The sequence below is a fragment of the Centrocercus urophasianus genome, unplaced genomic scaffold, assembly GCF_019232065.1.
Source record: "Centrocercus urophasianus isolate 14NV4802_14NV808 unplaced genomic scaffold, USGS_Curo_1.0 seq_24, whole genome shotgun sequence".
Taxonomy (NCBI): domain Eukaryota; kingdom Metazoa; phylum Chordata; class Aves; order Galliformes; family Phasianidae; genus Centrocercus; species Centrocercus urophasianus.
Window position 1 is genome coordinate 12,298,540 of NW_024884800.1, and position 144,179 is coordinate 12,442,718.

At 41.4% G+C, this 144,179-nt stretch overlaps 3 protein-coding genes across 5 annotated transcripts; 1 reads left to right on the forward strand and 2 right to left on the reverse strand.

Annotated features, from left to right (window-relative positions):
- Nucleotides 1–6,871: 6,871 nt before the first annotated feature.
- On the reverse strand, nt 6,872–42,857 carry ABCB7 (ATP binding cassette subfamily B member 7). Its single transcript, XM_042825176.1, has 16 exons — nt 42,822–42,857; nt 37,320–37,397; nt 35,683–35,769; nt 29,720–29,839; nt 22,762–22,894; nt 22,054–22,322; nt 21,155–21,243; nt 20,989–21,076; nt 20,107–20,281; nt 19,522–19,679; nt 18,790–18,953; nt 18,496–18,625; nt 17,700–17,871; nt 14,790–14,893; nt 13,136–13,243; nt 6,872–10,467 (listed from the first exon to the last, which is right to left on the reverse strand). The coding sequence occupies exons 1-16, from the start codon at nt 42,840–42,842 to the stop codon at nt 10,249–10,251; spliced, it is 2,115 nt and encodes a 704-aa protein (XP_042681110.1). The 5' UTR covers nt 42,843–42,857; the 3' UTR covers nt 6,872–10,248.
- An 11,390-nt stretch (nt 42,858–54,247) lies between these two features.
- On the forward strand, nt 54,248–66,631 carry UPRT (uracil phosphoribosyltransferase homolog). Its single transcript, XM_042825193.1, has 7 exons — nt 54,248–54,537; nt 56,909–56,951; nt 62,132–62,201; nt 63,921–63,983; nt 64,723–64,884; nt 65,578–65,676; nt 66,180–66,631. The coding sequence occupies exons 1-7, from the start codon at nt 54,248–54,250 to the stop codon at nt 66,284–66,286; spliced, it is 834 nt and encodes a 277-aa protein (XP_042681127.1). The 3' UTR covers nt 66,287–66,631.
- Nucleotides 66,632–69,238: 2,607 nt separating this feature from the next.
- Nucleotides 69,239–97,893, reverse strand: ZDHHC15 (zinc finger DHHC-type palmitoyltransferase 15). Of its 3 annotated transcripts, XM_042825078.1 has the most exons (13): nt 95,637–95,760; nt 92,837–92,863; nt 92,504–92,589; nt 91,232–91,243; nt 90,430–90,550; nt 89,526–89,595; nt 88,820–88,852; nt 87,682–87,802; nt 85,560–85,692; nt 84,289–84,415; nt 82,783–82,892; nt 76,160–76,243; nt 69,239–74,893 (listed from the first exon to the last, which is right to left on the reverse strand). In XM_042825078.1, exons 1-12 carry the CDS (start codon nt 95,752–95,754, stop codon nt 76,200–76,202), a joined length of 1,002 nt encoding a protein of 333 aa, XP_042681012.1. In that variant the 5' UTR covers nt 95,755–95,760; the 3' UTR covers nt 69,239–74,893; nt 76,160–76,199. The 3 variants fall into 3 exon arrangements, with proteins under 3 accessions (XP_042681012.1, XP_042681011.1, XP_042681013.1); XM_042825077.1 differs by lacking the exons at nt 92,504–92,589; nt 95,637–95,760 and adding an exon at nt 97,728–97,893 and having other exon boundaries at nt 91,232–91,326; XM_042825079.1 differs by lacking the exon at nt 92,504–92,589 and having other exon boundaries at nt 91,232–91,326.
- Nucleotides 97,894–144,179: the final 46,286 nt, after the last annotated feature.

Consider the following 144,179-nt stretch of genomic DNA (forward strand, 5'->3'; position numbering starts at 1 on the left):
TGTTGCCTTCAAAATATACCAGAGGGAATCCTGCTCTCTGCCAGGAACCATACACTTCACTCAGAGACATAACAAGATAATTTACCAAGGAATCCTTTCTTGCAAAGAGAGACAGCTCTTCTACTCGACTGGTTACACTTAGACCATGCAAGTTCAGTGCCTTCTATGCTTAGAGGACACACACGCATCTGTGAGCTCACACCACACTTACACTGACCTATACTAAAACTGAAGTTTTAGCACTAAACTACTTTTTAGTTGATTTCAAGCTTTAGAAGTGCGATGTGGTCATTTATGGAGAAATCCACCTGGATGACAACATGGTCCTAGAGCAAGACCTTTTGCCTCCACTCTGGGACGCGACCACTCCATTTCCATGACCACCTGCATCTCCCTGCAACCAACAGGAGCACAACACGTGTCAACACATCACAGGCAGTTTGTACCGACTTTTCAACATTTTCTAGCTGACTCATATTACGAGTTCCAGTTGCCAGCAAGCATTGCAGCCTCTTAGTCTTCTGCTCATCACATTCTGACTGATGCGAGCTGTCAGACTAAACCCAAACTGTCAAACAGCTGTAATTTGCAGATGTAGTAAAAGAGCTTAACATTCCTTTAAGTAAGGTACTTAAGAGATGCGTCCAATCAATTTTAAAGCATATGCAAGTTAGCACAGTTTTCTACATTTTTGTTTTTCCACCCCTTTAATACTAGTAAAGCAGCTTTAGTCTAAATCAGAGACGAGCCTGTATTTCCTCCAAATAAATTCCCATCAACTCCTTGATATCAGAGACTGAAAACAGCCATTTATAGGATTTGTTTGTCTAGACACCTATCAGAATCACTTAAACACTTATTTGCTAGAATTAAGACTTCTTTCCAGTAGACCAAACAAAAACTAGAAAGTTTGGGGGCCTTAAATGCAAGCAAAACCACAACATAATCAATATAAAACACTTTTTGACAGCTTATGGAGTTGTTAATCTATTGAAATCAAAAGAGAATTATAGAAAACAAGTGTTATTTGCCTTTGACTTGCTATAAATTACTTTTATGCTATTTATAGTAGGTAATACATTCAGTATTGCAGTCTGCCTTCAGTTGTTTCCTGTTCCTCCTTTCATTAACTCTGGTCTCTATGCTTACCTTTAGTACATACATATGCACTCAAGGCCTGATGGCCTTTTCTGTATGAATTAGGAACTGAGTGCTAAACATGATTTGCACACATTGCCTACAAAAAGGATATGTAGTACAAAGATTGTTCAAAAAGTAATGCCTTCTATTTATTTCCATGCAAACTACAACAGAAACAAAGAGAACAACAACACTATTTGATAGAGAAGTTCTCAGCTACAGAATGCTTTTATTAAACACAGTCACCACCATTCGCCAATTCAGCACAGATGAGCTGATCAAGCTGCTCTCCATTTTGTGGTGTTACAGCTTGTATATGGCCATCTAGAACGTGGCTTGTCCTTCACATTGCTGTTACCACTGCTGCAACCACCTGCCTCTGATATTGTGGGCCAACGGAATAAGATAGGAGGCATTACTTTTGGAGCAATCCTTGTATTTTAAACTTACCATTCCAGTGTGTGTTGCACACAGGGCATACACACAGGATGCTGTGTAAATAAATATCTCCAGACTGTGGCTGAGAGCTGCTGCATCATGGCAGAATCCAGCTGTGTCTGAGAGAACTGTGGTTACTCGCATATGAACCCAGTACATGGAACACACAGAGGACACAGAGAAAGCCTTCGAAACCTTATTTACCTACAGCCACTTCTCATTACAAGTACCTGGGGAGTTTAGAATCTAATAGCTGATGGAAATTCCAGCTGACGATTTTGCTGGAGGCATTTAAAAAAGACATCCTAGCATGTTATAAGCTGTCAGCACGCACATGGATCTCTTGTCAGGCAACAGGTGAGCCTTGCCTAACCAGGGTTCAGTAGGTATGATTTCAGAGCTCTACATGTAGTCACAGAAGGTTTCCAGCTGGAGCCCTCTAGCATCCAAAATTCCAGGGGGACTGACAGGAAAGCACAAAGCTGATGGGACCTGAGTTCTGAGATACAAAGATACAGCACCAAACACATTTCAGCACAGGTAGACTCTTGGTAGCAGCGCTAAGCAGAAGCGCAGGGTTCTGGCAAACACTATTTTTGGTGGAGGTGATGTTGAAAATCATCCCTTCCACACTGTCAGAACTGTGCACACGTATTGCTCTCTGCCCATTTTGGAAGCACAGCTCTGTAACCTGATCACACACAGATACTATTGAGGATTGGATGCCTGTACAACCCAAACAATACGGAAGAGCAAACAAAAGCCGGCACCAAGGCGGCAGGTCACAGATTCCTCATATTTCAGGCTACATGCCCTCCCAAACTGGAAGAAGCAGAAGCTGTGGCAGAGCTCCCCACGCAGCACTCGGTGAAGCAAACCCCTCCTGGCAGGACAGCTGCTGCCCAAGAGATCTGACTGCAGCACCAGGGCCTTCGTTGTGCAGCATCCCACTGCACAGGTCACCCACTAAGTTCCTTTGAAAGCAGCACGTGAGAGAAAAAGCCCGGCCCTATGTGACAAGCTGGTCATGTTTCCTCAAGCTCACAGACAGGAATTCCTTTAAGAGGGAATGATAGGAGAATTCTAGTCCAGCTATGGGGATAGCAAAGGGAGAAGAGGTAACAGAGCAAAGTAACGTTTAAGAGGCTGCAAGGAAAACTCGAGGCCAAGACCAGCCGTTAAGGAATCAGTTTTCACAGAATCACAGAATTGTAGGGGTTGGAAGGGACCTCCAGAGATCATCGAGTCCAACCCCCAGTTGGTTTTAGGAAACCCTCCTCCCCACTGCTCTCCAGTAATGCCCCTCCGAGTTTCTCTTCGTGAGCCATTTATATTTAAATACTGTAAAACACACACACAAAAAAAGCATTACTGCTCTGTCCAACATAGGGTCATTATTTTTACCCTAAAAAGTTCAGAAACCTTGTTTGCTCAGGCAAGGGGTGTTCTCAGTAACTGCACTGGAGTCACTCTGTGCGGCACACACACTGAATACCACTGACTGCAAATTGATTCCCTCCACACCCTCAAAGGTAAACTTCAGGAGTTCCACAGTACAATTTTACAGGTTACCCATCTTTTCGACTCCTTCCCAGCTTTAAGCCATTCTCAGGTACATACACACTCTCTTTCTACATTATAGATACGCAGGAGTTTAAATTGAACCATTTCAAAGTCTGAAGTCTGCCAAAGTCTCTCTCCCTCGTCAGTGGACAGACATCTGTGACACCTGCTATGTGGGAGAGCTAGCCAAAGACACGCGACATTCATCTACTTCACGCGTCAGCTCCCTGATGTAAGTACTAATATATTACTACTCAGCACTTCAGTTCCTTTGTTAACTTTCAAAGATTTAATAAGCTGCTCCATAGAACTTCTTTTCTGCTGAGACTGTGGGATTGTCATTAGTCCCAGTTTGGTGTGTATTTTTCTGGTCCAAACACCCAAAATCCATTACCAGCTCAACATCCCCACACAGGCTTTGAAATAAACCCAGGTGAATTCTGCACAGGACAGAAAGAAATACAGCAGCCTAAAATACCTCTGCTTTGTCCTCTCCTTCTTACATCCTGTCAAATATCTGATATTACTTCAATCACTTCATAGCATCAGCAGCTCATGTCACTCATTACCATGTACAAATTCTGCAAACACTACGCATTACTATAAAACATCCCCTGCTTTTCCTTCTAAATAAGCTCTTTTTTCATTACTATTATCGTTTGTCTTCTTAAAAAGCCTGGCTTTTTTTCAAATCACCGAAGAAATGAAGATTTTTACACTCACGTGAGAATACCTGAACACGTATTTCCATTTCAGGAGAAAGCAGCATAGCCCTTCACATAATTCATGCATCAACTGCACATGAAACGCTCATTCCTAATTACAGACTGACCTTCACATTCCATTTGCTGCAACTAGCTTAAAATGAAAACTTTTCATCTTTTCAACCTCCGTGTTTCAGAACACGTATTGGTGCTCGCACAAGGCCAGTAAAATCCTCAGATGACACTTGTAGAGCACTTTACAATGCATTCAAAGGACACAGTACAAGCTGATATACTGTGTTCCAGCCTGTTTCTTCCTCTCCATAATGAAAGGAAAGAAAATCTCTTCTTTTCCCCCCTCTACTCTCCAGGATAAGGCTGATAGCTTTACAAGACACATTTTAAGTTGGTGTGACATAAATGCTTTACTTGACAATTTTATAAAGGGCTACAAAGCATTGAAAACTGGAAATGAAATATGGGGGAGCTGAGATGTCACATTAGTCTTTCAACAACAGAGATGCTATTTTAAATTCTGTCTTAAGACACAACTGCCTTACTTTTTTTCCCCCTCAAATAAAATACCTACTGTGCAACTTAGCACAACAGGCACGTCTTAAGGAGATCATACAACGAAGCACTAATATGTCTAAAGTTGTGATTACATTGTAGCCATGTATAGGAGCTCGGTTAATTCATAGGCTGAATTCCATCAGCCCTACTTTCACCACAGCTCAGCTGTTTAAGACAGTTAATCATAATTCACCTCTGGGACATGCCTTCAAGTCAACATAGGAAGCTACGTGGCCTAGCAGGCAGCCTGCCAGCATAAAGAGCATATTTGGGGTAACAAGGACCCTGACAGGTTGACCAAATGCCATCTAGAAAAGCACTTTGCGTCTGATGGCGTTGTAGGCTCCTTCCTTACACAGCCACAGGACAACACGCAGCAGTACTTTGTATACAGCACTGCTCCCACAGGGTACCTATGACCGGTGACCTGGGGTCAGGCAGGCCAGCTTGCAGAGGACTGTTTCTCACTTCAAGCACCACTGTGGGGCTCTGGCAGTGCCCTGGTGGGAGACAAAAGGGAACAGGATGCTGGGTTGGCCTTAGAGCTTTCCTTTTAGGATCACAAGGTTGCTTTGAGCTTCCATGCTGCTTGTGTCTTTTCCCCGAGTTTTGTTTCAACACCTGCACAAATTGATCAAAAACCATAATAGGGATTTTAAATACATTTTTTTCAGGCACTGACCTGAGGATTTTCTAAAATAAATAATAATTATTTAGCAGTGCTGTAACGTAGCACCCACATTCTAGAATTTCAGTTCTACAGGATGCTCAGACTTCACAATTGACCTCTCTCATTAATGAAACTGTCATTGAAATGATAAGACAACTGTATGGCAGAGTTCTGCCAAATCACTTCACACCACTTTAAATCATTATTTCACAAAGATGCTGTGGCTCCTTCCAGAGGTACAACAAACACATTGGTGTGCTGCCATAAACACATCCAGCTGCCATCGGATCTCCTGTCCTGCACACTGGCTGAAGCCAACCCTCCAGCAGAAGTCAGGGCTGAAGGCAGGGAAGGGTGTTTAGATGCCTGACTACCCAAAATAAACGTCGCGTTACATTTTTCCCCGCTGTGAAACATTAGATAATCAATAGAATACTAAACTGTCAGTTCTGCAACCATTGTGTGAACACAGATGGGATGTTAAATGAGCATGGTAACCTCAAAATGATTCCTAATTTATGTGAAAATTAGAAAACGCTAGATTTGTAATTACTGTTTTCCTTGATGCACGCATGCAACTAATAGAAGTCAGCACTAACAGAAGTTAGATGTACACGTGAAGAAAAACAACATACTCCCATTACAGCTCTTTCATTAATGACTTCTTTTCTTGTCAGTAAGCATTTATACAGCATTCCTGCAAAGGACTGTTAAAAGAGTCAAAAAGAAGCAAGTGAACCCTCAGAAACAACAGTTGGAAATTCATCCAGTCACACATGACCAAAGCAGCCTGCTCCAGGATCTCATGTCCCTTCCTTATGGCCACACAGTGCTCAGTGACATCATTTTGAGACAGAACAACACAGGACCAGTGGTTACAGCAGCTCACATCCACGCAGTGCAGATACATTACAAGAACTATCAAAGCTACACAAATGACATTTCCCTCTCCCGTTTCACAGTAAGAAACTTGAGTTACGTAACATGAAATCCAGTCAGAAATTAGACACATTGTCACTTCAAAAGCGGGCTCAGGCAATTTCTTAAAACAGATCTAGCTCTAATGCTCTCTAGTTCAGTGCTAAGGGAGTAAAACAGTTCACTATGCTGTGTTTTTACAAATGTATGTTTAAGAAAGAAAACAGGCGAGCTTTTCAGCAACTTCCACCTCACCAGCATGCTGCATCTAACACGAGTGCCCTTCATAAAATCCCTACAGTTGGACACGACCACTAAGACCATCCAGCCCAACCACCCACCTACCACCAATCTGACCCACTAACCTCATCCCTCAGTGCCACGCTGACCCCTTCCTTAACACCTCCAGGGACGGTGACTCCACCACCTCGCTGGGCAGCCTGTGTCAGTGCCTCACCACTCTGTTCTTCCTAATTCCCAACCCAAACCTCCCCCAGGCACAACTCGAGGCCTTTCCTACTACTGTTACCTGGGAGAAGAGGCCAACCCCCCCTCTGCCAACAGTCTCCTTCCAGGGAGCTGTAGAGAGATCCTGCAACTCAGTACACTGAACTTTAAAAGGCTATAAAGCCCAGGGAAACAGGATTTGTATGTACTATACAAATTCACCTTCCTGATTGATTATCTGCAACACTTTGCCTTATGCTAGCACACAGCCCTATAATCTGTTATCATTTTCACTGTCAGTTCCAAGCACTGCAAACAACTGCCAATTGGCTAAAAGGGTCAGTTTGGAGCTTCCCTTTCTGGGTGGAAGAACCACACTGCCAATGCTGTTATTTAAATAATTTTACCAGGACAACCATTTCTATTCACAAAGATAAATCCTTTATTCAATAACAATTATCTACACACAGACAAACAACAGGAGTCAAGGTAAGAAGTCTTCCATCAGGATTTTTACACCATATGATCTTAAGCTAGTTCTTTTTGCATATGTATCAGCTTACTGTACAATATCTATTTTACACTCCTGTTCCAAAAGGAGATTTAAACATAATTTAAAAACTAAATTTTAAGAGATTTGGTAACTACTAATCCATATAATAGCACTGTTGAGAAGAAACTGAGGGATCATCTGCCAGGAGTTATGAATCTCCATTTCGGACAACCAAAACAAAATTACCTCTCCACCAACCATTAATTAGCTTGCTCACCTGGAGTAAGAATAGCCAAAAAGAGTATTGTCCTTAGAAGCTCAAGCACAGGAATTCAAATGAAATTGGTAAGTTTATAGTTAATAGACGATTATCCACTGCAAAAGCAGTTTGTTTTTATGCCCAATTTTACACAAACATTCTCTCTTTCTGAAAGAAATGCGGGAAAAAAAGATGAAAAAACTTTTTTTTTTTTCACTCTAAAAACACAAATGAAGATCTTACAGTGGGAGAAGGCAACTTAAATTTTGAAAAACAAAACATCTGGAAGTCTGGGAACATTTCAAGAACTTGAAAAGCTTCTATTTAGAAAAGCAATGTTCCAAGTGACAGAAAAAGGGTGACAGAAAAGCGGGATTACCAAAGTTCAGAGGTTGTATCCATTTCCTGTAGAAATTGTAAAGCTTTTTAAAGAAATATCATATGCCATCTTGACAGTCAGAGAACTACAGTCAGCCTCCAAAGCCAGGACTCTCCCACCATTGTGTTCTAAATGCCTGCTTAGAATGGTGACATTTTGGAGCCATTGTACATGAATGAAAATCCTAAACAAAGAGGTCTGAGCAGAAGTTTTACCTTCTAGCATAGGTCCACAAAGTACTGCTACCACCTCCCCGATCCCACTGCTCACAAGATGCAGGTCACTCACTGTTTTACTCCAGCATCCCTCTGATAGGATTGTGCAAAATTGCCAATGCCCGAGAATCCTCATTCGCTCATTTACAGCTCTATGAGTTTTTCTGCCATTTAACTTGGGAAGGCAATCAGGAGGAACTTTTTTTTTTTTTTAAACCAGTAGGGGTTTTTTTCTTCCATTTCTTGTGCGCTGTTAGCAAATTTACAATGGGAAAACACATTTTTGTAACCTGTGCCTTAAAAGCAGACAGACAAGCACATCACTCAAAGCCAGGAAGTTTTCAGATATCTCCAAATCTCACTGCAAAACTCTTCCCAACAAGTACTCTGTGATACCATCCTCTCTCAGGAAACACCTTTGTTAAGAGCTCTGCTTAACGTCTCACGAGCGGCAGCACATGGGCTGGCATAAAAAGTGATGGCAGGGACAGGCAATAGCCTCACAGCTGTGACAAACCCACTGCCAGTTTAAATAAAGCCTTGACCACTTCTCGTATTTACCATCTGATATCAATCCTCATCCCCAACATGTAATACTAAAATTCTTGGTGTGCTTGCAGACTCCATCCCCAGTGATCACAAAACACATGGGCCTTCTATAATCACTTGCTCACCTGAAAACTTACCTTCACAATCAAATTTGGCATTAAAATGGCTTTGGGTTCAGACTTTGTTTAGATGCTAGTGCTTGCTTCTGTGCTCTCTTCAATCAACTAATAGACCATCTAAGCCCTGCAATACGCGAAACTGTCCATCAAGAAAAAAAAAAGTAAAAAAACACTTCCTTCAGACCTCTGACATTTCCAAAACTTCACCTTTATAAATCAGCCACACTGCTGTTAGAAACTAAAAATAGATTAAAATAAAAAACCTGGTGAAAATAAAATGATAAGCTACTGGAATTCTGAACTGTCAATTCATTAATAAGGCTCCATTTTGCTTCTGGACTCCAAGTATGAAAATAAGAGTCTTTGCATTTGATACAATCTTAAAATTGTTTTAAACTGCTGATTGATAACAGATTCTTTTCCCCCCATCATTTTAATAGAGAGAAAATGAGTGACTAGCAGAAAAGATAACAAAGGTTTCAGTTCCTTTAAGATGCTGTTCCTGTATTTGGTTTCAAAGAAGGGCTTAATACAAAAGAATAAACACTATTCAGAAATAAACTTCAAGCAGCATCAAAATTCAGTGCTTTGCAAGTACCCATACTGAGAAATTTTGCATAATTTTACTAACACAATTATATGAATGTAATTACACTGGTGTAATTTCTTAGAAAAAAATAAGTTGTTTTGCAGCATCCAAGAGAAGGATTTAAAAAAAAAAAAAGCAAAAAAGGAATTATAGGAGAGTAGCTAGTAAAAAATAAACATGGTCAACATGCCTGGAGAGATAAGGCCTAAAGCCACAATCCTGTAGCGTCCCAGGAATCACAAAGACTGAGGTTTTCTTGACACCGAAGAAGTTCTGACTATTGAGGTCTGGAGATGACTGCAACACTTCCAACATTATCCAGGTCATTTTCTCCCACCAGTGACAACAGAAATTCCTGACAGTTCTTACTGAGTGCCAGCCGCTCCCTAATGCCATGACTGAAGTGAAAAAGAGAACTGCATTCTGCTTTGCCTACTCAAGCAGATGTTGAGGATAAAGAATCCTGATCTTGGACTTCTGCTTTTCATTTAAATAAAAGGGAAGGTTCAGATTCTTTATATTTGCAGACAATATTTTGCATGCTTTCCATGAAGTGACATGATCATTTGTCAATCCTAGATTTTTGATAGCTCTTAAAAACACTGAATTCTCTTTTGAAGGAATACATTTCCTGATGGTCTAGTAGCACAGCTGTTTTCTGAGGTGGATTATTCCAGTGCTTCAGTTCCTACTAAAAACTTTGAATATTTTGTTGATGCTTTTCTTATTCTTTACAGGAAGGATTTCCTACTAGACCACCACTCAAGAATTCAACCTGCATCTTCCTCAGCAGCAACTGAGTTCAACTTAGCCCAATTAAAACATGACATTTATCAATCAACGACATTCAGAAATAACGTAAATCAAGGACAAGCCTGTTTGCAATTTAATAATCCATCTTGAGCATCTACCAAGGGATCTGACCAATGCCTACAAACTGCCATAAAATACACTCTTAGTTGAGACATTTAAAGTTTATGAAAAAGCTTTGCTCTTACAGATGCCAATGAATTTTAGTTTTGTAAAGATGCAGAATTACAACTCCTTTGGTTGAAATTACGCCCCTCAGAGTAACTGTAAAAACCAAAAACTGCAAAACCCAGGAGGTTTTTGAATGGTGACTTAAAAAAACCAAACAAGAGCCGCATGTCACTGTTTATGTTGTGTAGAAAAGATTAATCCAGAATCATACTTAGCACGAACAGTTTCCACAGCCTTTCACACTATTGATAATTTCTTCTTGCAGTTTCTTCCTTTCCTCCTCTTTAGACATCTGGTTATTTCTCTCTCCCCAGTTCGGATCATTATGACTGTTCAGTACTTTGCTGCTCTGCGTATGCCACATTTCATAATAGAGAGTGCTAGGACTTGCAAGCAGGTCTGCATGTCTACCACGTTCTGCAACTTTACCCTGCAAAAGAATGGGAGTGAGTGAGGAACAGTACTGCCAGACCTTTAGGAGTACAAACACTGCCAACACTCGGGCCAAAATTTTACAATAATTCTTAATTAGGAGAAGCAGGGACAGCACTGAAAAGCTGAATGCGTGTGCACTGAAATACATGTTGTTATGCTGTGTGCTGAAAACAAGGAGCTGAGCTCTTCTCAAGCAGGAGTGCAGATGTCTTCTGCCCACCTGGACAAAATTCAAAGCCCACCAACATGAGAAAGTTTACTATCTAAACTGAAAGTGCTATTTTAAAAAAGCACAGAACACTGTGTAAGAGGAACAGTGTGATCAACTGCTACCAGAAAAAGGCTCACAAACCTAACAAAATAAACAGGTAATTGTCTTGGCATGGTAAGAAATAAGCTACGTTGAAGCTAAGAGAAAAGAGCATGCAGAGAGGGAATTGTGCTAATAAGCAGAAAGCATTTAAAATCAAATCCTAGAGACAACTAGCATAAATGGTGCTTTTAGATGGGTGCTCAGTTGCTTCTGTCATTTTAAGTGCCATCATGAAAACTGTGTGCATTTAGTTCATCTGTGCTCTTTGTTTTGAAGAGCAAAGCTGATTTATTGACTATCATCATGGAAATAGGAAGGAAGAGTTGGGGAAAATTCAAATCCTACAGCCATTGAAGCAACAGTGCTCTCTAGAAAAAAACACAAAAAACCCCAGCCCCGCCAATCTGACTCTTATCTTTCTGATTTGAAAGATACATTTACATTTGCTGACTTCAAATTAAAATAATGTATTCGTTCTCCAGCTATTCTTTCTTTTGGGAAAAGACAGCTACATGGATTTTGTGTTAGTTCCAAATCCTGATTTACAATTAAATCTACCTCCTTGTGACAGCAGCTGATGAACATGCTGGGAAACAAAATTGGGTCTTGTCACTTTTATTACTAGTCGTGCTGGTGGAATCTGAACAAATACACACTTGACCAACATAACTGCAGGATTTCTTTTTAAAACGGAGTGGTTAACTTAGAGAGTTCACTGTAGCAGAGACTGGGCTTTTCAATGATTAATTTTTATTTTACTTTATTTTTTCCCAATAAACCTCGAACAATCCCTAGAAATTTATCTTCTCCATTTGGCTCTGCAGCATGGAGATCAATATAATTAGTAGTGTTTGTTTACTCACTTAAAAATGATTCTGATTTTATGTAGGCAAAGACACTCAAGTCGTAATGCAATACTTGCACAGCTAAGCAAAAACAGCCACGGTCACCTCATCACCTCATTTCAGTCACTGAATGAGCACAGCACTTGTCCATCAAGCTGGGGCAAGAGGCAACTTTCTGCTGAGCACCAGTGCTGCCTCCTGAGGCACTGCCAACTGAAAAGTAATGCACCACACTGCCTTACTCATTTACAATCTCTATCACACTAAAATCATTCATGAAAGTGAGCACCCTAGCTGTTTTACAGCTCTAGGTTGTGCTTTTATTTTTAATTTAACAGTTACAGGGTAGCACAAAACACTTCTTCAGAAGCTGTGAAAAACTTGCATTGAAAACAAAAAGTTGGAGACTGCCTTGTTACATGCTAAAACACGATTGCAAGATGTAGTAACGTGCAGTTACACCAAGGATGCACCTCAGAAAAAGCTCTTTCAGCAACAGCCAAAAAAAACCAAAGTGGAAAAAAACAAATTAAAAAAGTATTATAAATGAGTTCCACTACTTCACTTTAAGATTCATGTGAAGCTGAGGTTTGTACAGCAAAAATAATCACAAATGTGACCCTCACATAACATTTTGTTCTAATTCTCCATGAAATCATCTAATGCACTGCAGGAATGATTTATTTTCTTCTAGATACACACATTTTTGTCTCTAAACACATCTGTGGTCACAAGCTATATATATATATATATAGCTTGTGATATATATATATATATATATATATACATAGCAACTGAAATAAAAGAATGCAGAAATATCCTTTATATATCTATATCCAGTTACAGGCAACTGAAGAAAATGAACATAGGACGGAGTGAATATAAAGCAGAGGCTGAACAGTGGTATTAGTAGATCAAATATTGAAACTTTTCACAGAAGGGAAGCATACAGGAAAGGAATAATTACAGTTTTCTGCAGGAACAATAGAGAATGGGGTTGAGATTTGCAACAATTAGATTGAACAATCCTAAACAGCTTTATCTGCATGGAAACAGAACACATAGGACTCTCTTTTGCCCTTGAAATGAAAAAAAATAATGAATCTATTTGAAAAAACTGGCACTCACTGAGTAATGAGAATAAAGCATAAATTGGTTTCATAATGGGTTCCCCTGATCTGACAGCAGCATGTAATAAATCTGATTAGAAACACGTAACATTAAGCCAGTCCCAAAGCATCAAGTGAAATTTGCCAGAATCCACATAAAGAACGTGTAACTAAAATGCAAATGAAACAAATGCATGCAACATAGAAGAGCTGAACATGCAAGTTTCTGTAACTAAAACTGTCAGTTGCAAAGAGCTGGATTTTCCCAACATGGCTCATCTCCACAGAAAGACTCCTCAGTAGCTTGGCAGAGGTTGGTATTTCACAATGGACACCAACCCTCTAAAATGACAACTGAGATTATGGGGGAATGACAGTTGCCAGCACCAGCCTCACCTTATCCAGCACAATGATTTCATCTGCATCAACCACTGTTGACAGGCGGTGGGCAATGAAAACTGACGTCCGGTGTCTCACCACATCCTTCATAGCACTGAGAATATTCTGTAAGATTAAAATACAGACATACTTTTACATGCTCCTAGACTGTATAGAAGAAATAAAATCTGGAAATACACAAGTTACTGAAAATGAACATTGAGAAACTCCTCTAATACATCTAATGCTATACCAATAAGAAAGAGCTACGGTTTACCTACAGAAGAAATAGAAAGAGTCCAAGCACAAAATGAAGTCTAATAAAGTCCTCATACATGAGGAATGGAAGAGGAAAAAGAACAAAAAAAGCCTTCACTCACAAAAAAAATAATGCAGATATCCCACAGTACAAAGCTTTACTTGATTTCAGGAAAAGCTCTGCTGCGTAACCATGCTACGAAACCAACATAATTAGCAGAAAAGACAATAATAAAAACGACTTTCCAATTAAGGAAAGTTTAAGGAAAAAAAAAACCTCTCAATACCATGTCAACATAGATATACCTCAGGACTGCTCAACTGTGTTCCATTCCAAACTGCACTCAGATGCAAGCAGCACCAACTGGGGAGTTTGTGTCCCCACTACAGTAAGTGAAATGCTCACTTATTTCTGACAAAGGCAAGCATTTTGCAGGGAAAACATTCCAATTGAAATGATTCATTTTCATTGGATGTCTTTAAAGTGCAGCTTTGCTGCAAAGCTTTCAGCTTTATGATTCTTGCCATAAACATGAGAAAATGAAAGAAAGAACCAAGCAGAATTGCATATGTTACGAATGTTTCTCATCCAATGAGGAAGCTGTACTATATTTGAATGAGGTGCTATATAGGTGTACAGTTAGTACTCTGATTTCCTTACACCTGGAAAATGAAAGTAATTTAGTGATTATACGTCAATAAATTCGCTCAATAATTTGCATAAGTGAACACAAACACAGCTCTAGCTCTAGTTTCTGATGACAGTTTGTGAAATTACTGCTGGTGCTGAGAGTTGTGTGTTTAAGCAAAGATGTAGTTATGAAGCCTGATGCAGTTACCGTGGTAGTGTCATGACATCTATGTCACAACACTCTGATGTTTCACAGCCCTTCCTGTGAAATGAATACAAATTAATACCAGCGCTGCAGGTTACGCCTACCTGATTTGCATCTCAGAAAGATGCTGCACAACAAACAAGAGTTTCTGCTCTGCACTACGTCACAATTATTTATAAGATGATTGTACTGAATGCTAAACGTCATCTGAACAGCTTTTAACATGAACTGGAAAGCTTCACACATAGTCCCCGGCCACACTGGGTATCCATAATGGCATCGAGAAAGGAATGTTTAATGGTGAATAAGACTTCAACAGCATAAAACAGAAGGTATACAAGAAGAGATACAGCTGATATCCTTTCACTATGTCTCCAGATGCGCAGAGACACCTCTGCTCTGGCCTTTAAGAAAAGGGACCAAGCATAGGATCTCTTCACAGCAACCCTAGGAAAACTAATTTCAGCGGTCTGACAGTAAGAACAGAATTCTTTCTGAGAGGGAACAGACAAGGAAAAAGCATCAGAATCAGACATCGTTATACCACTCAAGCTTTACATTTCTTTATCCCAATTTACCTCTTCTGTAATTGAATCTAAAGATGATGTCGCTTCATCATAGAGAAAAATATGTGGTTCCTTTAACATTGCTCTAGCAATTGCAACTCTTTGCTTTTCTCCTCCTAAATAAAGCGGGGAGAGGGAAGGAAGAGGGAAAAAAATGAAGTTATAACTATGACCTGCAGGATATTCCAGACTCAACAGCAAACATGACTGTTTTGTTGTTTTGTTTCATTTTTTCAGTATAGATCGTAGCTGCTACTGATGAAGGTCTGTGCATAGGTTGTGTAAGGTAACACACAAGTTCTCACACTCTGGTAAATCTAAAGTGGTTCAACATGGCTTACAGTCTTAGAAAAGAACATCAGACTGTTTCATACACGCTACAAGGCAAAAGTCTCACACAGAGAACTAATAATGGCAGTGCATGGTAACTTACTCCACACACCAATGGGCATGCACCAATTTGCCTACTCTAAGCTAATACCTCATGTGTTATACAAACAAATATACATCCCATTTTCCCTCACAAATTAACCATACTCTGATCATGCCTGCTGTGTTTTATTCCACACATCTTGGATGTGTATTTCTGACTCCTTCAGTTCTCTCCTTCAAGTTCATCTATCTTTCTAGTCCTCTATGGCCAAACCCAACAGCTTTAACAGGCAAATTTCCATTTAGGAACACAATTAGCACAGTACTGAAAACCACCTTCATTATGCAATCTACCGCCTTTTGGTTTTTGATATGACCAATTTTCAAACTTGTTTCCTTCCTTTACAACTCTTACAGACAGCATTTACCCAAGAATAACTTGGGACAAGTTTTACAGACAGGAAAACAGGTGCATTTGAGAGCTTAAAATTTGCAAAACATTTGGCATGCAATACAAACATTCACATTCATGTATTTGTCCTCCATTGTTTCATTCAAGACTGTGAAATATTCCATTTAATATAATTACATTCTTGTTAATGCTCCATACCTATTAGAAGAGAACATGCTTTAACAAACCATTTAAAAGGCTGATAATAATCCCGCAGTTCAAATTTTATCTGGCTTCAGCAGAACTCAGTAGCAAATAGAACTGTACAGTTTGCTCAGTCTATTTTAATGTGCTCTCTCTCTCTCTCTCTTTTAAAGCACAGATATTGACAAGCTGTGAGTTTTAAACATGATTGAAAGTCACACAATGATAACAAAATCCAAGGTCTTTCTTTACATTAGCAGAATGCAGACTTGTTTCACATTCTTCTCCATTCACACTCAGGGCTGTTGCAGTGTTTTGTTTTGCTCACAGTTTTGTGTCTGGGATTGCTACAGCTCTATCTACTAAAAAACACCGAAATGCATTCTATTTGAAGAAGCCCAAGCTACTATATTTCTGTGTAAACCACAAGACATTCCAAACATGTAGTTGGTCAAATCTTCTAGAAATTACTGCTTTTGGGAGACAGGCAGCAGGACAAACCTTTCATCATTATCACTGTCCTCTGCAGTTCAGCCAGTATCTATTTTATATCTTCTACTCACTCATCCAGATTTGTACTTCACATTTTATTTCCCTTCTAACCTTCCCCGTATGTCTTTTCACTGATGTGCATGCTTTCTCCTGCACGTACTTTCTGGATACAGAATGTGACCTCCGATCCTGTTTCAGAGAAACCAAGACTGCAGCAGCTGCAGAGTAAGAAAAAGCCACACAGAGCTTGCTTTCTTTGCAAGAGGCAGCATCGCTGCCAGAACCTGTCCTGCTCCTGGGCCCCTACCTCTGAGCCCACCATGCCTAACCAGTTCCACATCCTCTGAAGAGCCAGCATTGTTCCTGAACACCCTCAGTACCTTGGAACGTCCAAACTCACAGAGACAGACCTGACCCATCTTCTCTATAGGGCCATACCTCATTCCCAACAGAGCCGAACAGTCTCACACCGCTGCTCCATCCTATATGCAAATGGGAATGGTTGACCCTTATGCTGTGTCTTGAGGTGGAAGAAAATTAACCAGCTCTGCCACACAAGCTTACACGTTTGCTATGAAGTAAAGCTGTGTACTTAGGAGTTATTTAAGACACATTCTTCACGTCCCCACAGCAAAGTGGCCTCTGCTCAGGAGATATTTTCTAAGTTTCTACTCCCTGCACACAACTCGGTGTCATGCTATCCTGTCAAAATCCTCCCAGACATTTTTTGGTGAACTCAGAGTTATCTAAAAAACTTCAAGCATTTTTAAAAAAACAAGAAGCAAAGCCAGGTTGTGATACTGTTGTTCTAAACCGTATGGTTGTGCTACTTTATACGGGTGCATACGCAGCTACAGAGGAACTTGGACAACCTAAACTTCAGAACTAAGGTCACATCATATCAATCCATAGCTCAAAGATACACAGACATCATTTCCATGTTGTTTCAGATACAGTTCAAAACAGTAAGACATGAAGGCACTTCCAACTGTTAACAGGCTGCAAAGCTACTACGTTGTAACAGCAACATATCCCACAGCATTATAACAGCAGAAGTAAAAAAATCTCACTTCCAGCTGCTAGAAGTTTCAATTTAAGAATTCAAATGGGGAAGGTCTATGCACTTAGATAAGCCTTTAACATGCAAAGCACACAAAGTTCCCAATTCTATTTGCACGCATTCCACTATCCAAACACATTACAAGACCGGTACTTTTCTGCTTAGATGAATTCTACATGCTTATATATCAACTCATTTAATACTAGCCCCTGAAAATGCCTTCTTTTAAGTATCAAGTAGACTACAGTTGCCCAAACCATGGATTTTCGTCTTAATGTTCTAGCTCTGCATTCATATTATTATGTAAATAAGCTAAAAGCAGCTGTGACTGAGGAATAAGTTATGCATTGACCTTCGAGGTAACAGAAGGGATGCAAATGAACATGCACACTAAATGACCTACCAGAGAGCTTGAGTCCTCGTTCACCAACCTGTGTGTTGTAACCATTAGGCATTCGAAGGATAGCATCATGGATTCCTGCAAACTTGGCGACCGCATACACCTCTTCTGGTGTAGCACTGATATTTCCATAGAGCAGATTGTAATAGATAGTATTATGGAACAGAACAGCATCCTACAACGTGGAAAAAGCATTTAAACAAGAAAGCATGAATGATAGTCCAAGAAACTTCCCGACATCCATGAAAGAAATAAGTACTGAGTAATCTGTATTTTTCCAGAAAGCCTAATGAAATTTTGGGGAAATTTGCAGCTCTAAGAAGCTTCAACTCATTTCTGGAATTGGGTCTATACAATGATGCACAGGAAAATGTTGCAATATTTCCAGGGAAAAAAAAAAAAAAAGCAGAGAGGTTTTCAAAGGAACTAGACAATACCACTGTGAGAATTACCATTACGATAGGCTATTTGGGAAGAACTATCATAGAATCATAGAATGGCCTGGGTTGAAAAGGACCGCAATGATCATCTAGTTTCATCCTCCCTGCTATGTGCAGGGTTGCCAATCACCCTGATGTGGCTGCCCAGAGCCACATCCAGCCTGGCCTTGAATGCCTCCAGGGATGGGGCATCCACAGACTCTCTGGGCTGTGTTCTGTTCCAGTGCTTCACTATCTTCTCAGTGAAAAATTTCTTCCTAGTATCTAACCTAAATGTCCCACCTTAGTTTAAAACCATTTCCCCTTGTCCTACCACTATTAACACAGGTAAACAGTCATTCCCACAAAAGATGTTATACCTGAGGTACAACTCCTATTGCCTTTCTCAGGCTTTCCAAACTGACATCTTGTATATTCTGTCCAGCAACATAGATGTTTCCTTTCTGGGGTTCATAGAAACGAAATAGTAATCTCACAATTGTGCTTTTCCTGAAATTGAAAAGGATTGAAGCTGATGTTACGCTCCATGTTTGTCACTTATAATCTCCAATCAAAACACTGCCACAAACACAAACAATAAAAACCAAAACAAGAACACATTTAAAAAACGCCAATCAATGATGCAGAATTTCGTATTTAGTCCATTTACCCACCCTGACCCACTACCTCCTACAATGGCCACTTTCTTTCCCGCAGGAACTTCAAAAGACACTCCAGCAAGGATTTTCTGCCCCTCAAGGTATTCAAAATGCACATTATCAAAGGCGATAGTAGCCGTCTGTGGTGTGATCTGCAGGGGTGGAGCCAGTTCTTTGTCCTATTAAAAGAAGAGTGCTGCTTTATATGCTGCCCAGGAAGTATCTCAAGCAGTTCAACAAGCTTAACTAACAGTCAATCTCCTAGCTTAGGAAAAGGCAAACAGACACTCTAGCTCGGATATGTTTAAAGTAATTATATTCAGCCACCAAAGTAATGTCGGTTTGTTCCTCCTTTTCTCCAAAGAAGGCAAAAGTTTATGTTGTAAACGCTCTGCTTCACAACTTCTTCTGCAGTAATAAATTCTGCATCATTAATTACAAATAAAAATGTAAGCACAATGCGCGAATACTTAAATTAAAACCCAGTACAAACACAGCTTCCACAAAGCAACTTTTGATGTCACTAAAAGGTTCTGCAATTTAAAAAAAAAAAAAAAAAAAAAAGCAGCAGCTGCTATAGCACTAGCTGCACTTAAAGAGGATACAGAACAGCATCCTTCCCCAATATCTCTTTCTTGAATAGAAATTAAACCTGAAAGGTAACAAACAGAGTGAAATGACAGTGTTGCTAGAAAACACCCCTGCTACACATCCATATACTTTAAAGCAAAAGAAGCTACTACTTACTTTGATTTTGGTATCTACACTGAGAAGGGTAAACAAGGTATTCATATCGATAAGGGCTTGTCTTGTCTCTCTGTACACTGTTCCCAGGAAGTTCAGGGGAAGAGAAAGCTGGAACAGCAGTCCATTCACCATTACTAGATCTCCAACAGACAGGCTGCCTTCAGACCAAATGGATATGAGAGAACAAGGAGATGCAAGACGTTATTTGTTAAAAGCACCACGGTCTTTCTAAAAAAGACCAAGTCTATCAAGTCCTTTTATCCCATTTCTAAAATCAGTTTGGATAGCAAACAAAATCTTCACAGAAAATCAGATTTTATATTGGAAGGTTACTGTATACATCTCCAAAACATCTTTAACAAAATCATACTGGTTACTGTATACATATCTCAGTAACCGGTATGATTTCGTTAAAAATGTTTTGGAACTTTGGCAATCAGAGAAAGAACTATTAATGCTTCAAGAGTCTCCAATATTCTCAAGAAACGAGACTCCTGGACTGTCACATCAACCACAGATCAACTAACATCTCTATAATGAATTAAGTAAAAGCAAATTGATTTTAACTTCAGACAGGCCAGTTACCTGCAACAATGCCTTGACTAGCAAGTACCATGATAGCCGTTAAACCGACACTAAATATAGCACTTTGTCCAAAATTCAGGAGAGCTAAAGTAGAGGTAGTCTTCAATGAGGCATTTTCATACATCTTCAAGAATCCATCATACCGTTGGGCCTCATATTTTTCGTTATTGAAATACTGCAACATACCCAAAAACAATAAATGTGACATTCTCAATCGTATCAGACTGTATGCAGCATCAAAGCCAAACATCAGCTACTACATACTAAAAGGAAAGTTAATGTTCCACATGGACTAGGACATCCTTGTAACACTGACAATTGCAAAGTTTAGAGAACAGTAGTTGTCACACTATCGCTTTCTTCTTCTGTCTGGTTCTAGTTCTCCAGCTAGCAGTGTGAAATCAGCATAGGTGTGCTCAGTTTCAAAACTCTGCACATGATTTTTCAAGTGAAGCAGCAGAAAATCCAATAGAGACTTGTTCCTTGGTGTGAAAATTGCAACGGCACGGTACAAAATAGCAACAGGTGATGAAAACAGTACACATGGTCATTTGAGAAGGCAATATGTAGCAGACTGACGTTCAGAAGATAGTTTTTGGAAATGAGTCTTTAAAACAAAGCTTACACTTCCCATAAACTGATAGTTGAGGCAATTCAGTCTGGAAGAACTTATCACTCTTTAGCAGCCAAGAGATTTTTAAAGCCCCACTGTCAACCTTCATGATACTCTACCTACAACTTCCAAGCAGCACCCTTCAAATGAATGGTTTTTATAAACATATGCTATAGTTCCAAATATGTAGCCTTATAAAAGATAAATCTTACGATTCACTTTGCTAAGGCTTATAGAAACAAGAGCCCAGCAGGAATGCTTGATCTTACCTTCACAGTCTCATAATTCAGTAGTGAGTCAATTGCAGCATTACCTGCATCATTATCTGCTTTGTTCATTTCTATTCGAAACTTGGTCCTGCAAAATGAAGGCTTAATACAATCAAAAGTTCAGGCTGAGGCAACACTAAGCAACGAATCTGAGGGGATGCCTTACCTCCACTGTGTAATTCCTATCGTGAAGGCTGCATATGCTCCCAAAGTCCCCAAGGTAACTAATGCAAACTCTGCTCCACATTTGTAATACTACAAGATTTAAAAAAAAACAACAACACGTAATAGTTTTAAAAGCTTCACCGTTTCCCAAAATCATGATATTTCAGCTCCAGGGGCCCCTCTCCAATTTAAACAGCTTAAGACTAAATACAGGCATAAATTCAAAAGGAAAGGAACAGGAACAGTGTAAGACAAAAAAAACAAAAAAAAGGATGCACAAGAGCTAGTGAATTACAATACTGTACCAGAAAGTTACTTTTTCTGTTCTATAACATAAACGTCGATTTTTTTCATAAATATTTGCTTTCATGATTCTTATGTAGATTTGGATAGAAAGCTGAAGACAGCAGGAGAAATAAATGGCCTTGTGAAACAGCTTGCAATGCTTTTTTTTTTTCCTATCTCAGAGCACATAAGGAGAGAAATGTCAGAAGAAATTCAGGCTGGTTGGCTGTTAGCTTAATTTGCAACTTCCATAGGTTATAAAAATTTAACCCAATATAAACAACATTTTTAACTTTGTTACATTCAAATCCTTCAAAAAAAAAAAGGGAAATAAACAAAACTTTTAATTTCTAATTTAGTCTAAACTGCATAACTAAGACTTAGATTTTAGCATACCAATAACCAAACACTTCAAGTACAGTAACTATATTTGAAAACTGTGTATTACTTCCCTTTAGAGTAGCTCTTTTCAGAACCAACTTGTAAATTCAATAATTACTTTCCCTAATACTTTGCAGACTTTGCTAAAAGAAGAAAAAAAAAAAAAAAAAAAAAAAAAAAAAATCAGTGTTTTACTACTAAACAAAGACAATTCCAGCTCATGAACACACTCACCAGAATTCCACTGACCAGTGCCACTTCAAACATGGTAGGTCCCAAATTAAATACCAGCGCACTGAGAACAAAGCTGATGCCCCTCGTTCCTCTGTCGATGGTTTTTGACAGAGCTCCAGTTTGCCTACTTAGATGGAATGCTAAATCCAGGTTATGAAGATGCAGAAAAACATTCTTTGCTATCCTTCGGATTGAATTTTGAGCCACTTTCCCAAATACTGCATTCCTAGCTTCATTAAATAATGCTGCCCCAGCTCTTGAGATGCCATCTAGAAAAAAATTGAAAAATTAAAAAAAAAAAAAATTTGTTCAAATCCTCTTTGTGCATGAAAACATAAGATTCATTCTTTACATAGTTTCAACTTGTTTTTCATTTCAAGTCTAATTTATATTTAATTGGTCCAAAACTTAATGTTATTTTGCATTTATAAACCACCGCATGTGCATTTTAGATCAGTTCCATTCTCAGCTGGTCTAAGCAAAGGGTAGAATTTATAATCAGTGATTGTTTCTATAAGCATTATTTCATTTTATAACTGGAATGTCAGAAGTAGACTCACAGAACATTGGAAGTAAGACATCAACACAGAAGTCACTATGGAATAACTACCTCAGACGCTTTGCAGTGCAAAGGTGGGAAGCTCTGCTATCCCTCTACCTTGGCAAAACCAGCAAATATCTGTCCACAGATCTGGGAATCCCACTTACAGCCTATGAGAACAGCAGTTGCCACAGTTGCGACCGTGTTGGGCGCATCGCTCAGGTTCAGCACATTTCCAGATACCTGGTTGAGGTTGTCTACTGCATATTTAAACATGAAGGGAACCAATATATTCATAGCCTAAAAGCAGAAGAACACCAATTAGTCTGTATGCATTTAAACACACCTATGCCACATGAATATTTTTTCTGAATTAGCTGCACTGCTACATTTAGCTCTTGAACACTTTGTGCTGGTGGTGCAGCTTTCTGCATCTCAACTACAACACCCTCCAGACTATTACGTCTTTACTCCCAGTACTGCAGGGTCATCTGTGTCTCGCATGCACACAATCAGTTTCCATTCAAAAAAAAACCAACAAGCCACCCATCCCTTGCTACCTCCAGGTCAAAGATACATTAAAACAAAGCTCCATTTAAACCAAAGGAAAGAAGTCAGCCCACTCTATACCTCAATATTTAAATAATGCTTTCCATTCACAGCATTAACTTAATATCTGCACTAATGCCAACAGTGACAAGAAAGGCTATTTTTTTTTTTGAGATTTTTTTTGAGAACACCAAAACCCAAACGAATCTAAACAGTGATGTCTCCTTTACATCTGAAAAAGGTACAGTTACATGCATCAGAGCAACTTCCAGATTATCTTTTTCCAATTTGCCCTTGAACAACTGGAGTGTAGAAGAAAAATACCGACTTCTAAGCAAGCATAAAGATCTTAAGTCTTGTTAATATTTCATTATTACACCACTCATTTTCACCAATAATGAAAAATACCACTAAATTTAATTGACATAATTCATCCAAGCCGCTTCTACCTAAGATTCTGAAGTTATTAAAGGTTCCTGGCAGTTGAACAACCACCTTAAAGTCTTGTAATCACGGACGATGTTAAAAGACTTCACAGTTAGCTGACTTGTTTAAGGGATTTTTTTTTTTTTAATTAAGGTAATAAGAAAAAAAATGCAGGCAGATGACAATTTATTTCACACAATAACAATAAACAGACTTACAAAAACATTTCAGCTCTCTCCACCAAATGTTTTGTACGCCCACTTAGATCTCAATTGTATTTAGGGACATCAGTCACAGATGAAAGTCCATTGAAAAAAATGAAGTTAACTGGATCAAACTAGGTTTCATGTGAAAAGAGTGCTAAAACCTTTTATGAAGTCAGTCTAAATTCAAGTTGGAAGGGGACCTCAGACCTATCAAATATTCTCAGTGTTAAAACCACTGCAAGTACTGAAGAGTAGTGCTTAACCAAGAGAGAAAACTGCATTCTTGGAAGTGAGTCTTTAAACTAAAGGTTAAAGAAAACCATTGTGTTCATCTCTTCAATTTACTGTCTAGTTTTTAACATTATTTTAGGCAAGAGCTTCAAACACAAACAGAAGGAATTCTCTCTCTCCTCTTCCTTTCTTTCTCTCCTCTCTGAAATATACCAAGCAAAACAAATATATAGAAAAAGACAAGAAAGCTCTCAGCACAGCATACTCCATACAATCCCTGAGAGCAGACGGATGAGATATGAGACACTGAGGTGAGATTATTGCTGATCAGCTCGTGGCTGAAAACAGAAACCAGGTCAAAGATGAGGTCCTGTTTCAAATACACTCCTCTGAAATTTACCCACTGCCACCCTGAGCGTCATTCACAACAGCCCTCTTTCCACAGAACTGTGGAAATCTCCCTTGGCAAAAGAAAAAAAAGAGACAGCAAATACAACCAAACAGTCAGTACACAACAATGACCGATAACTTCAATTATGCAACAGCAGAAGAACTGGTTACTGTCACAGTGTGCTTAAATGCTAAACACAGAGCCCCACAAAGAACTCAGAATGCATTAACAGAGATCTTGAAGCTGTACAACACTGGAATCCAAAAACCCCACTGCTCCCCACAGTATAATAAAAAACCAAGCTACTTTTCCCTTCAGAGTTACTAAAAATCCATTTTTGGCAGCACTTTTTTCTTAATAAAGAAGAATACACTACCATCAGTGTTACAGTGATGACCAACCTGACAAGGTGCAGGTTTTCCTGGGAGAGACCATTCAGTGGAAAATAAGCGCATTGTAATGCAGATTGTCCTCATTTCCTGCAGGTTCTCACCGATCTCTCTGCAGGGATTTTACTCATCAGACAATGCTGCACTACAGGTAGCTCAGAAACAGAACCACAGATGCATTTTGAAGTCCATTTAAAGAAAAAAAAAAAAACAACCCACCACGTATTCTATAAACTGCAGTTTCCTTTCACAATTAATTTAACCTAACTTCACAGAAATATCTTCCTTCACATCAATATAATTCTGCCCAATAGAGTATTAAAAGCCTTGTCTCAGGCCGTAGTTGTTCTGACTCCTGCAGGGTAACGTTTGAATAATAGGCAGCGCAGTACTGCATTTCATTAGCCATCACCACAGTCTGCTTTCCAGTCAGAAAGAGAAAAAAAGTTAATCTCAAAAAGTATACAGCAAGAGAGATGAGAACATGATTACGAACAAGACTTTCTTACTCAATCTGCGAAGTCAATGAGATCCTGTTCACATTTACAGAATCTAAATTTGGTCAGCTTTTTGCACAAACTGCAGCTATCCTTCATAGCCCGGATCTGCTGGCACCGAACACAAAGCATTTAGCACACCTAGGTACACCAGGAAAAACTCCTGTGCACAACTGCCTCATGCAGTGTACTTACAGAGGTTTCCATCCTCTTTCCGATGCCTGAACGTTTGGTAATAATCCCCATTTAAGTCTTTTTTAAGATACAGATAAGAAGTGTTCGCATTTATAATTCTGAATGAATAGCTAATCCCTGTCTGAACTTATTGGAAAGCAAACAGCACCAATGAAGTCATCTCAGCTTAACAGTCCACATTTAACAGCAGGTTATAGAGCAGTACATCATGCTTAAATGGTTCAAACTTTTTTTTTTTTAAATGACTGCACTGTTTTAAGCTGATAATGCACCATCATCTCTGCTCCCATGCGAGACTGCACTACTTTTAGGGCAAACAGTCTTATCTTTCATTTTGCTTTTTCCAGTACTTCTTGTTTAATAAAGATGATGAATTAGTGACAGGCTGAGCTCCAACATGATAAAACCGGTCTACAGTGTTGCCAATAATTCAATGAAAAACATCAACATGAAGATGACTGAGTTTACCTCTGGACCAATATAAAAGTACGTATTCAACAGCTCTAGTTGAGGAAGTATGAACAGAAAATTCCATCCCGTAAGGCAAGATAGGTATCAAAATCTAGAAAATAAGGTCCAAATGAGGGAACAACATTCTAGCTTCATGCCTTCTTCATATTCACTGATTATTTACAGCACACTGTTTCAGTAAGAATTAAAAAAAGTTTAGAACTACTCATCCACGATTTCTCAAAAAAACTAACAGTTTCTAAAGGTTTATTGTAATTGTCTAACTCCATGTAATCGCAAGAAGAATGCAAACGATGATGTGCACTCACATAACTGATCAGAGATGTAATTATCTTTGCACACAGACAACATCTACAGTACCACACTCATCTGTTTAGCCAAACAACTTGTTCTCCTGAAACTTACAGAATCAGAAGTCAGTCGAAATGCAAACAATCTGAAAGATTTCTCTGGCTCATGAATAACACATGCGTGGTGTGACCACGAGGCCAAAAAACCACTGCAGAATGACAGAGGTGACAAGAGATTCTGTCACATCCATTTGTCTAATCCGGCTCCTCAGGAGTCAGAGCACTTTTACTTCTTGTGCCACAGAAGAAAAAGGGAAGAAGAGAAGTAAAGGATTTACTGTACATATCCCAGCAGACAAAAAATGAGGGGGAATGTTGAAAAAGGAAAAACCATAAAACCTGTGCAGGCTAATCTATGTGTCTGAAAACACAGATAATGCCTTGTGTTCTCTTTTCACCTGTCTTACTGTTGCATCTTCCACATCACACAACTCTATATAGGCTATAAATATTTAAGATAAAAATTTAAAGCACGTCATAATATAACAAGTCTTCAAAGGGAAAAAAATACCTTCCTAGCCCTGGAGCAGACTCCATCCTGTCAACTCTCAGTCATAAAAAAGCTATACAAACAGCTCACTCTGAAGGCTAACAATACTACTAGCACTTATGTGTAGACAAAGAGGAACCAAAAATCACAATAATCTGTTCAATGACAGGCAACTGGGCCCCACTAAAGGAGTCAAGACAGATTATAACTGCAGGCTCTTCGGTAACTGCACACACACTGGCTTTTGTTTTGAAATCGAATTTTACTGAACTGGAAGACTGAAAGAGATAAGAAATAAGACAAATTATTTCACAAACAGCAGAAAAAGACAGGTATGATCTGCAGCTTCTGTCTGTTTTGTGGGCAAGTCCACAAACTGGCATGAGGTCATAGATTTTTTCCTGTGGCTGAGGATTACTGTGGTAGTTTTGCTCTAAAACTGAAGCTATCCTACAGCCTCTTTCTCAGAGCCATAGCTCCTATCTTTCCTTAAGAAGTGAAACTTTACTGTGTATATATAGGTATAAAAATTCAAACTCCTTTGTCAAACCTAAAAGAAATTGGCCAAAAGGCTTAAAAGAATTTCTTGTGATGGAAGGTGACCAGTAACAGGCATTGTGATCATGGGGTTCTCTATGCAAAAGCCCTAAGAACAAGCAACCTTTACAGCACATGCATAGCAAGGATGGAAATCCTTCAGATGCAGACAAGTTCATAGCAAACAAAGAAAGCAGGCCAGGACTGCAGCAAGGAGAAAGACACACTGGCATTCTTGCACTGACAACTGAATAGCAGCGAAACTTTAACTAACTGCTTGTGTGGTCTATTAAGTACTTTGTAATTAACCCCACAAGCAATCTGAACAAAGGGTCCCAGATCAAATAATGAGGAAATCGCACAGGTTTTTATATGGTCCATGTAATTTACAGGTAAGCTGATTTGTGTTTAATTTTCTGTAGGACCAAGTGACCTTTAGCTCACCATGGAAGAAAAGCAATGTTCTGGGCTCAGAGATACTACACTTTCTATAGCTCTGCAAATCTACTGCATGTCAGTTATGCCACAATTACTGTGTGCACGTGAGCACATTTAAAATATGAAGCAATTCAAGAAAATTTACCCCACAAAGTAAAAGGAGATATAGTGCAGGTGATGAGGGATGATGTGTTCAATTGAAATTATTTTTGAGCTCTAATAAAGCTTTGCAATTACAGAAAAGCACAGCTAGAAGATTTCCACAAAAACTTTTACCCCAGAGATATAACACACATCTGTTGAGAGCTTACTTATTGTGTGTTTCCTAAACGAAGTTCTTCTTTGCCATAACAAACATTCTGACAAAACACTTCTAACAGTCACCTCCTAAAACCTGAGGAAAGCTCAACAGCTTTTCTGCTCTCTCCCTTCAGGAAGCTGTATTGAACATCAGTGCTTCCAGGCTAAATTAGAAGTAGGAAATTTAAAAGAACAGTTAGCACATTCCAACATCCATTTACTTCCCTAAAGAGCAATTATTCAATGCTTGATTTTCTGACAGGGTACTGGGGAAGACTTGTCTCTTGCAGCAGATTTCAGTTTCAAACCAAACATCTCATTTGCACTCTGACCAGCTGCAATTCAAGCCCAATATGACATGGCATGCCTAACTAGGAATCAAAAAAGCCAAAATGCCTAACTAACCTCTCCAGTGAGGAAGCACTACTGTAATAAACCCCAAAGAACAATTATTTCCAAGCCTAAGGAAACAGAAAACCTTGAGGGGCTATCTACTAGGTACCAGGAACCTACCTGGAGATCTCCATTGATTGAGAATAAATGCTACTGCTGCTACAATGGACGTTACTTGTAGTGAAAAAAGTTTTAAGCAACATCACTAATGGCTCAGACCACACAAGAAAAACAGCATTCATTAAGCAATAGGGGGAAGAACTCCATGGCAGCCTTCAAGCAAATGAGAAAAAGTACAGAAAAAGTACTTTAAACTTCTTTCAATATTGTCTTCAGATTACTATCTGTAATACCAATAAGAGGCTTTAAAAAGAAACTCAAGCATCTGTAGATGGGTGTACTGAAAGTAGATCACACACAAGCTTCATAAACCAACAATTTATAATCAGTAGAACATTACTGTGAGGGCAATGACATGGTATATTAAAGCAAAACACTCTCAGCACGTTCATTTGGACCAGACAGCTTCCCAGATACTTTTGAGTATACACAAAAGCAGTATTTTATACAGAAAGGATGGAAGTTTGCTTGTACAAACACGCCATATTCTGCAAGTCATCACCTGCATTATCAGCAACTTCCTGAACAGCAGCACAAACCAAAATATCTCTTGGAGACAGTACCAGCTACCACCTGATAGATTGCTTCTACCAGAAAGTACTGTACACCAAAAGATTGGCCTTTCCTTTTCAGTTCAAATAAATGAGCACATTTCTTTTCCAAGTACTCTTTTATCACCTACATAACTCAAGTTTGTTTCTTTGCTCTTTCCACAACACAGCAACGTTGCTGAACACTGATAAGGAAATACAGCAAGACTAACTCGAGTGCTGAAACTCATTGCTAAGCAGCACCTACTTCAGCTTATCCCATCAAGTTGCTAATATTAGCTTCGTGTTTGGTAAAAACTGCCCTATTTAGAAGGAAGTCGGTTGAGCCATATGTCTCAATGATGCTTACAAACTTTATTTCAATATCTTAACTAAATGCTTTGATGGTTGTTTTTTCCAAAACACTTTTTGCACAAACTCACATTTCCCCTTCCGATTTATTCCCACAAGGTTTCCACTAAATTTAAATTATATCTTTCACTAATCTGTGGAAAGGTTTTGCACTCCTGTTTCCTTCTAACAGCTAATAAACGTTGACTTCATTGCAGCAAGAGCTTGAGTATCATAATACAGTGAAACACTTGTTCTTACCTTTGCACTTGCTAAAAACCCCAAAGATATGGCTACTCTGGCTCGCAGGTCTGGTCTGTCTTTGGGCCACACATAAGACAGCATCGCTCTGACAATCTTCTTGGCATCTATCTCTTTCAGCTATTGAAAAGAGCAAACAAAGGCATCACGTTATAAAGAGACTCACGCAGCAAAGTAACAGTGTAATTAAGAATTAATTGTGTAGATTTGGATAACTGGTACTTTATTTGATAGGGACACCGTCCACAACGTTTGCTATCAGGACCACCTATTAATACTTTGAGCTGTAAGTTTTTAGGTTTATATACATGACACCAATAAAACAGATTAATTGTTCTTAATTAATGTGTTCTCAAGAGTGCACGTAAAACAAAAATGGAACAGAGAAAGACATCCAGAGAAAGACATCCAAAGATATCCCACCAAACTCCACAGCTGAAACAAAGCCAAGCCAGAACAAAAGCGCATGCAGTGCACACGCAAGTGGCAAAACCTCATTCTTTGTGTTGGATACCCTAGAGTCAATGTCAAAGGCACAAAGGTTATCTAAAGCTGAAGGGAGGGCAGCAAGTAGCAGCTAATCTCTCTATTTCAGGCAATATTTTGGAACTGAAGAGGAAGAAGAAAAAGTCAGTCCATACTTTACGGTGGTTTTTCACTACAGTAGCCCACAGAAAGGGGAATTTTACAAAGTGATTTAACACTTCCCTCACTAGTTCATGTGTCTCACATGTTAGGACCTCAATTTTGAGAACAGAGCTAATTAGAATAAAAATCCTCTGTTAAGGTTTAGCGTGAATGAGTGAGAAAGGAGTTCTGTTAAGAAGACAAGCAGTGAAGCCAATCCTGTAAGTGCAAGCTTTTAAAAGCTTGGGGAAGTTCATCCCAGTGTTCGTAGTCACTGACTTCAAAGACAACCATCAGGAGAAATATTGTATATTGTCAACAACTGCAAATATATTTGAGCATTACAAAGCGTAAGCACATTTCAAATGACTTTAAAAAAATTGATATAATCAAAGACTTATAAGGGAACTGAGGATGCAGAATTATTTCTGCTTTGTCCTACCCGCTGAGGACATGGAGGTATCAGCTACAGCACATACATGAATCTTTCAATTTGAGCTAAGCATATGCATAAATAGCATTTCAAACATTCGGAAAATATCTTTGATCAGCTCTTACAGATTAAAAAGGAAGGTAAAAAAAAAAAGTGGTATCCCATTAATACAGAAGATGCTCGCACAACCAGTGCAGTTCTCATTATTTGCTGCTATAGGATACTCAGACTATGTACAGAAAAGCTATTAAATGAAAGAAGTACATTGGCTGCAGACAAGGAACCCATTTCAGCTTTTTCATGGCTCTGAACCGCGACAGAAGTCAGAAGCCAGTGAGTCAGTTGCCAAAGGCCTTGCAAAGGGACAAGAAGAAATATCAAAGGAGAGGCAAAACACACACGCACTACATCAAAGTTTACCATGAAATAAATGTTACTCCTGTACAGAAACGTAAGTTGAAAATTGAACTATGCAAGTGACAACATTAAGAATTAAAATGAGCAATCTGCTTAATGGACTCAAGTTCCTTTTAGGTTTTCTGTGCCATATAACTGCTAAGAAAAAGATGTTTACTTTAACCTTCTAAGTGGCAGTAACATTTTATATTTTCTTCCAAGGCTTATTCCTAGAGAAATGGAAGTGACAGAAGGAAAAGTATTAGATGTACAATACAGCAGGTAGCAAAGAAAAGCCTTTAAAAAAGCAGCTGCAGCCTGTTTTTTAAATACTACAAAATACTTAAAGACTTATTTGTGAAGGAATAAATACTGCCTCTCTTTCTGTCCCTGACTATTCCAGATTCTACACCTTCTAGAACACCTGAAAATATATATAATAATTTCTGTTCATAATCTCCAAGACTACGGAGTACTGCAAAGCATTCAGTGGGCTGGCCCTGTGACTTCATGTATGAAGTTTATGCTAGGAGGAAGATCCATCAGAAGCATGATGGACAAGTGGTAGCTTGACTTGCATTTAAGCTGTCATTGCTGACAATGGAAAAAAAAAAACAAAAAAAAAAAACAGTTCTGGCTCTCTGTGTACTCACTCAGGAAGCTGTACCACCATCTGCATTGTACCAGCACAAGCTGTCTCACATCTGCATGAGACAACTCCACAAGCCATGAACTTGATTGCTTGATCCCTCCTTTGCTTTTCCATCTCTTTGCAACACTGAACTCTACAGTCCCAGTCCATTTCTCAAACCACCTTTGGAGGCCACGAAACACCTCAATGAAACTATTCAGTTATGCAACTGGCAGAAAACTATTCAGTGTTTGTTGCTGTGTTTCAGCTCAGAAAGGAGCCAGACAACTCTGCAAATTCAGTAGCATGAGAAAAAGCACGACTGAGAACATGAGATCATGACTTCTTAAGAAAAAAAAAAGATTGCTTCAGTTCGTGGTAAGCAATGTGCTTTGAGTGAAGCAGCAGCACTATTTCTCAGCTGAGCTACCTCACACTAGCTCACTACCTGACAGTACAGACACCTATCAAGCAAAACAGCAAAGTGAGGTAAGATTTCTTTTCAAGCTGCCATAACAACTTAAATATAAGTCAAACAAGCTTTGGGGGAAAAAAAGTACTTTGTCTTCTGTCTTCCTACTGTCTGTCCTGCCGCAGAGGGCAAGCAGTGACTAGCAAACCAAATAGCAACCGAGTGAAATGGAGGTAGGGGCAGGTTAATTATCTGCACTCTAACATGACTAGCAATGTTTCCATAAGAAAGTAATATATAACTGCTTAGCAACAAGTCAGACATCACAGCTTTTATTGCTGCCTGTTCTGCTGACAGAAATCTAACACACACACCAAAAAGACTGAAAATAGTAAAATAATGTTACTGTTTTCAGTCTTCTGCACATTGGCTAATGTTGCAAGCAAAATTTACTTTATAACAAAACAGATGTGCAATCTTCCAGTTATTTGTGAGATGAAGGTAACACCTACTGCCCTTCACACACACTTTTTTGTTCATCCCCAGCATTTAGCTCTTTATTCCCTGTAGCTGGTAAAGGAGGGGGAATTTAAAACATCAGTCCCCAAATCAGTTTCTGGAACAAACAAGCTCATCTGTCAAAAATAAGCAAGCTGGAAGAGATACAGATTTAATACTGCTGGTGTGCATTATCTCCAGTTTTTCTAGAAGTTTAATTCTAGGGGGAAAGATTTCTCATTGTAATTGGAGTACCAGATCTTTTATGCACCCGAACATGCATGGAAGAACTACACTGCCACATCAGATTTCCTACATTTTTGCTGAGAACCTCTCAGTTTTTGCATCCATGGCCACTCTTTATTTTTCCTCTCCAGACAGGTGGTTCAGTTGAAAAAGACCTGCATTTTGGGGAGCAGCTTTTTAAATAGAACAAAAACAGAGCCTTGCAGCAATCCTGAAGACAGGTCAGTTGTGACGCTGGGTATGTGATTTGCAACTGCACCATACGAAGGCAAGTTTGTTTTAAGTGTACATTAAAAATGTTTTACATGGACATGTAAAAGAAAAAAAAAAAAAAAGAAAAGAAAAGAGGTCTTGACAGTGAACAGACAATATTCAGCTGATCAACGTAACCAGAGAAATAAAAATGTGAGTAGGAAAAAATAACAACTAAGCTCAACAAACATATGAGAACTAGAGTACGCAACAGGGAACGTAATGCTCCCTTCCACTTAAAGGAAAAGTGCAATCCATAATAATCATATTCAAGAACATATACAATTAGGATAATTAGGGAGATAAATAGCTTCCTAGCTTTAAAGTATATTTTTCCTAGGAAATGTGTCAAAAGAGCCTGTACATGTTGCAAGTAGGGTTGTAAAACTAGTCTGAAGTTCATGCTACATGCAGCACCTGTAATGCTACCAACTGAAAATGTCTGACTCTTCTGCATCCCCCAAGCTTTGTTCAGAAGTGATCACAGATGCTTGCTAAAACAAACTGGTTATAATTTTAGGTTATGAAACTCCCTCTTATTGCAGGAGCAATAAAAGTTAGCAAATTGCCTCCTGACTTCTGCTTGCAGCACAAACAGGTCGAGATTAAATGAAGGGGTAACTTTTAGACCAAAATTTAAGATGATCCATTCCTTTACAGCTACAGGAAAATGGACTGCCAGAGCTGCCAGGCTGTGGGGAGCAAACCGTTAGAACAGATAAGCGTGAGCAAACCAGCCCTGAAACACCCAGGATCTGCACTGAAACAACATTGTCATCACCACAGCCTTGGCTGGCCTCAAGAAGATCCCATCAGAGGGTGTTATAAACCACTGCACAGCACCGTTCTGCAAACATACACAGCATCAGATGCAGAGCAAATGCAAAGACAAAAGTTATGTAACTCAAGCTCTTTGATGTTGTAATTTCAAAAAGGCCAAGTTTACATTGCATTGCTTTAACCAAAAGCCTACCTCATTTTCTAACTGCAGCCATTCGTGTTAATGAAGACACTGCCTCTCCTTACATACCTACCATTACTTTAACATATGTGCTTCCCAATTATAAATGTAGTCAAAGCACACCAGATGCATCAACATTAAATCAAAGTCGAAACACATGCACAATTTAGTTTTTTTCCTCCTGCTTTAAGCGCAGTTTCACCAGCTGATGCACAAACTTGTATCCACAAGCTAATGTCAAATCACAGGGATAGATCATTTGCAAAGAACACCAGACCACATTAAGCTACAACAGAACATGCTTGGTATGAAAAAAAAAATTAACCTACTGCAGAGAAGTTACGAAGGAATGCAACACCAGCATCGAATTTTAAAGAAACTAAAGAACTCTGCCAAACATTCATGATAATGCTCTTCAACATCTTTATTAATGACATCGATGAGGGAATTGAGTGCACCTTCAGCAAGTTTGCTGACGACACCAAGCTGAGTGGTGCGGTTGATATGGTGGAAGGAAGGGATGCCATTCAGAGGGACCTCGACAGGCTGGAGGGCTGGGCTCAGGTGAACCTAATGAGGTTCAACACGGCAAAGTGCAAGGTTTTGCATTTGGGCCGGAAGAACCCCAGGCACCCGTACAGGCTGGGAGGAGTGGTCCTTGAGAGCAGCTCGGCCGAGAAGGACCTGGGGGTCCTGATGGACGAGAGACTGAACATGAGCCAGCAGTGCGCTCTGGCAGCTCGAAAGGCAAATGGGATCCTGGGCTCCATCAGGAGAGGGGTGGTCAGCAGGGACAGGGAGGTGATTGTCCCTCTCTACTCGGCTCTTGTGAGGCCCCATCTGGAGTTCTGTGTCCAGGTGTGGAGCCCTCAGTACAAGAAAGACATTGAGATTTTGGAAAGGGTCCAGAGGAGGGCAACTAAGATGATCAGGGGGCTGGAGCACCTCCCCTATGAGGACAGGCTGAGGGAGTTGGGCTTGTTCAGCCTGGAGAAGAGAAGGCTGCGGGGTGACCTCATTGCAGCCTATCAATACCTGAAGGGAACCTACACCCACGAGGGGAGTAAACTCTTCAAAAGGGCTGACAACAGCAGGACTAGGGGAAATGGATTCAAGTTGAAGGAGGGAAGATTTAGGTTGGATGTTAGGGGGAAGTTCTTTACAAGGAGAGTGGTTAGGCCCTGGAACGGGCTGCCCAGGGAGGTTGTGGATGCCCCGTCCTTGGACGTGTTCAAGGCCAGGTTGGACGGGGTCCTGGGCAACCTGATCTGAATGTGTGTGTTTGGTGGCCCTGCTAGGCAGGGGGGTTGGAACTACATGATCCTTGAGGTCCCTTCCAACCCAGGTGATTCTGTGATAACTGTGTTAATGTAGCTCTTAGATTAAGAAGTAAATAGAATCTACTGTTCTACAGCATTCAAACACCTATCAACAGTGCCAATGATTTGCTATTTGAAGTCTACAGCGTTTTTAAGAAAAAAAAACACAATAATGAAGCAATTTTTACCCCTTCCTTTGGATCTGTGTGAAGCCCTCCACCTGCATGTCCATGCCAACACATTCTCTTTTCTATCAGTTGCAAGCTTGGAGAAATCTGTGTGAAAAAGAGAAGTTAATTTGCAAGAACCTCGGGAAACATGCACTTAAAAGCCAACAGAAAGAACAACCATAAGTCTGTTTTTCTCCCCTTACCCTCCAACTGACTCAGCTTACATTAATAAAAGATCCTACCTCAAAAGCCTTGCCTTACTTTAGGAAACAATAAGAGAACTATAAATCTAGCTGTATAGCAAAGGAAACGTTCCAATTAGCCAGAAGGTAAAGAAAACAGTCTTGAACATTTATGTAAAAATGACACCTACAACTAAGAAGTAGAACAAAGAACACTGAAAAGAAGTTAAAGTTTTGGAAGATAAATGTAACTGAACATGTTAATAAATAAAGTGGGACATAGTTAAGCAATAATCTTCTTTTCATGTACAACAATAACAACTCTGCTGAGGGGTCAAAACTCACTTCCCACTTCTTTCCTATCAGGCTGAGAATGGCTCACTGGTACCGTATGACAGATGAAAGCGTACAAGGTCCACAGCTCCAGCTGCAATTTGGTACAGCGTGTATACATGCAGCTGCACTATAAACCTGCTTAATAAAAACCAATGCTCCCTTCTCCTATCACATGAGTAAGACAACTTGATAAATAAATACAGATAAAAACTCAGAAGTTAGAAATCCAAGCAGATGCACTATAGAGAATAACAACTTTGCTATGACTCCAATTACAATGGGCTTGCCACAAAAAAATAGATGCTAAAGCTTATTAAAGAGGCTGCATTTTGTTCAGAAGGTGTGCAAGGTGTTTCCAACTTCCTTTCAGCACAAGTTATTGACAAACTCTTTAGGAATCTCACTGTATAGACACAGTGTGACACCAGAGCTTGGAGCTCCCCAAAGCAAAGTTCCACATTTTTCATATTTTAAAGAATACTTCAAAGCTTATTTGACACAGTCAAAATACTCAGCAGATTTTAGCTTAACTCTGTTCTATGAGCATTGTTTTGCGGTTGTTTTTTCATAATAGAATATAAAACACAGATACATTTTAACTTCATTCAAGCCAAGTACACTGCTTCATTATTCCATGAACCCATTAAAAAATGAATCTTCCTTAAGCTTACATCAGCACTAAAGCAAGCAGATTTCACAAGAATAAGAGCCTGACACCCTGTTGTTCACAACGTTGAGCATAAATTTGTAAAGTTCCTTGATACTTCACAATCTAAGCAGGAATTTGAAGTAATAAAGCCCCACGTACTCATGGAAAACTCACAGCTTTCTAGGCATTGCTATTTTCTATGCCTAGCAGCATGAATTGAAGTAAAAACATAAAATTTGTGAATTGATAACAATTCTTCTTTATAATGTGCTGTGTTTTGGTTTGCTTTTAGGGATTCAAAAAGGCTGTGAGAGAAGTGCAGAAGTCTGAAACTTCAAGATGACTTCTTTTCATGAGGTGGAAACGTAACTTTCATTTAACTTGCTGTACTTCCAAATTGTAAGGGCTGGGGAGAAGGGAGAATACGGAAAGACTCTCTAAGGATTTCTTCCTCCCCATGAGTAGGAAGAAGAGCAATTTCTACCTACATCTGATATCTCCAATAATGGCCTTGAATGACCTCCCATCAGAGTCTGCCATGATCTTCGTTTGCGGATTGGTGGAATCTACAGAATAAAAAAGAGAATAAAAAAATGTAACAGAGCAAAGCAGAACATGCACTTCACATTCAGATAATGTTCATCTGGTTTAAGTAAACAAGCAGAACATGGTAACGAGGCAGATGGCTTTCTTTTTTTGACAACTGGCCACAGGAAAAGAGAATGAAAACTGGTGGGGAACTGCTATAAAATAGATTACATGCAACCATCAAGAACTCTAAATGACAATTAAATTTTTCCTTCTCTTAATACTCAGCCCTATCAGGTTTTGTATCGCGAAAGTCCTCAAGTTTTCCCTCTCCTCTCATTTTAAATCTTCTCCCAGGTTGTCTTCTGACTTCTTAAAATATTCTTTTGTTCTATTTTACACAACAAATTGTTATGCTTATAGGTTCTGCCACTTCCAATCCCCCTCAGCTCAGCTGACACCACAAGGCCAATCACAGCCTACAGCTCTTCCCTGGGATGCATTAGGACTGCTAGAAATCACAGCCTGGCTGATGGCAGGTTTCAGGCAGGCAGAACACAAGGTAGTCACCATCCACAAACTTGTCAGTGCATCTCATGGGCATACTGCTAGGCACCGACTGCAGCATGCTTTACATGCCACACTGAGAGCAACTAATTTTCCATAGAAGATTCTAAGGACCATTTATTTTCCCCAGACAGATTAACTGACAGTGCTTCCCAACAGGGAAAACAAGTACCTCTCAGTTAGCAATGAAGATTCCACAACATCCCTGACACAGTATTAAATGTTTTACTGCTCTGTTCTAACAACATACCTCGCATATAAAAATACACACACACACACAAATAAATAGCAAAAACTGCTCATCACCTAGAGGAAAAGGACAAATGTCACCACACAGGACACACTTATTTCCAGCACCTCCATTCTACAGCAACACACGCAGGAAGAGCAAACATCAGAACTGTCCACTTATCAGAGTTCATTGGCCTGAGCGAACTGCCCTGATGCTTCCCAGACCAGAGCTGAATTAAGGAGATTCATCTGTAAGGCAGTTCATTGTAGATAACCTTGTCACTTGCTGTCAACACAGTAGATTCCATCTAAACAAACACGCTCTCCATATGAACAGTGACAGCTTCATAAACAGAAAACGTAATGGGAGGAGACAAGGGATTTGAGAGACCTCACCATGTCCCAAGTTACTGCAAATTAATGTAATTGCCACAAAGGCGCTGTTATTTCAGATAAGGCTCCCACCAGCACGCAAGAGGAGGATTAAACACTCCTTGCAGCAACCACCACTGCGGCACCTGACAGCAACCTAGGACCTAACACCAAATGAAGCCATGCAACCAATACAAAAGCAGCAGCATTCTCTAATTCAGCAAAGGCAGTTACAGTATGCAGACAGACAGCATACTGACGTCCTTGGTGTCTTTATGCCAGCATTTATACTTCTTTAAGCAAGTGATGCAGATAAAGGACTGCTGAAATACCACCCATAGAGAAGGGTAGGGGCTGATGAACCAACTGCTCACTGCTATGCTTTGGCTTTTCTTAAGACACCACAGCTGGAACCTCTCCTGAGCACTATCATTCTCTCCTGCTTGGCTTTTCAAGAAAAAGAATGTATTAATCTTAAGCATTATCAAACTTGATAATAAGAATGCATTTCTGTTGTCGTATATTCCTAGCACATGGGAACAGACAACTGACGCCCCAACAGTTACTGGAAAGAAGCTAAGTACTGTTCTTGGAGAACGTACTAAGGTACCACAAAAACATTTTACTAATGATTTACATCCTGTGGCAAATCCACAAGTTTTCTTTTGACGGAAGTACAGGAGAAACATCACAGAAATAAGTTCTGCTGAAACACCAACAGATCTACCTCAATTACTGCACTAGGCAGTCTTCAGTTGACTGGGACTATGAACTGCTACAGGGTTAAGAGATGAAGACAGTGACAAGGACATACGATTTGCACAAGATAAGTGGGGAAACACGTGCCTGCAAGATTGCAAGTTCCCCTCTTCTCTCAAGCTCTTATTAAAAACCAAGACTTCAGCAACGAAATGAAGAACTGAACACTGACAAGGTGAGCAACTTGGTCCAGCGGAAAGCCTTCCAGCCACCACAGCATTAACAGAACCAGAGCAGGGCTGAAGCTTACACTGTTACTCTCCACACACCCCTTAAGCAGACTTAGCACTCCTCTGTCCCTCATTACAACTCCTTCCCAATAAGCTGAGACTGCAAAGGAAACTTGGCCCTTATCACTGCAGGTAAAAGTAGCATCTCAGAACTTCATCCAGCACAAACAAGTCCTGACGATTTCAGAAGTCAGGGAACTACGTGGGGTACCTCAATTCTGGCGCTTTCTAACTCTGCACCATTAAGTTCCCTTAATGTGTTTGTGGATATGATTCTGTATACTCTAGAGGATGAAACAGATGCCTAGCACTGATTGCACATAAAAGTCATATTGCTGAAGTGTTATGACTGTTGGTGGTAGTTTAAATACTATCAATGCAAAGAAGCAATGGGATTAGACATACCAGCACAAGGTTAAACCCACACTTAGGAGCTTCTCTGTGGAGCACATAACTGCACTAGCCTAACAGGAATTGGTTTGTTTTCTTTTTTAAGCTAACTGTAACAGAAAAGTGAAGGTAGGACTCAAAAACCTGTGCAGTACTCACATCCCAGTGTGAAGAGTGACACACAGCAAGAAAGGAAGAGATGAATAGCAGAGGAAAACAAGAAAAGACAAAAGTATTCTGATAGGCAGAATCATTACCTTTACAAATATAAACTGAACTGTTATAAGTATGGGCAACATAAACTTAACTGGAGACATATCTAACACCGTAGGGCTGCTCTGCACACACATCCACAACAAATGAAACTGAGAGCATTAAGTAACAACAGATTTTAAACAGATGTCAACAGACGTGAAATGATGTCAAGATGATAAACATCAGTATAACTTCACAAGATCAGGCTTCAGGTAAATAAGTAACTTTAACCTGCAACTCCTTACAACTGCTTTCAAAGCAAGGGATGCCATTAACTCATGCACAAGCATGCACTATCACAGGCCACACAGCAGGCTGGGAGGCCAAGATAACACAAGAAAAAAAAATAAAGTCCCTTCTACTTTCTGCTGTTCCACTTTACAACAGCTTCCCAAGTCATGCTTTTTACAGCTGCTGAAGTTATCACTGAAAGAAACTCCTCAGTATATGCCTTGACTTCAGCAGATTCACAGTAAAATAGTTATCCTTACTTATAAGCTGTTGCATCTTTTCAGCTCAATGTTATTTTTCCCCCATTTAAGCTTTTATTTTCGATGCAGGGCAAACCTTATTACAAAAGCAAGGAAAACAACAAGTTTCCTAGAAAGCATAATAGTCATGTCCCTTCACTTTTCAAAGCCCATCAGGGCAGTACTCAGCAGAGGTCTGACATTCAGAAAAGGAGGTCTGACACCTTGAACCACTGGAGGATGACAAGAAGGAACTACATTTATGGATACACAAATTTATCTCAACAGCAAATTGATTCTGGTCAGAGTTCCACAGTATAGACAACATCTGTACAGTTCCACAATATTTATGACATCAGCTTTGCCGACTCCATCCAGCTCAGCTCCAGCTCAGCTGTTTTCCTCTCCAGGATACAAAGGTTACACATCCTGTCACTCAGAAAAGCAAGGCAGATCAAACTGCTGAAACACAAGAGGGAGGAAAGAAGGGTGTGGATTATCCAAATAAGTCTGCTACATTTGAATATTAACAGGTCGGGTCATAAGCTTTTACGTCACAATTACTGCCCTTACACTCAACAAGCTAGTGCAAGAGCTAACCCATACTTGATACCTACAAGAGAGCAATAAATGTCACAGAAGAGCTCTCATACATGCTAAAACTGTATACACCATATGAATATGGTACGTGCACAACTCACATTTCACATGAAAACTAAAATATTCAAAGGATTAAAATAAGCAATTATACACATCACAATGCTTACGTTGCTGTTTGCTTGCTGTGACATTCGAAATTCCTTTGAATACTGGACAATACCAAGATATTAACATACATAGGAAAACACTTGGTGTGCATCAGCTTCAGCTTCTCATCTTATACAGGTTTCAATACTAAAAGCCTCCCAAACTTACTAGCTCAGTCCTGCTCATCTCTTCTTCTAAGTAATATTAAGTTGATTGCCATCTGTAACAGAACTCTGCCTGTCAGAGGCAATAAATCAAGGGGACACTAAGAAGTTCGTCATAAACAGCAGTGCTCTTGGAAGAAGGATAAAAGGCTTAAGGTTATTATCCAGCAGAACTAATAGCTATCTGAGAATTTATGGAAAGTTAATTCATTTGATCTCTGAGATGCACTTCCTTCACTCACATTGAAAAACACATATGAATTATTGAAAGCCGGCCTCATTCAATTTGAGATATGTACTCAATTCTTTACGTGCAATCAAAATCATTGACTGGAACATGCTGACAGAAAGAATTCCAATTTGTACCTTAGTTACAAGTGCTCGTCTTCAGCATGAAGCTTATAACATACAAAGACAGCTGTGGCAACCCTCAATGCAAGAATACTGTCAAACCTGTTGCATGCCCCTTCGAAATTAGAGAAGATGGATTGTGCTCTGGTACTAGCACATTTTTAATACTGATTTTAAGGATGGAAACTGTTTAGACTACAGAAACTGATCTGATGCTTGCATTTAACTTAATCCCTGTGCAGAATTAAGCAGGTAGCAGACTAGAGCGTGCTTTACTTTTAAAAAGTTAAACTACTAGAAGTGTGGGAACAAAATTACTGCCCAAACACTGAGAAACGGATGGGGATAAGAAAGGAAAAAAGGGAATAACAAAGAGCTGACTGCTCCAAAATACAGAAAAGCAAGCAAACCTAGACTGAATGTGTATTCAACCATTTGCAAAGGAGCAGTTAACTATGAAACTGTTCTCTTAAAGCAGGTCTTTTAGTCCCATGTTTAAATGCTGAAACTAGAAGGTAGCAGACCACAAAACCGATGTCAGAGTTGAAAGCAAACCCTTACCCTCCCAATTTAACACTACCAGCAACTTCCCTACGAAAAGAACCTTCGTAGTGGAACAGCAAATATTCCTGAGCAAGCAAGCTGAAGAACTGCTGAGGAAAGGCCATAAGCCACGTGCTTTAGAAAGCCAGCTGGAAGGAGCCCTTCCAACACGGGGCTCTTTGACAACAAGGAACTGCACGGGCTGGGAAGCAGGGCAGCGTGCTGCTGTCTGACACAGCACAGTGCACCCAGCACAGCCCCACAGCCTGTCGCATAACGCTGACCCTTAACAAAGCTTGCTGCAAAGAACCAGAGGCCAGCCACATTCACAGGAGGCAAGCAACGTAAGAAAGCTCAGTACAGCACTAGGCATCAGATTTTACCTGCCACAAAGCTCTAACCATCTTCGGAGCTCAGCAGCGGCAGAAGTTTTGCCTTCCATTACCACAACTCACAGGCAAAAACCCAGCCCCTCTAGGGCCAGGTTTCACTTCTAGAATCCCGTGCCGGCCACCAGCCCGCAGTAGCACCCAGCCTGGAAGGCTCAGGCCAGCCCCAGGGTCAGGTCAGCACAGCACGAAGTTCCGCGGCGCGCTGCCCTCACACAAGGCTCACGGCTGCTCGAGGTGCAGCCCGGGCCGCGCGGCGCAGCCAGGTACCGAAGGCCCAGAAGACAGAGCCTAACGGCACCCCTGAGCTCACGAGGACACAAGGCAACCAGCCGCCGCTCGCACACACCGATTTCGAACGCTCGGCCAGCGAGCGGACGCGGTGCACAGGACAGCAGGACCCGACCCCCGACGGCAGCTCCGGCGCAGCGTCCTCTGCGCCCAAAGCCTTCCGTCCTTCCCTTCCCCTCCCTTCCCGCCCGCCCGACCCTGCCCCACGCACCGTGCCGCTGCCCGGGCCCCGCCGCCGCCCGCTCCCCGGGAACCAGCCGTGCGCGCAGGCGGCGGCCGCCGGAGGCCGCAGCAGAGCGATGGCGAGGAGCACCCGGCGCGGGTAGGAAGCCGCCCGCAGCAGCAGCACCATCTTGGCAGCGGAGCGCGGGGGGTTGTGGGACGGCGGCGGAGCGTGGGGCGGAGCGTGGGGCCGACGGGGCGCGCTCCCGCTCGGCTCGAGCGCGCGTGGCGGATCTCGTCTGACGAGGAAGCTGGAACTTCGTTTTTAGTCGCGTACAAATTTCTTCTAAGCCGCCGGAGCTGTTGCCCTGAAGGAGAGTCGTAAGCTCGTTTGCGGGGGAGAAAGGCAGAAAGACGGAGAGGAGCAGGACGGCTGGCTTTAAGCTGATTTTTAACGAGGCAGGGTTTTTCCTGTCCGCGCTTTGATACGAAGCTTTGCTCCTGACCAGGATTCCTTTTAAACGGCACAGGCGACTTTTCTCTGCCGCTAATTCTTCGGCTCGGCGCAGCCGGAACAACGCCGCCCAGCGGCAGCGCTCGCACACATCGATCCCAGGCTCGGGGCTGCCGCCCGCCTCTCAGTGTGCCCTCGATCTGCTGCCTTTCCAATGGAGATCCGCAAAATCATATCTGTTGTCGAACCTCACAGTATCACACAACTGTATCTTTACAGCCTTTTCTCAGGTAAAAGGAAACGAGAATAACAGGTTACCTACACCTTTACGCTGAGCCATTTATAGAACCTGTTACATGCTTTCCATGAGACACACTGGAGGTGGAAAATGAGCATTTTATCATTCAGTTAATACTCCCTTTAGTACAGGCTAGCACTAACTTTTGTCTAGTATAATTTTAATATAGTTCTCAAGCGAGCACTAATTACATAAGAAATACATACATTCCTTTCATGAAGTACAAGTGAGAATTTAGCCTTCTAAATGAATATTCAAAATGAAGTCATTCATCTAATGCTGAAAAAAGCACCCACATCAGAAGACTGGTGGGGAGGTGGTGATTCATTTTCAAAAAACAATCAGAAGTGCTAAATATTGAGCTTAGTTCACTGATAACTAACGGGTGAGTATACATAGCCCTGCTGTAAACGTGTAGAGAGGGTGAGAAATTATGAGCAATGGTAGGAGGAGTACTGGATCTAATGGGATCAAATTAAATACAGGGAAGTCAAATATCTGGCAAAGAAGTATTTAGACGGGAATGAGATGGGCAAAAAACAAGATGGGACAACTGAGAGAAGAAAGGAGGGGCCATGCATACACCTTACTGGTCAGAAATCAGGATAACAAAGCTCATGATGTAGACCCAGAGAGATAGCAGGAGAGGTTTGTTGGTTTTTTTACACCATTTCAAGTAGCTTGCCATGAAAAAAAAAATATATATATATATATGCTTCTCTGCAGAGTTAACTATAGAAGCAGAGGATCTCTTTGTATAAGTGAGACAAAAATCAATCTCTGCTCAGAATAAACGACAAAAGAAGCTTAGTAGAAGAAATAGAAACCCCAGGAATGGTAACAACTCATCACAGAGGAGACTTGTGAATAGAAACCTAAAAGGTCTCTAATCTGGACATTTTCCACACCAACTCCCACAAAATATTATGTTGCCAATATTAAAATTCTAAAGTATTAAATGCTAAAATAGTGTGGCAAACTAATATTACACAAATCTGAGGGGTATACCCCATAGTATGGCCACCAGTCCTTCCATGACACGTACAGTCAGCAAACCAGGTCTTAGGTATACCCTAACATGCTGTAATGTGCTTTATCTGGGATGTCTCAGTAACCCTCACAGCAAAGTGAAGATAAAAAATAAATAAAAATGAAGACACCCCTGACATATTGGGTGTTGGCATGAAGACTAATTTGCTCATGTTTTCTCAACACTTTGAAAGCATCATCTGGCTAATAAAAGATACTGTAAGTGGGTACTTAGTTTTCCCCTGCAAGAAACACATAAATCCCTCTGTGGAGGTAGTATATATCCCATAAAAATAAAGGCATTTCAGAGGCAAACATTTGAATTAATTTAGTCTGTTTATTTCAAAATAGATGAATGGAAGAGGAAAAGTAGCCATAATGGATTAAAAAAAAAAAATACATTTGCAGATGGATGTGAACTGTGAAATGCATTGCACAATGAAAGAATGAACTGTAACAAAACAGAAGCTTTTATCAAAAGCTATAAAGCTGATTCAAATGATTCCCAACAAGTATATTAATCCAGCTCTTGCAAAGCAGCTGTTGTTATCACAGACTCCCCAACGCCAAAGTGGATGCCACAGAATGGCTTAGGTTGGAAGGGACCTTACAGCCTATCCAGTTCCAGCACCCTGCTGTGGGATGGTTGCTACCCAGTAAATCAGGCTGCCCAAAGCCCCATCCAACCTGGCCTTGGATGCCGCCAGGGATGGGGCTTTTCTGAGCAGCCTGTGCCAGGGCTTCACCACCCTCTGAGTAAAGAATTTCTTCCTAACCTAATTCCTTTTAAGCTTATACTCATCCTGGATGTGTATGATTATGACTGTGTTTTAATCCTGAACAAGAAATAGTAATAAATCATATGCTTACTTGTAGTTTCATAAAAGACAGAGTTGGCAACTTACATGGAAGAAGTTTCACTGTGTAAAGAACACATCAAAATAGAGGAAATATTTCCAATAGGTAAACTGCAGGTTTGTGACTTCTTTCTACTGATGTACCAGGAGAATAATTAAGAAACCCCATTTTTCATACAGGCAGAAGATGACTCCAGCTTACTCCATCTAAGGAAAAAAGCATTTCTAAAGACAGTGTTGAGAAATGCTAAACCCTAGGAGGAGTACTGAAATGAGTTGTGAACCCAAAGTTACCAATCACAGGAAATTCTTGGAAGAGAAAGGCCTGAATGAAAAGCTGGGGACAGCTTGGGTACACACATTCCAACTCAAGATTCCCTTTAGTGATAGCTAAACCCAAGACATGCATTTCACTTCTGGATCTCAGCCACAAAGCTATGACACCATCTGTCAGCTGGATTGCTGGAAGAAGCAGAGAAAATCTCAGAGCTGATCTAAGGCACTGCTAGATATAAGTGTGTTCTTAATGTATTGCTTCCTGCCTGCCTCTAATTATAGGAACTGTGTTGTTAATATATGGACTTCCATATGCAGTTTGCTCCTTCGTTTTTACCTTGTCTTTACACTGCCTTAGGGATAGCTGCAATGTATTTGGTAAATACTCAGACATCTCCCTGGTACGGGCACGACATGATAGTCCTCAAGTCCATCTTACTGCTCTATTTCACAGAGCCTGCTGTGACTTCCAGTTTTTACAGGCAGCTACACAGCTATAGGCATATCCCCAGTAAGCTTAACAAACCAATTTTGGAGCTGGTAATAGGTGTTGATGTGGAAGAGATGTCTTTCTGTGATTACTTTCGGTAGAAGCTCATTAGCATTCAGTGAGACAGTTGAGATGGTGCACGCACACTGAGGGATCACAGCACATTGAGAATTAGCAAAACCGCAAAGGGTGTAACTCATTTACAACTGGACTGCTCTAGCACTTTCATTATTGCACTAATAATGAGTAGGTTTTATTCTTTCAGGCAAAAAAGATGCACCCTTAGCAGTATGCCTGACATTCTTCCAGTTCTGCCCTAAACAAACTGGCACAGTTTTGCTCTTTGTTCACAGAAATAAACCTCACAATATCCAGTTACGTTGGACTCCCGCTCATTCCTTAAGCATTCCAGTCCTTCAATAAGAAACCTAAACTACACTGCAGCAAGATATTACAGCTCTCGAGCATCATGCCCTCAAATCTCTGTGTTCTCTGTTTCCTAAGGGTGGCAGCTCTGGCCTCATTTAGATCCTTGCAGCTTTGACAGCTTGGCACACATACACGAAATGTCTTAGCCATGCAACTGGAATAAAACTATCTGTAAAAATTCATCAAGGCTATGCTCACAGAGATTTGCACTGTGGCAGAGAAGTACTTGCAGGGGAATATGCATGGTAGTGAAATCCTGAGATTTACATATAAAATACCAAGATGGTGAATATGCACAAACACAGAGGCTAAGCTTACGACTTAAAATCCAAATGCTGGAATCAGCCACGCTGATGGTACAGGAAACTGCACATAACACAGCAGTTAAAATATATGAAATTTGTTTTGTTATTCACAGTTTTAAATTTTATTTAAAGGCACATAGTATGATTATAGCACTGGAATGAACTTCACTAATTGTGACGAGAACTTACTTCTTCCAGCTGTAAAAACACAGCATGATTTTGTGCAGACTATTTACTGGAGTAGACATGGCACTCAGGGACATGGTTCAGTGGGCATGGTGGGGAGGGGATGGCAGTTGGACCTGATGGACTTATTGGGCTTTCTTCAACCTTAATGATCCCGTGATTCCTATATAACTATTAAATGGTCCCCTAAGATGCATAGAATCAACACTGAATGCTAACTGATCCGTATGCCAAGGGGAGACCAACACTGTATTTTATATGGTATCACTGACAATTCCAATGATGATATGCATTAGGTTAAATTAAAGTGCCCCTACAGTTGTGGCAATCAAAGTGAAATCAGAAGTCAAGCTAGAAGATATATAAAAGCAGTGATACTCGGTCATACATATTGGAAGGTAATGAACACAAGGAGGGGAAGAGGGAAAATTAATAGGAAGAAATTAAAGCAGAAAATAAAAATGGGAAAATAGGACAAGGTTGTGAGGGGAAAAAAAAAAAGAGAGAGAGAGAGAACTCTTCACTCAAGGATACATAAAATTAGTTTTGACAAGTAGAGTATGTGCTGAAAGACACAGTTCTGATTTTGAGATAGTGATTCTCAGGCTTATTTCTTGAAAAAATGTGATCTGCTACTCCTAAGACCTTACCTTTAAGAAGAGAGCAGCTCCGTATACATTTAAGGTGCAGTTTAATTATGCTTTACAGTCAATTAAAAGACTAGCATAAATGAACTGTGTTTTGAGAAGTATGCTTGCACCACAAGATGGCTTTTGAGCTTTCTTCTTTAAAAAGTTGTTTTTGTTAACCTTAACGCTAAGCAAGAATCAGGTACAAAAACTGATTTACCACTACGACAGCTGCAATGTTACACGAACATACTGTTAGCTGTTCTACACATTATTTAAAACGCTTCGTATCATCTGCACCACAAATATCACAGGGCCACAGCGCTGTCTGATATCCTAACCGGAATGCCAACCGCTGAACAACGTTGCTTAACCTCTCACAGTAGAGCCACAAGCACCCTCATTACTGGTGACTAATGATTTGAAGTACTTCCATTTGTCTTGCTCGGAACACTTGAACAGAGCAGGATAGCACTAACACTATGCTACAAACATATCTTTTGAAAAATTACACCCCATTACAACGTCTCAAGACCAGCAAGAAAAGAAAAATCAACCCAGTCTAGATTAGTAATTAAAAATTTGCATCTCAGTGAAATATTGAGGTCACACTGATAACTCATACAATAACCTGTAATCAGCAGCACAGTGTTCCTTTATTATTAGGTGGCTGATCATTGTTTCAGCTCCCTAAGAAGCAACGAGGAATAATTTGATGACTCACTCATGTTTCTGAGGATTCCTTGAGCTGTAAATGCCTCAAGCATGAACAGCTTCACTAGGCTGCTAGTAAAGTAGCTTACGAAGCAAAACCATGATTTTTCCTCAAACAAGGATAGTTTGTTTATGCTTTCCTTCTGTTATTCTTGAATAGTTGTTTTTTTCATAAATAATAAAGAACAGCTAATTTTTTAAGCATACACTGAGGATCAGCATCAATATACGAGCATTACACACTATGTGAACCTAAAAATAAATTCTCCTGTTAGTAATGAAAGCAGTGACTAGAGCAGATGGCTAGTCTACAGTGTTATACAAAAAAATGGAAGATAGCACTCCATTTACTCCTAAATGATAGCAGAACATGAAAATAATTTTTTTCATATCAGCACATTTTCCAACAGAGCCTCACTAAGAATGGAATTGCAAATGTATGTAATGCAATGCATTGAAAAATAATCAGAGCATTCATTTAGCAGCAAACAGTGAATTCATTACCAGCTTGATAAGAGACTCAGTCCTGCGACGCACGCTAACATAACTGTATTTTTAAAGATATAATCTGCAACTGTGTTTTTGTATCAGCATGAGAGAGGATTTTTAAGCACAGATCTACAGGGAGGGGGAAAAACACTCATTAAAGCTCTTGCATGAATTAGTCTTTCCAGAAGGCAAATTCTTGTAATTGTCACAGGGAATTTAATAGGGCTGTGGAGTCTATGGAATGCTGTATGAAAGCTGCTAGTAAAGATCGAAGAGAGAATGAACTCATGCATTTATCCAGCAGCCAGCAATGCTGGCCTGATGAACACTAGGATGCTCCAACTCTTGCAGCTTCCAAGAAAGAGCAGGGACACCAAGGTCTCACCCCAGCACACCCCATGCTGGAGACTTTCCAGGTCATAAAGGCTTGTTTGGCAAAGGCTGGGGGGAACTCCAGCATTTCAGAGAAAAGGCATCCAGTTGACATGCTGGCAAGAACTGCCTTTCAGGAATGTCCACTGGGAACGAATGGCATTCAAAATAACTGATTACAAATGCTGGTGCTTTACTTCCTCTTATATGTACCTAATAGCTCACAAAAGATGTTAACTCTCTGTGCACTGGAATGAAATCAGACCTAACTCGCAGAGGGTAACCCTCCCCTTGCAGAACTGCTGTCCTGTAGATGGTTGTTAAGGTAAGAAGTTCCTGCAACCACAGACCCACCTGTGGGCAACAGAAGGGTTCCTCATATATGGTTCAAGGAAACAGTATCTGCAAGTTCCTTACACAGTGTTATAGTGAGAGTCAAGCTGATGGCATGCACTGCGCCGGGGCTGAGAACTGGGCTTGTCCAAGCGTGGGGAAGGAAAGGCTGAGGGATTATGCAATTGCTGTCTTCAATTACTTTAAACACACCTATAGAAAAGGTGCCAGATTCTTCCTGCAAGTTCACTGAGAAAGGACAAGAGGCAACAACTGCAAGTCATAACAAGAGAAATTCCAACAAGATGTTGGGGGAGGGAGGAAATTACAGTAAGAATGGTTAAGTTCAGGAGTAAATCAATGAAATCTTAACTCCTGCAGATACTGAGTCTGTAAAACACTGCGATAGGATCACGTTTGTGTGGTGAGCAGAAGAAAGGATTAACTTCATTAGTTGTGCAATGCTAACAGCTGTAGCCTGCATACAGTTTGTCATTTCTTAAAAAAAAAAAAAAAAAAAAAGTGCTATTCCTCCTCTGAATCTCTACCAGGGAACGTATGGATACAAAATACTTTTATTATTCTTTACTTCATGCTGTCCCCTTGTGCAGTTACAAACAAACCAGGTGTATTAAATGGATCACAAACTCAAGATAGAAATGCCAAAAGTATACTGACTGTGTATAGCAATCACCAAGAAGAAAACAGGTACATTCAGGCTTCACTGTGCACCTTGTCTTAGTGTGCTGAGAACTGACTTTCAGACACCGAGGGCAATACTGGAGAAAATGTTTAGAAGCACTGTTTTTGCCCATAGCATAAATGAACTTGCCTTCTTAAGGGACTAAATCTCTGCGGTATCTTTCTTCCCTTGCATTTCACATATTGTCTTGTCCTCGGGGGACCAGAAGCATTAACTTTAAATATGAAGCAGACAGTGAAAGTCTGATATACTGACATTAATTACTGGCCATGCAGTGTCACCTAACTAACAGCTTGAATTTTAGAAGTTTCGGTGCCTGGTTAAAAATAAGCACTCAGAGAACAGTAACTAGGATACAGCACAATTTACATGTGTTTGAAATTTGAGTCTTGACAGTTAACTAACCTAAAGTCAAAGAAAAAAAAAACACCAAATCTGACCTGACTGCATGAATGTCAAGAAGATGGAATTTAATATATCATCTTATTAATCCTGTAAAACAGTCCTTTTATAAATAATTCTATGCCTAGTGCACAATCCCTAGAATATGGGTAGACCTTGTTTCTATTTCAATGTCTAGACACACATACTGATTAAGTTAGGCTTCCAATTAAATAACCTCTGACTTCCATTAACACATGCCCTGATCCTTCATTGTACCACTCCAGCCAAGCAGTCACCTGTCTTACCTCTGAAATTCATCAGGCAGGGCTGGCACAGCACGATCTTAGAAAATGTCTTCTCAGGTGGCAGCATGCAGGCACTTGAGATTTTGGCCTAGAAGATGCAGCATCAAATTGGCAAGCATCAAAATCAATGCTGAGAGTACTTGCCTGAAGGAAAAACCATACACGTGAACTTTCTTGTGTATTTCATCCCTTGTATGACACTTCTGTTGATGTCAGTAACAAACTCAGTGAAAATGCAACTGGTCTTTAATTATTACAGGTGCTGTATTTCACATGCATCGTGGTAGCAACTCAAGGTCCTTTCCACAAGGATGAAACTCCAAATAATAAACTATCCTTAGGTTCTGTCTCAACAGGTTTATTCATATTAACTTAGATATAATACTGGCACAGTGAAAAGGACTAATGTCTGTGGGTTAGAAATTTATCACACAGAATGGCCCGGGTTGGAAGGGACCTCAAGGTCACGAATCTCCAACCTCCCCCTGCCACAGGCAGGGCCACCAACCTCCCCATTTAATACCAGCCCAGGCTGCCCAGGGCCCCATCCAACCTGGCCTTGAACACCTCCAGGGATGGGGCATCCACAACCTCTCTGGGCAGCTGTTCCAGCACCTCACCACTCTCATAGTAAAGACTTGAATTTAGTTAGCTGGAAGACTGCCACAATGCCATGATGTGACATGAGGGCAAAACCTGCTGCCCTCTCAGTTTTATGGCACTAGAATGAGCTCCACCTGTGCTGGTGTCAGAGACTTTGCAGTTATGATACTAAGTTTTCAGACTAGTGTCCCATCCTTCCAAGCAGCTTTTACTTGTATCCTCATTCCATGACTTGTCTACTTCATAGATCGCAGTTTCCCAACAGAGATACTGCTTAGTTAAGTAATAAAGCATTAAATTGTTATAGATAACCCCCAAACATACTGCAAAATGCTTCTTACTCTCTGGCCTACCTTTTGTTTAGGGCCTCTGTGTTTTGCTAGGTTGGATGGCCTGCTACTTGAGACTTTGGCAGCAAGTTATCTCAGCTTAACGGTAAATGGAGTCAAACCAGAGCACAGGAGATACTGCCCTTCTTTTGGCTTTGCCTCTCAAAAAGCTGCTGCTGGTTGCTGCTAGATACATCCGTCCCTCATTCTGCCCTGTAAAACAGAACTAAAAATTACATATATTTCCCACACACGTTTATATATATATCAAATGACAAAAGAGGATGAATCGTTTCTGAAGCCTTGCACAGGGGAAAAAAAAAACTAGAAAATGGTTCATTTAAATCTAACAACTGGTCATTCATATTCAGGCGAAATCCATAGTTGCATGTCCAGCCTTCCCTAAATCATCTCTTTTCATCTCCCAGTTCCTACTGCAGGTTCCAGTTTCCCAGCACTCAGGTCGTCTTTCAGTCTGTTCGCTCTCCAGTGCTGCTCTTCTTTAACAAATGTAAGGGTCCCTGAGTCAGCTCCAAGTCAACCCAACAGAGACTAATACTCCAATCCCCACCACTGAAAGTTCTGTCTGCTATCTAGGTTCCATTTTCATAGTGACCTTTGCCAATACTCACAGCAACGTATCTATAGGTACACTAAGTGAACGAACACGGACGTTTGTTGGAGCAGATGGCTTCGCAGGCTGTTGCAATCCTTCCACCTTCTTATCAGCTTTGTCTTCTGTTCTCTCTGAGCTACATTTTCAAGTCAGCTGCAATCCCACAGTAAGTTCTCGTTAAGTGTTGTTGTTTCAGCTCTGCAGAGTTCCTGCAGGTTTGGTTATCTGTTAACTAGACTGACAAGTTAATTAAGATGTGCCAAAACTTTGATTTTTATTTTTATTTATTTATTTTTTTTAAATCCCCTTCTCCTAACGGACACCTGCCTACAAAATTACTGATATCCATCCCTCAATTGCTGCAGGATCAGTGCTCGAGTCAAACAAGAGGTGTGTGTTTGTGCCTCCTCCGGGCTCTGCCACATCTCCACCAGCAGCAGCCCCTGCCTGGAGCTCACACGAGCACACCACTCCCCCCACTAAGAAGGGCATCACTGAGCCCAAGCTGTTTCCATTCTGCCACACGACTTCTGCACCAGCTTAGCGCAGAATTTCTCATAGCTTTCCCGCTCACCCGAAAGGTTCCCGACGCAGGGACAATAGCAAGTACGGGTGAAGAAAGCACGGGACACAGCGCAATCAGCGCTTCATATTTAGAACCCGGCAAGGCCCGTGCGAACACACGGAGCAGCAGAGGCTCACTTAGGCTTTGCTCAGCGCACCCGCACGGAACCAGCGAGCGGTTCGTTCCCCCGCTGCAGCCCGCACGCCCGCGGTCAGCCGGGAGCTGAGGGCAGGGCTCTGCCGAGGGCAGGGCTGAGCCGCGGCCCGAGCCGCCCCAGGGCAACGCTTTAAGTAGAGCCGCAAAGGGCCCGAGCACACGCTAAGAAACGTTCCTCCAGGAACCGCAACCCACGCGGCCCTCGTCCCACAGCGCGGCATTACGGAACCGCCCGCCACGGCCACCGCCACACCGCCGCCCCCAGCAGCCGCGCGGACAGCTCGGCAGCGCCCCGCGCCACCATGAGCGACGGCGGCGGCAGCCAACGGGAGGAGGCGGTGGGCGGGCCGTTCCCCCGTCCCCGCCCCTCGGCGGCGGCGCAGCGGGGCCGGCGCGGCGCGGCGCGTGGCGGCCACGGTCGGCGCGGGGGAGGGGGCCCCGGCGCATGGAGGCGATGCCGTGCCACAACCAGCGGCTCGGCGCGGCCGGCGGCCCGCGGCCCCAGGACGAACAGGCGGCGCCGGCGGGCGGCTGCTCCCGGCTGATCCGTTTCGCCGAGCCCTCCGAGGGCAGCGGCAGCGGCAGCCCCAGCCCGGACAGCAGCAGCGCCAGCAACGGGGCGGCGGCGGTCCCCAGCCCCGCGGCGGAGGAGTGCGCGTCGCCGCTCGGAGCGCAGCTGAAGCTGCTGCCCATGAACGATCAGATCCGGGAGCTGCAGACCATCATCAGGGACAAGTGAGCGGCCCCGCGGGGCTGGGACGGAGACGGGGATGGAGACGGGGGTGGGGTCGTACCCGCGCTCCCCCCGGGCGGCCCCGTCCGGCGGAGCCGTTCGGAGGGCCGCGTGCTCCCGGCGGGGCTCCCACGGCGCTGCGCAGCGCCTCCCGCGCGGCCATTGCGGTGACGTGCCGCGGGGCGGGGGCGGCCGTTCCCCGACGCCGTGCGGCGGCGCCGCGTTCCCGGCAGCTCCGGGCGGGGTCGTCGGCCGCGCGCCCCGCGTCGCATCCTTGCTCCCGGCGCTCTCCCACCGTTCCGGCAGCTCCCGCAGGATGCTCGCCGCTCCGGCCGCTCGGGGAGCGCCGCCCTTTCACTGACGGCCGGCCCGCTCCGCCCCCGGCCGTGAGCCCCCCGTTCCAAACCAGAAGCGCAAAAATGAATGCAAAATGGTGCCCCTGTGCCGAATGTGCAAAGTGAGGTGCTCAGGACATGGTGATTCAGTGCACCGTGCTCGGCTGCCCTGGCAGTGGGAGTGTACCTCCCTTGGTCACGTCTGTATCTGCTCGGCACATGGAAGGTGATACTATAGTGTATTAAATTTAGCGTGCAACGTAAGACAAACATACATAGCGGGCATCTATTAAAAGCACGATTTGCCTGCTGTGATGCGAGTACCACCACTGGACCCAGAGGTGAGCAGCGTGGGTTGGTAGCGTTCAGGTTCAGAATGAGCCCTTGTGCCCTGCATCCTGCTGCCTGCTGATGTCAGCAAAGCTCACACCGCACGGCCGTGCTTCTGCCCCTCATTTTTTCTGGCCACCAGAAATTAACACCTTTATGATATGAGGTTTGAAATCTGGTGACAGCTTTCCAGCTGCAGCTGCACAAAGGCTCTGTCGTTTTCATAATTATTTGGGTCTCATTTTTGTGCACGCCTCTGCAGTTCTCTGTTGTCTTTCGTCCCTTCAAAGCCGGGCACAGCTGGCTAAGGTGGCTCTGTGAACCGGCTGTGAGAGCATCCAAGTCTCTGTGCAAGGTCAGGGTAACTAAAGCCTGGTATCTTGTATTCATTCATAGCGTTCACTCTGAAAGTGCATCACAAACAAAGGTGTGACACAGGTGTTTCCACCCTTAAATGGAATTTAGGTAAATTTTCTGAAATGCCACAGTCCAGTCTGGAGAAAACTCAAGATACACCACCTGCACTCCTTGCTACTTGCTGTTAGTTTTCTGGATTTGCGCTCACTACTGTTGGGAATATGAATCCCTTTCAAAATCCTAACAGAAGCATTTTATATGATGGGTAGGCTTGTCTTGTTTGGTGGGTTTTGTTTGAGTACTGGTTCCGATTAAGTCAAAGAAGGAGAAAATTAGACAGAGCCTGTCATTCCTGGAAAGAACGAGAAGAGTAACAAGCAGCATTTGAAATAATGAATAACATGTAGTGCACAAGGAGAAAGATGAGGCTGCCAGTCTGCTTCAGACTGTCTTCTAGCATGGCTAGCTGTGTGTGCACAGGGACTGGGCATGCAGACGTCTTGGCTTTCACTCACGTGAACATAAGATGTTGCAGAACCTTGGGGCTTGAGTGCACAACTCTCTGTACAGTGTGTCAGGGTATCATAGTTTGACAGTGAGAAGGGTGTAACTGCTGTGCATGTGATGTAAATTTGGAGGATTTTTGTAAGGCCAATAGACTGTAAACATCGGCTCCTTGACCACAACGTCTTGACATGGGAAGTAAGGTGTTAAAACCTGGTCTTACTTCTCTCTAGCTTTCAACGTGGCATATTTGCACAGTGTACGGCAGGAAGAGGTGAGCCCATTCTTCCTGTCTTCTGAATGGGCCAGAAGCCAAGCAGGCACGTTGGCAAGAAGTTTCATCCAAGCTGTAGGCCAGCAGAGAGGTGTTTTTGTGGTGGTATTTGTGCATCCCTGCTCATTTAGTCTCAAGTTCACTGGTCTAATCTTATGTTTTCGTTTTCCCATGGTTTGAGTGATGTAAGAGCAAGCGAAGCAAAGATCTCCTGCTTAAAGACGCGGAACATTTATCAGGCTGCTGAGACCTGAGCTTCTGAGGTGCTGGAGCTGAGCTGGAACAACCACCAGAATATCAGCCTTATGTTTTCATGCTTTAATTGCTGCTTACACAGTGCAGCAGCATTGCCAGCAGAAAGAGGCCAGGCCCTCGGTAGTTTCCAGCCCCTCAGCCTCCTCCACCCACCACAAAACCCATGAAGCAGGATCTCTGCAGGATGAAGTTGGAATCCAGCAGGAAACTTTTCTATAAACTGTCCCTGGAATATATTGTCCTTGAAGAACTGCCATAATTAAGTAATATCCTTAAAATTATTCCCCGATTTAAAACAGAAATTGTTCCCTTTTTCAGGACAGCCAGTAGAGGAGACTTCGTGTTTTCTGCTGATCGTCTGGTAGGTGAAGCATTTCTTCTTCTTGGTGTTGTGCTTTGTAACTGATAAAATGGATCTTTCAGGCAAGAATAATGGTGTGAGAGGAACTTCTCCAAACTGGAAACTGCGATTGGGCTGCAACTTTCTAAAGGACTTCTGTTCCTTGTTACAGACTCGTCTCAGAGGGTTCCAGAAACTGTTGATACCAAGTACAACTGCCTTAGGACAGCAAGAAGTAGCAATAAGAGAAGACTGTTTAAAAAGAGATGCGCAGAGGCTAAAGATAGCTCGGTGTTAGTGTGAAAAAGCACTTCTGATCTTGTGAACAGATCTGTACCATTTCCTGCAGTCTAGATATTAGCAACTGACTGCATGCAGAAGTGCCTCCTGGCATGTATGTGTGAGATGAGCCGCCCTGTGTGCACCCACACTGGGCATCTGCCTTTAACCATGGGGTAGATACTGGCAGAGAGAAAGCAGTTTGAAGGTTGTGTGTATTGTAGGAAGTCAGAACAAAGATTGTTGGGAATGCAACATTTATCTCTTGTAAATTAGGTGCTTACAACACCCACTCCCACACCTATACTGGTATTCGTGAGGGTTTCCTGTTTGCAGATGCACACTCGTTAATGAGAAAAGCCTTTCTTTCCTCCTCTAACAAAGATCAGTTCAGGGAGCATTCCAACACCAAACCAGACAGGTTTAGCCAATCTTAATCCATGCCTGATCTAGGCTTGCTCAGGGCTTCCCTGTGCCCACAGCTGAAGGCTGTGACCGCAGCACGTTTTATCGCTGCAGCTTTTCTAGCTTTCCCCTCTACTTTTCCCTTCTTGAGGATGTTTCTGACATTCCCATTCTCCAGGAACAGTAAAGGTCCAAGCCAACAAAACTCATCCCTGTAACTGCTGGATCAAGTCACCAACTGGAGCATCCTTCTTTGCCAATAGTGCTTCATAAGGAACAGGCAGAAAGTCACAGTCCCAGCTTTGTTCTGTGCCAGCAGTTCTCAGCAGACACTGTTTAAATAGACATAATGTCCTTTGTGCTGTCGAACAAGTTGGAACAGCACAGGAAACATCCACAGCTTGTGAAAGTCTGAGCTCAAGTGTGGGTCATCCTTCCTGTTTTTTTTTGTTTTGTTTTGTTTTGTTTATTTTGTGGCTTTAACTTCTTCATTTGCTCAAATGTGTGAATAAGATGAAGAAAGCCAACAAAGGCCAACATCAGCAATGCCACACGTTTAAAGGGTACAGATCTCCAGTCCGGGTGCCAGGCCCCTTCCCATTCAGTACTGCTGTCAGTAGGGGTTTCTGGCTAATGTTCTCATTTTGCCTCACACTGGGTTCCCACCACATAAGAACAGCCCTTCCTGTCAACTTTAACGTTGGTGCAGAAGGAAAATGAGAATAAAATTAAGCTTGCTACTAGCTGGCAGTTGCTAGTGGGAAGTATTTTGTAAGGTGACGTTAGGAAGAGGGCTTAAGGAGCAATTTTAAAGGTGATGGGTTGATAGTGGTAGAATTTTTTTCTTTTGCCAGTTTCTTACACAAGGGGATGGCATGTAAGAAATATTCAAAGATACTTGGAGTACAGGTTAGCAAATGGCTTCTGAAACTGACTGCCAGTGTTGAGGTCCTGCAGCTGCAAGGGAGAGGTTAAAGTCTTGAGGAAGACAACCCATCTTGTGTCTGTGAGGGAGAAGCAGGTGAGGGAAGGAAGCCTCTAGCGCAGGAAATGATCAGTCATTGTAACCTGTGGTAAGAGATAGCTGAGTAGAGTGCCCTGAAGGTGCTGCATGATTGTGCTGAGCCCTCAGACCCGTGCTGCCCCGCAGCCACACATTGCTCAAGCGTTTTGTTGATGACACCCATGCAGGATTTCTGTAGAGCTAGTGAGATTCTCACTAAGCCTGAAGCATTTTTAGTGAGACACCTAAGAATTTTTTTATGAGGTCTTGGTGGGAGGTACCCGATAAACTGGGTCCAGACAGATGAGTGAGTGCTGCATACAGCTGAGCGGGAGCTATAGCAATGTGCTGTGGACTAAAAGAGCCAGTAACAGGATGAGGAGACGTCTCCCAGAGACAGGATGTCCTATGTCCAGTTTTTGGCAACGACCGAGCAAAACTGACTTGACATTCAGGGAGGTATTTGTCACCTGCGCTGCCCTGCAGCCCCCAGCTCACAGCACTGCAGTGCTTTTCTGCAGAGGGCAGCATGCAGATTGTTTGGTTTTGGGGCCTGGGAGAGGAGTTGGTTGCTTCCAGCAGCAATGTGTGGTGCCGAATGGGTCACCTCACCTTCCTGCCCACCTCTCTCCCCATAGCAAGGGTGTGTGATGCACACGTTGAAAATGGTTTGAAATCCTGAGGTGAGAAGAGGTGTATAAACATGGAATGATACCGACAGTCCTGCTGTTCTGCCTTCCTTCAGCTTCCGAGAAAAACTGCAGCATAAGGGGTAGAGGATTCTCCCAGAAATCACTCTTATCTAAGAAATCAGTGCAGTTATCACCTACAATGCAGTTAGAATACTGTCTTCCCACCAATTAGGAGAAGGTTATGTTGGCTACTCCAGTATTTAGTTCAGTTGGAAGGGACCTTCAAAGGTTGTCACCCAGTCCAACTGAAGCTTTAAAAATGATTTTTTTTTAGTTGATTTAAATTCTAATTTATTGGAATTCCACTGCTTTGCTTTTCTCAAAACTGCAGGCAGGCATAAGAACTGTGAGGCCTAACTGCTCTGGGTTACAGGTATCTTTTGGGGTGCCTCTTCCAAGGTTTGTCTGCTCAGAGCCTCACCATCCCTACCTGCACTGGGCCTGGTTGCCTTATGTAGCAACTGCACCTCTTCTAAATGCCAGTATGATCAACCTGCTTTCTCTGGTTGCCTAAATCCAAATTCCTCTGCTCATGGACCCTGAAGGACTGGTCAAACTTGATTTCTTCAGTGGTATTTAAGTGTGGTAAGGTGACTTTATTCATGTGCTTAATTGGCCAAGAAAGGGCAGGTTCACAAACATTTTAACATCCTCAAGGTGTTTGTGTGGCAGTTAGCTGAAACTCCTGTCTGTTATAAGCTCTGGCTTTTGCTAGCAGTTTTAACAGGTCTGCTAATGAAGACTGAAAGCAAACAGTATTTTCCTTGCTTACTGCAGAGGCAGTCTTAAGTATGTAATTGTAATGAAATGAGCACATTGATTATATAGTTTTGTGTATCAGCATTAAATGCATAAACAGAATTTTGTAAGCCTTGACACTTTAGTGACAATTGAACACTTGTTTTAGTTCCCCCACTCCCTCCAAAATAAACCTTTCTTTTTTCCTTGTTGTTGCTAACTTTTACTCATGGTTTTAATATCTGGTCAAACTCCTCCACACTGGGACCAAAGCTTCACCTCTCCCTGCTCTTGTGGGGCTGTAGCAATACTTGCTCAGCTTCTGCTTCTGAGCAATGGCAGCCACATGGGGGGAGCAGAGCTGCTGGACATTTCATTACAGGGAGAAGGGTTGGAGATTGTTGTAGCTCGGTGTGAGGGCAGCAGAAAGTGTAGCACAAACATAAAGTTTTATCAGCACCAACAAGTTAGCAAAAGAGTCCTCCCAGCCTCTTCATAAAACATTGATACATGTAGTAAAAACAAGGAGATTTGTAATCTGACTGTAGAGCTACACTACTTCATCTGCCAAAAGTTTGCAGTAATGCGGACTGATGCCAGCCCTGTCAACAACAAAGCAGTATGGGAAAAAAGTTTCTTCCAAACCTGACTCGGGAAATGTACCAGAAACCTGAAATTAAATGAAGGATGTCTTGGTTTATGCAAGATGTCTGTCAGTAGTAGAACACTGGTGCCTTCCATTTGTGAATTACAGTGTCCAGAACTGACTGAAGCAACAAGTCTGCTTTCAGACAGGAGTATGATGGGAAGCTGCCTTCCCTTCACGGAAAAAAGTGGACCGACACTGCAGAAGGGCTCGCTTCCTATGTGCAGTTTGCATCAGTGAAAGCAGTGGTTGAGTTACCTGGCTAAACTTGTGAACTGCTCTTCTGCTCCTCGTAGATGTGAATTGAACCCCTTCACTGGCTCTGCCTACCGCCTCTGAACACGGCTGTCACAAACTCACCCCTGAAAAAAGAAAGCTGCCATACTAAAATTGCTAAAAACACCTTCAAAGCTGGATTTTAGTTTAAGGAACCTTCTCTAATTCCTCCTGTTGTATGTGTGTGTGCTAAGAACTGGGTCGGGATGGAAGAACAGAGGAATCCTTCTGGTCTGGGCTGTTTCAGGAGCGCTGTCTGAAGCGAGCGGTGTACTCGTTCAGTCCCAGGAGCAGTCACCTCATTTCTGCCATTACACAGTGACTTTTGCTTTAATAGATTTCTCTGGCATGGCAGCAGCTCTCTTTGAGCAGTTCTGGCTTATGAATCTTTGGCTCACTAGCAGAGAGAATTTTCTACATCTGTAATACCCAGAGCATCTTTCATGGGCTGTCATTCTGGGCCCAGATGAGCACGTTTCAGTGCCTCTGCCTGAATACAGCTGCAAGTTCTCTGGCCTCTGGAGGGATGTGTGACTTACTTACAAACTCTGTTTCCAGCAGAGCTGTCTCTGCTGCACCTGGGCCATCCATAAAGCATGGAAGCACAGCTGCTTGGCAGTGCACTCGCAACCACAGGTGCCAGAAGGAAAGGGTGGTAAAGAGACTTGTTTTTGGGCTCTTGGTGGTGTATTTACATTGCTACAGTTCCCTTGGCTGTCCTGGGCAGCCCCACTGCAGTTTCTGCACAGAAATGTGGATGTAGTTTGGAGCATAGCTGATGGGGAACTTAAGGGGGAATTTTCCTTTTTTTTGCAGTAGTATTTTCTATGAGCAAAGTGGAAGTTCACATTGGTGGTTCATCAGCAGTGGTGGAAGATTGGTCCCTCATGCCTTTATCTGCCAGGTAGAAAACAAGTCAGTTTTATCACGTCATTACTGATGAATGCTCCTCCTGCCAGTTTTGCTTCTCAGTGCTTTCATTTGATTTGTGCACATACACACACATTGCTCCAAAAACGTCCTTTAAATCAGTCCCTATCTATTAGTAAAAGAGGATTTTTTTGGCTGTGAGGTGTTCATCGAGTTCTTGCGAAAACAGCTAGCATTTCTTATCTTCATAGATAACAGATCCCTTCAAGCTGTTTTTTTTCTGGTTCTACAGATCAGACTCGTGGTTGAAGAGGGACTGAATCAATTGCCATACACAGAATGCACAGTGACCACTCCAACAGGTATGTGGGAAATTACTCCTCTGCCCAGCAGGACTGGAGGTGGAAGCTTAATCAATGTAACAAAGCACAGAACTATTACAGAAGGCTTGAACAATTTAACATTCAGTTAGAGTACAGAGTTAAGGCCCCTTCAAGGTATTAAAAAAAGCTAGAAAATGCGTAACAACACAGCTGAACAGAACACAGCCGTATAATTATCTTACTAAGGCTTTAAATTGGTATTGCAAACCTGCAATGAAAATTTCCCGTTGTATATGCACTATCACTTTACTTGCCCACATTGTAATGCTGAATTAAAACTGCTGACGTTTCACAAAGTACTCTACACAAGTGATTTTACCTTGTCAGCCTAAATCTGCCCTGTTGCAACAGGGAGCCAGCTGGGAGTGATGGTAAGCAGGAAATAAAAAGTGGCCGTGTTCACGTAAGAGGAAACTCATTGCAGTACTTTTGGTTTGCTCCTATTAACTGTAAAGATGCAGAAGAGGTTGCAGATACTCAGGTAGCAGAGCTGCTGCTTACTGCGTATCAACCACTCCAATATATGCTCTGAGCCTGTGGTACTGCTGTAAGAGCGGTACTGCACCAGGTGAGTCCTCCTCTCCCTGAGGGTTTCACTGGTATTTATTCAGGCTGAGAGCAGCTCTGTATATTGGTGCGCTCTTCCCCTCTATCCTTCACAATAAATCATCTGCACTGTTTATCCTACTTCTAGTTACAGAAAAGATGGGCTGAAAGCACTCCATTTGAAGCTGGCTAAAGTGTAGGAAAGCACTCAGAAAGGCAAAGTCACTTACCTTTGCTCATTTTAAAGTAGGTCAGCAGCTACTTCTCAAGCATTGGCTTCACATCTGTTCCAGGTCAGCTGGTGACAGGTAGTTCAATGCCCATGAGCTTATCTGCATTACACAGTCTGACTGGCAGTACCCCTGCAAGTAACACCATTCTGAAGCTCAGTGGTTCTTCAGGGGGCTGCTTGCCTGGCTGTGGGCAGCGAGCGGCTTGGACCTTGCTGTCTGGCCACAAGTCACGCCAGTGAAGAAGCTGTGTTCTGCCATCATTCCTGGCCACACCATCGAGTCTTACCCTCTGACACCATGTCAGCTCTCTGTCAGTGTGGTAGCCCTTCTGCTCAATAGCTGTACCTGGTGAGGAAGCTGAGAGGGCCTCAGATGTGCCAACTCCATGAGGAACAGTGCCTTGGAAATCCAAACACTTATGTATGAATTCTTGCTCACCTATAGTGAACTCTTTTCCTCCAAGCATTTGTAAGTTGCTGTCAGCATAGCAATTACTATTCTTTAAAGCTCAAAAACAGAACATCCCTCAAGTCCATTAATTAAATACTCTTGCATCTCCTTTAAAGGAGCCTTTGGACTTTTCAGGCAGGCATGGGAACACGCAGAGTCCATATGTAACATTGCCACATTCTTCACAGCAATGCCACTTCTGAAGCAATTTACAAGTAAAGAAAGCACAAATTTTTTAGTAGTTTTTGGTCCTGTTCCCATTGTTGGAGGACTGCAGGGTGTGGTGTGCAGATTGGCTCATGCCAGTTGTTGAGATACATGGAGCTCAGCACTGTCCCCTTGGTATGTGGGGGCATCTCCCTTCCATTCACACCAGGGTCACTTAAAATAGCGTGCCCTGAAAGGGCACCAGGAAGGGACAGAAGGGAGCAATCATTGCCACTGACATTTGGTTTCTTTCCTCTCCTAGGATACAAGTATGAAGGAGTGAAATTTGAAAAGGGAAACTGTGGAGTCAGCATAATGAGAAGTGGTAGGCAGATTTTGGTTGTTGAATGAGTACGAGTTATACATCTCTAAAACCTGTAACCAACTTCTTTTTGAAAAAGTGCAACCACACTTCTCTGCAAACAGTTTCAGCTAAACCTGCTAGTTACCATTCTTTCTTAGGTGTTCTTGATCACAGAATGTCAAGTAATGTTTCCTCAATATTTTATCAAATAACTGCAGCAGATTTCATCTTACCTCTTTTCTAACAACTCTCCTTCCTTGTTTGTTTCTGATTTTTTCCTCCTCAAAAATAGCTCTCCAGATGAGTTGTGCTCAGTGATGACAGGGACAGTATTATTGTGTTTGAAACTTTGGGAATCCCCACAGGTTCCCGTGCTGCTCTTCTGCACTGCAGTGTCTCTGGGCAAAGCTCAAAGGTGTTTTCCAAACCACGTGTAAATTATGACGCAGTTTGTTTTGATGTTTCCACCTTGAAAACCTGCTTAGCACTAGTACAGAGATGCACTAGTATGAACTCATGAGATGAGTTACTAGATGTACATGAGAACACTAACACCTGGGAACTAAGTAACAGTGAACAGACTTTTTCTGTCTAAACAGAGGAAAATAAAATAGCTTACAGTCTTTTAAAAACTTGGAACCAAGAAAAGCTCCTTTTGGGAACCCTCCATCGATACAGTATTGGGGCTGTGTTGCTTAACTGTAGCATCTTGTAGCTGTGCTCTTCCTTAGCACATAACAATTTTTCCTGCTGTTTTGAGGCGAAGCCATGGAACAAGGTTTACGGGACTGCTGTAGATCAATCCGCATCGGAAAGATCCTCATACAGAGCGACGAGGAAACTCAGAGAGCAAAAGTGTACTATGCTAAGTTTCCACCAGACATTTACAGGAGAAAAGTTCTTCTTATGTACCCAATACTAAGTAAGTATCCGCGTCATTTATGGCTGGGCTTGCCTGAGCAGCGACGGTTCTGTATTTTAAAGAAAGTTTCTGAATTTCAGGGGCTTTTATTGTAGTGTGGTTTGATTTAGGTGACAGAGCAGGGATTTGGTCAGCCTGCATTAACGTGACTGCAGAAATCAGTTGGGTACGGCTGAGTGGGAGAAAGGCTGATGCATTACAGTCTGATGGCAACATTTAGAAAACTCAATTTCTGTGAGAAAAGATTCCTTACAGTATTTTTGTTACACTATTAAAAGAGTTTTTTGATGAATACTCTAATTCTAAATTATTTTAAAATTAAATGCAATTAAAAATGTATCAGGACATCATCAGGATGAAGTAACTTTTCCAGTTTAAGATATAATTCTGTTCGTGCACACGGAGCTCTTAATTGCTATTTTAGATGAGCGTTCCTGCCTCAGGGCTCTAATAAAATCCACTGACTTCAGCATTTAAGACCCGGTACAGTCAGTTATTTTAATGTAGAGATGAAGTTCCTTTGTCAGGAGACCAAAGTCTTCTATAATTAGTGCTTGTGAGGTGATAGTCGGCCAGTGGGAAAGGACAGCATCTGCACTCAGCCACACACCAGCACTAATGCAGACAACTAACCTCAGCTGGCTTAGGGTGAGTGCTTCAAACAGGAGAAAATCTTCCTTTTTCTTCTTTTAGGTACTGGTAATACTGTAATTGAGGCTGTAAAAGTTCTTATAGAACATGGCGTACAACCAAGTGTCATTATCCTGCTAAGCCTATTCTCCACACCTCACGGTAAGTTGAGGGGCTGTGAGGGGCAGAAGAGGGAGAACAGGTACATTTAAGTGGGGATTCCTAAAGCCTGTGCATTCCTACAAGCACAGACTGCAGCACTGCCACCAGGTAATGCAAACCTTCCTGCTGCTCTAAAGCAGAGGAGCCCACGGATTGCATTGGGCTGGTCTGCCAGCTGTTTGTGTGAAGTAGGAACATGGATCTTGTGGGTCCTCTTAAAAATTGGCCACGGCAGAAATTGCTATCAAAAATCAACTGTGCTGTAACCACAGTGGTGATCAGATTGGAAGTTACATGTGTGGTAAAGAAGATTAAAATCAAATAAGAAAACCCAGGACAGTGCACAGCATTTTGCAATTGTAGGCAGTCAGCGAAGGCAGAAATGAGACGGAAGAACAGAGGCAGAGCCATCCACACAATTCTGCTTATCATGATTTAACAGGTGGGGCTGAAATACAGCTGTAGTGCCACGTTCATTACTGCCTTTCTCTTTCTCTCAAAAGGTGCCAAATCTATTATCCAGGAATTCCCAGAGATCACAATTTTAACTACAGAAGTTCATCCAGTTGCACCAACACACTTTGGACAGAAGTATTTTGGAACGGACTGACACACTTGGAACAAACTGATAATGACTGTATGATATTACATAAGAGGTTTTGGGGTATTTTTTTTTTCTACATTTTATTATTATTTCTAGCAGAGTTGGTTGAGGGCACGTTTAAAAATCTCTTTGGCCAAAGGGGGAAATACTTGACCTAGATTACTTCTTGTTGGTTACTGCTCCAACACAGAACCAAGTGCAGTAACAAACACCAAATCATGGCAAAGTCAAGCATCTTCATGTTGTACTTGCATAAACTGCTACACTCTCTGCTTTAATTTATTTATTCTTCTATAGCCTGTTTTGTGGCTGCTTGCAAGAGCAAAATAAAACAATTATGTGATGAAGGTGTACGCTTCGTTCTAGTGCTGATGTTTCCATCGCTCCAGGTTGGCCAGTACAGCCACTCTCATTACTTGAGAATGATGGGTGCACTTGGAACTGACTGTAATCTTTAGCAGCCGCGTTGCACTCCTGGCAGTTTTCATTTGGATGGTGGCCAAAACTAAAAGATAAACACTTCTGAATTTTGATCTCTGTGTATTACTTTCAAAAGTAGGACATCTGCAGCTGTTTTGATCAGTGGTACTGAAATAATAATCTTCCTGTTGCTGTGCGTGTGCCCTGTCTGCAAATGAGGTGGGAATTAAGAATGGGAGAAGCACTATTTACAGAAATTCTACAGTGCTGAAGTTTTTCTTCTTAAAACATCTGTGGTTCAGTCTGTCTCACCAACCCTTCTACAGAAATGTGAACTGGCAAAAAGTTGGGTTCAGTGAGCAGCAGGGCTCAAAGTCAAAAGAGAGATGCGGCCCCCTTTGATTTGCACTCTTCCAAAACATTCAGGGCAGGCTGTATGAATCAGATTAGACATTCATCTATTTGCCAACTCTGTCCTTCTGATCTGGGGCAGTAAGTACAAAATATGCAACAAGTCAACTAGCTAGCATCTCATTTTAATCTAACTTTGAAAAACGGACAGATCAAAACAATACAGTCTGTTACTCCTGTTACAAATGTCCATCTTCTAGGAAATGCAGGATTGTACTGCGCCCTCACAAGCCCATCACAAGCAGGTGCTTCTTACTTCTTGTCAAATGGCTGAAGGTAAGCATCCCACTGAGTGGCCTGGCTGCTCCAAACAGCGCTGCTAAGACAAGGAGGCAGGATTCTCTGAATCCTTTTCTTGGTACAAATGAGCCTTCTCTACTCAATAATAATTCCAGTTAATTAAAGTTGTGTAAGGCTTCCAGAGATAGCCAGTGCTCAAGGGAAAACATTGTAAGACCTAGGAAATAAGAATTCACAAGTATAATAAATTAACCAAAAATGGTTTTAATGCAGTCCTTGCCTGCGATACAGTATAAACCATGCAGGCTTTCTAGTATAAACCATAATAGAAAATGACAAAGCAGAATGTACAGTACATTCACCTGTAGAAACCATACAAACACGTGGAAAATGCTAGTGAAACACACACAAAACAATCATATTAAAGACATTTGTTGGACAGTAAAAACAAGTATCCAAAGCTTTTGTAAAAACCCCTTTGATATCAAAAGTATCAATGCTGGCAACAGCATTAAACTCCTGAACTCTACGCTAAACATCCACATGCTGCCAGCAGGCTGTTTGCAACGTTCCCTGGAAAACATTTGCTTTCTACAAAATTAAGGGATCAAACCACAAAGCTCTGAGTGTCATTCCATTATTGAACAGAATAGTGTTAGCTATGCAGATCTTACAGGCTCAGGATTTTAATAAATACCAACACCAGGCCACACTGGTTACCTCCCAAGCAACTGAAAGCAATAAATCAATAAAAGGAAGTTTATTATACTGTTCCAAATAATTCAGCAGCTATTGGCACAGAGCCCAAGAAGCCAGTTGTCCTTGATGTGAAAAGCTCTCTACACTACAGTGGTTTACAGAGAAAGCTCTGGCCCAGCTGAAGAGGTAGTATCTTGGCTCTCAAATGGAGCTGACTAGTCCCAAAGCAGCTGTAGGTTCGTGTCCTGCTTCATGCAAGGTTTCCGACCAAATCAAAACCATCCATCGACACTAATGAGCCAAACTGCTTTATTTTAAAGCAACATAAAAACAGCTTCTAATGCTGAATTCTAACATACAGAGATTTGAAATCTAATCCTGAGAGTTAATTAAGTTTTATCTTTGAGTTACCCATTTTCAAATCAGACAAATGATTCTCAGCTGAAGAGCAGCTGAACAGAGAGTAATTTACAGCAACTTCTCTGTTTTCTATGTTAGTAGCCAGAGGGAAGCTGGGACAGGGAGCACTGGAGGCTCTCAGCTCCAACACTGCAATCCCAAATCAGTTGGAATAGCTCAGGTTGAGACATATATCAGTGTGCACAACAGAAGTTACAAGTGAGCATAACTGAAAGAAGAATGCCTGCACATGGACTTCATTCAGATCAGCACAAGAGTCCCACCTACCTCCTCACGTAACCTCTGAGCCAGAAATACCTCCTCTGCTCCTCCCTGGAGGCCATATCTGCACCAACCCAGGAGCTTCATTACATCAGCACGATGTCAGATGCTGATACAAGAATCTGATGCTTGTGCACATCCTGGGTCCTCCAGGAACAGGCAGGGAAAAGAAAATAGGCCAACATTTTCAAAAAACCATGGAATCTCATTTCTCTTAGAGAGGAGAGTGGTGATCTGAGGAGTGCAGCACACAGCTCCAGTTCAGAAAGACAGAGAGGACAAACACATTTTTTCCTCCCTACGCTTCCTGTAGCCCCAGCAAGAAGTTTAAGCCCAGTAAGTCCTGAGATTACAGAAATGCCAGCAGGTGTAACACCTCTGATTTACATCAGCTGTTTGATATTAGCATTTGATGCAACCAATTGTGTTTGGTTTTTTTGGTTTGTTTTTTTTTTTTTTTTTTTTTTAAGCAGAGTTTAAATAAAAACAAAGAATAATCTATTTTTCTTTTTTTTTTTTCTTAACAGAAACCTACTTTTTTTTTTTTGAATAAAACAGTGGTTGTTATTCACTAAAGGTTTAGCAAATACTGCTGTAAATCCTAAAACCTTATGCAGAAAAAATACATATTTCAAGCAGCATGAAGGCATAACCAGCTTATGTGCTCATACTTGAAAAGTAAACTTACATTTTACTTCATATGGTTTACAATTCAAACTGAAGCTAGAAAACAAAGATTTTTAGGAAACAGTGAAGCAGTGCAGAAAGTTGCTCTGAGCAAAGCAAGCTGAACAAAAGGAATCACAAATCAGTCCCTGACGAACATGAAGATTATTACAAATAAAGTACATGGCCCAGCTGTTCAAAGTGACACCACTCCCCTTGTTAGTATCCAAACAAAACCGCATGAACAGCTGAAAGCTGAGATATTTCAACTACATATTCAGGAGGAAGAGCAAAAGGGAAAAGAGAAGTAGAGCAAGAACAAAACTAAGGGCAGGCACAGTTCTCAATGTTAATTACCAGAAAAGGAAATAAGCATTAAGCAGGAAGGGTACATCATAATGCCACAGCCTGGACATGCTCATCACAGCCCAACTGTTTGAGGCCGTTACTTTAATGAAAAAAGCCACTCTACCATGGAGATGCTTTAATTGGTGGCTTCAGAACAAGTGCTTTGTAACAAAACAGAAGCTGACAGAATTGGAAAAATATCAATAAAATCAAGCTATTTTCAAGTAGTATGGATCAATTTTGAAACTTTGTACCAGAAGAGTCACGAAAATGAAAATGTGACTCTGAGTTAATTAATTCTGGCTTAATAAACAACATCAACAGTACCTCCTTAGCCTGCTAATTCAACACTCTCATGATTGAGCCAGCTATGCAAACAGCAAATCTGTGCTGCTGGCTTATCGACTGCATCGGAGGCAGCTGGTCCCTGAATGCATTGCAACACATCTTCCTTTATGTCTAACTAGGGGAAAGAAAAGGTTAGTTTCTACTTTTCCCTGACATTTTACATTCATATTATGTTACAGAGTTTACACATTAAGTTTTGTAACTAACTACTAAGTTGTGCTTTCAGTCCAGCATACAGAATATAAAAACTACAGCTCTTACAGATTTTGCTGAATCACACTTCTGGCTTGTTCCAGGAAGTAAACATTCATTGCTGTAGTGCTATTAAAAAGCTTCCCGGCCCCATCAGCTACAATACACTACATGCACTAGTACAGCTTACTAACACATACAGTACTACTCCTTGATCAGAGGAATACAACCATCTTCTACTCCAAAAACACTGTTCTGATTCAGCAAGAGAAAAAAGGTGCAGTGCAGTGATGCTTACCACAGTCCTAATTCCTTGGACAGCACTCACCAACCAAAGATAGGACTTTGCACAATACAATCCGCAGAGGCATCAATATGATGCCTTCTCTAAGAATATAGCCTACCTGAATGTAAATGGGAGAGATGGGAGAGGTGAGGAGGTGGCTGTTAGTGGTGAATTATTTTGGAGCGTTAGCCTAAGAGAACAGGGATAAGACAGGGCAGCAGGTACAACAGTGCAATCCAGCAAGAGAATTCTTTCTTTCACATGATGGCACCCACTTGGAAAAGCTCTCACTCCCACGATAGGAAGCATTTATAAAAAGCTTAAATAGAGACCATGAAAGGCCAAAGGCAAGGTGTGTCATCCACAGGCACCAAGCACTGCTGTGCCCGCAGCCTGCTGGCAACATAGAGCGCTCTCCCACCTCCCTTGACTACACCAAGCTAGGCCAGCACAATTGTTCTCCACAGACATATGCTTCTACAATGCCTGGCAGTCTGATACTCACTGAGGACAGAAGTTACTTTGGGCCTCTTCCACAATGTATCACACAGACCGAGCCCACGTACCAGTGAAGGTGGAAATGCATTTTACCCATCCAAGAGGTACGTGCACTCAGCTGAACACTTCAGCTGCTCTGTTACCTGCAGCAGTGCCTGCAGACAGCCTGAAGCATTTGTTTCCCAGTGCACTTACCTAGCAGACCTGGCAGAACTTGCATATACTACATTTTTTGTATGCAACTTTAGTACAGAATCTAAGAAAATAAAGTGAAATAATAAACTAAATAGGAACCCAGCTTTAAAGTCATAGGTAGCAGGAGGCGCAGTCAAAATCACTGCTTTTATGCTGCCCAGATCTCTAACAGGTTTCTTAAAGCCCAAAAATGTCAAGTGAAAAAAACAGTGTTCTCCTTATTAGGTCATCTGCAGTGACGTTTGAAGCATCAGCTGCAGTAATGCATGGAGCAAACAGATCTCAGCAGCAATATTTGGACAAACAGTTTTTCCTGCAGGGATCCAGCTGCTCACTTACAGCTTTGGTGAACACCTCCCAGAATTCTCACTGCAGCTTTCTGCATCAGCTCTGACCCTGGGAGGCAGAGGAGCCTGCACGACTGTTCTGCTATCAGTGGGGATAGAGTTGATTTTTCCTTCGTAGTGTCTGCCACAATGCAGAGTTTGGCTTTAGGAGAACAGCAATGCTGATAGAACACTGATGTTTAGTTGCTGCTGAGCAGTGCTGCATGGAGCTAAGGACCTTTCAGCTTCTCTACTCCTTGAATTGTCCTGACAGCGAGGGGACAGAACCACAACAGCTGATCTCAACTAGCCAAATGGACATAGCATATCATATAGCATCACGTGGAAAAAAACCTGGAAAAATCATGGGGAATTGGCTGAGCGGGCAGCTGCTGCTCAGAGACTGATGATATATCTATAATTATCATTACTGTCATGCTTTTTTCCTCTTCCTTTTCTTAATATATAATTTGTATCTCGATCCATGAGTTCTACTTCGTTTTTTTGTTGTTGTTTTTTGTTTGGTTGGGTTTTTTCACATTTCTGTCCCCCATCCCACTGGGAGGGTGTGAGCAAGTGGCTCTATGGTGCTGAGCTGCTGCCAGGTTAAAGCACAGCACCCACTGCCCTGGAATTCAGCATACACAGTGCAATTAGCAGAGCAAGTATATGTCTTTCAATTAAGCAGAAGAGAACAAAATGGAGTTTGTTCAGTCACTCAAACACACCGGAGTTTTTTCTCCTTCAGTTTCACATTCCATCCTGAAGCATTCAAAAACCTGAGTGGTGCAGATACTGAAGTGGCCCTGAGCTATCACACTGTTGATCACTTTTACCTGCAGGAGTGTTTGTGCATCTGAGCTGCTTGTAAGAAAAAGGAGAATTTGCCATAACTATGAGCAAGTCCATTTAATAAGAGTAAGATGGGGACAGATGCCAAAGCATCGTTTAGGTAGTTAGAAACTTTTAAAGCTGCTTCTAAATCTGAACTGGATAGCTGCATTATCATAAATATATCTGTTTCAATAGTAACCACAAGACAAAAATGGATTTTACTTACTAACTAATGAACAGTGCTGCATCTAGACAGATGGTGGGGATGCAGCCCACAGTTCTTTTAGGTAGCTCTTCTGCTGCTTTGCTTGGCAGAGAAATGGCATTAAAATAATGACATGGCTGTATACAGAACCAAACCTCAAAAGGACACAAGACCCTGCTCAGAAAACCCTTGTAAATCCACACAGCTTCACACAGCTCTGATATTCCTATCTGAAAATCACACTTCAGCTGGCAGAATGGAACAGTCAGCAATTTATCCTCCTGATTTATATACAAGGAATTTAGAGTTTTAAAGGCACAAATACACAAGTAACGGTGCTAAATTCCTACACACTTCCTACAGCAAATAACTGGCACCTCCTTTGCATGATCCACCTCCAGAATACATTTTACTAGAAACGATGTGATCAATTCTAGTGCTGCCTTTCACAGCTTAAATCTGAGCACCAGATTCATTCACAAGAAATGCAGGTTGAGATTTAACAAGAAAAACAGTTTCAGTGGTCAACAGCCACCTGGTGACAGAACCACCCAACCAAAGCAGCCAAAGTAGGGACACTCCAAGAGCGTTCCATAGAACTCTGAGGAAAAAGGAAAATAAGTTAGACAGGGAGAACTCACCCTAATTTCTGAGAACTAAACCTCAGCAGTAGCAGTTTTGCTGAGTCTATCGCCTGTGCTACTCCTAAGTACAGCCTGATGTATAAAATGCCACGTCCAAAGGGCACGGTTTATATCCTGCAGTTAAACATCTACTCATCAACAAAACATCTCCACGCATCTCTTCTGTGCCACTAACATACTGCCACTGGTAGCACGACAGAGGAAACAGAGGAGTCTCAATCTGCAGCCAAGGCCTTTGTCACCAACAGATACTTAGATCAGATGATTTCTCATGACAACTGCTTCTGTTGTTAAAGCAGACACAAACGGGCTGAAGAACAAACAGAAAACCAGGATAGAAAATGCTAACAAATGATCTTAAAAGTAGTATACCAATTCAGTAAACATGCACCTTGTTCCAACACGAGAGATGGAGTTGCCAGCTCTAAATCATGCAGATAAAATAGTGACTTGGATCTAGAAAAATACATATAATCCTGCCAGCAAATTCTCAGTTCCATTCCTCACAGTAAGAATAACAATACATTCCTCTAATTGCAAATGGAGCAAAATAAAGAATCTAATCACCTCTTGGTCCTGAAAAACCTTTTAAATATCACTCAATACATCTACTGAGGAAGTATGAGATAATTCAGTACATCACAAGTCCCTTCAGTGTTATGGGGCTGAAATCACCTTTGTGGAACAGACAGTCCAAGCGTGACTGTTGGAGCTAAATATTCAGCACACATTTCCAACTCCTGTGCTTCAAACCTACATCTTCCTTTCTGATTTCACAAACAAGATTTTCCTTGGAACAGGGGCCTGGGAACGAGTTGATAATGCTCTGATTACCATGCAAACACTGTCCTTTTAGCCCTAGGAATTAATGCACGTTGAGCTGCCTAAGATTCCTGTTTGCGCTTTAGGTAACTCTAAGCAGGACTGAAGGGCACTGTAACTCAAACTGTAAGATATTTACACTGCCCCAGAAAAAAAAGCATCTGTGGCCACAATATTCTTGAATCTTGATACTGGCAACGTGATTGTTCCCTTTCCATACACAGTTGCACATGTATATATACACATTCAGTGCTTTTTCTTTCAACACAAATGTATCAACTATCAATTTAGTGCCAAATTTAAGTGAATCTGTATCTCACTGAGTGGAACAGACTCAGAACTTTAAACATATTAGAAAACGCCACCTGGCTGAGGAGGTTAGAGCATCAGTGTCAGTGTAAATACCATCCCCAAGAATATTATGGCTTGGAAGAATTTTGAGAACTCAAGTCCCTGATGCTTGCAAAACAAAAAGGCCTTTGGAAACGCACTCGCATCAATACTTTTTTTTTAAACCTATTTTGAATAAAAAATATATATTATTTATAAAATAAAGAGAGCAGGCCAAAGAAGATTGGCCAGAATCACTCTGTAAAACTGCTCTGTTCACTCCATAACTTCAACTTATAAAGCCTTGAAACATCTGGATTGCAGGATTTCTGGAGAAGCACTCTAGAATGCAGATTCCAATCAAATGATACTTCTTGATGCTTTTACATCTTAAAGATCCACTTTTCTTCTGCCTCTCAAAACTGAATTCCATGCAGAGAGAAGGGATGTTGACTCCTGAGAGGGAAGCTGAAATGTAAATGAAGAAAAACATGCAGTGTAAACACTGATTTGATGAAGAGTACGTGTCTTCTAATCCCAACTTTCAACACCATTTTAAAGCCATGCAGAATCACAGGGAAAATGCTACCTTTTCACTCTGAGTGGAATGGCAATATATAGTTCTCAACGACTACCTACAGAAGAAACACCATTTTTATTTTTTTTCTCAGTGGCAAAAAATGGAATTGCATCTACAACGTGCAAGAAGCCCATTTGTAAAAATCCCAAGTTGTTCTACTAATGTGCAGAACTAAGCAGTGGATCACACAGCTTTACCATACAACACCGAGTTATTTACGGATCGTGAAGGATCCTTTTTAAGGATCAGAAGGATCGTGAGGCCCTGCTTTCATGGTCTGTATTCATACTGAAAATCAAGATCAAGCGAGCTTTTGCCCAGAGCAAGTAGACAAGTTCTACCTAACTACTCCACTTCCTGCAAGAGGGATACTAGAAGATACCCAGGGAATCTTGGTCAGCAGTACTCCACTGTAGAAATACCTCACAGTGACCAAAGAGGACACTGTCTGCAGCTTAATGCACGAGTACATATTCAGGATACTTCCCCACAGCTTTGAAAGTCAGAACAAATTACTGTTAAGTATTAATGCTCTGACAGCAACACCTACAAACCAGATTATCTTTGTATCCAAGTTTCTTAAGAATGAAGAAAAACAAATAGAATAATGGCTGATGTGGGCATTACAAGCTACTTTCATTTATTCCCAAGCACGTGGAGCACACAGTGTGGCTGTTCTCAACCTCTGTTTCTTTTTTTCAAGATTGTATCTCCACCTTCCCACACCTCTCATGAAGCACAGAACAGTCTCCCATTCTTGTAACCGAACAGCTTAGGGGAAAGAATAAGTCCTGCTGCATTTACCATAGGAGCTGCAGGGTGTGTACCTTCCCTTACAAACTGCTTTTGGCTCTTGTGCAAAACACTCAAACATACAGCCCAGGGCTACCACTATTTTTTATTAGGTTCTCTTAAACAATGTATTTCTGAACATACTGGTGAAATACTACCATGCATGGTTTCATCAACACGATATTGTGGCAAAGGGGCATCTGCCCCTCCATGGGCACACAGCTGCACCAAAGCCTTTGAAGTGTTAAATGACTGCCAAATGCCATGAGAGGTAGGTGACTGCTAAAATCAAAATCTGTTCCAGGTTACCTACCAGATTCCCTGCAGAGCAGCTGTTTTGAAGATAACAAAGAAATACTGACCTTTCTGAACAAGCCTTCTACTGCTGTCGTTTTCAAACTGCTATGTCTCCCTTTCTATGGCAAGGGACGCAGCTTCACCAGAATCTATACAATGAAAGACAAAGTAGTTAGATAAGGAAATCTGTCTTTCTCACTACAAATATATTTGTCACTAAATGTGGGAGACTGTTTTAAAGAATCACTGCAAAGAAATTAGGCAATCACTTGTCAGAGCTAACTGAATGGCAGTTTTTTAAGAGAGATTACTTTATTATTGGCTTCATCTGTTTCATAACCGTATCACAAATTGTAAAGCTGCTACGACAAATAAAAATCTTTCTATTTTAATGAAACATTTCAGACCATTCTGATCAGAAAGTTATATTGCTTTACTTCTATTGTGTGAGATGTAATCTGGACACTCTTAAGCTTAGAGCACTTCATTTGCTGATGCCTTACCAAAAAAGAAAAAAAGCAAGAAAAACATCATTTCCCTCTACAGTGCATTCTCCCCAAACCCTTCTGTCAGAAAGGAGTGAGGGCACGAGAGCTTAATGAACCAGGAAATCATCTTCTCTGAATACAGCTGCATTAGTACAGAAGTGGTCGAAACACATGACAATACACTAACACATAGTAATGTACCACTATATGGAATATATCACACGTTCACGATATTTTATTCCTAAACATTTTCATTTGCAGAATAAAAAAATGAATGCAGTTCAAATCAATTGGAAATCTGAAAGTAGTTCAGATCAGACGTCAGCCACAGGAAGGCAGAACAGAAATTTCTACTGTGAACTTACAGAGAGAGATGGAGGCAGTCAGGCATGGTTAATCTGGTGAAGCAGCAGCTCGGGGTCAATCTAATGGCAGTCTGCAACTACTTGTAGACCGTTTGAAATAGCAACTGGTCTGAAAGCAGCTCCTACTTCATATTTACTGGAATTAGCATCCTGCTAATTGCAGGCAATAATTACACTTTGCTCTACTGCAGAACTGTATTTTGACCGTAATTAATGCACAATAATTCCCAAGAAATCTGTATGCAAATCTACGTGTAATCTATATGTAGATCTATCTTCACAGCCTGCCTAAGAATGAGGGAGATTATCGTCTCGTGCCTTTCCACACCTGCATGGTTAAGTGAAACAAACTGCCTAATCAAAAAAAAAAAAAACACAAAAAAACCAAGGCAAAAAACCAACAAAACCCAAACAAACAGAAAAATCACCCAACAAACCACAGAATTAAAAGGCACCCAACAAAACCCTGAAAACATGCAGGACCTGTAGGAAAAAGATCTAATTCCCACACGTACATCTTTAGAGTTGTTCCTCTGACTGCTTAAACCATACTGGTTTTGCTAAATATATTTACCCACAAATTTGGTTAAACTGATGCAGATTCCTCTGCAGGTTCTCCTTCACAATTTAAAATTAGAATGCAGTCACTGACACAGGGTTTAGCTTTGCTTTACGTTCATCTTCTGCCAGACACAGTTTAGATGTTTAAATCACGCCTGAAATCCAGAGATGCAAATCCAGCCTTCTGTCTGCGTTTACTGCGTCGCACAATGCACTGCTTTATTCCCTGAGCCACCTCTGCTCTCTTCCAACATCTAAGCAGCTTTTAAAATTTCTCGATGGACAGAAATATAATCCTTACAATCACAACAGATGACTTCTCTGCTCAAAGGACTGCTCTGCCAAATTAGCTGGTATCTCAGGACATGTCGCTCCTTTAATTAGGCTCCTACCAATTTGAATTGAAATTCAAAGCAGATGCCTTCAGATACCTGAAGCTTCATCGGCATTAAGAGAGATCATCAGCTTCCACCTATTGCTCAGGATATGTTGGCTTCTGCTGGAAACATGTAACTTAGTACAGATGACAAATTTTTGGAGAGAGAACAATTTGGGAAAGATTTGATTCACATCCAAGCCTTTTGTACAAGCCAAAATGAAACATATAATTAAATTATTAATCACTAAGAGATGTTGCTATAAACGTACAGAAATGGCTGTGCTATCCTGAGCTCCACGAGACAAAGAGTGCAAGCATTCACAGTACTGACACATCCACATCCTCAACCAACACGTCAAATGTATTATAGATGAATTCTTTGAAAAAATGATAACCTTATAAGCTGCCAGCTTATGATTTGGGGTAGCACTCTGGCTAGACAGATTAAACAGATGCCTGTGAATAAGAGATGAGCATTAATAAATCTGTAAAAGAATCAATTTACCGTGTCTTCGGAAGCAGGTGCTTTCAGTCTCTCACTAAGAAATGAAAAAAAAGTTCCCCACAATACTTTTTCCCATCTAAATGAAAGACTGAAAACCTTAGCAAGTCAAGGTACACGTAACAGAAACCCAAACTGTAAGGACACGCTTAAATATTTGAAAAAAGAACAACCTTGTGGATAAAATGAAGAAAATGAGAAAACTGTGCCCTTGAGAGGCACCATCTTGAGTACTGCATCCGGATCTGAAGCCCCCAGCAAAAGAAACATGTAAGAGCTGTTGGAATGGGTTCAGAGGAGGGCCACGAAGATGATCAAAGGGCTGGAGCATTTCTTCTTCAAGGAAAGCTTGAGGGATTTGGGCTTATTCAGTCTGGAGAAGGCTATGGGAAGACATCACTAAAGCATTCCAGTACTTTAAGGGAGTTAATAAGCAGGAGGAGGACCAACTTTTTACATGGTTTTACTGTAACAGGACAAGGGGGAATGGCTTTAAACTAAGAGTGGAGATTTAGATTAGATGACAGGAAAAAAATGTTTACCCAGAGAGCAGTGAGGCCCTGGCATTGGCTGCTCAGAGAATTGTGGATGACCCATCCCTGGAGATGTTCTAGGTTGGATGGGACCCCAGGCAGCCTGATCTGGTGGGGGGCAACCAGCCCATGGGTTGGACCTAGACAATCAATAAGGTCCCCTCCAACTTAAGCCATGTTGTGCAAATAGCCCACGATGAAGCTGCCTCACCTCCTTGCTTTCAGTTGGGCTTGTTTGCTCCTCAGGAATCTCCACGTCCCCTTATGTTCATCAACCCTGGTATCTATGCGACCTGATTTTAAAACGTCTTTATGCAGACACAAAATAAGTAGAGTGGAAGTAATACAGTGCAATAATGCAACTGGGGAGGAGAACAACACAGGTGCTTAACCAAACTTCTGCACTCTGCCCTTTTCATTATTTCTATGGCAGTTCGCTCACACTTCTGCATGAGCAAATTTCTGCATGGAGTGAGGGACTGATGAGGATAACCTTCTCTTCTCCTACTATATAACAGTTGCATGAACAATTAGAGGTGGAACTCCAGGAGACAGACTACTCTGAAATACAAGAGAACAGTTGGTTATTATTCTGATCCTGATGCAGCTGGCAGCGCAATCTCCTAAGACTGCAGGACTGAAATTGCACAATCACAGAATCACCAACGTTGGAAAAGACCTCCGAGATCATCCAGTCCACCTACCACCAGTATTTCACTTCTGAACCATGTCCTTTAGTACAATATCTAGTCATTTCTTGAGCACCTCCAGGGATGGTGACTCAGCCACCTCCTTGGGCAACCCATTCTAGCACCTGACCACTCTATTGGAGAAGTTTTTCCTAATATCCAACCTGAACTTCCCCTGGTGCAACTTGAGGCCATTCCTTCTCATCCTATCCCTATTTACATGGGAGAAGAGACCACCCCCACCTCACCACAATCTCCTTTCACAGAGTTGTACAGATCTATGAGGTCTATCCTGAGCCTCCTCTTCTCCAGACTAAACAGTCGCAGCTCCCATATCTGAACTTTTGTGTTTACTCAGCTCTTGCTTTGTCTAGGTGATGAACATCCAGATGGCAGGAAAAAGAACTGACCTGGTACCTGTCCTTATACACCTCTCCCTCCCCAAAAGCATCTTTTATAATGATTAAAATGACAAGCACACATTTCGTATCTGCACAGGGAGAACAGAACATTAATGAGTCCAGAGAAAAAGCTCCAAGATTTGTATTTGAAAACAAACTAAACAAAAATATTTTACATATTGAATTGTTGTTATTGAATTAACTGTGACCCTACCTGGGGGTCATGAGAGACACAAAACCTGCAGAGTGCAACATTTGGGCATCCCTGTCTGCTACCAAGCTTTTTGCTGAAAGCTCATGTGCCTCACTGTGCTTGTGATGCTGAATCGTGGACAGGCTGAAAGCTGCCTTTCTGCTGTGAGCTGCTCCAAGACCCACAGCAGCATCCAGTTGTGAACCATACACTGATAGCTAGCCATCCATTCAAGAATGTGTGCTCAGCCCATTTTCTCACTTTTGTGTCTTTATACTGTCTCAGGTTGGCTTTTATGAGACAGTACGACATTCTAATTCTACTACTGTTACAGTTTTACAGGCTCTTGGAATAAAATTGCAAATCATTTTTCACACTGACAAAGACCAGCTATTTCACAAGCACTACAAAATGTGGAACTTCATCTAAGCTCCAAGTCCAGATTCCGGGATCTGACTTGGCCAAAGCTCCTATCACTGTCAAACATGTTCATAGTTACGGATTTTTTTATTCAGAGAGTTTTTATGCTTTGTAAAACTTGAAGAGCTTCAGATTAATTTCTGAAGGAAATTTTAAGCATCATATGTAATACACAGAGACACCATATTCTGTTATTTTTGCAGTCAACTTGTGTTACCTTATCACTGCCAAAATATACTGAACAAAACAGGAAGAACAGATAGTTTTCTAGCACACAAACACTAACTAATTAAAGCAGTTTATCTGAAGTAAAACTGAAATGCATCTCTTCAGATCTAGTCACGAAATCCTGGAGAGCACATTTTCCCAGCAGTATATGCAGCATGCCTTGGAAAAACCACAGGTTGTTTATTTTGCAGTGGAGTAACTTGGAAGAACAGCTGCCACTAAGACCTAACCAGAGACTGGAGTGCAAATAGCGTGCTGCTTGGATGACAAAGCTCATCACACAGTACTGCACACATGTACAAAAAGTCACATGGAAAATTCTTGTTTCCCCTTTTAACCAAGAATGTTGGTTTCCTCATGGGTTCCTACACATATGTTGTGCTCGTATCATTAAACAGTATACCATGAAAGGGAATATTACTGCACAGTTTCTGAAAGCCATTCTGAAGCAATAAAATGACCACGGAAACAGTGTCTCTGAACAGTACAGCAGCAGTATCTGGTTCAAAAAATACACTTGCTTGATGTGCTAATTACCGTAAACTTAAGATCAGCCATACATCCACCGTTCTGTAAAAATGAAAAGAACAGTGCAATTATGGTATTTCTTTTAAGAGTATCTAATTGTCTTTCATAAAATCATTGAGTTGGAAGAGAGCCCTAAGGGCCACCTGGTCCAACCCCCTGCAATGAGGGACACCTCCAGCTCCATCAGGTGCTCAGAGCCCCATGCAGTCTGACCTTGAGTGTCTCCAGAGATGGGGCACCACCACCTCTCTGGGCAACCTGTGCCAGTGCCTCACCACCTTGATTATAAAAAACTTCTTCCTTACATCCAGTCTAAATCTCCCCACTTTTAGTTTGAAACCTTTCCCCTTGTCCTATCATAACAGACCTTGCTAAAGAGGCTGTTCCTTCCTTTCTTACAGTTTCTTCTTATATTTACTATAATGGTGCAGTAGAGTTGCTGTCAGTGTTATCGTTATTACTATAAATCTGGATGGCATCCTTGGTCCTTAAAAATATAACCAAACATGAGCTCTTGCTTAACTTTGTGGCAGGATTTTGAGCTCTTGAACACTGTCTCCAACATTAACCCTGATACTCTGATACATATTGTATTCTCCAAAGACCAAAGGTTTGATGATAAATATGTAAAAAAACCCAAACAAACATCACCTCAAGTTCAAGCAGAGAACAGTAATTGATCAGAGAACTGCAATAAGTCATTAAAGTAATTTTGGATGTATTCAGCAAAAATCAAAGAATGGATTCACATATAAGGTCCTTTTCCTAATAGGATACTCATAGGGTAAAACGTACATAACCATTTTGGAAACGGATCCAATCTACTGCATAAACAAGGCAGTTCACCTAGAATTGCATATGTTAATTTTATGAAGATGATGTAGCACGTAGCTAGGTACTGTCTAACCCACAGATGTTATAGCATCAACACCAAATGAATTTCTGTACTACTGTACTAAGGGTGAACAAACAAAGTATGAAGTAGCTAAATGTAAAACCACATTTGGGTGCTTGCATGCATACTCAAACTTTCAGTGGATAAATGCACATAAAATACTGGTCTTTTCATTCTTATAGAAACAACCTCATGCCTACAGTAACCGTGCTGCATACAAGGGCATTTACACATAAATACACCCTGTTTGTTGAGATTTCAATTCCTGTCTGCAACATCTGAGTAACAACCTCTGAGTACATTTAATTGTAAGTACAAAGCCACAACTACATTAAAAAAAAGGAACTGGCTTCAAAGTAGGGCTTATTTTTAGTCTGTATTCATTAGTCAAGTCAGAGACACTTAGTGATTTAGCCAATGCTTTTTTTTCATTTGATTAGCTGTTGTTATTCATGCATTAGTCACTGAGGTCAAGACACAACTCATTTCCTTCAGGGCTACCTTACCATGAGGCTCCTCATCTATTCCGTCATCTTCCCACTGCTCTTCATTTGACAGAAGAGGATTCTGAGCTTCACACAAAGCTCTCATTGGAAAAAAATGTCCATCACCCTGGCTGTATAGCAAAAGACCGAGAAAGATGCTGTGAATAATAGCAAGCAATTCTCAAGGATTATAATTTCTACCTTTTTATTTGCAAACAAAGTTTTCTTTCACCCAAACATCTGATATTTACTTCATATGTTATGAAGTTTCGAAAAGCACTGTATTTATTTCTTGAGCCAATTGAGAGACCAAATATCACCAGTGAGCAGTTTCAAACCTGAATTCCTGCAAACTCTTCAGAGACTGAAAGTTAAAACCTGCAGTCCAAATGAAGTGATTTCAGCAGAATTTACATTCCTAACTTGATCAGGTTCCTCAGACATAAAGGAAAAAACTTGTGGCCAGCTAGAAGTGAGGGGAGACCGAGGAAAACGTTTATGTTTAAGGAATGATGATACCCATCTTATCCATTTATACCATCGACTCTTCAGGGCAGAAATTACACTTCCACATTCAAATGATGCCAAGTAGAATATATTCCCAATCTTAGTTAAATGTCACTGAAGGACAGGTGAGACTTAGCTGTAGACAACATGGAAAGAAAACCCTCTGCAAAATTCTAAAATTGCAAAAGTTGTTTTTGTTACAAACTATGAGTTCACATGTCTGGATATCAAGCAAATGATTGAAATTCAAATTCATGTAGTGTAAACAAGAAAAGTTAAAAACCAGATGTTACAGTTTGCTCTTCTCCATTCCACAACACCCACATTCCAGCAGTGTAGAGGAGCTACAAGCTCGCTGAAGTGCCTTTCTCTTCTGATGAAACCATCAGATCTTTTCCTTCACCCAAGCTCAGTTAGCAGGGTGTTCTCTCCAGAATTACTATGCTCACTGGTAATGTGCCTCTGACTTGCATGTCAATGTTTTTCATTAATGGAAAGGTTTGCTTTGCTGATCTTTTCTCACTGACAACAAAAAACAGATGGCAATTGGGATGCAACCTGGTCTTAAACTTACACACCACTACTTGAAAAAGTTGTGACTTGCTGTGCTCAGTAGTTACTTTACATTGTGTCCAATAACTAAAGCAATTTGAGTATACTTTACTACGGGTCTATTAAGTGCCAAAAACCATCTTCCCCTAAATTAAGCAGCATGAACTGTTTCAGTCATAGGAGGCTGAAAGACAAAAAAATCAGCATCTCTAAATGAACATCTATCCACAAGTCACAGGAGTCCAGAAAGATCAAACACCCTGTGCAGTGCGTTTACCTGGCAGAAAGCTTTCACTTCCAGACTTCTTGTGTACAGGATTAGCACAGACTGTGCTGGCTGGTGTTTTTACAGCAATGTGCAAGAGCAGCCAAGCCACAAAATCACTGCCATCATATACAAGGCTGTATTAGAGATTTAGAAGTCAATCCCTTGTATCAACTTTTTGCACGGACTTGATTATTCCTTACCTGGAGGCAATAGGTAGTAACCACAGCTTTTTTTCTTCTCCAAACACTTGCTGAAGATTTTTTACAAAGCCAAGATTGAATCCATTTTTATCCGGGCCATTCTGAAATACTGGAGTTGAGAAAGCCTCTACGTATAGATACAATGTCAGAGAAGAAAAAGAAAATCAATGCCAACTACACTGAAACAGATTGTACATTGCAGGCACTTGAAGTGAGCAGGATTTGCCAGATTACAAACTGGCATTACAAAGATACAAAGGGTTTTCATTTTTTTGCAAGACTGCAAAGACTCTGAAACTGAAGGTAGGAATTTGGTCCTGCACACGAACTGTATGAAATAATCAAACAGACTGATCTACAGAGGAGAGTTAAAAGACCTCTGCATGAAACTTGCTGAACTTCAGCGGGAAGAAATTTCTAAATAAAAACATGCAGAATTAAGTAGGTCGGTCTTAAATGCATATTTCAGAAGTGGCACTGGGGATTTAAATCGACTCATTCATTAACGATATAATGAACAAGCACTGGAAAGAACCATGCACAGACTGAGCCTCTGTCACGATGAGAAATAAAATTAGTAAAAGGAAAAGGGGGGAGGAGAATCTAGAGGGCACTAGAAACAAATTCATCTGCCTTCTAAGCTGCTGCAGAGGTCTGATGTTTTGGGCTGGATGAGCTTCAGCGACCACCAAAACGAGTTTAAAAGTTAATAATTGTACAAAATCTGAGTATTTGCTTAAATTGTTGTCTCTGTGTTTTCTTACAGAACTTCATCCAAAAATGTTTAAGAAATAGAAGACTCAGCTGAGGAAAGAAAAAGAAATCACTCGATAAAATCATGCTGGTCGAGACCTTTGTTTCATTGGTATAATTTTGTAGTCCTAATTTCTTTGTCTTTGTCAGTGAGGATGGACATCGTTTTTCCCAGCTTTATTTGGCTGTCTTAGAATGCACTCTAGCATAAGCAACCATTACTCCTGAAAAGCCACACTCATTTCACAGCAAATGTAGTTATGCACATGCATAATTAGACACTTGTATTTTAAGGCTCTAGTTTCCCTTACAAAACTTTCATCACACCAGTTAAAAACACAGCTTATTTGCAGTGACAAATTTCTACAGTATTGTTCCAGTGCCCTACATCCTCCTCCCCTCATAAGCCAACAGGAATATACAGAAATAGACCGAAAATGTGTGTTCTTTTCCCCCTCTCCCTTCATATAGCAGCACTTAATACTGCATCTCCCCTAAAGAAGACACAAGAGCCTTACCTAAAGTAGATCTGTTCCTACTGACAAGCCAGCAATGGTAGCCAAACAGAAACATGAGGCTAACAAAGAACATAACCGCCAGAAAGAGAAGGAAAAGGATATGAAATTTGGAACGTCCATTGGTCAGTTCACCCTAGAAAAAAAAAAACAACAAAAAAAGATCAGCACAGGACAAGTGATAAGAACAAATAAGAGCTGGACATTATTTGTTCCTAGTGAAGCTATCCTTTAAAACTCCTATTTTGTTGTATCAAATTTATTTTAAAAATGTTGCACATTACTATAAAGAGCACAAAGAGACAATGGAGAAATGACCCCATTCCTTTCCCATTCCCAACCAAAGCTGAAGGAGTGGTATTTTGATACCTTTTGTATGCAACAGAGTCAGTACAGTCAGCTTCCCACCTGGGCACCAGAATGTTTTGTATCCACAGTGCAATAGGCAGGGACAAGCTCTTGAAAGTCTCATTTCCATTTTGCTGAATGCTCTGCGCATACATTAAATACTGCACCACTTCCAATATAGGGGATGGCCAAAAACCTGAGCTTTTCCACAGCTGTATCAATCAAGTAAAGTTAGATCTGAGTAGATATGGTTTGGAAAAGTCAAAAACCAAGCAGGACCCTGAAAGCAGAAGAGACACTCCATTTCCTTCTATGTTAGAAGAGTAAAGTGCCAGAGATCTTCATAAGCATACACCTACAGATGGGCTGTGAGTATCCCAAAGATGAAAAAAATTACTTCTCAGCTTATGCACAACACATGTATGCAGTTAGAGAATTGAAGACTCTGTGCCTTTCTTAGCATTACTAATAATTCCTGCTAGTGCCTTATGAGTATCACAGGAGGCACTTTATGTAGGTGATCAGCTGTTTAAAAACCAGAAATTATGAAGTTAATGCACAGCAAAGTGAAGTTACTTAAACAGTGCCATACAGGGTTAGCAGCACAGGGGACATTAAAGCAAAAGGTGTAAAGAGATACAAGGGCAGTCTCTATTGGAGCTGCCAGCTGGCACTGCCTGCATACAAATAATAACTGATAACTGCATAAGAAGCATGCTTTATTTTAGCCAACTTTATATTAAGCAAAGAATAATATGGGAATTAGAAAATGAACTTTTTTTGGCGTTGCTCAGTATATAAGTACAGATCAGTGCCAGGATGCTACACTCTGGGATCAGAGCAGAGAACTGATATTCTTCGAAAGTCTGAAGACCATCAGTTACTGTAAGCAGTATGGTAGCAACTCCAGGTTCTGCATTCTGCACCTCTTTATTTGCTCTTCCCCTAAGGGCAATGGGCCTAATCTTTAAAACAACAACACACACAAAGTGGAAAGAAATATGCCCAGGCAGTTCAGGAAACAACATAAAAGAAAACCACCCACCCACAATTAATGGCTTCCTGGTATAAGACAGAAATACACAGGAGGTATTCTTGTAACCACTTAAAAAACACTGAATGTTGACAGCTAAGAATTTCTACCTAGAAGATAACTCTTTCCATATCTAGGAGAAATCTGTTGTTAATGGCTTTTGCTTTTTGCTTGTATTTTAAAACGAGGAGGCCTGGCCAGCCAACAACAGCTGTATTGGGATTTGGGAAAATTAACCACATTCATGTCTAAGGTTAGTCTAACCCAACTCAAGCTGTGCTTATCCTGTGCAACACCTCTGACTTTGGTGGTATATCTGATGATACGCCCCAGTGGATGTTGGAAAACCACCAGAATATTTTTATAGATAGCAATCCTGAGCTCCCATTCGGTGAAATGTGTCTTCTTCTGAATGACATTTGAATTTTTTAAGCTAATAAACTTGTGATAAATTTCAAAAGAATTTGAGATGCGTATGTTTGAACACATTTGTATAAGAAAAGGAAATAACTTCTTTCTCCAGAAGCTAACTCTACAATGAGAAATTCCTGAAGATGATTTTCTTTGTGCATTTCAGACATACTGGAAGTTAAATTCAAATAAAGGCTGCAGAAGAAAAACAAAAAACCCCACATATGGAACTAAGACAGTCTGTCCTTTGACTGAAAGCAAAATTGTAGTAAGAGTGACTAAATCCCACCAGACTCAGAAGATACAAAAAAAAAAACAGATTCCATGACTTACTGTCCAATACTTAATGAAATACTTGAAGACTGTTGCAGCAATATACAAGCAATACAACAAAGAATAGGCTAAGAAGAGTAGAAAGAATTTGTAGTTAGAGAATCCAATGCAGTTATTCACCCTGGAGAAGAAAAGCAGAGTTGGAATCAGGATATATACAGCACACAGTCGTAACACAATGAATACTACACTGTGCAGGATGGAGGTTACCAAGCCTCGCGATTACACAACACAATTTCATTAATAAATAGCTCCCCTTAGCGTCGAAATGAAACAGAGCTGAAACCTGTCAGCTTTTCACTTGAAAATTTGTTCTGCCAAGTAAAAGCACAGTTTGTATTTTTGAATCTTATTTAAAGCTGGCACCACTGGTGAATTTGTCACAGAGGCGGTTCCTAATTACTCGTTTCTTGTCTGCAGAGGTAATCAGATCTGGAATTTCTGTTACCTTCTATTGGTGTGCAAAGCTCAGCAGCCAGACTCACCACTTGTTTGGTTACATACAACACAAACCAAACAAATTTCATTACAATTCTCCAAGCAGGGCAACTCTAACAAACAGCAAGGGAGTGCAGAAAAGATAGGAGGCATCTGTCTCATAAATTAGGTTCTAAAAACCCTCTAATTTTAAGAACATTACAGATGTTCAGGTGAGGAACCGTCTGCATTACTTTTCATTTCTGAGATTTTCCTTTCTTTATAAAAAAGGAGTTTAAGAGATTTAGTGACAGCAATTCTCAAAAAAAAATAAACTTCACGTATTCATGCATCATTCTACACAAACTTTGCCATGCACAAGTGGGCAGGCATCAATTCAGAAACAAACCAGGCAAATACTACTGATGCAACCACCAAAACTAAAGGCTAAGTTGAAGTTCCTTTACAGTTTGAACAGTAAGATGGAATCGGCAGTTGGGTTTTAAATTACATCTATACAACTGTCTTTTACACAATGTTAATAGAGAGAACGTGAATGATTTGTCTTTCAAAAATAACATACATTTCATATTTTATAAGTCTCCCAATGTAGAGGTACATGGTCTGAAGTGAAAGAGGCACACAGAAGCCATTCTATGTAAGAAATGGATTTAAACAGCCCCCTTTTCCAGAAAATTACAAACCACGATCTAGAACATACCATGGGCAGTGATGATCCATCTTTAGGACACACCTGCACGAGGGCAAAAAAAGAAAAACTGATGAGTTGTGTTTGGTAGTGATTTGCCAACTGCAGATCAATAGCAAAAGGCTGTGAGATGTTTTGTATTTCTGGGATGGGTCAGATTTCCACACGACCCAAGCGCAGGATGACACTCCCTCACTGATGGTTTTTAAAGTAGGTATCATTTTAAGATGGAACACTGATTACTTTTTCACGATCTAAAGATGACTTTGGTGTTCTGCACAATAAACCAATGAGGATGGTTTCTGCCCGCGGCGCTTAAAACTTCTGCCAAACACCACATGAAAAGGCCCAACGTGATAAAAAGTGAAAAATCACACTTTATTTTGACCTGCTACAGGCAATCAGTTATTGCTGATATATGAAATATCTTTCACTAGATATTAAGCTTTCTATCAACTTAATGTTCACAAATTTGTAGGTGTGGGAATTGCAAACACTTCAGGGACACATGCTAGTGCAAATACACTGCTGACTGGAGCTGGAACAGAGGAACCTTTACAATCAAAAGGTGTGTGAACAACTTCACTTTTTCTGTGCTGTAGGAAGCCTGCTTTGCAGGGGGGTTGGACATGATGATCTCTAGAGGTCATTTCCAACCACTACAGTTTTGTTATTCACAACTCACATAACTTCAGTGAAAAACAACCCATCAACTTACATAGCACAAACTGAACAGTGGTGGCAACGATCTGGTTTTATCAGCTGGCATCTATCACAGAATCGAATACCTGAAATTAAAGACACATTAATACCAAACAATATAAGTGGGGTTTTTTTTGTAGGTGGTTTTTGTTTATTTTTTTTCATATTAGTACTCAGCTCTTTTTCAAAATATGCATGTTCTTTCCTTTAACATTTTAAAAGATGAGTACATCTGCAGGTCATAATTAGATGAGCAATGTTCATAGTTCTTATAGAGACCAGCAGACTTAGGGAACCCTCACTGTAAAGCTTATGATCAGCATAAAAGCGATAAAAGAAAACCGTACACACCTCCACCCAGCTTCTAGATTTACCCAGACTTTAAATACATTCTGTTTTGATTAACTGCAGTTCTTTACTTCAGAATTCTTTGGCTTGTTTGCCAGAAGCAAATAGGTCAGAGCCTCCAACCTGAACATGGATTTCCCTGAAGCTTTGAAAGGAGTGCAGTATGCATTTCACCACAGAACAATTCCATCAAAGGATTTTTGGACCTTACACCCTGAATCTCTAAGCTAGATTCTATCTTAAGTAAAAATCACTACAGATTTTCGTATTATGCTATCATTACTACTACTAAACTAAGACAATGGAAGTAGGCTGCTGAATTGTAAGTACAAAGGACAGCATCTTGCTCTCAAAGCCAGAACACACTATTCCAGTGAAGATGCACTGCAGTCTCAAAGCCTTTTTGTTTTCCCAAACATAAAACCTGACAGATAAGACACAAAATTCTGAGTACAAGAACCATGCAGTGTCTGCGGTGGCATCAGGCTGACCGTACAATGTGGACTGCTAGCACATGCTACTTTAGTCTGCTTGATTAGATTCAGAGCAACAGAGCTCTCTGCTTTGCTGACCTCCACTCCCCGTTCTCGTGTACACTGGCAGCTTCCTCGCAATTTCAGCAAGAATTTGCCTCTGCACCTCTGGCCTTTCTTCATTTTCATAGCGTTCTTTGTCAGCGTAGGACATGTGGTACTGGAAGCAGAAGTCATGAGAGAAGCAGTTACTCATGGGGAACAGAGATGGTTTCTCAAATACAGGCAAGACTAGAAACATTTTGTCTCCCACTCCTTCTAACAAGACTACTCCAATGGGAAAAGGTGTGAGAAATAAGGGATGGACAGACAGGCAGCACACTGCGCAATGCATCCAAAAGAATTGCAGAAGTGAAATTAAGATCACAAAACAACACATTCGGAACTGCTGCCACTGCTGCTGCTTCAGACTACCTTTTTTCATGAATAACTTTAATAACAGTGAAAAGAACATCCTAAGCACTCTCCTTATGAGCAAGAACCCGTCCCACCAACAGTTTTCTATTGCTAACACTGAAATTATATTCTTGTGATTGGGATCGGATTATGGCAACGTATATTGGAAGTGCCACACAAACATCACCCTATTCTATTGCTCTAGTAACAGAGCAGTAATAGAATAGATACAGTAATAACCATGTCTGATTTAAATCCTGCTCTGTGGGTTGTCAAAGAATTCTCAGAACAGTAAAGGACTCAGTCTTCAGGTCACTTTAGGTCCCTTTCCATCTCCTCAGCAAAACCAATCAGTTGTGCAGATCAATTTGACTGTAGGATTTTTGAGTTTTCTTTAGCACCCTGCTTTCACTCTGCAATGAACGGGAAGTGCTGGGATTCTTACCTTTTTGCCTGGCTGAACCGGGAGAGTAAAAATAGACTTCCAATATGTCCACACAAAGAGCACAAAGAGAATATGGAATATTATAAGATAGGCCACTAAAACAAAAAACAAAAAACAAAAAAACAAGAGCAGAACAGTGACTTCGCAAAAGTTTTGCTTATGATGGGCATAATTCCAAACTTTCACAACAGTTACATAAAAATGGGGAAAAAAGGAAGATTTCTACTAGCAGCCAGTATTAGAACACAGCTAAACCTTACGGCCAGGAGGACAGCAGAATTTCAGGGAGCTGCAGCTGTAGTTAGGAATTACCCACCACACACACTTTCCCATCTTCACCCAAGCCACTTGTAGGAATGAGGAGGAAGACAGCTATGGGAGATCACCCCACAGGGCACAGCAGACCTGGTTGCTGCTGAGCAGCACAGAATCTCCAGGTCTGGGGTTCGGCTGCATGGAACACGCTTCCAACCACAGTACTTTACTGTAGTGCAATGCTCACCCATGTGATGTATTTTTCACCACTTAGGACATTTGAAAAGAACTCTAGCGGAGCTTTTCATCACCAGAAAAATCAGATCTCTTATTCAACGTCTTTTAAATTTGCCACAGTTGATACAATAAAACAAAACAGGAAAGCATCCCTCAAAGTAAGGAGGAGTAATCTTGTGATTACTGAGAAAGCACAGTAAGCTGCTGGATGAAATGTGGACCCCAGCATGACTCCGAGCAATCTTATCTTAATATACAAACTTGATTGCAAAGCCTTTGGATTCCCGAGGCATAGGGTGCTGCAGAAAGTCAAAGCAGAGCAATCCTTGAGCTACACAAACTGTTCAATTATTTCTGACTAAAACACATCAGTTAGAAGACAGTTTTATTTAAACATGCTATATAATCACATCATCTCCATTTTATCTGCTTCACTTAATCTTCAAACTCTAGCAAATTAGGATTGAACTACTGCATGTAAAAAGATAAGTCTACATGCAAGCACTTCCAACTACACAGACTGACTGAAAATGCAATTGGTATACAGAGGTCAAACACAGCTTTGAGAGTTTCTCAGAGTGATGTGCCGGGATGTGGAACTGATCACACGAATCAATGACAGCTCATCACTCTGAGATGCAATCCTCATCCCACACGCAGATGGAGCTCAGTTGATTTAAATCAATATTTAAGGAGAGAAATCTTGCAACCATTCAGTGGTGTTGATCAAGCAGCATAGCGCCCGTCACAGGAAGCTGGCCTGGAGATGTGCAACTATACCTGGCAGTGACTACTTTCTGCTGGATGATCATCAACACCGTGCTTTCCACAACTCCTCTGTAACTGTTTCAAGTACTGGGACATCTCTCAAGTGAAAACAAGAAAGAGTGAAAGGGCTTGCAGCCTTTTCATGTTGTTGTTCGTACACTGAGACTGAACAGGGGCATCTCCCACTGCATCCCAAAGTTACAGCACAACGATGTGCAACTACAGGCACGGAACGCTACAAAAGCATGTTAAGCTTGAGAACCATTGCTGGGTGCTCTGGTTTGTTGTTTTGTTTGTTTATTTGTTTTTTACACAAAGACTGAACTATAAATAAAACGTGCATACCTTTTTCTGCAGGGTTGCTGAGAGTAACTGAAAAAGAAAAAAACATGCTTACAGAGCGAATAGGAATCTCAGGTATGTTTGTGCCAAATGATGTTTCTAATTTTAAATATGTTTGTTTTAGAAAAACAACAACAACAAACAGTTCCATTTCAACAGAGCAGACAAGAAAAGTCTCACACTGAAAGCATCCCTAACAGTTGTTTGTTTACTCACAGATGACATCAGATGTTTCAGTCACTGTTACCTTTGCTGTATTTTCCCTTATTATAAAATAGATATAAATTTTGCATATATGGTGCCCTGCTGCTGACCAGATTAGCAGGTTCTTCCAGCACCTGCCCAAGTTGCACCTTCAGGTGTGCCCTTATCAGCCTGCTTCCTGCTAGCCTCAATCGTTCACAGTAAACCATGCTCCACTCAGTTCTGCATGAGCATAAATAAAAATGAGAAATTGCCTTGGCTCTGTTCAGTCAGCAGAGATGGAAAGATGGATGCCCTATAATGACACAACTGTTTCTATCACCCCTCCTAACAGACATTTCACAACTCTTCCTCTCTTGGCTGCAATCCTGACAGTCTCTGCTAGTAGAAGTACCTGGAGCAAGCAGCCATTTGTGCTGCACAGAGCCTACCAACACCAGTGGCCTCCTGGTGGGTCACTGTCCAAACTGAACAGAAAAGATATGGCTGTGGTGGCCACAGTGACCTTACAGAAGGAGGGTAAGGTCACCTTGCTGAACAGCAACTGACAGCACCTTCCTGGGCTGAGCCTTCACTCAGACCTTGCCAAGCTGGAAGTGATGGGGGATCACAGCCTTAGCTAACAAAAGTAGCTTTTCTCAAAACCATGCTAACAAACAATTTTAATCAGCAAGCTGTTTGACATATAAAAACGTAAACAAGAAGAAACAAAATATTTGCTGTGTACTGCACCATCAAGATACCTAGAAAATTTTAGCATTTCCTTTCACTTGTTGCAAATCAACCTCTGAAATGCACATGAGCTTTTCATAAATACTGCTTTGTTCCCTCCTGCAATCCATGTTGTAATAGCTGCACAGCCTTCCTAATTTGCTCAAGAAAAGAGCAAACTCCAAAGCAAAGACTGCATACAAGCTTTTATCCCAAGTTCTTGCTCTTACTGGTACAGCAACCACCAACCTGGCACAGAACCACAGTCCCCTCTGGAGTGTCAGCTGTTGCCCACACCAGTGGCTGAAGTTCCAATCCCAGTACTGTGAGCTACCTCAGGACAAAGAATAATAGAATCACTTGAGTTGGAAGGGAGCCCTAAAGGCCATCAGCCCAACATCCCAGCAATGAGCAGGGACACCTACAGCTCCATCTGGTGCTCAGAGCCCAGTCCAGCCTGACCTTGAGTGTCTCCAGGGATGGCGCACCACCACCTCCCTGGGCAACCTGTGCCAGTGCCTCACTGCTCTTACTGTAAAAAAACTCACTCTTATATCCAGCCTAAATCTCCCTTCTTTTAGTTTGAAACCATTTCCCCTTGTCCAATTACAAGAGACTCTGCTAAAGAGTCTGTCCCCTGCTTTCTTATAGTCCCCATTTAGAGACATCACTCCACACTTTTTCCAGCCCTCAGCACAACTAAAGATAAAGATCAAAAATTAAAACCACGTGGCTACCATATGCCTACAACTGCTAAAACAGCAACAGACAGTGTTCAGAACTTGGACAGAAAAGAAGTCCTGAGCACTGGTTGTCAGGTACCTGCACATGCCAAGAATCAAGGTTTGATTCCTAAAAGACTTCATTTACTCTTTTTGACTTCTGCAGAGATTACATCTGCACGTGCAAACGAAATGCCTGAGAATGACGAGGCAAAAGCAGACAAGTGAGGGCAGAGCAGCGGCTGCAAGATGTGACCCCAGGCCGCAGGCTGGGCTCCTGCCAGCCTAATGCGTATCTGCAGAATAACACAATCCCAATCCAAATCCCATCTAATTCAGCAGAGCCTTTTCTACCAGCTGCACTGCGACCCGGAGTCAAGCAGTGTTAAGCACTACTGCACTTCCACGGCACTGCAATCAGAGCGTCTTTCAACAGACCAGCAGCTTTTCTGATTTGTTTGTCCCACAGCCTGGCCAGCAGCTGCAGAGCTGCCGGGTACCTTCAGGCATCCGGGGAACCATTCCACGTGGATTTGGAAAGAAACGGCCAGCAATTGCAGAGATGCCACAGAATATCACGGAACATTAGGGGCTCTCACTCTACCGCTCGCTGAGACGGATCACAGAAGCTGCTCTTCGCCCGCTCCAAGAAGCAATAGGGCTGCCAAAGCAATAAGGGCTAACGGTGTGAGCCTGCCGTGCCACACCGGAAGCCGACACATCACAGCTTACGCTGTTGCTCCGGGAACCGGCGCTGGCATTTACCGGACTGACGGACCGGCAGAGCGCCGCCCGTGCTGCTCACAGCCGGGCTGCCGGGGGCGGGCAGAGGCCGCGGGGCGCCCCCCTCCCTCTCCCGCCCGCCGCCCAGGCCGCAGCGTGGCGCCCTTCGCTCTCCACCCGGTGCCCGCAGCCCGAGCTGCACTGCGCGGCCGGCGCCCACACCTGCTGCTGCTGCTGCCGCCGTGCGGCTCAAAGCGAACGCAGAAGGGGAGAAAAGCCAACTGTTTCGCCTGTGCTCCGCGCTGACCTGACCTGACCCGACCCGACCCGACCCGACCCGCCCCGCCGCGCCCGCGGCACCTGCACGGAGGCACCGGGCGGCTGAGCCCGAGGCCCGGCGCGGCCGCGCTCCCCCTCCCCCCGTCTCACGACCCGCCCCTCACTCAGGCACAGCTCGCAGACGTAGGCGTAGTAGGACCAGAGGACGACAAGGGTGATGATGAGGACGGGCACCCAGGCGAACGCCCGCTGGCAGCAGCGCAGCCCCCGCGACAGGGCCATCCTCGGCCCGCCCGCAGCGGGCACCGGCTGCGCGACGGCGCTCGGAGCTCGGCTGAGCGGCCTGGCGGCGGACGGGCGGGATTGGGCGCGGCGCGGCGCTATGGCGCCCCCTGCCGGCAGGAGCGGGCACCGAGCGGGGTGCGACGGCGCCTCCTCTGGAACGAGCCCGCGGGTGTGACCCAGCTGATCTGTCTCCACAGAACAGCTTTCTCACCACCGTGCGGGGCCGCTCACGCGGTACCAGTCGCAGTATCTACTTTCCTGCCTTAATTCAAGCCTTTCCGGGCACTCAGACTCGATATCCGCGCCTGGACCGTCCGTGGAGCTGAGCCGGCGTGCCCTCTGCAACCCGCTGACATTGGCGTTGGATGTCAAAAACAAAAGCACTGCTCCCTCGCCCGGCCTGCTGCACAGCCACCTCTTAACTCCCTTAGGATGCCTTGTCATTTCCGTATTCAGAATGTGTTCTGAATTAATGCTTCAATTAATTAAACTCATTATATTGCCCCCATTAAGGAAATTAGTTTTTCTACCAAGAGAGATTTATCTAACAGAATGTACCCTACCTAAAGCCCTGGTGTAATCTGCCATGCTTTCCAACCACCTCTTTTTCCTTTTTCCTTCTGAAGTTGTTCCGTGACTGCCTTTTTGCTGATACTGTATTGCCCTCACCAGATTTTCCCTCTTTTCAAGCATGAGTACTAAATTTACCATTCTCCTTCCAAAATCCACGTTTAATTATCAACTACAAATCCTCGGATCACATCCAGAATTACAAACAGTTTTTTCAATATTTTAAGATGGAGATGATCTACAACCTCCAATTTGGTCAATTAATTTGTCCAGTATCACAGACTTATAGAATCATTAAGGCTGGAAAGACCACTAAGATCACCCAGTCCAACCAAAAGCCCGTGCCTGTGGCTGCACTAGACCACGTCCCTCAGTGCCGCACCGCCATGCTTCTCGAACACCTCCAGGGATGGTGATTCCCCCACCTCCCTGGGCAGCCTGTTCCATTATCTCACCACTCTTTCTGAGAAGGTTTTCCTAACATCCAACCTGAACCTCTCAAGTAGCAAAGCGACAGCTACCTTAACCTCCTTCTCTACCCCACTCACAGTCTCTATGACCACTGTCCTTACCTAATCCAGACTACTAAACTTCTCTTTTAGTACAAATCCTGAACTCTACAGTATGTGTCCAAGCTTTCAGTGTGTGGACCAGCCTTTTGGAAAGCCCCTACTATAGCAAAAGCTATTTGGAGAGATCATAATGTACATTGGTCCAAGCTGCCTGAAGTGCTGAACACCAAATCTCAGACATCCAACAGACTTAGGTATAGGACCTAAGTAAAGTCAGTGGCAAGAGAAACTTCTTCCAGGGCACTTGGGAGGGGAATCAGGACACATACACGAGATGTTGCCCCACCCTTAGACACTCAAGGTCAGGCTGGATGGGCTCTGAGCATCTGATGGAGCTGTGGGTGTCCCTGCTCATTGGAGTGGGGTTGAACTGATGGCCTTCAAGGATCCATTCCAACTCAAACGGTTTTATAATTCTGTGTTCTGAGGACTTTGAGTTGGAAGATATGAATATCCCCTCGCCTCCTCCTTGTCCACACCACACTGAGTTGAGAAGCCAGGATTTTTTTTTTTTTTTTTAAACTAAGGGAAGGTTTAGGTTAGATATTAGGAGGAAGTTTTTCCACTCGGGGGTGATGACACACTGGAACAGGTTGCCCAAGGAGGATGTGGATGCCCCATCCCTGGAGGCATTCAAGGCCCAGCTGGATGTGGCTCTGGACACCACTGGTCTGGTGGTTGGTGACCCTGCACATAGCAGGGGGGTTGAAACTGGATGGGAATTCTTGTCCTTTTCAACCCAGGCCATTCTATGATTCTACGATTTTAACCAGCCATATATTTTAACAAAAGTAAGATTTAAAAAGTTTTTGTAAGCTAAATCCCTACCTGAGGTGATGCGCAGAATCCTTCTTCCTACAATTTCAGAACTACTGATCAGAAAGACAGAAGCACAGCACATCCATGGTACATTTTTCATGCATGTTTGTTTATAGAGCAGGAAGGCAACCTCTCCAACAGATAGCAGTGGAACTCTGCAAAAGGCAGCAGACATTTTCAGATAATACATCTGTAAATAAAGTTAAGACTGTTTTTTTTGTTCAGCATCCAGTTTTTCCTATGTGTTCTAAGATCCACATGGATTGTCTTCAAAATTCTTTTGTTTCATTGGGTTCCAGGGGAGACTTAGTCATATAAACACAAGCTCATCTGAGGTAAGAAATTCCCAAATAAAGCTCTCTCAAACAAAATAATCATGCGACCTTCAAATCAGGCAATTCTTACAATGCATTTTTTGCACATGTGGTTCAAAAGGTAGCTCCCCACTTGAAATTGCCAGCTGGATTTAGCTGTAAGTGGTATAAGGTACCTTGAGCCCTTTTCAGAAATCAACACTACAGATGTTATTCCACATAAACACTGAATGTGAAGTTGAGCTACAGCCAATTTTATAAAGCATAGAAAGTCCTCTTTGGATGCCCAGTATAACTATGCTCCATAGCAACTGGAGCAGTTGCAAATAGTTCAGCTTAAGAGAGTGGCTTAAGAAAATATGGGATTATCCTAAGTGATCTCTATAAGGATTCATTCTGACCAGGAGCTGTTTTCTGATAACACACATCACACAAGCCTGAAACAGAGAAGGAAAAACTTCTTCAGAGCTCAAAAAGCTGTGATTTCACCCACATGCATAACTAGACTATTGAAAACCACCGCCAAAAACCTAATCACTGAGTGAAGAAGATGAAACAAGTAAGAATAGCAGCTTTAGGGCAATTCAAATAAGTCTCATGACTTTGGCTTTTTCTCAAAAAAGAAAACCATAACTGTTTTGGGTGCTCAAAGAAAGGCTGTGGTGGTGACTCAGCAGTGCCACTGCCACGGCAGGCACCAGGAAATGTGCCCTTACAAAGGCCTGCCGTTCACAGACCAGATTAGACTGATACCAGCTAAAACAGCACTGGCTTTGTCAAAAAACTCCAAACCTAAAATACATCAGGAAAACATACAAGATCAGGAAACAAATGCCAGTTTTTATGATGTGCCTATCACAGAAAATTCTAAAGGATCACACCTCCCAGTTTCACCAAAATGCTGCCATTCGTATGAGAAAAAGCTCTAAGAAAACTACATATGGTAGAAAATCCTTAATTGTTTTGCCCTTTAGAAAATCATGACTGAAAAATGCAGTTTATATTCCCAGTGCTGGACATGAAATTGAGCACAGACTGCAGCAGGCATTTCAAAATGATTCTCAACTTCAGAAAATCAAAGCTGGTCAAGTGACTTTCACCACTTCTGACTTCGAAATCTTGCATAAGCTTGTAATATATGTAAGCCCTGCAGATATGGGGAAAGATAGCTTAAAAAGAAGTAACAAATAAAAATAAGCCAAGCCTAGTGTAGATCTCACTTTTTCAGCCTGGTTTGTGTGTGTAGTAAAAGGAGGTTTTTTTTATTGTCGGACATATTTATGTCCAGGTATATCACCCTCCACTTGTCAATGATAGGGATATCCAAGAACTTGGGATAAGCCGTGAACCAAAGGTGCCTGCTGAGAGTCCTGCATTGCCACCTCTCCTGGGGATCTGAAGAAGGCTTGAGGGCCCCAAAGCTGCCCATTTTATCACTTACTGTAGGAAAACACAGCAGCAATCCTTACCTTGATTGTATCTTGGACTACCACATGGAGTACTTGTAGGTACCTAGATAGATCTTACCATGAGCACTGCATCCAGTCTGATCAGATTTGGGCTGTAAGAACATAGAACTCAGCCCCAGCAGAATAGTTAGAATACTATTTTTCAGAAAAATGGAAATAAAACACTGATTACAGACAAAAAAAAAAACAAAACCAAAAACCCCAATCCAAACAGTTGGTCCAGAGCCAGGCCATACCAAGCTCTGTAGTTACCAATTAATATCCTGGCTGTCATCCGGACTGCTGTGTGTAGTGCTGCAGCATGACCCACAGCCCACACTGCACACACAGACAGCAGGGGGGTGCTGTAGCTGGAGTTTCTCGGTAGCCTTCCCGGTTTGTCTCAAACAGGCCAGAACTCAGCTGCTCCATCTGCCCGCTGCCATCTCAGGAAGTTCAAAGGAGTAATGGGCCAAAGAGTCAGGATTAGGGAATACCTTTTAAAAGAAAGATTACATGCAACTGAGCATCTCCAGACTTCGAAAGAGTTCCTGTTATTTTTACTGGTGACTTCTCAGAGAATCACATTTTATAAAAGCATTCCCTTCTTTTTCCCATTTCTCCAATTAGTCAGAGGGAGATAGTGAAAGTATAGTGAGGACTGATTGGCACTAATCGATCAGAGCTGCATTTTTTGCCATATTCAGCAGGAGCCCTTCACCATGTGTCCTAAGATTTACACATTAACAACCTCTCACTTCCTGGAAATCCCAGGAAAAACTATTTTCTGTTAGTTTTGGCAGGAATTTGCAGGAGTGTGATTCCTGCATTTAATACGGGTAAAGGAGGCAGTATGCATACAATACATTGACCCACATAATAAGGTAAAGCTTTACGATACAGTCTGCAGTTAATAAAGTAAATTGAGGAAACTGCTAGAAAGTACTCTCTCAATGTAAATCAGCAAACTCTGCTGAAGTGAACAGAGTCAAGGTCATGCATTCCAGCTTCAGGTCTCTCTATACAACTCTGGGACAGATTTTTTTTTAATTTTTATTTTTTGTTTTTTACAATCAGGGTGGTGAGGCTCTGGCACAGGTTGCCCAGAGAGGTGGTGGTGCCTCATCCCTGGAGACACTCAAGGTCAGGCTGGATGGAGCTCTGAGCACCTGATGGAGCTGGAGATGAGTAGGTGTCCCTGCTCACTGCATGGGGGTTGACCAAAGGACCTTTATAGGTTCCATCTAACTCCAACCATTCTGCTAGTCTATGACAACTATCCATCCTACCAATAACACTATAACCAAAGTGGGTTGACTTCCCCTGCCAGGTTTCCCAGCTTCCTCTGCATGGCATGGCACATGCCTCACCTTTGCATTGTGCCACTGCTCTCTGCACTACCAGCATCCTGCCCTCTTACATCTCCCATTCATCCCATCCCCCTTCAGCATTTAATCATAACTTGATATGGAAAGACAGGCAGGGTATATGGAGAATTAACAGGGTCTATCAGCCCAGATTGCAAGCAAAGCTGTTTCGAATATTAAAAAACTTTTAATTAGCACCAAGTAAAGAAGTGACCATTTGCAGCAAAATCTGTGCTGCCCTTAGAAACACAGTCATCTTGCTTGTAACTCAATAGGCAATCTGTAGAGCTTTTACCATTAGTTTGTACCATTAGAGGGAGCTGCAGTCCACACAATGCCGACCTGCGCATCGTCCGCCCGGGGCTTCTCCAGAGGGACGAGGAGGGACTTGGGGGTGCCTGCGCTGCTGAGCACACCAGATGGGTCACTGGGGATGAAACATCATTATCGTGTTTTGTCACATTTGCAGCCTTGCCCAACAGTTCTAAATATTTTCCCCACAACTGCTGTCTCCAGCTAATCTGGAGAGATTAGAAATCTGAATAAATACATTTATGCTATAGTTTGGGGTTAAAAAATAATAAATAAATTACCAAAAAATCACAGTACTGTAAGCATGACAATTCGTATTTTCCGAATTCTTTATTTTACACCCCAGGTAGCATCATTTTAATTAGAAAGCTGATAGCTATCATTCCATGCCTCTTAAGGGCAAAACCAAATTTCATTCTGCATACCAATAGCAAACCTCTTCCCCAGCCCCCTACAGTTATCAAACGAACCCCATGCTTTTATCACAGACATTTGACACTGGACACTGCCTTACTATGTTAGCTGGCAGTAGCAAGTCCACTAACCTAACTCAATGGATGGACTTCTTCTCTTGCAGAGGGGGCCCTTCCTCAGAGTGCACTTAGAGAAGAACAGATATGGAGCCCAGTACTGTCTTTGAACATGCCAACAGAAATGGGAGCATCAGAAATAAGGCTGCTTTGATCTTTGATCCTTAATGTCGATGCAGTTCTCATGCAAGTACAGGAGCAAGATACCAGTTTCTGGCTTCTAAAATAATTATAATTCTGTGATAAATGTATTTTTTAATCTATGCATTTTTTCAGCCAAACTCCATCATCTATTTTCCCTCTCACTACTGAACTTTGAAAGCAGATAGGCCCACTTGGAGTCAATTAATTATTTCCTTATCTTTTAAGACAGTATATTGTGGAATTTTGAGTCCTCTGATATGGTGAAGCTTCAGCAAAATGGAGTCCTTTTAACTGAGGTCAGTACCACCTTTTAAGAATGAGTTATAGGCAATTAGGCCATTCCTTGGAGCTTTGTTTGAAACCATAGGGATTCATCAGGTGTATATTCTCAGAGATGCACAGAGGAGAAAAGCATTTGTGTAAACTCACAAAGATTTTACAAACTGATTTTTTGCAGATCTTTGTACATGGCAGATACGACTTCAGACAGCATTGAGCATAGGCACAGGCAGGCAGCATGTGCCACGTGTAATGTTTTAATTTCCTGGTAGCAGGAATTCTTAGAGGCACAATAGTTGGTTTGTTTATTTTTCCTTCTCATCAGACCTTTTATTAACATTCTGTTAGATCTCTCGAATGCACCTGGTTTGTTGGTGACTGAGCATAATGGCATCTTTGCCCTGGGCTCTCGGAGACAGTGCATATGGATGGGGAAGGCAACAGATAATATGGATGCAAATTTCAAATTACTGCTTTTGTCCCCAAGGCAGCTAAAAAGGACAAATCTCAAGGAAACAGGGAGAATAGCACAAATGTGCTTTTGGTTCATACCGAAGATATAGACTTGAATACACTATTCATGGGCCTTGCAGAACAGAAATCATTTCAGCCTGAGGATATCTGTGCTCTCTTGATGGAAGTTTAGCACAGTGGCAGGTCATCAGAAACACTCTATTTACCAGCCAATGCTTGAAGAAAAGCACAGGATCAAGATAACAGAAACTCAACAACCAGGATTTCAAGTCTGATGAGCACAAATTAATGATAACTGGCCAATCAGCTCAAGGAGCAGTCAGTCAAAATTAATTGAAAGGGAAAAATTTTCAACATTCAAGTCAATGATCTCTTGCCTACTGAACCAGTCACGTGGAAAATGTAAACACTTTTCTATTTATTGAATTTTATCTTTTCTTTTTATGTAATTTTACCTTACTGCACTTTTTTTTTTTTTTAATGGTTTCATACTGATAAACCCTTAGATATAGCACAGAACTGATCTGGTGTGACCCCAGAAGCAAATTGGTATTCAACCCATGAAAGTAAAACACAACCTCAGCCTTCTGAGCTGGGAAGATTTATCAGGTTTTGCTCTTCCTGAAACAGAGTTCTCTTGAGCAGTAGTGTACATACTTCCCTAGCTAATTGCCCCACATCTTCCACTGCATTCAAGTACATGATAAATGCCAGTGCTGTAGAAACTCTCAAACATACTGCTACCCCCTCCACAAACTGCCAAGAGAGGCTTTGTAAGAAAAATGAGCTTCATTTTAAGGTATTTCTTAAAAACCAGTGCTGTAATTACTGACTTGGTGCGTTTTCCTACTCTTTTCTCCACTGATGCCCACCCACCTCTGGGAGGATGCTCCAGTCTCATTGGCATCTGATATTTCTTTCCAACTTCAGAACCTGTGTCAGTCTGGAAATCACTTTGAAGACAGAATTAATTAGATTGGATTGCTAGAATTAATACCACAATACCCTGGGAAGTCTGTTATTTGTTATCAGCTATAGAGCTCTTGCCAGGACACTGGAATTGTTTGTTTGTTTGTTTAAAAAAAAAAAGTCTACTTAAATGCTTGCCTCTCTAAAACTACAAATCCAAGGTATACAGAAGTATAATGGTCCTAGGAACTACTTGTGGTGCCTTCGTATTACAAGTAATGTATTAACTCTTAACTCAGAAAATAAATGAAAGAATCCCAAAGCATCTACTAATACATCCATTGTAACTCCTGAAACATGATTTAGCCAATGAATGTTCATACCCACATTTTTTCCTCTGTTAGCCCAGCTATGAGCTGTATATAATGGCATTGCAGACACACAGAAGATAACACACATCTTAGAATTAAGCACCTTGGGATTACTTTGTACATAGGACCAAATTCCTGATTTTACCTCAAGTCCTTTTCTCAGTTTCCTACCTGTAGCCCCACAGGAAATGCTGAACAGTTTGACTCCATCTCCAGAGCTTCAATTACATCTACAGGGCTTTTTCATCCTTACTGTCATTTATCCAAGTTATAATTATTTAACCCTTTAATCTCTTTTCAAAAGCCATTCCTTACTGTCTTTCTTACACAATGTTCCACCACCTCAGCAGTGAGAGGCACGCTGCACGTAACCGCAATGCGCGCAGGGAATCATTTTCCTGTGGTGGTCACCCAGAGACAGCAGTGACGAACAATCTGTTCACCCTGTCACTGATCTCCAAATAAACCTATTTCATATGAAAAGAGGACCTACGATTGTCACCTTTAATCGTCACTGTACAAAAAACAAGCGTAGTGCTTAAGCCTGCCTTTCACCGTCCCGCCAGATTTCTCTTGCTTTAGGCAAGTTCCAGCTAGTCTAGATTCTGTCTGCTGAGGATGGAATGGGTGTCATGAATTATAGCTGATGACCCTGAGAAAAATACAATTTATTGTCAATTGTCCATTATAATCTGTGGGAAAAACAAAATAATTTTCTTGAAATGCTGTGTGAAAAACAAGTTTTGGCCTCAAAATTTCGGAACATAATATAACCACTAGATTCATTCTTCTCTTGTAATGCCGAAGAGCCCCAGGAGTACTTATAAATATTGGCAGATTGAAGAAGGCAGTGTTTTGCCAGCTTTTTTTTTTTTCTGCTAGATTGTAGTTAATGTTTTTAACATAGTGATACATAACAACGCCCTTAGTGCTATTCCTTGGAACTTCATCCTGAAATGGTGTTTCAATTCACTTAGGTCCTAGGACATGAAGATCAGTTAGTAATACCACTGCTGAGAAATAGTTAATGAATTTGCTGATAGACCCCAAGAAGGGGGCCTGCATTTCAAACAGCTGCACTTCGACTGTGGCAGCAGGAAGAAAACTCATTTTTATACTTCCAAGTTTTATTCACTTTTGTGCCTTGCATATCAATGAGATTTGTTTAAAAGTAGCATTCAGGGTGTCCTATTTCTGAAATTCTTATAGAAACAGTTTTTGTGTCTCTACCAAGCCCTATTCATACTGAGAAGAGCACGAAAGAAGACAGCTGATATACACTGTAGACAAGTTCTCCAGAGATTTCACATGAGGCTAAGAGCCTGTTGCTTTCCTTTCAATAATTAGCTCATACTCAGTTGATTATTTCATTGAGATCTAAAATTTCATTCCATCTAAATTGGTATTTGCTTCTATCTGGACACTCTCTAGATTAGCACTGTCACATTATTTCAACAGAAGTCTTGTGAATGAAGGAATTAAATGCAAGTGGGAATACAGAACTCATTTATCACCATGGCTATGTTAACTACAACTTCTGGTCTGTGGCTTTCCCACTAATGCAGTTTGAGTTTTATTTGTCGAGTCTGTTCCTATGATATCAGTGGGAAGCTTGCTTCTTTCTGCTAGGATGCCAACATATTTAGGAATACTTCTAAAACAGTGGGTAGTGATAAGACAAGGGGAAATGGTTTTAAACTGAGACAGGGGAGATGTAGGTTAGACACTGGGAGGAAGTTTTTCACACAGAGGGTGGTGACACACTGGAACAGGTTGCCCAAGGAGGCTGTGATGCCCCATCCCTGCAGGCATTCAAGGCCAGGCTGGATGTGGCTCTGGGCAGCCTGGGCTGCTGGTTGGCGACCTGCACACAGCAGGGGGGTTGAAACTGGATGAGCACTGTGGTCCTTTTCAACCCAGGCCATTCTATGATTCTATGAAAACCATGTACAGAGTCAGTGGCCACACTGCATCAGGGATGACAGATACGTTACTTGTGCATTGAGCATAAGGTTGTGAGATGGAAGGGGCGCAATATCATCACTGAGACCAAAGCAGCAAACATGAACCTGGCTGGATCCTTAGCACGTTGAATCATGAGTTGTATGCTTCAAGTATCAGACTTCTCAGGGTTGCTGTTTTGTTCGGGACAACAGCCCACACAAGGAATATTATCCTGTTTTTCAACCTTCTACTTCGGTTGAAGTTATTTCTCCTAACAAAACCTTTTCATCCCAAATTGAAACCATGGCTAGCGTGGCCTTCTGAACCACTAATGAGATGTGGCTGTGGGAATCCTCAAGACCAGTAAGTTTGAATCTTGAAAGGTATTTGTGTTTATGTAGTGGAAATATGAGAAAGCATATTTTGACTAATGGTATCACCCTAGAGAGAAACACGCTTGTTATAAGTATGTTCCATTGCAATTGCTGGAAATCTAACAAAATCGCCATAAACAGGACTTACATCAATGTTTCTGCTTGACCTTTCTGGGAGAATAAAAGTACCTTCTGGGAACGCAAAACAAATGAATTTTTTGGAAACAAAATGAGTAACACAGCCCTTCCTCTTTATAAAATGGAGCCCCGCTATAGCTGCTGCTGCTTAGTAACAGTTCCTCAAAATGATTCATAAAAGCACCAGATGTAAAGGTGCACACGTGTGTTTAACTCCAGGCTCTGATGCAAAACTCAGAAACACTCATGCTGTGGGTATGAGAATTTGGGATTTTAGATGAATAGCATTTTCAAAATGAAAACCATACACTTATGGACATGGATAAGCTACGCAATCATCTCCCCTGACATTCTTGTTTCTGCCAGCTGATGTGCTGTCGGAACTGCACTAGCTGTTGCATAGCATTTCCTGGTGCTTCCCTAAAACAGCTCTCTTCTATATTTCTCCCTTAGGAAAATGATATCTTGTCTAGCACAGAAAAATGGCTCAAAATAATGTGATGAAAAAAAACAGAATTTTAGAGAAATCAGGTAACATACAAAACTATTACCAGCACCCTTGATAGTATAGTTAATAGGACCAGAATGGTACCAAGACACTTGATGTCAATAATACTTACTGTACCTGCACATAATGTAATAATTACAGGTATATGCAAATACATAACAAACACTGAAAGTGCATTTTTTCCCCTTTAAACGTTATTCCAAATGACACATTAGTTTGAATTAAATATCACAATTCACAAAGTATTTTTAACATCTTGAACAAGTAGCCAAAAAGACAGCAGTATAGCTTCTAACTCCCAGTTTTGTATGCTCCTAGAAGCAATGCAAGATGTTCACAGAAGCAATGCCATCATCCCAAATGCAGTGTGACAAAGCGCTTACAGACATGCCCCTCTCCACAGCCAGGAGCTGCTGAAGCAGTTGGAGCCCTTACCCAGCTCACGCTGCTGAAGTAAGAAACATGAATTCTGCAATGCAACATCTTCTCCTTACAGGCCCCTTCGGAAGAGAGGAAATACATTAGAATTCAGAATTAGGAATTAGAATCTGTAATGCACTGATTACCCAGAAATCACCCCAAACATCACCACCAGTATGCCGTCTTGCAGAGCCAAACAAGGGTAAGCAAGTGATTCCCGCTCCCAAGCCCTCCTGGGCAGAACCCCACTATGGAAGGAGGCTTAGCCCAGCCAAGAGCACTGCCAGCAGCAGCACAGAACCAGCACGTTTCAAGGCTGGCTCTTCTCCGGTGGCCTTTGCCAACTGGCTCCCGCATGTGGCAGAGCCTGCACTCCTTCACTTAACCCCTACTGCAGCCAAAGGCTGACTCGCACCCACTGCAACCAAAATCTCATCTTTCACAAAAAGTCATGGACTGGAGAGCGTGGATTTGCACAGCTGCATTTGTGCAATCACTAGCAAACACACACTGCCCAGCTCCTCCAAAGACATCACAAGATAGAGTTATTGCTGCTCACCCCATCCTACAATTCTCCTCTCCTTTTTCTCTCTCTCCACACATCCACATGTTAAAATTAAGTGGGTCTTAACAGATCCATAAGTGGGATATACCCAAGTGTTTCCAATTTGCCCTCAGTGAACTTGAATGAAAAACATTTGAAAATGAAATTCTGGGTGAAATCTTACAGACTTGCTACAGCATATGGAGCTAATTTCAAATAGCATTTTGATAATGTCATGATCTGTTAGAAAGTGTTCACCTTACACTGAAGATATTATAAGCTCAGTTGCCTCACTCAGTGTATGTTCATCCTGTGATCCATAAGAAAGCTATTTAGAGGATTGTGAAATACGAACTTTAGCCAGGGCTGATTTAGAAAGATTGGTATCGTGTGATGGTGCAGCTTGTTTCTTCCGTGAGCTTCGTATTATTCAACTGTTCACAGCTAGTAAATTCACATCTAATAAGCTGCAGAAGTTATCTGATGAAACCCAGCCTATTGTATTCCCTACATGAAGTAAATAACTGCTGAAAAATTAGTTCCAGCATGTATAACAAATATTTTTACAAACAGCATCTGATAAAAAGAATTGGCTTTGTGAACAACTAACTTACTCACACGGTGGAAAAAATGCAAAATTTGTTCTATCTCTACAGGCCACAACATTTTTCAAATGCTTACCAGGAAAGAAAAAGGCTTAACTGGAAACAAAAAGCATGGATAGACCACATCTCCTGGCAGGCACAGAGCTTGGCACTGGCAATGCAGTGGTGGAGCAATGCTGGAGCAGAAGGGCACGCAGGATGCGAAGCTCTGCTGAAAAGGTACTCATGCTAATGGAAACCTTGTTGCAGGGCTGCTGTATGATGCAGGAACAACACTGAGGAGAACATATTCTTATTAATCAAACTATTTGTTACTCTGCATTCAGAGTTGAAAAGGGTGGTATGTTTACACTGTGCTTCTTGAGACAAAACAAAGGGCAGTGACTCCTGCTAAGTCCAAATAACTTCAGGTTCTTCCAAAGAGAACCATCCCAGAGCTACTCCAGCAGCCAGGGCAGGTGGAAATCCAATCACAAGCGTGTGTTTGTGTTGGGCCTTCCCTACTGCCACTGGCAGGAAGGAGGGTGGTGTGAAGCTGCCTGTGCCATACTGATGCCCTCAGTCTGCAGGCAGTCCTTAAGAGCCTCTTGATGCCATATACAGCACACGGGGTGAAAGATACTACAAATCCTTGGGTGCATCCTAGAACAGGAAGTTTTCAGGCACTACCAGCTGTTGGATGTACCTGTTCACTTGTTCAGGAGTTGGACTAAATGACCTCTAATGGTCCCTTCCAACTCAAATGATTCTGATTCTATGACCTGTGCTTTATGAAGCACTGCCTCAAAGACGGAGCAACTCCTACAAGTCAACTTCTTTGCCCTGCACCAAATTAAAGTTTCTTGCTGAATTTGTTTTAGACGTTTGTTTGCTGCGTAGTACTTGAAGAATTTGCTGTGCAATCATCTGAAGTCCCCACGTCACAGCACGCCTACTGCAGTTTCCCTTCATCAAGTTTCCAATAAATAGATGAGGAAACAATAACAACGGGGAAGTTCCACTACGATGCACCATAAAGGATGCTCAGGTTCAGATGCAATAAAAATCAAACAATTCAGAGCAGAAAGATCAAGCAGTTTTTTTAGGGGCTCCAAAACATCAAGTACACCCACCGCAGGCAGTGATTGCTCCAGGCACTGATGACTTCACTGACTAGCTCAAGTGAAAGGCCCTGGGTACACGTGGAACCAGGTAAACACAGATAACATGAGAACGAGCACTAAACTAACCGCAGACCTCATTCCCTAAGTGCTGAGTTCTGGGAATTTCACTCTGTTTTTGTTCTTGAATTCACAAACTTCCACTATTGTTAGAGACAGCTGGAATAAATATTAAGAAAGGTCTTTCAAGATTTTATCTAAGAAAATCAGTGCTAAGCCTTGTATTAGGGACAACCTCATAAACCAGAGGTGGTGGAAATTCTGTTAGTTGTGACAGCTTTTCTTCTTCCCTCTTCTTAAGCCAGCCCCTTAGTGAGCAGCAGTGCTTCTCCCCCTAACAGCCCCAGGGCTGCAGGTACCAGCAGGGCCAGCCCCTTCCCTCTGCCTCATTGCTCCTTTACTCCAGCAGCAATTCCTCAGCCTCTGAAGCCTGTCATCTCTTCTCGCCAAAGAGAATGGAATGACAAAAGCATTCAAAGAAAAACAGAGAAATCCCAAGCCTCATGTGTGACATAAAGAAAACAATTCACATGATCTTTATTTTTGTAACCCTCGTCCTCCTCTCACCCCCATGCCTGTTGTTATCACTCAGCATGTTATTGTTATTACTTTAAATTTGTTTTTAAAAGTGCATATCCAGCGCTGGAGGTGCTTGAATACACATTGAAAATATACAAAACATATGTCTAACTTAGACACATGTTCCCTGGGGAAGAGCCTGTATCCTCTGCAGTGCACTCAGCACACTTATGGCATGAACAAATTATAAACAATAGTAATAAAGAATAATTTGTGCCTATTTATCTGTTTGGTCTATGAAACTGATCTGTCAGTGACCCCAAAAACTTTCTGTGACACACACTGCGGTTGAGTTAAAACCAAGCTGCTCTTTCCAGCTTTTTTTCCAAATAGCTTGAGTTAAAATCCCGGGGTAGGTGACACAGAGCGACCCTCCTGCTTTTGATGTGAATGGGAAAGGATTTGTCTTTCTGTATCAAAGCTAGCTGGGAAGAAGAGGTGGGTGGCCACGAAAGGGAAAAGCCATGAAATTATCTCCATTGGTTTATAAGAAACAGCCATTCGATGGGATTTTGGGAGGGGGAAACCTTCTGAAAAATGTGCTCGTGTGATTCCTCTAGAGGCCAGCACATCTGAGCCAAGCGCTCGTATCAAGCGAGGGGGGGCAGAAGTTCTTCTCTTAATTGAGAACACACTTGTTTGCAGAGTTCAATGTCGGGAACTCCAACTTTGTTTTTAAAAGTCGGAGAATTGTGTAGGTGTCGGAATTCAGAAGAGGCAAAACAAAAGCGGCTGGAAAAAGGCAGCTGCGATGATTTAACTCTCCGGACACCTTTAGCCATTTCCCTTCCTGTGCCCCATCAACTGGATTGTGCTCCTCTCTCTTGGCTGCTGCTATGAGAGGCAACCTGCCTCTCTCCCTGCAGCAGCGTTTCCCTGCAGCAGCCCCCTCCTGCCAACACCCAGCTCACAGCAGAACAGTCAGAAAAGGACCATTTCTGGCAGGAAACATTCATAGAATCATTTGAGTTTGAAGGGACTCTTAAAAACTATCCAGTCCAACTCCCAGCAATGAACAGGGACACCTACAGCTCCATCAGGTGCCTGACCTTGAGTGTCTCCAGGGATGGGGCACCACCACTTCTCTGGGCAACCTGTGCCAGTGCCTCACCGCCCTTGTTGTGAAAAACTTCTTCCTTATATCCAACCTAAATCTCCTCTCTTCTAGTTTGAAATAATTTCTCCTTCTCCTGTCAAGGTCAATAGTTGAATACTGCTCAGCAGTCAAGTGCCATCCTTTCCCAAACAGCATTTTCTGGTGTCACAGGACAGAATTAGTTATTGGCTCAAACCTAAATGTTGTCTTCTCACTACCCAGAACCTACAGCCTCCATCTCTAACTTTCTGTCTCAGGGAACTTCAGCACACAGAAACCAACTGACACGCCTTCTGAGCATTTCCTCTGCCAATTTCAACAAAATAGAACACAAAAAGATATGTCACTAAAAAAAAAGCCTTTAAAAACATCAATTGTTCCTCATGGTAGAGTTTCCACATATTATAGGGAGTCCTGTCAAAATACAGGACCCAAATGCTTCCAAATTCAATTACTCCTGGCTTGATATATTAACAGTTTTGTATTCCAGACAAAAAAAAGAGAAGATAGCTTTACATGAATTGAGTCAAACGTACCTAAACATCTGTGGATGCCCCATCCCGGAGATGCTCAAGGCCAGGTTGGATGGGACCACCATCAGACCGACCTGGTGGGGGCAGCCAGTCCACAGCAGGGGTTGGAGGTGGGTGGGCTTTAACCGTTCTGTGGATCTATGATCTCTTATCTGCAAGATGATGTCTTGGCACTGCAGAATTTGAACAGAGTAAGAATATCACAAATACTTTTTGTCAAAGGCTGTAACACTTCTAGTCCTAGTCAATAAAATAACTGATCTGTGCCAAATGAACTGGGATTCATTTTACTTAGACATAACCGAGTCACTGAAGGCCACTTACAATGCTGTGACTCAGCACGGCTGAAGCAACTGAACTTGTGTGGCAACCACCACTTAGTTCTACTCAAAATTTTCTTCATTGTGGCTATTTTCCTAAACTGTGCAATCTTACCTGTTCAAAAGTTGCTTTTTTCTTTGCAGGAATTAAGCAATCTTTCATCGTAGCTGACTTGACAGCAGAACAGTGACATGACACTTGTGACTTAGAGATACAGAGAGACAAGCAGGTACCAGCATGGAAAAGAAGCAAGGAAAAAAGCAGCAAGGTGGAATGCTAGATGCAGGCTGATGTAAGTATATTATTCTGTGTGACTCTTTACCTCAGCCTTTATATCTCGACAGCCTTTACAATAACAAAGGTAGCTTTTTCTTTCCATCATCATCAAAGAATTGTGCTACCTCTATTTTATCAGGGTAATTTTGCCAGAAGAGGGAGAACTGGAAAGAGACATTCTGAGCTTTAAGATAATTAGTACAGTCTTACACAATAAATTAAATATATATTACACAACAAATTATTAATAAATTAAAATGTATATTACATAATAAATTAAACGACTAAAGCTTTTGAAAGACCCAGATAGAAGACCCAGAAATTCTAAGCACTCAGTGGAGACAACTTTGCTGTTTTAGATGCAGCAATACTGAAGGCCAAGGAAGCGTAGATCTGTGTTTTAATCGCTCTGCTTAAATCACAACAGGTAACTGGTGTTGTGTCATAAACAAATGCTTCTGGCATAAGCACATTTTATTGCACAGTGCATATTCTTGCTAACTCAAAACAGGCAAGACACTGCCACTGAAAACTGATTTAATTCAATTACAGTAAATAATATTAAAGTGGCTTTCAAAACTGACACGAAGAATATTTTGTTTTACTGTCAGTGTTGACACACGGTAAAGAGAAGGAGATACTGCAGTGCCCAGAGAGGTATGTTATAACTTGCTCTCACATAATAAAGGAATATTTAGAAATTAAAGGGATTATTACAAGTTTCTGACAAATATTAATCATAACAGAAAATCAAATAGCAGAAGATAAGGGCTTGGACGATTTAGTTAAATGCAGTTTCTGATATAATCTCGTGGTTGGAGTGGTTTGGAATCAAATTAACTTTCCAAAATAAAACACCCTTAAGTTTCAGTCCAAAAGCTGACATGTTTACCCATCTCTTTCAATCAGTAATTTACCTTTTATCAGTAAAAGGGCTGGAGTGGAAACAAGTGTTCGGATTTTCTTAGACCTCATTTAAAAGGAGGAAACATCTCCCAGTGTTTTTGTAGGCAGCTCAGTAATGTTTAGCAGAACTGCCAGATTGGACCACAGTGGTAAAATGCTGGAAAAAATTAGGAAGAAATTGCATGTATGCAGTCCCATTTTGCAGGCTGTTGTTGTGCTCAGACATAGCAATCAGGTACAGGTATGGCTCATACCAACGTTTGTTCAGAGAGTGTCACTGTAACCAGGCTATGGAAAAGGAAGTACAAAAAAAACCCCTGAGTTCAAACTTGTGGTATTTCAGTTCTGAATTTTTCATCCCCGTAGGGGTGAGGCTGAAGGATATGGAATCTGGATCTGGTTCTTAACTTTGTGGCTTGGTCTCTTTTCCAGTTCCCGCAGAAACATGTTCATCAAGATCTCCTGACATTTCTCTGCATTTTTATTTCTTTCAATGATAATGTGAAGCAAGCTCTGCCCTTTTCCCCATAACCTTATGCTTTTTACATGACTACAGCATGTAAACACTAAAAAATGCAAGCATAGCAACTCTGTGAAATACATAGAAACAGATTTGAACAGAACAACCTTTCCCTTTTTTCATGGGAGTTCCACAGACCTGGGAACGCACATGCAAACCAAAGCAGATACACAGAAACCAGAGCATCCATGCCCCTCATAAACAGACTGGCTGTGACTGCATGGAGCACTAAGATTAAGGCATATGAGATTTCTGCCCTGGCCTGCTGCTAGATCACTTTGCTGCAGTTGGCATGTATGTAATGTAAGTGTTGTGGCTACTGAAGCTCATCTTGGGAATGTAGGCAAAAGCTTATATGAAATGGGTAGCTTGACTGATGTAAAAGATTAACAAGCTTTAAATACTGTCCAAAGAAATGGAAAATACGGAACAAAAAAACCACCAAAAAACAAACCGCAACAAAAAACCAGGCTCAGCATCTTTAACATGAAATCAAAGCACTGATACCTTTTATCATTGTCTCATCATAGCTAATAAAACTTCCATAATTATCTACGGACACTGAAGCCTTTTATCTATGATGAGTGACAGAGCATTGTGTGTCTTGTGTTACGAAGATAAATACAATACATGCCTGTGACAGCATCTCAAGAAACAAAAATAAACACTGATCCAATTACAGATGAATACTAGCATAATCCCAAAATTGCTATTTCCCCTTCCATGCTATGCACCTTCCCAATCTCCAAATGACTATTGAGCTGCTTGCTTTCTCATGTACTTCAATAGATGTCTATTTTAGCCCAAGCTTCTGCAGAAAGTGGGCCCCAAAATACCTTTTTTGTGTGTGTGTTTAATCACTGAAAGTAGCCTCATCATTTAATCAAAAGCTCTGCTTTAATCAGTGATCTCCTTCCACTCTAGGCTTACAAGGAACAGAAAGCATTCTTCTGTAACAAGCCTCTTTGCTCCTGAAAAATGAAGGATTGTGTAGACATGGGAGGCTGAAACTCTCCCACTTTGCCCCAAGGGATGCCAAGTGTAGCTCACAGAAGTACAAAGGGAACCTGTTCTCACTGCTTTTCAACTGTGGCCCTATTTAAATTGCCAGGAGGGTTTCACATTTCATTCTCCTAAGGTTACTGTCTCAGGCTTTCCTGCAGAAAACCTTGCTTTAAACAAACTTCCCTGGGAATAAGATTGGGCTCATAATCTTTCAGTAACTAACGACTCACATGTTAGGCATTGTCTGTATTTCACGTGTGAATCAACCAGCCAGATATTTAGACAGAGCTCCTAATTCAATGTTTGTGTCCGTACGCAAACACACGCGCGCACACACACGGAGTGGAAAGAAAATAAAAACAGTGCCTTGTACTTCACAGAGCCTCAGTATCTGAAAATGTCACATTCTTCTTAGCCATTTGATTAAAATACTCTGTATGATCTTTGTGGCATCAGCCAGAAGAGACATTATACAGGAGGACCACTGGATCTACTGCTGAAATGCTGCCGCTGCAAAGTGGAACGCAGCAGCTGTTTTACACATTGTAATGGTTTGGGACATGAAATGAAAGCTCTTGCAGCCACCTGAAGCTGTAAAGGAAAATGTAGGTAAAAGGAATTTTAATTAGCTGAATCACTACAGCAAGAGCCCTGGGATTGTCGATGAATAAAGCAGGTAAGAGCCTATTGGTAATGTTTTGACTATTCTGACAAGCTCCCAAATCGTTTTACATAGCCTCTAAAGATGTTCTCACTTACCTCAGTTTAAATTAAGACTAAGTCTACTAAAGCTGTTGAATTATGCCAGATTTAAACAGAGGCAATGACAGCAGTACTGCATCTGGCAACCACAGCATTTTTTTACAGATGTTGGTTGCATCCCAACTGCAGCTCAGGGACCCCAGCACACACTGTGCTCTCCTGCAGCCAACACTGCAGGAAGACAAAACAGAAAGGTGATTCCTGACCATAGAAGCAGCAGCAGTTTCGGAGCATGTCTGTACAGATAGGTGCAGGCAGATGGGAGCTCCTCTGTCCTCTCCAGAGCTGTCTGGAACCATGCCTGCCTCAGCCCCCAACCTGGGAAGCAACCATGGCTGCTGACAGTGGTTCAGAGTTGAAGCAGAATGCTACTATTTTGTGAATTACATTAATCATGACAATGAGGGAAGACTGACTGACTGAAGTAGCCCAGAAGGCCAACAGTATCCTGAGCTGCAGCAACAGAGGGGTAGCAGCAAGGAGACGGAGGGAATTGTCCCCACTGCTCTGCCCTTGTGAGGCCTCAACTGCAGTACTGTGTCCTGATCTGGCACCCCAGTGTAGGAAAGATGTGAAGGTGCTGGAGCATGTCCAGAGCAGGGCAGTGAGGATGCTCAGAGGGCTGGAGCACCTTTCCTATGAAGAAAGACTGAGGGAGCTGGGGGTTTTCAGTTTGGAGAAGTCTCCAAGGAGACTTCCTTGCAGCATTCCAGTGCGTAAAACAATCATATAAACAGGAAGGAGACTGACTTTTTATGTGAATCGATACGGAGAGGACAAGAGGAAATAGTTTTAAACTAAAAGGGGACATTTATGCTAGATGTGGGAAGGAAATTCTTGGAGGCTAGTGAATCCCTGGCACAGCTGCCCAGAGAGCTGTGGGTGCCCCATCCCTGGAGCTGAAGTGCCAGGTAGGATGGGGCCCTAGGCAACCTGGTGGGGGACAGCCAGCCCATGGCCAGGGTTGGGACTGGGTGGGCCTTAAGGTCCCTTTGAATCCAAGCCATTCTATAATTCTATGAAATAGGAGACCTTGTTTATTCTCTCTCCAAAATCTCATTCAAGATTCAGTAAGAGAGGAAAAATAGAAAATGGATTTTGAAGGCTAAGCAAAGTGTGCATAGTCTGATCTCTCTTTCCTCCCTCCTCCACTTTCAGCAGACCCAATCCTCCTCCCCAGTACATGATGCTCCCTCCCCGATCCATAACTCCAGTTGGAAAAGGCTGTTGCTTCCAGCGTGCAAGAAAACAAAGATAGAATTACACCACAGTCTGCTCTGTCACAGTGCAAAGACAAAAAATTGTTGCTAGGGTGATTAAAGAAATCCAATAGCGTTTCCCACAAATTCAGCTGGCTCCCTGGGTCCTCACTGGCATTAACAACACGCAATAGCCATATAAACAATATTGCCAACATGTCCCCTCAGCCAACAGATGTGCGGCTCTTGTTCCTATGCTAGCAAAGATACGATATAATACATGTGCAGAAGACAGCTACAATTTAATTTACACCAGTTGTCCTACAGAAACATAAGCCACTACACAGGGCTGAAATCGTGGATGGTGCCATCTGCATGTAATTGTTAGGGTTACGTTTTCCATTACATTTTCTACTAGAGGAAGGTGAGGATATACAACTGGGTAGCAATCATAACAACCGGGTCTTACAAAATATCACTCAGAAATCACACTTTCATTTGCTAAAGGGGTCATTTGCATTTCATTCTGTCATATATGAATAGTCTATTTCTAAACAATGTCACAGAAAATTATATGAAATTAAATTTTTATTTCAAATACTGTAAAGCAATAGGCCAAACAGATGGACAGGTATGGCATTACTTCATCTGTGGCATGCTAAGCTTGGCTAAGGGCCTATGAGGCAAAAATGTTTCAGCAGTCCTTAGGGGTTAACAGGCATTACATTCAGTGAGGCCCCAAAATTAAAAGATCTGGCAATTGTTGTTTTTTCTTTTAACCCTGGAAGAGGCTGCTAGTCTGGGAAAGCAGCTACCCAAAATTAACAAGCTTGTCATTTTTCAAGGAAAGCTTAGGCAAATTTAATAGAGATGAGTGTAAAACAATCTGAAATATGTTAGGTCTGAAGTTATCTGATTTGTTGCATTTGTTTTATAGAAAGTAGTTAGGCAAGAAGACCCCAAATATTCCTCTTAGTTCTAAGCATATATTTGGCCACATAGAAAAAAAAAGTAATTAGAATAACAGCAACATTCAGCAAATGCTTAAGATTAAGCAATCCCACTAGCTACTCACACAATTACAATTAAGTGTGTGTGTGCAAAGACTGGCAAATATCCATGCAGATTCAAATAAATATGCAGAGCTTCAGACACGTGGAGCTTCTCTGCAAAGTCTTTAGTCTGGGTGTTGGCATCTTTCTAATACAGCCACTCATTGCTTACAACAAGGAGCTGAGGGTGCACCATCCTCCTCAGCACACCCTGTGTACGCACCTGCTCTCCTCCCAGACATCCCAATCTGCAGAACTGACCAGTGAGCCTTGTTGGTGACAAGAGGGCACTAATCCAGGCAGATCACATGTGCACAGCGATACCCTAAGTCACCAAGATTCCTGGGTTTCTGCTAAGGACTAATCTGGAAGAGCATTTCATTTCCAGGACCCATGATGGCATCAGCTCCTACAAGTGAGCCCTATCCAGGGCTCTGGAGCAGGACAGAGAAATAGCTTTGATTTTAAGCACAGTTTTGGTGTGTATATTTATCTAACAGTTCTGAGTTCTGTCAATGGAGCCAATAATTCTACAATCCCTCCTGAAGTTTGCCCAGGTTTTGCGAGGACAATTTTTTTTCTTGCAAGCCTTTTTCTGTGAAACTTGCATTAATAGCCAGCAAAAGGGAAAGGGATGGCTACTCAATGCACAAACCACACGCTACAAGATGGTCTATGCCATTCCACATAGAAACACTTGGGCAGTCCAGAACAGGGATTAATTTCTTTGAAACTTTGATCCCAGCAGTCCCCTTCAGATCTGAAATACAAACCCTTGTAGGAAAGAGGAGTTCTGCAAAGCTCTCACATGTCCAAAACAACGACGCACCTGTGTGTGTATATGGCCATCTTCCCACATCTTTCATGACAAGTGTCACAGCCAACACTCACTTTTACTAAGAAATAGTTAGAAAAATATCAATGTGATACAGTTTTACCAGTGTTCACACACCCATCATTCTGCAGGACTAAATCTCTTGCAGAACTGCAGCAAAGCAAGAACTTGATGGATAGGGACTGGATGCCCTTCCAGTGAAATCAAAGAGCTTCAGCTTAATGCTTTAACTGCTAAAAGTGGTGGTTTTAGCAAGTGATGCCTGCAAGATCCTACACCAAATTAATTTTTGTTATGCTTAGGTTAAAAATGCTTCAAAAATCCTCCTAGGCCTGTATTATGTGCATGTTAAATAAAATTCAAGCCTGCAGAATGCAAGGGTTAAGCTTCTGTTCCCTTCATGTTAAAGTGTTAAATGTTTCCAGAGAGTCTGGAACTATAACTGGGCAGTGCATACTTAAAGCTAACTGGCAAAGAAGTGTTGCTTTAGGCTTAGAAACACTGTCTTTTCACCTCTGGGACCTGGGTCTGTTCCAGCTTAATCCAACTACAAATTGTTGTCTTGAAAAGACTGCAGCTTCTTTCAGTGCTTCCACCCCCCTGCCTTGCGGAGTATAATTACCCAGCAATTAACATTCTTGTTTACCAGCGGTGATTTCTAAGTTATGTCAGTGCGTGTGTGTTTATGTAAGAGATGGGACCTTTATTAGAAGCTGTGTGAACTGACCCAATGCTCTTGGGAAGGAGAAGACAAATTGGTGAGGAAAACTGAAAGATCTTAATAGTCCAAAAGGGAGCTCAGTATTAAAACAAAACACAAAAATAAAATACCTAATCTGCTTTTGTTTCATTTCTTTGAAAGACCTACCACAGAGTTGTTTCCCCTACCTGATGTAAATAATTGCTTCTGCAACGTCCAGTCATTCAAGGACTGTTGTGTTCAAATAGTTGCAGCATGATAAAGTGCTCTGGAGATAAGTTTACATAAAGAGAAATTAAATTTATCCTGCCAGAATAGTGACTCAGCCTAATGTGCTAGTTTATAGGCTGCCATGGCCTTAAAAATCATGGTTCAAGTCTTGGCAGCAAGGACCAGGTGAACATTGTGTCCTCTGCATGGAGCATCGCTGCCTGGCCCATGCTCAGAGAGAGCTGCTACAGCGTGGTCAGTCAAAGTCTCACTACCATAAGCAGTAACACATTGACTGAGTGTCTGTGCAACTAGGTGCATTCAGCAGCAGGAAAGAAATTCCCTTCAGAAATAACTTCAACGACTTCAACGAGATGCAGTGCTTTCCAGGAGTATTATACTGCAGTCTGTAAGAGGGGCTCAGAAAGCTTGGGCCACTGTCAGATGGGATGCAGCGCAGGATGAGGCAGTCCCTGACACATACCAAGCTAGAGAAAAAGAAGTGGGCATGCATCACTGCTCCACAGACAGTGTGGGATAACGCAAGGAGGTAGGAATCCAAAAAGGAATGGACTGGTGGCTGATTTGCATCCTGAGCACACTGATGAAGCCTGGTCAGAACCTGTCATTGGGAACCATGGAACCATTAGCACAGGATGATGAAACACAGATGCCACAGTGAGCAAAGCAGTTCTGTTGATGCTAGTGACACATTTGCAAACCCGTGTTCTTAGTGTGTGTGCTGGCTTATGTATTTTCTGATGTCTAAGGTATTCAAATGTGCCCTCTGCTCAATTTCAGCATCTACAGCACGCTGATGTGGACACATGTCATTGCCTGTTTCTCTTCTTGACAGACAAAAGGGAGTTCTTAAGTGAATGAGTAGAAGGTAAAGAAGGAACAGATATTCCTTCTTGCTTTATGACTGTTTAACTGTCGCTTTTTAAAACTCCTGATAGTACACTGTGTGTCTTTACAGTAAATTGGAGGTGAGTCCATTCCAAGATCATGGTGACAATTTGCCTTCTCTACCGTTTGTGTTCATTTTTTTCCTCTCTGTAGGAAAGGAACTTCTCTACTTCTGCTTTATCCCTACTACTTCTGGAAAAGAAAACAAGAAACGGGACTTCAGTAAAATGAACAAGTATTTTCCTACAAAAAAATCACAGAGAGATTGCAAGTTTCTCTGATGCATTCATTCACATTGTTTTGCCTGTTTTCCTTTGTCTTCTCTTTGTTCATCAGCTCTCACAGGCCCACAATACTTGTTATTTAAACTCATCTGAGAAAAGGCCCATCAACTGTAAAAAGGCAGAAAACAGGGACTGCTCAGCTCACCTCCCTGCACTGGGAGGATTACAGGTCCAGTCGGGAGGCGCTGAGCCCCCCTCTGATGATGGCTAATGCCAACACTGAGAACTGGTGACCTGTTTTACAATCCTAGAATGCATTATCAATAATATCAATTACTTTAAACTTGCAGCATTTCAGGAAGCAAAAACAAAAGCAAACACTAACCCAAATCACTTCCACGTTTGACCAAAAAAAAATATAAAATCACAAAAAAGAAAAAAAAGTAATCTGTTAAAGCCTGTTTCAACACCCTTTGCTCAAATTGGATGTGGCTCATTTGCAAAAATAGTTAAAGTTCTTAAGCAGTCAGATTGTAAAGCCTGTTAGAAAGTTTAAATCTTCCCATTTATTTTCTTGTGGGTTTGCTACAAGTTTCAAATTAAGCTGTGCTTTATGCCGACACCAAGGACTTACTACAGATTTACAAGCCCACAAGAATTCTTTCATCCCTTACTAATTCTATTTGTCTTAAAGGACTATCAAAGCTGAGTTCTGGATGATGATAACATGTTAATCTAAAGCTTGGTTGGGGATTTGGGGGATAAGGTTATGTTTTCAGACATGGAAGCAAAGAGAAGACTTCACTCTTCTCAATCAGGTCAATAAACTGAGATAAGGCTTACAAATTCTGTGTTGCACTTCACAGCTTAGAGGAACTTAGCTGTGAGCCATTCACTGAAATAACAACAACAAAAGACAACAGATCTGTGTTTCTGCAAATTTCAAATGCACGTTTGCATGTAGGAAAACACGACCAAGACAGGGAGCAGTAAACAAAGAAAAAGTAAAACAGAAGAAGAAAAAAGCTCTAGATCTGCAGCAGCATTTGGCAAGAAGAACTTGGCACTTTGGAATCAACATGCTTTTCTAGTTAAGAGTGCAAACTACACTATTTGTACCAGAGAAGGACGAATCTTCTGGATGCAGCTGGAGGGAGAAGAGTCTCTTGAACAGCCAAATGGGCTTTCAAGCCTGACTTGAAAAAGCTTTTTCCTGTAACATAAATAATCTCTTCTCCCCTCTCTCTCACCCCTCTCTAGTTAATGAATTGATCTCCTGCTTTAATCTTGACTAAAGAAAGAACATCGGTGTACATTAGAGATATCACCTTATTCCAGTTGTCCCCACTGGGGAAATGTACCCACTTGTAGGGTGACAGAGCATTTAAGATTTCAAAACCTGTTTCAAAAGCACAGGTATCTGTTACCTAAGCTAGTGCAGAAGCATTATTGGTAGCACAGCACCTTTCCTGCACAGAACTCCACCTTTCAGAAGGCACTGTCAGATACATTCACCAAAACATCCCACCTTCCAATTCTTAAGTACCCTGCACTGTGGTTTTGGTTTTTTGAACTTAACATGCACTAAAGGTTGTAAAGCGCTTTTTCAGCTGTGAGTGGACGATGCAACGGAAGGTGAAATTATTTTTGAATGTGGGGTACAGGTGAATCCAATTACAAAGCAGAAAAATCAGCTGAGACTCAGTCACTGTGAAACTCACAAATGCAAATGAAGGTACACATAAGCCTTGCGGTGAAAGCATGAAACACCCCAAGAAATAAACTGGGGAACCAGTCCAATGATATAAAGGAAAAAACTAACAAGAATTTAATAAAATAACAATCTCAGCAGTGAAATGACTGAGGTGTTTCATAGCCGAATGTAATGCTAAAACCACCCTTCCACAGCCTCAAGAAAAGCTGTGCACTACAGCAATGATGAGAACTTGATGCAGTGTATTTTCCAAAGCACAAAGAGCCAAGAATAATATAACATCACCGAGCAGACTTCAAAGCCCAGTTCCTCCACTCGCTCTTTGCTCCTGTGCATCCCACTGATGCCAAAGCACACACAGATCCGAGGGCTCTGCTCAGCAGCTGCTCAGAATGTTTGACAGATTTCCCAAACTCTTACAGCACTTGTAAAATAAGTTTCCAATAGAGGCAGCATTTTGTCTGTAGCATTTACAAGAACCAAAAATAAAAACAAAAAAAGAGATCTTTTTATCACTCACTGATTGACGGACAGAATTTGCACTTTTTTCCAGGAAAAATGCATCATGATGATAGCACAGAATATTATCCTGTGGGGCTGCAGATGTTTACAGAACTACACAGAAAGACTCAAAGACTTACTGCTCTAGAAAGGAGCAAAATCATCTTGAGAACCAGCTACAGAAAATAACAACAGGGGCTTGTTAATCCTATGTGTTAATTGCTTTACGCTAGGAACTCTGTAAGCTGGCAAAACTGAAAGCACCCAATTGTAAGAGCTACTGTATTTTTAAGTTCGTGCTCCACCTACAAAGACATTTTAAGATGTGAGAACCCTTGATATCAAAGTCAGTGCATGAAGCGCAGTGTCTGCACAAAGATTTACAAACCAAACTGAAAAACAAAGCAGCCAAGTGTTAGCTGAGATCCATGCAAGTGCTGCACTGGTCACATTAGTCAAGTTTCCCTGAGGTGTAATGGTGCACTTCTGCTCTTGAAGAGCGTATGGCACAGAGGGCTGAAGAAAGGGATGGAAGCAGCCCCCAGTGCTGCGGAGCCTGGGGGCCAGGATTGCCAAAAGGAGCTCTGCAGCCACACAAGTACACAGGTTTTAATCGGCAGATTTCTAACAAAGCCTCCAAGCTCCTGCGGCTGCTCAGTGAATTAGAGCTGAATTCACAATTGCTAGCAAACCCAAAACCTGGTGAATTCCATATAGCTTGAATGAACAAAACATTCACTCTGGTGATACCCAACACCCATTCCAAACATCTGACTTCCCTACCCGCTCAGATAATGTGATGGAAAGTGGCTTCCATTGGTCTCAAGATAATTTTTTTTTCCCTGTTTAATACAAGGTAGCAACAAAAACTCATTTGCACCCACAAATGCTACATGTAGCCAGCAGCACGATTTGGCAAGGATACTGCAGATTAGTTGTGCTCCCTGTAAGACAGCATTTATACAATATTCCATTAAGGTCATTAAGGTCAGGTCAACCCTTAGGTTCTCTGACCAAAAATATGGGGCACGGACGACTGAGCTTGGCTACTGTTTTGCTCAGTGTTGGTTGTTCTGTCCATTTTCTTAGGGTTTATAACTTAGCCATAATCTTGTGAGCTCTTGGTTGCATGTAAAAAGATTGAAGCCAGAAGGCACATTTGCTAAACATGTTACAGAAAAAAAATTCTTTTAATATTAAAACCACTGATATAAAAAAAAAAAAAAAAGTGAAATGTTAGAAATAATAGAAGCCAGATGAGCTGAGGGAAAGAACAGGATACTTGAAGGTACCCTGATGTTCTATGCTCTAGAGCTTTTGCATCAGTTCTGCCATGGACATTCTTTATCCAACAGTTTCTGTTAGGCCACAACTGGAGCACTGTGTTCAGTGCTGGGCTTCTCAGTTCAATGCATGGAACTTCTAAAGAGAGTCCAGCGAAGGGCCACAAAGATGTTGAGGGACCTGGAGCATCTCCTGTATGAGGAAAGGCTGAGAGACCTGGGGCTGTTCAGTCTGGAGAAGAGAAGGCTGAGGGGGAGAATCTTATCAATGCTTACGAATATCCAAAGGGAGTCAAGTGGATGGGGCCAGGCTCTTTTTGGTGTTGCCCAATGACAGGATGAGGAGCAATGAGCACAAACTAAAACACAAGAAGTTCCATGTGAACATGAAAAGACTACATAAGCCATCCATATTTATACACTGCTGAGGTAGTTTCAGTTCTAAGCGCTATTAAAGTATGAAAATTTATACTGGCTTTTTAGAAGAAACACACCACTGAAAGCATCAAATTTTGGAAAAATGACTAAAAGCTTATAGCATGAACCACTGTTAATAAGAACAAGCATCTGGCCTCTGTTATGTTGCTTTCCTATGACTGGATCCTCAAGACAACAATACTCAGGCGTCCTCACACAGTGACCTTGTTCTTTATAGACTAGCTGTAATCTGTTCCTCTTCATCTTCCCATCTCAGAATAACCATAAGCTTTCAGTTCAAGAAGCAACTCCAACAGCTCCTAGGGCTCCTGTAACACATGCCGTTTATGATTTCTCATTTTCTCCAGAGACTCTGGAGCTGATAACTTGTGCTTGCTGCTGAACACCTCACGGGTGTTAAAATGCTCCGCGTTTAACAGCTAACCTTTTCAGAAGCATGCTTTCAATCAGATTCCTTCAGCAACTAACTGCTCATTAGTTCTCTGTCTTTAGCTAAACAATAATTCCACTTCAAACAGGAAACACAGAACGATTCAAGCCTGGGTATATTTGGCAAACAGCTTGCCCTACAATTAGTTATCTACACACGTCCACTTCGAATTTTACTTTTGTCACAGCACTATAATAATGAATAACATCACAGGCTGGAATGGATTTGGTAGAACAATGCTTTTAAAGATAAAGCCAAACAGTTTTTCAGCTTCAAATTTAGGTTTTGCAATAAAAGGCTTTCTACAAAACATTATACGATTGGAAATACTTTAAAGAAATAAATTGAATTTAGAAAGTTCATAGTTATTTTTGTGAAGGGAAATGTGGTAGGGAGTTTGGATTCAAGATTGCACGACATCATAAGTTTTGGAATACTTGGAATTCTTGAAAGACAGTGGAATTTCCAGAGGACTAGAAGAAAGCTGATGGGATGCCAGTTCCCTAAAAAGGTTAAGTTGGAAAGCCTGGGCAAATACAGCCTGGTTAGCTTCTCTTCCTAGACAAGACAGTACAGTGATAATAGCACATGCAGAGATTTCAACCCATTCAACCTAAGTCCATTAAAGAAGCTTGTATACTTAAATTAACAGAAGTTTATAGAAAACTACTCTGGTCAAACTTATTAATGATCTATTTACTGAGAAGCTGGAAAGATACAAAGTCAACATGGCACATTTTAAGAGGATTTAAAATTCAATGAATCACAGTTCTTTGTATGTAAATAGGAAAACAGAAATATGCTTGCTTAACTGATAACCAGGAAGATCTGGACATCACATTAAAACATTATTTTGGCAACCAGGGAGAAACATATAAACAATATTTGTTAAGGAATCATGTGAAAAACATTCTGAGCACAGAAAGTAGAAGAACTGATCACTGACAGCGATATGGATCCCTTGGTAGCCTGGTCAACAGTATCACCTTCAATACAGCCAAACGTAACATCTCATATTTAGTCTACAGCCATACTTAAGGGGCTTGCATCTGTTAAGTTGTGGCTCCAAATCCTTCTCAGGGCTCAGCAATAAGCAGTGCAAAAAGAACTCCCAAACACCATAGCACAGCCAAAACCAGAACATCAAATATGGGAAGTGTGGCTACATTGGTAGCAGTGCAACTGCCATCCCAACACTGCTACATAGTTGGTATCCACACATTCTGACTTGAACTTAGAGTTTGGTTCAGGATTATCTATTAAAGCAGCTCTGGGTGAGGATGTCCAGGAGCTACACTGGTTTAACTGATTAAGCAGAGGATTTCGTGCTAACTTGGTAAGTACCTAAATCAAGAAACCTAAGAGGAGAAGCATTTCAGTATGGGACAAGGATGCTTTCAAATCTAGTAGATAGAAGGTACACAAACACAGCCCAGGAGTGGAAGAGCACAGTCAGGCACTCTGGTAATTGACTTTGGAGTAAGTAAGACACTGTGGTGATTACTGGTGATCACTGTGGTGATTTACTCCACTGTGTGTGGAGTAAAGTCAAGAATCTTCCACAGTTCAACAGGAATTAATTCCTGTAACCTGCAGCTGTTCTGCAGTCTTTTTTTTTTTTTTTTAAACTATAATGTATAACCTATCAATCACTGGTACAGATCACCTTCCCCAGACTAAGACATAGGAGAAGTGCACAACTAGCTACGACAGAGAAAGGGGGGGCAAAAAAAGCACAGGTATCAAGGTTAGCACATTTATATTTTATGTATTAATATGTAGCCTGGGTTGCCTCACTGTGTCTACACAGAGCTGCTCTGTGCTATCCAAGCATCTTCTGTAAGAGGATCAAAGTAAACTCAGTTTAGCTTCTGTTAACATTTCAGCAAAAATATAATTCCATTTTAACTCCAAGAGAAAAAACAAAAACATTACATGATATAAATATTCACATTTAAAAAAAATAAAGATGATTTTATTACTACCACATGCAGAGAGAATATTTTAATGTGAGGTTTATGTGAATCACACATGCTTTTATAAACAGCGATACAAGTTTTCATGTTTGTATGCATTCTTGTCTGTTGAATAAATTTTCTGTGACCTTTCTGGGATGCAGGCTATTTCAGATTAATTTTTAAAAAATTCCTCGTTACCCAACTGCTTTAAGTAGGTATGAAGGCACATGATACGGAACATGGACTTCACATGTTTTTATGAAAGATTAAAAGAAAAGAGGAAAGCCGCCAGCATCAAAAAGGCATTCATGCAATAACAAATAACAAGGATAAAACTTCTGTGACCAATACTAACCCAAGGGCTTGGATGTTAAACTCCTTGTCTGAGCACACAAAGTATGGAGTGAGGACCCTCACTTGGAATTTCCTGGCTGTCGTCAATTCTGTCACAACCGTAACGTGTTTCAACATGTTTTCAGCTTTTAAATTTTTTCCCTCCTCTTTAATATAGTCTGAAGTAGACATAAAATGGAAAAAATGTACTATTTCCACTGAGCACTGATGCCTTTGACATCTGCTTCCAAGTGTTATTCATCACCACACAGCGTAACAATCTGCAAGCAAGCACAATATACCTTTTGGAAAAAGTGAGGCTCTGCGATTGCTTCTCTTAACAAAGCCTGCCCGTTCCTCTAGGAATTAAAGCTTTGTGGACGGTCATAAAGGAAAAGTACAACAGCCCACCTATCTAGCAGTAGCATTTGCATTGTTTTTTCTTATGGTCAAACAGCCACCCTCACAGGTTGTGACATCCTATACATCCTAGCACAAACAAACTCCTTTTTTTCCTCACACGCAGTCTCCAATAAACATTTTTTAAACTAGTCTCATCCCACCATGACCAAATCCAAGGACAGCACTAGTTGATGGGGCTCCTGAAAATACTGTATATAAAGCCCACCAACGTCCTCCAAGGTAAAAGGTGGATACTGCTGGGACCTGCTGCCCTGCATTGGCAACTCAGGGAGAACATCAGAACAAAGTGGATACTAAGTATTATTGTATTAGAATTCTATAAACTTGTTTTGCAGGGTATGAATAATTCCAAAGCATACAAGGCAGAAAACATACTAAGCTTATTAAGAAATTATTAAAAAAAAAATTATTCACTGGAGATGTAAGTTAATTACATTCATTTAAGAGATGCAAGAATGTTACACAAAACACCAAACATCTGAACTTGGAAAATCTTATCTGCTTCTCCAGAGTTTTGGCGTTGACGACATCTGAACCGTTTTGTCCTAAACTTCATCAGCAACCAGGTCTGAGTGATGGATACATGATCATGAGGAAACAAACACTAATCATCTCTGGTTTTTGTTCACGTTCAGTTGCAATGCCATTTCAGCATCCATTTGTGCCAGACTAGAGCTACAAATTCTCGAAAGAATAGTGAAGAGTAGGAGAAAGGAAAGAAGCACATACAAATCCCAAAACATCTTAGAGCTCCTCTGCTTTCTTTTTGCACACCTATGTGCTTAGTTCCAAATGACAGTGCCCTAACAATCAGTTGTTTGGGAACAGACCTCAGAGCCCTTCAAGCTTTGCATAACTGAAAGGGAATTACTATCTATAGTAGACTTCCAGTGGCGATTTGCTGTGGCAGCAGAAAGTCCCTTCTCTGTTTTGTGTCTTACAGATGATAACAATAGACAACTTTTTTTCAGGTCTTTTGGGAAACACAGATCCTATACAAATCTTACAGAATATTCACCAAATGATATAACATACAGTTAATGTTACTGGTTATAATATCATTTATTAGACATCTATCTATCAGAAATAGTTGTGGAAACACCTGTTCTGCAAGGTCTGGCAATCAAAGGTTTTGTGATTAATGTATCTGAAGAAGTAAAAGAGCAGTTTTGCTGCCAGCTTCATTTGCAGTGTCTTGTAATATCTTCTCATGCGTTAACCAAAAAATAGAGCCTATTGACCTAAAATGCTAGAAAAGTTTAAATTTTTGATTATTAAAGTTTTTAGTTGGTTGTGTCTTTAGAATGCAGTCTACATGTAAGTGATGATAGTATTGCCTAGAGTAGCACTCTCCATCTTATTTTCATATATCAAAACAGCATTTCTGTGATGGAAATACACCTAAGACAGTATCACTTCTCATTCTAAACATGAAATTATGCATGTCAACCCTTTCTGTCTCCGAATATTTCCATACAAAATGAATTGTCCTTCGTTTAATGCAAGCAATTAAAAAAGGATTTTTTATAAAAGATCAGAATGCACACAGTGATCTTCTCTCTTACTAGTTCAAAGCATCATTATAAAGGGGCAAATGACATGAAAGTTACACTAAAGTTACAATAGAGATGTTTGGCATTGATTTTTACTTTTTAATGGAGAATGTGATTCAGTTCACCATACAAAGCCTTTGGTTTCAAGTGTCTGAAAGCAAAACCTGCAGGAATAAATGTGGATCTCCACCCCCATGGCACATAGGAAAGAATGAAGTTCTGGGTAAAGATTTTTATTTTATTTTTTGAATAGTGTCAGAAACAAGCAATGGCAATTACCACTGGTAGTTTAGTAAATCTCAACTTAATGATTTGTACAGCAGTAAAATGAATTTGGACAATTTCTGTGACTAGTCATAAGTCAAAACACTATGTCTGCAAACAGCTAGCTGCTATGATTTCTCATTGGTCTCATATAGGACACTCATGCAGTGTGCTGCCAAGATCTTAATATAGAACTTAGCCAAGGTCTACAGAAATCCAAAAAGTTGTGCTCAGTGTCACTCTTTTGAAAGAATCTGGGCTCTGACCTGTGGTGCAAATTAACTTCAGCATACTCTTACAAAGTGTTGACACAGAGACATTACTTAATTCTTGTACAGCAAGGGTGACTTGTATGGATCATTAGGACTGTCAAAACAGACTGTTCTGTGACTAAGGACTTGCTCTAGATGAGCTCAGCTTGCAGTATCAAATTCATGTGGAAGAAACCACGAGCCTATTGCTCATACCTTTGGGTGCAGGTCAATTTGAAATCTTTTAACACAAAAATACTATTCTTTTCAGGAAGAAAACTTTTCATTGAAATATTACCAAAAAAGGGGAGGAAAAAAGAAGGAAAAGGAAAATGAGGGTGTTACAACAGATTCATTTCAGCTGTGGTGAGTGTTAAGTACGCTGGCCAAGCAAAGAATAAGCATCAGCTATGCCAGTGTTCAGTTTAGGGATTTACTTTCTTTTGTACCACTTTTGAAATTAAACATAGTCAGTCTCCCTCCAGGAATATTCTATATTCAGGTATATTCTATTAATTCTGATGCTACATTAAAAGTCACTGAAACACTGTGAATGAATTGAGCGCAGGATGCAAGAGGCAGAGAAGTAACTACGCGAATACTAGAGTCAGTGCTACACTCTTTCTACATTAATAGCAGGAATAGTTAATCCTTTAGTAGTTAAATAGCAGGAAAAGAATCCTTTGATGTTTACAGTTTGCCTATAAGAGGAAAATAGCTATCAAGAAATGATCTAGCATATATAAACACCTTCCAAAAGATGAGGCATTGCTGTCACTGCTCACTGCAACTGTTCAACACTCAGCAACAAACCCCAAAGCACACACAGGGAGATGATCTCCTCTCTGGAGTGAATACATAGCACTCCCATAGGCAAAAAATAAATAAATGAGAAAAGGCTCACTTTAAAGTACTGAGAGAATATTTCTGCTTGAAGAGCTTACCAGATTTCAATGCAAGAGAGAAGGTACTTGGCCAAGTGATTCTAAGTGATAATATACAGAACTGACAGGAAATTGACAAAATCAGCATATCAGCCAAAAAAACAAAACCAAAAACCTTCACTTTTCTGGTGAAAAGGAGAAAACCTGCCAACATCTACTGTCCTATCATGCACACAAGCAGTCTTTTGCTTCTTTCACTTCCTCTGAGGGATCCAGCGATGACAGTCCCATGAACAACTCCATCAGTCCCATAACAACCTCCCTTAGCTGCTCCCTTCACATGGTGGTAACTTGTCTTCCAGACTAAGAGCAAAGCTGAGATCAACACTTGCTGAATCTATGGCAGTAGTTTGCCACAGAGACATTCTGCCTTTTCCTCTATTCTGTCACGTACAGAAAGGAACTGAGCATTATTAAATGCCACAAGCTAAATAAAATCGAGGGAGGGAGCATCAGGGTACAACACAGCAGCAGCATTTTGGTTGCTCTTCTGCATAGAAGGAACAGGAGTCCAAAGCTTCTTTCAGTATCATGATTACAAGGAAGGTAAATAAGGAGGCTATGTATTTCAAATCAGATGTCAAGGAGCAGGTTCAGAGAGAAAGCAACATGGAATCATTCTGAGGAAGAAATACCAAATTGCTGTCATGAAGAAAAAGCAATTGCATGGATATTTACGCTGGTGTATTATTTCTAACAGTTACTGCGCAAAAGAAAACGCCTGTATTTCAAAGTTTATAAGTCCTCTACGATCATAAACCACAAATTTAAAATTCATCTGAGGTATCACATGCTATCTAATAATAAAATCAGTTAATTTATTTTTAGTATGAGAAAAATACTCCTTATTTTTCCCATTTTCCAGTGTGTTATTTTCGGGTGTTTTTTTTTTCTTTTCTTTCTTCCTTCTTTCTTTCTCTCCACCTGTTTGTTTGGACTATTCTTGCTTACTAAAGAAAACTAAAGAAAAATTACCAAATAATATGCAACTCACTTTTATCTGACTTGATCAAGTAAACCCAGCAGCATTTTCCTTCAGAAAAGAACAGACACCCACTTGAGCTACACATTCTCCTTGTCACTGACAATATGCATTATAGAAAAGGCTAAATTTTAAGAACATTTAGTCACAACTTCTATATATTTGTAGAAAATTGTAGTGCTATGACACACGCACCTGGTGGCAAACATTTACAGTCATCGTTCAACACCATCTGAGTTGGAAAGGTCCCTTAAAAGCCATCTGCTCCAACCCCGTGCAATAAGCAGGGACACCTACAGCTCCATCAGATGCTCAGAGCACATCCAGCCTGACCTTGAGTGTCTTCAGGGAGGGACACCACCACCTCTCTGGACAACCTGTGCCAGTGCCTCACTGCCCTTCTTGTAAAAAAACTTCCATATATAGAATGTAAATCCCTTATTTTAATTTGAAACAATTTCCTCTTGTCCTATCACAGCAGACCCTACTGAAGAATCTGTCCCCTTCTTTATTAGATACTGAAAGGCCCCTCTCAGGTCTCCCAGAGCCTTCCCTTCTCCATGCCGCACAGCCCCAGCTCTCAGCCTGCCCTCGCAGGGAGGTTTTCCATCCCTTGGATCACTTTTGTGGCCCTCCTCTGCATGCACTTCAACAGCTCCACGTCTCTCCTGTACTGAGGATTCCACATCTGGATGCAGCACTCCAGGTGAGGTCTCACAAGGCAGAGGAGCAGATCTCCCCTTCCTCAGTCTAAAGACTACAGATATGCTCACAGCAAACTGCACTGCTAGGACAGAGGTACACAGTACCACACTCACCACATTTACAGTCAAGTAGTCACCTAACTTTTGGCATAGCTTAAAAAACAGATCAATTAACTTTTTTTTTTTTTTCTTTTGCATGAAATGCAAGATAATAGATTAGCAGTTAGTTGAGAATTCTGAGCTTTTCTGAGCTCTACTCTCTTAAAAGTTACTCCTTCTTCCTCCTGTCTATCATGAAATCATTTCACAATAACCTTTACTTGCTCTCTATCTTCCAAAGCTCTGACAATTCTTGCTAACAGATTGCAGTGAAATCAAGAACTGCAAATCAAGCTTCTATGATTGAAGTCCACACAAGTCTTATGCAGTTTGCTCATTACTCACAGAAGGCCACATTCACCCACAGTCCCAATCATGTATAGGAACTGACCACAACCAAAGTGGGTGTCCGTATTTCAAGCAGATAATCATAGCTTAGCTGCTCTCTTACTCGTGGTTCCAAAATGGTGCTCCGTGAACCACACGTGCATCAAAAAAAAGATGTCAGGATGCTTGTGAACAATGATGCCAAGAACTAGATTTCTTGCTTTTTGAAAAGACGTGAAATGAAGAAAAGGAGAACTGCAGATTAGTTCAACCATCTGAACTATTTCCAAGTTTTCAGAACAGTGGGTTTTTTTGCTTTAAATGGAAAAAAAAAATGCAAAAAAAGGTTCTGAAGTGCAACAAATTCACTGTTCCTTTGCCTAGCTACATAGTATAAGCATTATTGAATTTCTGACCCCTTCCCCTGGAGTGGACACAGCAACATCCCAAGATGGAAAAAGTGAATGCCAAGCCTGTCCTTTCAGCTGTACCTATCATCCTCTACTGCTAGATACCAAAAATCCTCTGCTGAGAGAGAGGTGAAATAGAGGTTCTGTTTGGCATGGCACTAAAGGGATAAACAAAAGGCAAAACATCCCGAAGCACAGCTGAACAGCCCTTTTAAACTCATGGTGTATCCATTTAATCAGAAAACAGCTGGGATGGAAAATGTGATTTTTCTTGGCAGTCTGTGTAATATTTTCTTCTCACTGGTGAAAAGTATGATCCCGAGGGTTTATAATTAGGCAATAATTAATCAGGCATACAAGCACCTCAGCAAGTGACACAATGCTTCAGCATCTCTGATCATTTCTTCACTTCTTTCTGCTTTATCCAAACTACACTTTGAAAATCGAACTCCAAAGCTAAAGTCTGAGAGCCTGCCAGGTGAGCCAAGGAAGTTCATAGCACTAGTCAACAGCAGCATTAAGTGTGAGCACTTGTGCCTTGCAGCTAATCCAGGTGGGGAAGACCCATGTGCATACCATGGCTTAGTAAGATTTTATAGCTTGAAGAAAGATAATAAATGAATCCATACAAAAAAAAAAAAAAAAAGAAAGAAAAAAAAAAAAAGAGACTCTGGTAACTAAATTGCACTCCAGATTCAGATGAAGCATCTTACTTCAAGCTTCAGTTTAGCATGCTATGAAGGGAGAGCACAGCCTGGGCCCAAACTGTTCCACAGGTCAGAAGTACCTGGAGGTAGATTTTAGTTTAGTTTGTAGTTCTTGGACGGAGCTACAGTACATTGCATTGAGCTTATGTCAAGAAAACACCTTCAAATTTATCTAAGAAAGCAAAGCTATTCTTATGTCACCTAAGAGTAAAATTGTGCATGTCAAGAGATACAAAAATCCTATCTCCACCTGGTCAAAAACCAGCACACTATGTGCTTAATGCTGCTGAAACGCTGAGGCGGCACATAAAGTCTCTTTGTAGTTCCCATGAGTGAGTGCGAACTGGCAATAACCACGCTCCCAAACAAGTGGATGACTAATTTGCCTGGTGTCAGAATCTCATTTTTACACCAAGCATTTCTTTCCAACACTCACAAACTGAGATGGTGCCACTGAAACAGAGCCACTTTTGTGGCAGACAGTGGCAACTGAAAACACATCGTACAACGTTTGAAGGAAACAAAATTTTGGCAAAGACAACGTTGTGAGGATTTCACTTCTGTGAAAATCGCTCTGGGAACTTTCAACTGCTTCATGTAAATGCAAATAGTTTCAATTTATTTACTTTCAACTACATAAAGCAGAGGCAAGACCTTGGGATTATGCTTATTTCTTCGTTCTTCATCCTAACAGCTCACTCTTCCCTTCGAGAAAAAACAAATAACACTCATCATACTTCACCTTTTCCAATCCATTGCTAACTCCAGCCACGTTACATGAAGCTGAGGAGTAACTACAGGGATACGCTAAACTTGTGTTTAACTAAGGACAAGATTTGACCTAGGCAAAAGTGGAAAAAAACAGTTGTTCCTGGTTCACCGCTGTGAATTCGTATGACAGGAGTGCTGAAACAGTTGTGAGCAGTAATTTACCTCTCACCACTTTAGTCCAAGCTCTGACATAAGTCAATAGAAATTGCATACTCAAGTGTATACATAGATGAAATATAATCTTGCCAGTTGAAAATTAATCAAACTATACATTTACTCTATATGCTGAACCTGGAAAGAGATTTAGAAGCAAATTGTAAATCGGCTAAAAAATACATCTTTAAAGGAAAGGAGAAGGGAGCGTCAGGATAAGAAAGTATTTTGACTTTTTACTGTCAAACATACTTTCGCTTTCAGCTTGAAATAAAAAGCAGAATGGATGCTCACCAAGAAAACATCTTTAGATCTTTCTAATGCACATTCTGTTGGAAGGAGTAATATTGAATAATTGCTTTAAAAAAAGCATAAACAAAAACCAAACGTACTCCAGGAAACAAGATCCCTGGCTTTCCATATCTGTGTGTTCATTTTGTGCTCAGGCTGCTTCTTTGTACAGCTGCTAACACTTGGCTGAAGGCCTGCAGCCTCTCTCAGAGCTCTTGTCCTGGTCTGAACATATGGGTGATGAGGTCTGAACAGGATAGCAAATTATGTTTGAAAATGTTTCTTTGAGGAGTTTGGTATCTGTTGAGGATATCAAATATAAGCAGCATTTAAAGCCATTAACGCTATCCCTCTTGGAACTTCAGCGTTATTCAGTTTCACCCAGTTGCCTAGAAATGCTCTTAAAATTTGGCAGAAGCAATGAAGAAGCACTACAGTGCCATGCCTTGTGTTCATGGCTATTTTAGAGTGAAGGGGGTCTCCTTCTCATCTTACTTGCACTGATGGAAATCCAGCAAAATCAATGGAATTCCTTCCTGGTTTGCACCATCTTAACAGGTCAAAACAGACATCACTCACACCAAAAGACTTGCTTAAAGCTAGTGTATCATCATCTAGGATGGGAATCACCCTTTCTGAAGTTAATACTGATTATCTTGAACTGTTGGAGCTGGAAAAACTCAAGTCCTTCAATAAAAAAAGGGGTACTATGTGCAGTCTTGTTTGATTTTATGAAAAAATTTCAAAATCTTATAAGGCACACGTGCAGGCTGCAGTAGATTACTTTCAACACCCATTTGCAAAGTTTCTAATTATGAAGTTGTGGAAGAGGGTTTTAACATGAGCCCATATTTAAGGTAACAGCAACACTGAACAGTGATGGAGCAGAAACTTGGATCAAAAATAAAACAACCAATAACAAAAGAGAAAGAGTTCCATCCAAACATGTTTTCTAATCCGTTCAAAATCTACATACAGATACAGTAGACTAGGACTTAGAAGCTGCTGGCTAAGTGATGCATTTCCTATAGCTAGGATCAAGAAGTTATAAATACAAATCAAGGCATGGCCACTTATTTGCGGGAAATAAATTAAGTAAGGCATAAGAGTTACAATGTAGTAAGTTGACATAAAAGCACACAAAATTAAAAGAACTCAGAAGATGGCAAGAGATGAAAAGATTCAGCTCAAAATAGCAAAAAAAAAAGGAACTACAGACCACCTGATTATAAGACATTATAACATCCAATCAGTAATTGAAAGGGAAAAAAGAGAACTTGTAAGAGGTGAAAATCACCAGCATTAAAGAACTGCAAAAATGTAATTGAAAGTTGATAATTTGGATGTGAAAAAAATATCCTTAAAGTATAATAACAACCTGGTAGTTTGCCTATGGGATCTTACGATGGGATCTCGGTGAAAGAATAACCAAATTCACGATGAGAACACCTGTGCATTTTACTGCAATGTGATTTTATACAATGCCATTATTATGCTAGATTGGCTTTGTTAAAATTGCAAAAGTTAGAGTTCTACAAGTAATAAAATCTACTTCTGCTGATGAATTTTTTTGTCATCCCTCCCAGGAGGGAAATGTTTCTTGTGGTTAGTCAAATGGGAAGTAACGTGTCCTACAAACATATCTGCATATTTACATATAACTACTAAAACTGCACTTTGCTGAGTTACAGATAAACAAATTTACAGCACCTTAAAAATAGTTTTATTCCTTAATAAGAAAGAAGTTGGCATGAGAATAAACCCAGACAAAATGCTCAGAAAAGACAAAGCATGCTTTTCGAAAGGTTGGGTAGTGGGATGGCCTCAAAGACAAATCCACGATGCACACATCAGGAATTTCTCTATAAATAATGATTCCAAACATGGTAAATACAACAATCTGCATTTTCCCTTTCACTACTTTTGTTGGTAATTTCCTGGCTTACCAGGAATTTAAGAACTCTCAGCAATAATTTCCTTTTTTTTAACTTCTAATTATTTCAGTAATTTAAGTAGAAAAACACTGAGGATTCTTCTTCATTTTTACTTAGCCAGATGGGCACAAGACCATATGCATCAGTACAATTAACAGTACACCTTTATCTGGCATAATCCTTTGTAAACAATGTGCGAAGATTGCAGTACTCATGCTTATTCTTATATATATTTTTAACCAGAAAACAGGAATGTTAAATAAAAGAAACATGAAGGGCGCTGTAATTCTAAACACTAAGATGATCAAAAGTGTGAGGGATCTGCAACAATACTTGAGAAGCAGCATAATCCATGAGCTGAAACAGCAGTTTTGAGGCCTTCTGGTAAGCATGTTTTTCTGGAATATCCCCTCTAGAATGTTTTCTTTAAGTTTGTTAAAACAAGTGAAGCCTGCCCACTCTCTTATGTCTTGCTTGATTGGTTTCTTTCCAAGTATGACATGATCTCAGTCCATATGGTTTAAATTAGGGTGAGGCGCTTTGCAACGCTGTGACAAAAAAGAGTAAGTCATAACAAAGCCAACCAACTGCAGTAACATGTTCAGCAAGACCACAGCTATGATTGCTTAATTCTACGGACTGGAGCCACGTGAAGAACAACCACAGATCTGACATGGCAACAGCTAACAAAAGTTTCTCCTGCACCATCTCCTGTCATCTGAAATATTCTTTTGCCAGCTTCTGATATCATAATTTGCCTCCACAGTTGTTTAAATGCCAATTCAAACTCAGGTTTGCTAGAAATCTTGATACCGCCTCTTGATCAATGGAACACCAAATGGTCTGGCAAGATCTGAAGTAACTTAGGCCTTTTTTTATTGGAATTACCCTTCATGCTACCTCAGCTTTCAAGTCTCAAGGTCTGAAATCATTGAGTAAGTTAGCAATATCACTTAGAGATGACTGTGAATTCACATATGCTGAAAAATTATGAAGTACTACAACCTTGGCAGCCTTGCCCAGTACTGCAGCACAGAACTCAGTACACTCAGTGAATTGAGTATTTTCTCAAGATGTCAGGTATAGTAACTGGAGAATAATTTGAAAATAGTTAGAACAAAAGAAACACTCTCCCCACAAAGCCTCAAAGCCCCAGCTCCCCAGATATCAACAGCCATGGACTGAGTTGTTCTGTATGGCAAACGTTCTTCCAAAGCATGCAACTTCTCTGAGCAGGACTTCACAAAAGCAGGAATTTCTGAGCACTATCTACACTGTCACCATATTAATAGCCATTTGAGACTGGCAGTAAATGCTCCTCAGATAGACTTGGGAGACAACTATAACTGAATATAGGGTACCAGCATTTCTGCCCTGCGTGCAGTTCCAGGAATGTAACTCGTCAGGCTCCACTGGGCTCTCAGCTCTGCAGATGAAAGTCTGTCAACAACCAACTTTCCAGGCAGTCAGGTACCCAATAAACCGAGACCAGACCAAATAACACCTAGAGACTGACCAGCAGACTTCTCATTTACACTGCTATAAAATGAACTTACCTGCTGCTAACCACTCTTCAGTCTACCATATTAAGGTAGCCGGGCTCTATAGACCCTTCTCTTCAGAACTGGGCTCCTGTATTGATTGCCTTCTACTCTGCATTTCTGATCAACTGTATTCCAGACTCCTTCCACCTGCTGTAAAGACTTCTTGGTTTCCTAATCTCCAGGCAACTTGTCACAATGCTCCTGGGAAGGATTGGTGCAAACATCAATATCTTTGGTTCCTAGTATTTTTTTTCTCTCCTTAGGGTATTTGCCTCTCAGTCTTTCATTGGTCATCCTACTTTGCATCAACCAGACACTTCCATGATACTGTACTGCAGCAGCAATGGCTTTTTACAGTAGTTTGAACAAGCACAATGAAGTGACAGAAAACACCATCACTAGACAGCTCAGAATCTCATCAACAAGCTTAACCACATCACAGACCCTCAGTCTGCTTTTACGCTGCCAGCAGAACTACGTGTGACTGGTCCAAGGGGCCAGATACAAGCACTGGAATGGATCTTTACAGCTTGGCATCGCCGCTGCCCGCTGAGGAAGAACAGTATGATGAGGTGGGAGAACAGCACCACAGCCTCTTTTGTTCTAATGGAGAAAAAATGCAGGCAAACTATTTTTAGATGAAAGCATTCTGCTTGAATTAAACTCAGAACCAGCTTTAAACAGCAAGAATAAATTTGGTATAGGACAAATGCAAAAATACTTTTAGTAGAAAAATATGTTTACAATTCTCCAGAAGAGTCTGAAAGACGCACTTCCTTGCAAACTTACACGGAGTCTAGAAACGAGCCAGCAACCACTCTGTACCTTCCAAACACTCTTTGAAGCTGCATGCACCTCCCAGGGGAGTTCTGAGAATGCTGTGAGTGAGTGCAGGAATGGTCTGAAGCAGCAGCACCCATGTAAATGAGGATAACAGCCACACACTGGATCAAACAGTGCAAAGAGGAGGTAGCCACTACAACAAGCTTTTCAAGAAAGATCATTTAGCAATGTCCACCCTCCATTTACATCCTTTTAGTTACTCTATGTCGGCTACAATTCTTTCTTTCTACGCTTATTCCAGGGCTTTATTTGGAATAAAAGCTGAAATTGGGCAACGGAGCAGAGAAGGGAGGGCCAGAAGGAGGCCAGCCTGTGATTCCTCCCAAAGATCCCAGTCCAATCTGACTGGCTGTGCCAGAGATGACCCCTCCTGTCAGGTTAGCTGTACACTGATGCCTCAAGCCAAGATTCAAATTGATTTAGCCTAGATATAAAACTTCAATTTAAAAAAAGAGAAAAAAAGAGAGAAAAAGACTTAAAAAAAATACACATACATTATGTGTTGCAGAGACAAAGGCTGACAAAACACACAGTGTGATTTTAAAGTACTTAATCGCTGCTACCAGTAGCATTCATCCATAGCTGTTTTATTTAAATGCTAGTTGTTAAACTCATAAACTCGTTTTGTCAGACTGCACTTCCGCTGCCATCTGTCACACAGCAACAAAGCATAAGAGGATGTTGGTGTGAAGGTTCAGCCTCTTCTGCCATATCACCAACATCCAACTCTGATGTTACGGGCAAACAATAAAACAGGAAAAATAACTTTTGGAGCAGCCCTCATACAAGCATCCCACACTACCAGGTCCCTCAGGCCAGCTTCATCCCGCTCTGACATGGGCACACGATTTCATTTTCCTAAAATTAACCAGAACTCCCAAAGCTGATTTTGTACCAGCTTTACCTGACCTAGTGCCAGTTTCAGGGCAAGAGATAGGATCTGGCCTAGGACAAAAGCACACAAGTATCGAAGATAATAACCAGAATAAAGACAATCAGTATGAACCCAACCTGCCTCGACACTGAACATATTTCCATAAAATTACACAGGGCAATATTTTCCTATTGTCAGTTACAAGGAATCTGAAAAGGAGGCTTGATGTGTTTTGAACTACGGCCCAAGAGCAAAGTGGAAGGGCCAAGCTGAGAAACAACTACTTTGGTGTTTGGCACTGGGTGGAAACAAAACACACAGCAGGAGTGGAAACACAGTCCAGCAGAGAAAGCAATTAACAGAAAGCTGTAAATGAAGCAGAGCTTCCCATCACAATGCACCACTCCTTGTAACCACATAGTTCCTAGAAGGAGAGTAATCCATTAAGATTAAGGGATTTTTCCTATGTACTGAGGCTAGTTACGCTTATTTTACACACTACCAAGTGTGTAAAATTTGATGCAAGTTTGGTGTTAATGGCAACATGGTTTATCTGACAAATAAAGAGCTGTTACGCAGAACATCCCTTCAGTTGCTCTGGTGTCACTTGGCATCAACTTTGAGTGCTAGCTTCTTAGCGCTAGTGCTTTCATGTCACTGGTTGGCTGTGCGTCATGAGCAGGAGTTGAGTTTGTAGAAAGCAGTAAGACTGACAGAAGTAGGTTGTAGGCAGGAATAACATAAAGCCCTCAGCTCTGGCTAGAAAGCTTATGAAAAAAGCCTGCATTTCCTTCTAGGGAGTTTTAAATTATTAAAGTCTTGCTTTTTTTTTCTTAAATCTGTTTTCAATAACTATGGAGCTAAAAAATATGAAGACAATTACAGCTGTCTGTGCAAAACAGCAATGTCAGACCTCACATTTCCCAACTGACCTTTCATCAGATGAAAATTCCCACAGTAACCTTCTCTAATCACAGCTAGGAATTACGAAAATTTGCAAAGCAGCATTCTGTCCAATGACTGTGTGCATATGGCAGATGCACAGGTGGATCTTAGCATGATTTACATAGGAGGAGCTGCATAAAAGCTGTAAAAACCTGCTCCAACTTAAAAAATCGTTCTAACAAAGTCAGCTCAGAACAGAAAAGGCCATAGCTGAAGAACTGATTGTGAAACCCAGTATGTTGATCCTATTGCTGAAAAAACATCAGTGCCAGGAGCTACTAAGAGGGTCTAAAAAACAGTGACAGTGGTGTATCTTTGAAACATGGCTTGACTGGTTCTTTCCTTCACTCTGAAGCGCTGCACAAAAAGCAGAAAGTCACCTGCAAGGAGAACATTCTCAAGAAAGGGCAAGGAAAAAGGTTCTATAGCTAACATTTAGACTTCTCCCATCCCAACTTTGGCTTGTCTATAAAAAGTGAGAGAAAGCAACGCAAACCTCAGACTATCTGGAAGCAGCTTAGTACTTAGTATCATAAAAAGCATCTTAAAAATAAATTATTTTCTCCCCAAAGCACTCTGCTGGCTAGATATGAAAATATCTGAGTTTTTGTGCAGAAGAAACAGAGCACAGAGGAATGTATATGTTCACAGGGCTTGGGAAGAGATTTGTTAACTCTCACGTTCTTCCTTCGTGTCTGACTGCAAGCCCTACTCCAGCCACAGACATATCATTCCGCTTGGCTTTCCCAGATTTATGTAGGTTTCTCCTCATAAACCAATCCAGGCAGGACTCAGCCACAGTTCATTCTCCCTGCAGTGCATTCAGCCGCCCAAACCACCTGTGATAACTGCCAGCTGTCCTTCCATGCTCCCATGCCCACTCACACATCAGGCAGAAAGGAACTGAGCCCAGGGCAGTGCCAACTGCTGGCCGCAGGTCCCCAGCACTGCACCATCTTTACCGTTAGAGTGGTGAGGTGCTGGAACAGCTGCTCAGAGAGGTTGTGGGTGCCCCATCCCTATACATGTTCAAGGCCAGGATGGGCCCCTGGGCAGCCTGGTCTGGTATTAAACGTGGAGGTTGGTGGCCCTGCATGTGGCGGGGGGTTGGAGCTTCACGATCCTTGAGGTCCCTTCCAACCCGGGCCATTCTGTGATTTACACTGCCTGTATCACGCTACAGGCTGACAGGGAAGACTGGGGAGCGGCCTATAGGGAATGCAGAGCCAGCTTCAGTCCTACCATCATCAAAATATCTGTTATTCATTGAGCTTTTACGAGAGGACTGTGGCAATTACTAAGTCTTTTCCTTGTTATAACAGATTCTCAGCTGTTATAAATCAATGAAGTTATGTCATTTTAAAGGCAGCTGTAATGATTTACAGCTGAATACTATGCCCACTTTAAGGACAATGCTTCCTGACTTTCCATAAGGATTAATTCTTCAGGTACAGAATTCTTTTATTTATTTACTGGGTAAGAAATGAGGATCTGTTAGGTACCACATAGCTACAGCTGTCCAGTCTGAAAGATTGTGGGCTTCCCACACTTACCATCTTGCTCCATACAGAAACCCAATTTGTTCTGCACACGCTGTTCTCCTGAAACACAGTCATTCACAGGCTCTGTCACAGACAGACACCATGAAAAAACAGTAAATGATGGCTTCAGGTTTTTTTTGCATGTGATTAAATGCCTTTGGTGCTTCTAAATTTTTAACTAAAAGAGCATATAGAAAAAAAAGATACATATTGTTCTGCCTGTAAAATGCAGGTACTTCTCTCAAGAGAGCTACCATCTCTTTTATGGAGCTGTTTGGTTTTAATTGGTTGTGATAGAAATGTTAATGAATTTGCCTTAGGCAGTTAAAAGATGATGTATTCTGACAAAGCCAAGTCTAAACAGAAATAGATCAGGCTAGATATAACAAGAATAAATGAAATAAAAAGCTAATTCAGCTCTATAGAGGCAAGAGTACAACTGAAGACAAGTGGGGTTCTTTTGCTCATTTCAGATTTTATACATACTTTTCCAGTCATCATGTTAGTAATGGTAGCAAATCCCATTTTAATCTTTACTTCTTACTCTTTAACTGTAGTCTCGTAGCTTCTACAATAGAGCATGAAGATAAACTCTTTAGTAAGTATCATATTGGATAGAAGAAATATTAAAATTTTAACTCAACATTGCTGATTATACCCACACAAACACACACACACAACTATACTTCATAGCATTTCCCAGCTTTTTCAGGTGTATCAAAAATCTAGGAGAACTCTGAACCTAGGAAGTATAATCCAGACAGCAATGAAATAACTGCAGCTGCCCCAACACTGCACTTTATATCCATGTCCTTCTAAGTGATTTTGATTAATAGCATTCCTAAAGGCAATCCATTGAAATGAAATGGAGCAGTTGCTCGGATCTGTTGCCTGAAAATAACAAAACCAAAATGGAGCATTTACTTCTTCACTCAGTAATCAAACTTCCCTGTCAAAATTTCTTCTAGAGTAATTTAATTTTCAATGAAAAAAAAATCATTTTTCAAGCATGGCTTTCAACAAACTGTTGGGTTCTGGAAATGTTTTGCTCTTAAAGGAAAAGTTCTGCCAAAACATTTTGGCTGACAGCTGAGGTTAAGGGAAAATGGGCTGCTTCCTCCTTCTCCCCCTCCCCCCCCTTTTTTTTGCGCTATATGGGCAAAATTTTTAAATTCCTACAATTTTCTGAAGATTGTGATGAAAACTTTTTACGATTTTTCAGCGAATATAGTCTCACAAAAACTTCTTATCACATACGAGTACCCCTCAGAGAAAG

What these genes read in the sequence shown, in the direction of transcription:
- ABCB7 (XM_042825176.1), bottom strand. Translation starts at nt 42,842, where the DNA reads ATGGTTAGAGCTTTGTGGCAG. An exon ending in GGTTTTTAGCAAGTGCAAAG is followed by an intron (nt 22,895 to 29,719) that starts GTAAGAACAAGT and finishes TTCTGCTTTTAG; the next exon opens with GCTATGAATATATTGGTTCC. An exon ending in TAGTCAAGGCATTGTTGCAG is followed by an intron (nt 19,680 to 20,106) that starts GTAACTGGCCTG and finishes TTTGGTCTGAAG; the next exon opens with GCAGCCTGTCTGTTGGAGAT.
- UPRT (XM_042825193.1), top strand. Translation starts at nt 54,248, where the DNA reads ATGGAGGCGATGCCGTGCCACAACCAGCGGCTCGGCGCGGCCGGCGGC. An exon ending in TGTTTTCTGCTGATCGTCTG is followed by an intron (nt 56,952 to 62,131) that starts GTAGGTGAAGCA and finishes CTGGTTCTACAG; the next exon opens with ATCAGACTCGTGGTTGAAGA. An exon ending in TCTTATGTACCCAATACTAA is followed by an intron (nt 64,885 to 65,577) that starts GTAAGTATCCGC and finishes TTCTTCTTTTAG; the next exon opens with GTACTGGTAATACTGTAATT.
- ZDHHC15 (XM_042825077.1), bottom strand. Translation starts at nt 97,893, where the DNA reads ATGTCTGCTGCCTTTTGCAGAGTTCCACTGCTATCTGTTGGAGAGGTT. An exon ending in TAGGAACAGATCTACTTTAG is followed by an intron (nt 84,416 to 85,559) that starts GTAAGGCTCTTG and finishes ATCTATACGTAG; the next exon opens with AGGCTTTCTCAACTCCAGTA. An exon ending in TTACTACCTATTGCCTCCAG is followed by an intron (nt 82,893 to 84,288) that starts GTAAGGAATAAT and finishes TTTGCTATACAG; the next exon opens with CCAGGGTGATGGACATTTTT.